This window comes from Pleurodeles waltl, chromosome 11 (assembly GCF_031143425.1).
Source record: "Pleurodeles waltl isolate 20211129_DDA chromosome 11, aPleWal1.hap1.20221129, whole genome shotgun sequence".
Classification (NCBI taxonomy): domain Eukaryota; kingdom Metazoa; phylum Chordata; class Amphibia; order Caudata; family Salamandridae; genus Pleurodeles; species Pleurodeles waltl.
Window position 1 is genome coordinate 779,374,653 of NC_090450.1, and position 144,179 is coordinate 779,518,831.

The window sequence follows — 144,179 nt, forward strand, 5'->3', positions numbered from 1 at the left end:
CTTGTGGGAGCACCACCAGTGTCGCTGGGTTCTAACCAGCCAATTCTTTGGTTGTGGAGCATTGTCTCTGACTGTCCGGCCTCTGGATTTAACTGCAATCACCTCCCCCAGATTGATGCTGAATCACCTATGAGGTGGAGCAGCCATCTTACCAGCCAATGTCATCGGGAGGGTTGTGCCGCTGGGCCCTGGCAGTCTTGGCTCTTGGTGATCTTCTAGCCTTTGTCTCTATGTGGCTCTGCTCCTTCACCTTACATAGGGTTTTTTATGAAGAAGGTTTCAGTACAGTTTTTTCCCTTTTTTAGTGTGAGAACCGCTTAAGCCAGCAGAACTCTTGGGCACACATTTACTCAGCCATTTTCTTCCTCTTACCCTTCTTTCCAGGGCTGGAGTAGGAACCCAAAGCAGCCATTTCAATTTTCATCAGACCAGCCCCCATCCAGTGCTTAGAGAGGGAGTGTGTCTGACCACTACAAGAGGGTGTTGGGGATATCTCCACAAGAAAATGTGGGACAAAATGGTGCATTCAACAATACATATTCATTGTATATCAAATTGCATTATCTTTTGAAGCTTTGTAAATGATGACCTTGCAATGAACCAGGATACCCAGACATACCCATAGGCATTCTTACAGAGAACTAAAAAAAAAGATGTCAAGTATGAAATGTGAATTTAAATATAGCGTAAGGGCACACATTCACTGTTAAACACAGCCAAGAGGCTGAAAACACAATATTTCGAGTGACGTTAGCATCCTCCACCCCACTAAGCTGCGCAGCTAGGCTGGCTTTAGCATTGGTAGTGCTTGGTACAATATTTTTGGCCACCCAGCCACAACCTCCTCCTCCACAGAGTCTCTCACTATCACTCTCCAACAGTGTCCCTCATCTCTCCATAGCCCCCTCTCATATTCATTTCATTTGTTTTGTAGCGCCCCTCATAGTAATGCAGGGTGTTGGGGCACTTTACTTCGCTCAACAATACAGAGATAATGAATGTGTGTACATCAGTGTTTAGAAAATGTTACATAAAACAAAGCTGACTACGAGGTACAGGATTCAAATGCCATCCATTCTGGTAGGCATTTTTAAGGATGCTTGATCTGGAGATGCACAAACTCTGGATTCAAAACGGAACACAGTGGTTAGGGTTGGCTTTACTAATAATAATTTATTCCTACCCAAGCAGAGCCTTTTTAGAGATATTAGAATAATGAAAGACTGGGTAAAAACATAACTTTCCAACTGAATCATAAAGCTTGCATGCAGCTCCTTGCTGACCGTTCATAGGTCACTGTGCAATATTAAGATTGTAACTTATGAACTGCAAGTAATCAAGATCTCTATGAAAAAAGCAGCAACCCACTGAACTATCCACATAAAATACAATTCTGTAATCTGCATAGTACAGTTTCTTTGAAGCAGTCATGTTAACCCTCTGTGTTACTTTAGTGGAGTCAAAACTCCCACTAGTCAAAACTTTGATCCCTTTCCAGTAGGGACATTAGTCACCAGCGTTATCTTGACATTGCTATAGTTGCCTTAAAACTGCTGGACAGAAAAAGAACTCTGCATTGGGTGCTTTTAAACCTATAACAATTTGCAAAACACAGTGCCCCCAAGCTGAGTGATAAACCAGCCCCCACCCTTCCAGCCTACCTTGGGAAATGTCAGATGCACAGTATGGCCAGTCCAGCCTTGCTTCCTTCCATCCCATTGCCCCTTTTCCCAGCAATCCTTTTCATACATACCTTTCCATCACCTCCTCTCCCCTCCCTTTTGCTTCCTTTCCTATGCTACCCATCCTCTGAATTACTCTACGACTCATTTATTTCCTGCCCATCTGTTTCGCACTTCCATTCCCATTCCCCCTCAACTTTACTAATCTTTTCCCTTCTCTTTGCCTCTGTCTTCTTTCTTCTCCTCCCCATCTTCCTAATAGTCCTATTCCCATTCGTTTCACCTCCTTTCACTCACTTCTTTTTCCATCTCCAATATATATAGGTACCCTACTCTATTTACCCCTTTCCCCTTCCATTCAAACCCCAACACTTCTCTTCCCATTCCTTCACCATCCCATCCATAACCAATTCTCTTCCCCATCCTTCTCATCCACCCCTCCTTTTCCCTTACCTACCCTAAATTTACCTACCCTACCCCATTCTTTCCTTTCCCTCCCCCTCAAATAACACCTTCTCCTTACATTTGTCATTCCTCTCATATCCCTTTCTATTTCCCTTTTGACCTCATCCCGCATGCCATCTACATACATCTTTTCCTATTCATTTTCTCTTTTTTACTAATTTATATAGTAAATCTCTATCCCTTTGCATCTCTTCCTACTACATGCACTACCCTGCCCAATTCTCTTTTCGCCTTTCCCATTTCACTTAACCCGTACGCTTCACCCTTCACCCTTCCCCCTTACCCCTGCCCCCTTTTTTGCCTTACTCTTACCCTTTCCCCTTTCCCTCCATCTAACTTTTCCTACTTTCCTCTCCACCCTTGCCTTGCCCTCCCACTGCTCTGCCTTCCTCCTCATCACCACCCTTTCTGCATTCATTCATTTCCTACACCTGCCTTGCTATCCTATTTCCTTCCCAATTTCTTTTCCTCAAACTTTTTCTTCCCTTTTCCTTTCCATTTTCCTTCCATCGCTTCCATTCTGTCCTCCAATTCAATCATCTGCAATACCCCAATACCCAATAATGTCTCCTCTCATCAATCAATTCTGCATACGTATTATTTCCTCCTTATGTCCTGGCCACCCCATCCTCTGCCTCCTCTTTTCCCTTAAATGTCTCTTAATATCCCAACTCTACACTTCCCTTCCCCCACTTCTTTGTAATATTTCTCTCTGTCCATTTCCTTTCACTCCTAATCCCTTCCAAACCCTCTACCTTCCATTCACGTCACCTTCTCTCTCGTTCCAAACCACTATCTTTCTCATTCCTTCTCTACATTTCCTTTTGCAAAACCTTCCCTTCCTCTCCGCTTTCCACCTTTTCCTTTCTTTTTACACCTAACCCAACCATTTCTCTGTTCTCTTAACTAACTTTCCTTTATCATCCCTTACTGTCTTATCCCATCCATTCCATTCCATTTCTTTTCTTTCCCCCATCCACATGCCCACCCCTACTCACCTTCCTTTTTTATCTCCTTCACTCCTGGTTTCTCCCCATACCATCCCCTTACAATTCCTATACCTTTCTTTCCATTTCCCTTCCCTTGCACTTCCTTCCTAACATCCTTTATTTGCATCTTTTTCTTCGCATCACTTCCTTCTCTTTCCCCTTTCCCTCCCCTTCTCTCTTCTCATAGTTTTTGTACCTTCACAGAAGGCACCAGGGCATCTGTGCCTGTGAAGACATATCACCGCAGGGCCAGCAGACATCTATAGATATGGCAGGATATAATCCAACCAAGTTGGACCTTCACCACCCTGACAGACAGTGGACCGCTTGCCATACCCTATATCAGGCCTTAAATCTCTTTATAGCCCCTCAATTTGACCAGAGGAGAGAGATATTTGCCCTTTCTACATTTCATCACTTCCTCCAGTTTACCCCTACCAATTCACTCTGCGGCATTCATCTTCCTACATCCGTTCTCCTCTTTGCTATCCTCCTTAATGTAGGTTCATCACCTAACACACTCCTAAACATAATTTATCCTTTCATCAATCTGTTAAATTTCCATACTAACTCTCCTAAATTCTCCAAAATTCCAGACGAATAAAAACTGGCTCAACATCATGAATCACACATCGGAATTCAGCCTGACCTATTTTTGTGTCAGAAATGTGACTTTGTGATGATACACTACCCATTCTAGATGTGAAGTCTTTGGTTGGGTTAGCCATAGTCCACAAACTTGCCTTACAAAAACGTTTAAGCCCCTGAATGTGGTGGGTTTGTCAACCGGAAAACAAGAAAAGCACTCCAGGCCTCAAAATTTTCACTGTTGCATGATTCTATCACCAAGTACTTTTATCCACTAAAGCCACTAAACAAGTAGTGGATTCCAGGAGCTATACTATAACATGACAGGAACCTGACAAGTGGGCATGCAGTACTTCCGTCAGCTTTCCTATGATGTGATGGATATGGCCTGGATACTCAGAAATAGAAGAGAAGGTGATTGCTATAAAGTGAGGCTGCTTAAATGAATTTATACTGCACATCCATTGCCCGGGCATCACACACCAGAAGCCGGTGACAAACCCTGTTTCTGGAACCTTTTGCTTGCCCACCCTACATATGTATAAATGAATGCTACAGCTGGAAGAGTGTTTTAAATACTAGTCAGGACTAACTAGTCAGATGAATTCCTTGTCTCAACATCTCTGTTCTCGCACCCAGGTGTAACAGTTCTAGCAGAAGACCCTGAGTTCCACAAGAGGTTCATGGTTCAAGAGATGGACGCCAATGCCATCTGACTTGAGGACACGTGATGCCACCAAGTTTGAATGTCTGCAGACGATGATAAGTTGCCAAAAACAGAATTCATGGAAGACATTTTGCAAGGGTAACAACATAATCTCTTTACAATTAAGCCTGGCTGAAAGTCATTCATGACTGTTTGGTGGAATAGGTAATCGCCTTGAGGGGCGACTGCATTGCCATACCGGTATTCCTGACTGAAAAAACTGAGAGCCTAGCTCATACTAGTTATCAGGGTATGAAGTAAACTTCTATACAATCGCACAATAGTCTGGTTTGAAATTTAGATGAGATGGCGTATAGGATATGATGTCTAGATGCCACTTCTACACCTCAGGAAAATCTGAAAATACAATGCCCATTATCAATGAAGAATGTAGGCACCGATAGGTTACCTTAAGCACTGATGGGTCCGATTCACAAAGTTAAATATGTGTGTATATTTACTAACGTACATATTTTACGCCTAGTATAAATACACTTTTCTGATTGTTGATTTTTATCAAAGGTGTAGACCTGCAGGTCTCTACCCCCGCAGATCGGGTGGGAGGAGGTTTACTAGTAACATGTCAGGCATAGCTGAGATCAGAAAGAATAAGAAACATTATTAAAGTTTATTTGTTAAAAAATGAAAATGTAATATATAATTAAAACACAATAATTAAAAATGTTTAATAACCTGTCAATTATAACATTTAATTGTTTCCATGGCCTAGTCTCCCCATATTTTTCATTTCTACATGCTCCCTCTCCCATTATATACTTCCTATTCAATGATCCTACAGTATTCCATTCCCATTTCCCAAGTTTGGTGTGCAGTGAGAGATCCCGATACCCATTTTTTAGCAATATCACGATTAGCTACCATATAGCACATTAAGAGGGTCATTCTGACCCTGACGGGCGGCGGGAGTCGACCGCCTGGCGGGAACCGCCAAATGGCCGCTCCGCGGTCAGAGGACCGCGGAGGCCATTCTGGCTTTCCCGCTGGGCCGGCGGGCGACCGCCAAAAGGCTGCCCGCCGGCCCAGCAGGAAAGACCCTGCAACTAGGAAGCCGGCTCCGAATGGAGCCGGCGGAGTTGCAGGGGTGCGACGGGTGCAGTGGCACCCGTCGCGATTTTCACTGTCTGCAACGCAGACAGTGAAACTCTTTATGGGGCCCTGTTAGGGGGCCCCTGCACCGCCCATGCCAGTGGCATGGGCAGTGCAGGGGCCCCCAGGCGCCCCACGACACTCGTTCCCGCCAGCCTGGTTCTGGCGGTGAAAACCGCCAGAAACAGGCTGGCGGGAAGGGGGTCGGAATCCCCATGGCGGTGCTACAGGAGGATTCCCTGGGCCAGGGGAAAACCGGCGGGAAACCGCCGGTTCCCCTTTTCTGACCGCGGCTTTACCGCCGCGGTCAGAATGGCCCTGGAAGCACCGCCAGCCTGTTGGCGGTGCTTCCGTGGCCGCCAGGGTCAGAATGACCCCCTAAGTATTTTTTTGTAATGTGAATGGTCCACAGCCTCCCATATTCCCAGTAATGCCAATCAAGGCAACAAGGTCAAAGGTATTCCTGTTTCCGTGGCTAATGATCTCCCCACCCTATCCCTGAAGTTTTGTATAGGGGGGGAAATTCCACTGTATGTGACTGAAGGTGCCTTCCAGTCCGCAGCCTCGTAGGCAACATACATCTTTCATCCACCCTATTTTATATAACAGGGCACGCGCCTATTATATTCCATGCAATATATATGTATCTGAATCAGTCTAAATCTCACTTTTATTGCCACTTTAAAAAAATTCTAATGTTTCTCTCCAGTCCTCTTCATCTAGGTCCCCTACGTCTTGTATCCATCTGTCCTGTAACTTCACCAAAGGGGTCAGTGTAATTCTCATTACTGTACCAAATGTCAGTGATGTTATCTTCTTCTCCACGTACCCATCTAGAAGTCTATTTTACAATGGGGATTCTTCTTGCGTTTCCTCATCTAACAATATACTATTCCTGAGTGCGTGGGATAACTGCCCATATTTGAGCCACTGTGTATCTAGCATTTTATATTTTTGCTTCAAGTAGGGAAAGGGGGCCATCCATTGGCATCCCATACATCTGTCAATGTAGACAGACCAATGGCATCCCAACCTTTAAACCCTGCAATGCTGCTACCTCTTTCAACTTGGTGCCCTCCCAAAGAGTTAGTCTGTGGGCTGTGGCCCCATCCCAGTTCCCCTGTCAGTCTCTACTAGCTGTCCATTACGATCCTCGTAGCAGGGCTTGCTTCAGGGGGCCATTTGCTGCCATATAACGCATGTAAGTAACGTTTTGCTCCCATTCCAATCCTGGGTCTCCAAAATGTGGGGTTATCAGCCTCTGCGTATGCCTAATCATTCACCATGTTCACCTGTGCTGCTTCATATTCAGTCACAATCCGTAAGGCTATACCCACTTCATATTTTTACCTTTGTAGAGTTTTCAAGTATAATCAAAGTTAGATAACAGGGTTCGTAGTAAATTATCCACCTTAGTTAAAAAAAAAATCTCTGATACTTTTTATAGGGTATTCTGGAGTATATAGAGGAATCCAGGAAGCGTCACCATCTTGAAAATGGCTGACTTCCCTAACAAAGAGGGTGGCAATGACTGTCAATTACTCACATCCTGTTCCAAATGATGCAAAAGGAGTACCAGATTGACCTCATAATAGGCTTCCGGAGTGTAGGTTCGCCACATCACAAGATATATGAACTTTACCTTCTCTGTTTGAAGAGGCAACATGGGATGCCTTCCCAAAATGTAGTTTCCTATTGGGAACAATAATGACTTATCCCAGTATATGGCAAAACTGGAGTGTTCACCAAATATGTTAAATATTTGCCTAAGCCTATCCAGTGTTTGGGTAACATTAGTGAAGTAGGAGATCATCTGTGTATAATGAAAGGTATTCCTCTTGCCCCGCTTCCCCTGGCCACCATATTTGTGCATCTACTCGTATCCATACCATCAGTACCTAAATCGCCAAGGTGAACAACATTAGTGAGAGTGGACATCCTTGCCTTGTGCCTCTCCGGATGCAAACCTCCTGCGAGGTATGGTTATTTACCCTCACTTGTGCCTTGTGCCTTGGGACTGTCATAAAATAGTTTGACCAACTTAATAAATTTGGGCCCAAATCTCATCTATTTCAAAATTCCAAAGAGGTGACTACTTTCCCAGTTGGTGACTCTGGCTGACGCTAAGTTACTGTGCAGGCACCGTAGGTTAAACCTGGTCGAACAGCCTGGCTTGAATCTGTTCTGATTCTGGTGTACTAAATCTGTCACTATTGTCTTCAGCCTGTTCGCTAAGAGATTTGCCAGAATTATAATGCCAGCACTGAAAAGTGAAATGGGTCTATAGGAATCACAGCTATCAGGAGGTTTACCTGCCTTCCTAATCAACACCACCATTGTGATGTGCATATCATCTGACAGCTTATCTTCCTGGCATGCTCTCATAAATGCCATGTGAAGCAGAGCTACTGTTCACTTCCGCAACCTTTTAAATAGTTCAACTGAGAAGCCGTTTGGTCCCATGGCTTTTCCTGTCAGCATTTGACTCATTGCAGTCAAAACCTCGTCCTCCGTGATATCTGCATCTAGAACTGTCCCTTGGTCTCCCACAAGCCCTCCCATAGGGCAATCCTTCATAAAAGATAGTACTTCTTGTTCGGGGTGTTCATATAAGTGTTCAAGATGTTTAGCCAACAGTTCTGCTATTTCACCACTTTCCCGACTGTTGTCCCAGAAACTGTCTTTTTCTCCCTAACCATCATTTTAGCTCTCTGTTGACTTCCTAGCCATGCAAGCAGTTTGTCTGTTTTTGTTCCCACTGCATCCTTTTTTTCTTTGCCAGGTAGGATGTATTAACCTTATGTTTTGCTAATGGTTAATATTCAACTCTCTTCAGATCCAATGCCCTTTTACGGATTGAGTCTGTGATACTGCATATTCCCTTTCTAGTTGTATCAATTTGCCATCTAGGATGGCCATCCTAGCACGTCTTTCCCTCTTATCTCCCCTGAAATGATAACACCCCCAATTGTGGCTATATGTGCCTCGCTCAGTATTACTGGGTCCTGCACAGTGTTTAGTTTCCACAATGAAGTACTTAGACGCCTTATGCAGGCGTTTGAGTTGGAGAGACACTATGCCTTCATTCTCCAAGACTGTCTAGGTCTCTGAATTTTCAGATTTAACGTTATCAAAAGTGGGGAGTGGTCTCTTAGAGCCCTAGCTAAATATTGCGCCTCGCTAAACCTCATTGGTAATTAGCCTGTGGTAAAATAAAAATCCAATCTGGAGTGCAGAAAGTGTGCCCCAGAGTAAAATGAGTACCCTCTATCTGCAGGGTGGAGGTTCCTCCATGTATCTCATAGTCCCAACACCTGTGTGAAGCCTTCCAATTTTCCTCTAGTCGCCTCCCCCTCTAACCGGTTACTGATCCTGTCTCTTGTTGTAACCAATACCACGTTGAAGTCCCCTCCTACTACCACCATTGCCACCAGAGCCTCCAATAGAATCACACTCACTTTCCTTAGTACTACTCTCTGGAGTCCGGGGGGAGCGTACACATTAACCAACCATGCATTCTCATCCTCAAGTTCTCCCAAAATCACAGTGTAACATCCTTGTGTATCTGTCCATATGTGCTTGTCATGAAAGAGTAGTGTTTTCCTGTTTAATATTGTCACCCCCATGAGCCTGAGGTGTACTGTGCCCATCACCCAAGTCTTTACCATCTCCTCCCCATGCTACAATGATGCTTATCAATCAAGTGTCTCCTGTAAATACACAACATCTGGTTTTAACGTATTAAGCGCTCTTTGTATCGGGCTCCACTTTATCGTATTGCCCAGGCTGTTAACATTCCATGATAACATTGTTATAGATTGTGGGTATGTCATGGTGGATAAAGGCGATGTGGGTCTATATGGGTGAAAGACCCGTTGTGCATCATTCTGGGTATATGTCCCAATCTTCGGTGTGGCTTGGTGTTTTGAAAACCCCCTAAACTTTCTCTCCTCCCTACCTTACTGTATGGTGATTTCTTAACTGACCACCCCACAACTTACAGTATGTGTTCACCCCAAACCAAAAGATTAACAAACATCTTAATTAGTTGTCACTAGGGCATGGCTTCCAGCCTCTCATACGAGTCGTGCTTGATTCAGCACTCATTGTATGCAGTTCCAAGATCATGTCCCCAAATTCAGGCAGGTTCTCCTGACCACAGTCCACGAGGCCAATTCCAATCGTGCCCAACCCTTTTGTCCACCCTACCCTCCTTACCCCAAGTGTTCAGATGTCATGGGTGTTACCACCCGCAATGGATCATTTTCTGTTTCATGGTCTAAGTTCGTGCTTTCCATGCCGTCACCTTACAAGGCAAGGGGTCGCCATCTGATGTCACTGAAGTTATCCGTTTGCTTTTTCAACTCTTTAATGGTCTGCTCCTTTGCTGCCTTCATCTGTGCCTCAGGGGGGGAAGAGACACTTTTCTTCCCCTTGTTGTTCCATCGCCTCGAGGGTGCAAATTTCCATCCATCTTCCGTTGTCTCCTTCGGCGGAGGTCCCAACCATAGACCTCAGTTTTCAAGCCATGCCTATGCATCTTGCACATTAAGCAAGAAATGAGCCTAACCTTCCAGTTCCACTGGAAGTTTTGCTGTGTGAGTATTTGAGGTCTAGTTGCCTTAGCATTTGCTAACCAGACACGAATGCCCATTGTTTATGTTGCACTAGGTTTGTGTAGTCTGGATACAGATGTACTTCATGTCCGTCGATGAACCACAAGCCATGTTTTCTAGCTTTCTGGGGAATAACGTCCCTGTCCCCAAAGTTAATTAGTCTCACTGTTATTGCCCAAGGATTGGCCCCCAGTTGTGGAGCATAATATGGAATTCTGTGTGCCCTTTCCACTGATAAGAATCAGGATGGCTGACCCTTGAGGACGGTTTTGTCTAACTATAGTTCCAAAAACAGTTCAATATTGGGTATTTCTGATTTTTCTGGTACTACCACTATCCTCACATTGTGGCATCATAACCTTCCTTCTTCATTCCCCAATTTGCCCAGAAACTGTTGCATTAATTTCTCTAGGTCAGGACACATCCTTGTAAGTTATTTTTTTGTGTCTGAGTTACTCCCAGTTGATCCTCCGACTCTTTTTCCCGATCTGTCAGTTTCCGGTGATCATCTCTCAGTAGTCCCATCTCGCTCACCAAAGCTGCTATTTGAGTTTCTAAGGACACTTTGATGTCCCTAATCGCTTGTAGGCTGGTTGCCATATGCATCACCAAGGATTGAGCGTCTTCACTTTTCCTGTTGCATCTGTTTCCATGCCCCCAGTCTCTCCACCCAGGCGGGTTCCTTTCCCCGTACTGGGCCATCCCATCCTGTTGGCTGGTGTTATTACCACCCACATGTGTCTTCCTGTAAGGGGTTGTTTCTGTAGGGAGTTCCAATCCAGTCCACAAATCCGCTGGGAGTAGCTTCTAGCCAGCCTCCAACCCACTTACCACACCCCTCGCCAAGTCATGTCTCCCGCATCCATGCCTGATTTAATCCAACAAAAAATGGGAAATTGTTCTTTCCCCGATCACTTATTTTTTACCCACAACATTACTCATGGGGAGTGAACATGTAGAGAGAATTTATGTGGGGGGAGTGGTGGGGGTGAACTGTTTGCATGCCACCAAATAGTCCCCAGGGCCAGCTCACCCTTTTTACTTTGAAATGCGCTGGGTGTTTTGTCACCCCAGTTATGCAGCCTGTGTAGTTTGGGTCTGGAGTATAATTACTCGCATATCCCAGGTTTCTTTCCATTGCCTCCCAGGCATGTCAAAGCCCTTTTCCTTGGTGTCTCCCTTCAGTTATCACAGCAATTTCCCCCCTCCCTCGATCAGCAGCAGGTACCTCGAAATGCTATCTCCTGCAGTGCTGCTAAATAGAATTGTCGGTCCACCATCTGGCTTGCGGTTCCCTCCATGGCCAGCCAAGCCTTGTACCTTCTCCCCAACCCCAGGTTCTGGCCAAGAAAACAGGGGAGGTTGGTTAATGTCAGCGTGCGGTCTTCCGCGCTGCAGATCGCAGGTCCAAATCAATAAAATGAGTGTGTCTTTGATACCGCCACTTGCTCTGCGTATGCTCCAGATGCCTTTCCTGTGTCTTTGCACGTCCAAGGTGTTTCCCAGTCCTGACAGTTGCTTGGCAGGGCCGGTGACGCAGCAACTCTCATTGTGGCGGAGGACATACTCTCCTTCCTGCTGCCTCAGTCTTTTTCAGGTGCAGTCGGTGCACTGTTGTAGCTCCAGACTGATCCGGTGCCTGTCTCAGTTTCCCCATTGCTTCTCTACACAGAGTCTCTCCACTTTTCAGCTGCACAGGATCATGGGCACAATCTTGCCTTTGTCTACAGCAAACAATTCTGCTTCTCCCAGCTCTCTTCACTGTTCCCTGGCACTGCAGTCCCCATCTGGGATAGTTCACTTCCTAGGAATCAAGTTCCTCATGTTCTTGTTCCGGAATCCTTTTTTAATCAGGATCATGAGGTCTCAGGGCTCCAAGCAAATCGGGAGCTCCCAAAGCTACACCCTACAGCACAGATGGTCAAGCCACACCTTTAATCAGATTAGATGCATATTAAATAATTCATATTTAAATATATAATTTAACTTATATTGTTCTAAGTGTAGGGACGCCCTGCCTGAAATCGTAGCTAGTATCATAACAGGAAAGACAAACTTCACTCTTTTAGGGGATTTTGATGTTCCCTTTGATGAGAGGGCCAACCCTCCAGCATCTGGCATCAGGCACGACTTTGAGTGTGTGCAGCTAACACAAAGAGTGGCAGGCCCTACGCATGATAAGGGACTTCTGTTAGATCCAGTTTTCAGTAATGAACCAAATTTGAAATTAAAAACAGCGAAACCATACCCTATGACATGGACTGACCATGCCTTGATTCGATTTACTTTAGAGTGTCCATCCGCTCATCCGGACACTAGTAACATGTCTTCTCAAGGCTGCAGGTGGTCAAATTTGAACACTGTTACCTGAAGGGCCTTTTTGATAGGGACAAAACTGGTCCTAGGTAATGATCCGTTGGCTGCAAATGACCTGGTAGAAAAGTGGATTAGCATCTCGTTAGATTACTCTACCCCTATATCCACTATAAAAAAAGGAAACAAAGCTAAAGCGGCACCTTGGGTCAATGCTCATTTGGCCTCCCTGCAAAAGCAAAAAGCTAGAAAGGAAATTGAGACTAAAATTTGAAGAAAATTCAAAACTTGCCTATCGCCTAACCATTAGACACTACTTTCAACAAACTGAGAAGGCACAGGCCTCATACTATGAAGCCCTGATAGTTAATGCTGCCAGTGTTTCCAGAGAACTTTCTTGTATTGTAAAATCCTTTGCTATCTCTAACTCACTGCCCACTCCCATAGTAACTCGGTGTAAATAATTGGGAGCCTTTTTTCAAGACAACGATTTATAATGGCTTAAAAAAGAAGGAAACTTTACCCCCTTTAACAGGGACCTTCACCTTCTATAGGAAACGAATAGCCTCTCCTACTTTCCCCAGATTACTACAGAAGCTTTTGTAGCTTTATTTGATGTGCTTAAGTCAGGATCTCCTATGGATCTGGCTCCACCCTACATTCTTTGCCAAGGAGCTCCAAAATTCCTAACTACACTTCTGGATCATATTAATCCATCCATTACCTCCGGGTCTGTCCCACAAGCCTGGAAGCATGCTGTAGTCAAACCTCTATTGATGAAAATCAATTTAGACCCAGCATGCACCAGTAATTATAGACCAATTTCAATCAATCAATCAAAGAAATTTGTATAGCGCGCTACTCACCGTTAGGGTCTCAAGGCGCGGGGGGACGATCACTGTTCGAATAGGGATGTCTTGAGGTTTTTTCTGAAGAGCAGAAGGCCTTGGGTCTTGCGGAGGTTGATGGGGAGGGAGTTCCAGGCCTTAGGGGCGAGATAGGAGAAGGATCTGCCCCCTGTGGTGGTGTGTTGGATGCGTGGGACTATGGCGATGCAAGGTTGGTTGATCGGAGGTGGCGGGTGGGGGTGTGGAAGTCTATGCTGTCATTGAGGTAGGATGGGCCGGTGTTGTGGAGGTATTTGTGTGTGTGGACGAGGATTTTGAAGGTGATCCTCTTGTCTATAGGGAGCCAGTGAAGGGATTTGAGGTGTGGTGAGATGTGTTCATGGCGGGGGAGGTCCATGATGAGGCGTGCGGCTGTGTTCTGGATTCTCTGGAGTTTGCGTTTGAGTTTGAGTGTGGTGCCGGCGTATAGGGCATTGCCGTAGTCTAGCCTGCTACTGATAAGTGCATGAGTGACGGTTTTTCTGGTCTCCATGGGAATCCATTTGAAGGATTTTTTCAGCGTGCACAGTGTGTTGAAACAGGAGGAGGTGACTGTGTTGATTTCCTGGGTCATAGAGAGGGAGGTGTCGAGGATAATGCCAAGGTTGCGTGGGTGGGGTGCTGGGGTCCCATATGGATTTCTGGGGCCGAAAATGATGATCTCGGTTTTGTTGGAGTTGAGCTGGAGGTGGTTAACTGTCATCCAGGAGGCAGTGTCGAGGAGTGCAGTGTGGAGGTTGCTTTTGGCCATAGTAGGGTTGCAGGAGAGGGAGAAGATGAGTTGGGTGTCGTCTGAGTAGGAGAGGATGGTGATGCCATGTGGTTGGAGGATGTTGGCTAATGGGATCATGTAGATGTTGAAAAGTGTGGGGCTGAGGGATGATCCTTGGGGGACTCCGCAGATGATTTTGGTGGCGGTGGAATGGAAGGGTTGAGAGGCGGACCTTTTGGGTTCTGTTGGTGAGGAAGGAGGAGATCCAGTCTAGGGCTTTGTGATGAATCCCATAGCTGTGGAGGCGTTTACGGAGTGTTTGGTGGCAGGCAGTGTCAAAGGCTGCGGAGAGGTCCAGGAGAATGAGTGCGACGGTCTTGCCCCTGTCGACTTTGGTTCTGATGTCGTCAGTGCATGCGATGAGTGCGGTTTCCGTGCTATGGTTTTTGCGGAACCCAGATTGGGAGGGGTCAAGTGTGTGGTTTTCCTCGAGGAAGAGGGATAGGCGGGTGTTAACTAGTTTTTCAGTGACCTTGGAGGGGAAGGGAAGGAGAGAGATGGGGCGGTAGTTGGAGAGGTCATCTGGGTCAGCTTTGTTTTTCTTTTAGTAGTGCAGTGACTTCTGTGGGCTTCCAGGGGTCCGGGAAGGTGGCGGTGTTGAATGAGCTGTTGATTATGTCTCGAAGTATGGGGGCGATGGTTGGGCTGGCCTTGTTATAGATCCGATGGGGGCAGGGGACGGAGGTGATCCCGAGTGGATGGAATTCATTGTTTTTTCCGTTTCTTCCTCGGTGGTAGGGGCCCAGGTGGTGAGTAGACTGGGGTGGGTGTGAGAGGGGTCAGTGTTGGTCTGGTGGGGGGTGTGTGTGGCTGGTGTGTGTGGTGTGAAGCTGTTGTGTATGTCCAGGATTTTGCAGTGGAAGTGGTTAGAGAGGGCGTTGCAGAGGGTCTGTGTGTGTGGGGTCTAGGTTGCTGGCTTTGGGTTTGGAGAGCTCTTTGATGACGGTAAAGAGTCCTTTGCTGTTTTGGGGGTTGTTGTCTATGCATTCCTTGTAGTGTTCTCTTTTGGTGATGTATATGAGTTTGTGGTGGTTGCGAGTGGAGGTTTTGAGGGTGGAGAAATTTGTAGTGGAGGGTTCTTGTCGCCAGGCTTTCTCTGCTTTACGGCACTTGCGCTTTGAGTCTTGGAGTTCGGCAGTGAACCATGGGGCGTTCTTGATGTTGCAGGTTGTAATGTTTTTTCTGTGGGGGGCGAGTGAATCTGCGCAGTTGGTGATCCATTTTGTGAGGTTGTGTGCCGCAGTGTTGGGGTCGTTGGTGTTGGGGGGGTTCTGTGCTAGTTGGGAGTTCAGGCGTTCTGTGGGGATCTTGTCCGACATTCGGTAGGAGGTGGTGGGTCGGTGGTAGTGTGTGGGGGGTTTGGCGAAGGAGAAATGGATGCAGTGGTGATTGGTCCAGTGGAGTTCGGTGGTGTGGGTGTAGGTCAAGTGTTGGCTTGAAGAGAAGATTGCGTCAAGTGTGTGTCCTGCTGAGTGGGTGGGTGCTGTGACCAGTTGAGTCCGAGGTTGGTGAGGTTGTCTAAGAGGGAGGAGGAGTTGTGGTCGTGGGGGTTCTCAAGGTGAAAGTTGAAGTCGCCGAGGAGGATGTAATCCGTGGAGGTGAGGGAGTGCGGGCTGATGATGTCAGCGATGGTGTCACAGAAGGGGGTGCGTGGTCCTGGGGGTCTGTATACAAGTGTGCCTCTGAGGGTGGTGTTGTTGGTTATAAGGAAGTGCATTTGTTCTGCGTTGTTGAGGGTGTTGTGTGTGTTGGTGGTGACCTTAATGGTGTCTTTGTGCAGGACGGCGATGCCACCTCCTGGCTTGTTGAGGTGGTCTTTGCGTTGGAGTTTGTATCCCATATGGGTGGCTATGGCCATGTCGGGCTCTGACGAGTGGCTCGTCCAGGTTTCCGTGAGGAAGACGATGTCAGGTGAGTGTGTTGTGATGAGGTCCCAGAGTTCTATGGCATGTTTGTGTAGGGAGCAGGTGTTTAGGAGCAGGCAGTTGAGATGATTGTTGGGGTTGTTGTTGTTGTGTTGTGTTATGGTGTTGGTGTGGGTGCTCGTGGTGTCGCTGTGGGTCTTGGTCGTGTTGGCGTGGGGTGATTACAGGTTGTGGGGTTTTATGTGGTGGGGCCGGTTGGTGTGTGCGGTGGCTGTGTGGTAGTTAGTTGTGTTGTGGTTGTTGTGTTTGGTTTTGGGGGGCTGGGTTTGGTGTGGGGCGTGTGGGTGTTGGGGGTTGAGAGGTGGAGCAGGAGAATCGGCAGGCGTAGCAGGTGAAGGTGCCCTGTGTGTGTGAGGGGCTGTTGTCTTTGCAGGCGGGGCGTGGTCCTGGGTTGAGGGAGTGGAGAGTATGTGAGGAGTAGTGGAGCCTGGGGGGGTCTTGGCTGGGAGGGCCAGGGGGACTGGCGCTGGGCACGGTCCAGGCATGGACGGGCGCCAACGGGCTTGCCCCTGGTGCGCCTCCGGCGCGACCACCATTAAGAGGGGGAGGTGGGAGGGAGGAGCAGCTGGGAGGCGGGAGGTGGGAGGGAAAAGCGAATGGGGGCAGGGACGCAGCGGCGGGGAAAAATACACAGATACGGGAAGGTGGGCACAATCAGAAAAACAAATCAGAGAAACAAGGCAACTATTTAAAAACAGTAAAGGCAGCAAGGAAAGGAGGAGGGCAGAGTGTAAAGAGCAATACAGAGCAGCAGAGACAAGGCACAGTTAAAAAACGATAAAGCCGGCAAGGAAAGGAGCAGGGCAGAGTATAAAGAGCAATACAGAAAAGCAGAGACAAGGCACAGTTAAAAACGGTAAAGGCAGCACGGAAAGGATCAGGGAAGAGTATAAAGAACAATACAGAGCAGCAGAGACAAGGCAGAATTAAAAACGATTAAGTCTAGTAATGCTTACCAGAAGCCCACTAGACGCCAGGGATGAGGCGCAGGTGGGTGGAGGAGGGCCTCGAACACGCGATCGCCAGTGTGGGGGGGGGGGTTCAGGGGACACGGTGCAGCTAGGTGGTGCTGCTGGCGCGGGGGAGCGATCTCCGGCCAAAAACAGGTCAGGGTTCCCTGCTTCCTTCTCTGGGGAAAATATTAGAAAAGCATCTCAATCAAAATCTCTTGCAGTTCCTAGAAAAAAAACTTCCTCCTCAGCCCTACCCAGATGGGCTTCCATCCAAATCATAGCAAGGAAGCTGCATTATTAGCAATTAAGAAGGAGATAAAATAATGCTGGACAAAGAAGAATCTGCAGCCATTATTCTTCTTGACCTCAGAGCTACATCTGACATGGCCAATCATGAGACCCTGGTTGTCAGGATGAGTGAACTTGGTATGAGGAATGATACCTTAAAATGACTGTCCTCCTTTCTAAAAGTTAGGTCCTTCCAAATCTATGAACCCCCTGTTATTCAGAGGTATTCCCCTTGAAGTGTGGGGTACTCAGGGCTCTGCTCTCAGCCCCACACTTTTCAATATCTATGTACAGCCTCTTGCTGACATTCTCATGGAATTTGGGTTGACAATTGTTTCCTATGCTGATGACAGCCAACTGGTAGTGTCCCTCACCCCTGAGAAAGGTGCCCAACAACTGCTAGCCCTTGCCTAGAGAAGGTGGCCTGGTGGATGGTGAACTGTTCACTGAAACTTAATGGAGATAAAACTGAGTTAATGCTTTTAGTGTACAAATTAACAACACAAACTGCACTCAGCTAGCCTGAGTGCATGGTTAATCTTCCAACGTATTTGTCCTCTATTACATTGTTAGGCATGTGGCTGGACAGCACCCCATCTATGGAGGCCCAAGTAAAAAAAAAAAAACTGGCAACACTGCATTGTGAAGGACTTTATGTAAAATCCTTGACTTGCTACCTATGGAGTCCAGGAGAATAGTGGTTCAGGCTCTCATTCTTTTGTGCCTGGACTACAGGAATTCCCTGTATTTGAGCTCACCAGAAACCATTACTAAGAGACTTTAAGTAGTCCAAAATGCGACTGCCAGAACCATCTTCAAAATTCCCAAACATGCATCAGAAAAAAAGGTTCATTGCATCCTGGCACTGGCTCCCAGTGGCAGAAAGAATACAATTTAACACACTGTGCCTCACACACAAGTGAATATATCAGAAAGGAACCGTTCTGATTAAGGCTGTTTTATCCCCCTAACTACCCTGTTAGGACATTAAGGCCCTTCAATGAAAAATTTCAGAAGATTCCAAGAATCCAAAGAACCCGTTGGATGGGGGGAGATCGTTTCCTTATCTGGACCCTAAACTTTGGAATTCTTTGTCAGCTCAGTTAAGGAATTAAAATAATGAGACCACTTTCAGGAAATTATTAAAAACATGGTTATTTCCACACTAATTGGCAGCATGAATCCCACCATGTTTTGGGACCTTCACTCATGATCAGTATCACTTGGCGCGGGGAAGCCTTCGAGTAGCCAGGCGCTCTATGAGTCTACGATATGATACAATAAAAACAATTCTTGGAACAACTTCAAATTTAAAGTACTTTACATTTTTTTAATGAAACTTTAACAGTTGAAGTTATTCTTTGATAAGGTTATTATGTACTAATTTAAGTAATGAAATAATTATATCATTTTTAAACTATTGGGATCTGTTTATACATGTATGTGTGTGTGTATATGTATTCTTTTCACTGAAAAACAAAAAGTACATTGATGCCAGTTAGGTGAAAATGTCTGCTAAAACGCACCATTTTAAACTAAAAAGATACATTCAAATTCACCAGTTACAGTTTACTGACCTAACTACAACTTGCACCCTTACCAACCATAGTGTTGTTATCAATTATGTTACTTGAGATGTTGTCAGTGATGTCCCCTATGTTGTGACTAAACATGTCATGAGTGATCCATTCTATGAGGTTATAAGCCATGTGCGTAGTAGGAGCTTGTTCAAATAATGGGGCTTGAGTGTCTGGAGGGAGTTGGTCCTTCAAGAAGAGCTAAGCACAAGCCACTGCCTTATTCTTTTTTTTAGGTAGGTCTCTCCCAGTCTTGCATAACTCCCATGGGATCACCATAACACCAATGAAAAAATAGTTTTCAAGGCTCAGGGAAGGAGTCCATGTGTGCTGCAATAGTGGCCACAACAGTTACTCCAATGTTGTGTTTAGGCAATCAGAATGTGCACTCTTGTAGGAGCTGTCTTGTTCTGTGAAAACAAGTTGGCCGAGGGAAGGCAAAGCCCCTTGGGCAAAAAAGTCTTTATGTTTTTTAATTCCCTCTCCTGAGAGACTCCGCTGGACCAACTGTCAATATATCTCTATTCTATTAACCTTAATTACTGGCTGTATCGATGTCTAAACTTCCCCAGTGGAAATTACATGGTCATATTGCATTTAGTGATTCTCCCATTTTCTCAGCCCTCGCTCATTGATCACCCAGAGGTTTTCTAGGAAGGAGCTGAGGTAAAAAAAAATTGGGGGGGGGAAGTTTTGGGAAGATTCTTGAAAAAGTGCCAAATGTATTAGTAAAGCAAAAAATCAATTTCATATAGTAACTAGGTGCTAAATATAACAATGCAGTGGTGAATGCCGCTGTGTAATCTAAATCTATCTATCTATCTATCTATCTATCTATCTATCTATCAAAAAAACAGGTTAAAGTGATGTTCTAGTTTGGTGAAAATGTCAGTTATAACTTTTCTTTTAAAGTTATAAAAAACAATGAAATTCACCAGTTATAGTTTTACTCCTGCTGGATCTTAGTACCCCAGAGAAACTTTTTTTTAATTTGACCACGGGGTGGTAGGTGGTCTGAGACCCACCAACAAGGTTCACCTACCCTGCGGATCCCCTACCCTGACACCATATACTTTATCTTTTTACAATTTTCAGGACAATGGGACCAAGTTCTCATCCTGTAATGGCATCTGCAAACATTTTCTTCAGGTTGTGGTCAGCCAATCATCGTATGATCTCCTTCTGGACCATTTTTCTCCCACAGAAGCAAGATGGCATACAGGAAAAAAAACCTCTGCCAACCGGAAGGCTTAATTTTTTTTAATGTCACTCCCATGAGACACCCACAAGAGTCCCACAGGATAAACTCTCAATATATATATAAACCTTAGTTTCTCAGAAACTACTGAAGGGCATTAACACCAAATCACAAAAGGCACACTTTCTAGGTAAAGCTCTAGCTTTCTTCCAATTTTGTGTAATCCTGTTCAGCTGTACTTTCTGTATTATTGACAAATGTTTCCCATGAAAAGTGCATGGCCAAAAAGTGTTTTAGGACACCCCACTTGACGGATCACCCAGAAACTTTCCAGGATGGAGCTGAGGTGGAAGATTTTTTTTGGAAAGGTTTGTGAAGATGGGTCAAACTGCACCAAAGTTATTAGCAAAACAAAAAAGTATTTCCTATGGAAACTGACCTACGTATAACTACAGTGGTGAATGCCACAGAATAATATACAATATGGAATTTTATTTTAATTCCACGTTCCCACTGTTTTCTATGGCAGTTGCAGAACCTTTGAATAGCTATGCCAGGTGAATGACTTACTCTAGGACTGGGCTGGAGTACATTTACATCTGTTTTGACACTTTTATAGTTGTTGTGACTTTAGAAGTGTAATATTTAAATAGCAATTGATGGTCTTACTCCTTTTTTAGTGTATTTGCATTACTATGCCCTTCCCAAAAAACCTCCTCAAACTTCCCTAAACCCCTCCAATTTAGCAGCAAGTATTATCCCCCTTTGCCAGTAACTTGCCCTTCTCTCACCACATTTACTTCTAAAACGTACTTGGTTACCCCCACTTTCGGCCTGTTTGTCAGTGTGTTTGACTGTGTCCACCAGGATCCTGTTAACCAGGACCCCAGTAGTTATGCTCTCTCCCTTAAATTTGGTTGTTGGTTACTGTAATCACAGTATTTCACCCACAATTGGTACACAGGTGCCCCACTATAAGTCCCTAGTATATGGTACCGAGGTACCCAGGGCATTGGGCTTCCAGGGGATCCATATGGGCTGCAGAATATATTTTGTCACCCATAGGGAGCCCATGCAAAGGCTTCTGCAGGACTGCCATTGCAGCCTGTCTAAAAATGGTGCAAGCACCCTTTCACTACCGTTTTTCACTACATCAGGTTACTTATATGTGACTCCTATGGTAGGCCTTCTAGCCCAAAGGGCAGGGTGCTAAGTACCTGTGTATAAGGGCACCCCTGCACTAGCAGAGGTGCCCCCATTAACTCAAGGCCCATTTTCCTGGACTTTGAGAGTTCGGAGATGCCATTTTAAGCGTGTACTGGACATAGGTCACTATCTATGTCCAGCTACATAATGGTAACTCTGAACATAGGTATGTTTGGTATCAAACATGTTGGAATCGTACCCCAGGGCTTTTACAAGCATTGGTTGTAAGATTCCAGACACTGGGGCTCCTTAGAGGACCCCCAATATTGCCATTTCAGCCTTGTGAGGGTTTCCAGGCAGCCAAAGCTGCTGCCACCCCCCAGACAGGTTTCTGCCCTCCTGTTGCTTGAAACGCACGAGCCCAGGAAGGCAGAACAAAGGATTTCCTTTGGGAGAGGGGTTCTACAGGAAGAGAAGAGAAGAGAAGAGTAGAGAAGAGAAGAGGGCAAGGGATAAGATAAGGGGGAATGGCGGGTATGGGAATGTGGAGTAGTGGGAGGCGGGAGGGTAGGAGAGGTGAGAAGAGGCGAGGAGCTGATAAAGGGAAAGGTAGGTGAATTGGGGTGGCAAGGGAATGAAATATGATGAAAGAGGGAAGAAGGAAATAATACAAAGGGAATGGAAGGGAAGGGGTTGCAAGGAAGAGAGAAGGGGGAGAGGGAGGGGAAGGTAAGTGGATATCGAATTTATGGTCAGGAAAGAAGAGAGGAGATAGGGGATGGGAGAGATGGGGAAAGCAAGGAAGAGAAGGGGAGGACATGGGAGAGGAGAGCAGAGTAGAGGAAAGAAGAGAAGGGGAAAGGGGATGAGTGGAAACAGGAGAGGGCAGGAGAGAAGGGAGGGATGGGAGACGAGGGGAGAGAGATAGGGAAGAGCAGTGAGGGAAAGGAAAATGGTAGAAGTGGAAGAACATGCGAGAAGGGAGGAGAGACAGGGAAGAGAACAGAAGCAGATAGGGGAATGTAGCAGGAGAGTGAAGGGATGTATGATGGAACAACTCATGCGCAAACCACGCATGCCTGAACAACACGGTCTGAACAACGACCGCATTGTTTCCACGAATGCCTTTACAACGTATGCTTTTTCAATGATTTTTCATTGTAAAGGCATGCCTAGTAAAGGCATGTATGGAACGGCATGCGTGGTTTTCGCATGTCATCCCCCTAGCTGCTCTAAAAATACAACTACCCCCCACCCACCCTAAAAATAAAACTACCCGATCCCCCCACCCACCCCTAAAAACTACTCTGATACCCCCACCCTGAGCCCTAAAACCTACCCTAGCCCCCCACCCAATCTAAAAACAACTGACCCCCACCCCAAAAAAAAACTACCCCACCCCTAAAAACAAAATTACCCTGACCGTCCCACCCAAAAAAAATCTACCCTGACCCCCCTCCCACCCCAAAAATAAAACTACCCCCACCTGCCCCTAAAAACTACCCCTGTACCCCCACCAACCCTGAGCCCTAAAACCTACCCCAACCCCCCCACCAGCCCTAAAAACAATCGACCCCACCCGCAAAAATAAAACTACCCCACCCCTAAAAAACAAAATTACCCCAACACCCACCCACCTAAAAACCCACCCTAAATACAAAATTATCCCCCGAACCCCTGCCCCTAAAAATGAAATTACCCTGACCCTTCCACGGCTTAAAAAAAAAGAAACCACCCAACCACCCCATTCCTAAAAACTACCCCCAACTGTCTCCCAGCCCCACTTACCTGCCTACGTCCTACCCCGACCCCCCACCATCGTCCTAAATACAAAACTACCCCAACCTCCCACCTGCTAAAACCCGCCCCCCACCCGCCCTAAATACAAAATTACCCCAATCCCCCACCCCGCCCCTAAATCTCACCCCACCCCACCCCTAAAAACAAAATTATCCCGACCCCCACCCCTAAAAACCCGACCCGCCCGCCCTAAATACAAAATTACCCCTAACCCCCACACCCGCCCCTAAAATCAAATTTACTCCGACCTACCACCCCGCCCCATAAACAAAACTACCACCCAGCCCCAGTTACCTGACCGCGTCCTCTCCCGATGCTGACCCCCTTTTCCTCTGCCTTAACCACGCATGTGCGTTGTTCAGCGAATGCGTAGTTAAGGCTGCAAAAAGGGGAGTCGTTAACTCAAGGGTGGCTCTGCTTGCGTTAACAACAATGCTGTGGTTCCGGCATCATTGTTCAGGATGTATCCCATGGGGAAGTCGGAATGGAGAGGAGAGAGGACATAAGAAGGGGAGAGAGAGAGGACCTAGGTAAAGAGAGGGAAGGGGCATACGGGGAAGGGCGTGGGTGAGGATAGGAGAGGGACGGATGAGGGGACGGGGAGAGGAAATAGAGGAGCACAGTGAGGCTGAGGAAAGTGGAGAAGAGACGAGATATTGAAGTGGACAGGGTTTGGGAGGGGAGTTAGGGAAGGTAAAAGAAGGGATGTGGGGGTGAGGAGGGAAGGGAAGGAAAGGGACCAGAATGGAAAGCACGTGGGTGAGAAGAGGAGGAGTGGGGATAAAAGGTGAAGCACATGGGTGAGGAGACGGAAGAGAAGGGGACAGAAGTGGATTGACGTGGGTGAGGAGAGAATAGGTAAGTAACAGGAAAAGGTTGAGGGGAAGAGGAGTGGAGATGGGGAAGAGATGGGGAGGAAAGGAAGGTGAAAGGGGTTTGCAAAGGAATGTGAATGAAGGAGAGAAGAAAGGGAAGGGCCCTGAGGTATAGAAGGGAGGGTTAGAGAAGATGAAGATAAAGGCTCTGAAAGAAGAAGGGTAAAGAGTGAATCTGAGAGGGTATCTAAAGGAATGGATTGATAGAGAAGGTGAAGGTGGTGGGGTTGAGCTTGGAAGAGATTGTGTGAGAAAGTAAAAGCTATACATTAGCAGAAATAGAGGAGAAGTGGATGTAAAAGAAGCAGAATGAAGACAAAAGGAGGAAGGAAAGAATGAGAGGGTGAAAAGTTGAAGGGTATGTAAGGGAAAGTGGGGGGCAGGGAAGAAAGAGTGGATAGTGTAGGGAAAGTGCTAGTTACGGAAGGGATTGTAAAGATGCTGAAATGGGAAAGGAATGGACGAATTGGGTATCGAAAGGTTGCAGGAAATGGGAGGCAAGTAGTTGGTATGGGTAGGGGAGTAAAGAAATTAGAGTCAAGTAAAAGGAGGGAATTGTTAGGAAAGGAACTGCAAAGTAAGAATACGTGTTGATGGAAGGTAATGAGGGATCAGGGAAAGGGTCGGGGATGGAAAAGGAATCGAAGCGAGCAGGAGACAAGAAATGAGTAAAGAAAGAAAGGAAGGGATTGATTTGGAAATGTGAAGTATAAGATTGGAAAAGGAAGCGTAGGTTTAGAGGGGCTATGGGTTTCAAGAATAAGTGTGAAGTAATTAAGGATTAAGGTACATTGGAATTTTAAGTCAGTTTCAAGTAATTTTTCAGTTTGGTTTCAAGTTCAGTGTTCAGTTCGGTTTTGAGCTCATTTTGGTTTCGAGTTAAGTTGTTGTTTGGGTTATTGACTCACCTTGCCCCCTTGGACCCACCCCTGCCTCCTTCTTTTTAGGGGCTCGCTCAAACCATGCAGGTTCGGCCTCTCAGCGCCGCACCTCCAGCCGACAACAGTAGTCCTCCCCGGTTAATGTCTTTGGGTGCAGTCCTGCAGCTGCCGGGATACCAGCCTTTTATACTAAAGTTACGTCACAGTGGAGACTTTTCAATATGTCATCGTACATCACCACTTTGTGGGCGATACCTTGTGTTTCAGGTTAACAGGGGAAGCAGGTAAGATGCAGGCACTGTCCACGTTCTAGAGAGAATACAGCTTAGTGGCAATACTGATTCTGCCATGAACTCGAAAGAAGATCCCATTCTACCAACATATTACCCCAACAGTGGTCTATTTTCTCCCTGTCGCAGTGGAGGCTTCCCCCCTGCACGTGCCCCCGTCTCTCGTGACACCACTATGGAGGGCCTGTGATGACATAAGTGTTCCATTCACAGGATTCTCCCTCTGGTGCTGATGGGAAGACGCGGACGTTGCAGGTACATTTTCGAATGAGGGTCTTTCTCAGTCTTCGCTTATTTATTTATTTTTTTACTATAATTCTTATTGTCACAACCTGCCTGCACAGCACTGCTTTGATTTCTATACTAACTGATTTTACCGGGCCACATCCACATCTATGTGTGTGCCCTCATCCTCCCCTCGATCTGTGTCCATTATTTTTCCTCACTCGTTTCAAGAAGTTAAAATATTAATAGAAAGGCTAAACATGAAAGTTCTCAAGCAGTTATTATTTTATCCAGTCAACAGAAGGGCTGAGTCTTTGAGCCTCACCTCTGGAGACTTGTAGTTCGCACTCTATGCAATATGAGCCCCTGGATCAAGTCCAGCCTTTTCCCGCTCGGGAAACTGCTCGCTGAGAAGGTTAAGGCTCTGTTGTATGTTGTCCCACTGATTAACTTCCTAATACTCCCATTATCACTATCCCACCTGCAAGAGGCAGAGGCGAGAGCGGCGGGCAAGAAACTAACCATTTGCGGTATGTTTTAAATACGGAAACTCCGTACTGTGTGTCCCACAAATTTGCTCTTTTACTGGGTTGTGTGAGATTCCCATCTATCCCCTAAGATCGTGTCTTAGGAACACTTTTTGAAAGTGATTTTATGGTTTGTTGTTTTATTGTACAATGTGATTGGGTTAAGTTATTTGGTTTATTATGCTTCAGTTATATGTCATTTGGCGATGTGGTATTGTTTTTCGTCTTATTTTGTATAGCACGAACTCGACTCGAAGCGCTTTTCGTGAGCACCAGTTACATTACACGAGCACGGTTTTTATTTAGGCACGGGGAAATTAAATAATTTGCCACAATTACAGGATGTTGAGCCAATACCGGGACTCTCACCGGGTTCCCCAGCTCTAACCTAAAGTCGGCAGCTTTGGCCGTTATAGCACATCTACTCTCCTTATGGAATGGTGAAATGACCTGTAGAATTGTGTGTTTGTTTGTGTGGTATGATACGGTGTGGTTTGATGTGTGGGATGTATAGTGGTCATGTAGTAAAGATCTGATGTGGTATGCATGGTGTTGGATGGGGTTCCTTCCATGTTCCAACTCGCATTATCATTAGCCTCTGCTTCTCTCTGTCATATTGTTCAGTTCTGGTCATCAGCCATGTCTGACTCACCTTTGTATGAACCCTATTCTATGCTTGTTTAGACCCAGTTTAGCCCTGTTTATGCTTAAGTGGATTCCTGGTTTAGCTGTTGGTTTTGGGCTACTGCAGCTGCCTACTTCAATGTGAATGGGGTGGTTGGTGATGGTCTGTCCTAGTCGGTCAAAATCTTTTGTGCAACTCAAGCCAATAACCTAGACTAGGCTCTCTCTGATTTTCCAGGAACACCTGTCCAGGGAAGCATTTAAATGCAGCTTCAATACATGGCACTACCTACCGGCAGCTGTCCTTACCAGCCTCATTGGCAGCATTTTATATTATAAAAAGCTACAAATCCTGCTTTTGTGCCATACAGATACATTTTGTAGAGGGAGTAAAGTGCCATGAGATATCTGAAGGCTGGGGCAAACAGCCCTGGCTGCCTTTCCCTTTTGATACTCATATGCACCCCTAGCAGGTTTCATGGAGGTGTCCAAAGATTAAGGTAAATGCTGGTGAGGCCTACTGTGCCTTCTGCAATGAGCGAAAGAGGGCTAGTGAGATTGATTGTAAAAGTAAGAGAGTAAACACAAATGTGGTATGATTATTCCTAACATAGATTTGTTAGAAAATCATAGGGTCAACCTATATGGAATCAGGGAGGAAATCATATCAAAGAGGCAGAAATGGGGAATGACTGGAGAAGGGCATACATGGCTGAGGGTAATGTGTAGAAGGGAGGTAGGGAATTATCTTAAGGTTTCTATAAAAAGGTGTGTAGTCATTTGAGAGTTCAAGGGTTGATGAAACAGATGAACTTGGTTCCCCTGTGCAGCATCACATTAATCAAGATCACTCCACAGGTGCTTATTGAAGTGGTGGACCCCTTTTCATCTGACTTATTTGGATCTCTAAGCAAATTGGTAATGGTGATATAATGTTAAGCAATCTGTACCTGAGCATAGAAATAAAAGAAAAGGCTCTTAATTTTCCAATTTTGGTGTCTAAAATAATTTTCCATTCATTTGCTAACAGACGTGGTATGTGGTGTTGTTAGGTGAGGGATCTTTGTTGCATTAAATGGTATTTTGTGATGTGCTGGGTGCCTTGTAAGGCACAGTAAGGTAGGCGTTTAGGTCTGACGTGGTGTAATTGGACAGTATGATGAGATAAGCTGTTGTGTAGTGTACTGTGGAGTTACTTTGCGTAAAGTGTGGTTTGTCAATACTGCAGTGTGGTATATGTGGTGAAGGGTGGTGTGGTGTAAGGAGGGAAGGTGTTTCATAACCTGGTGCATGCCGTGATATAGTGTGAAAAGTTGTATTTTTCCATCATGAAGTGTGGTGTGATACTGTGTGGTATGGAAATATGTATGGCATTTTGTAGTAGAGCATATTATGGTGTGATGTACTTTGGTATGCAGTTGCACGGCTTGGTAGGGTGGTGTGATGACAGAGTGGTGTAATATATAACAATAATAAATTACACTGTTCCAAAGACAAAGTGCTACAAGATCACAAGGCAACTGATGGCCAGGAGCTGGGGAGCCATCACACACCCAATAGGATGTCAAACTTTATCACTGGGCACGCTCCTTGTCAGACCGGCGCTGCAATGTCTGACGGGCCACCCCTTGAAGAGATGGTGGTTCTTAGCCGGAGATTTTTACTGATGGTAGTCAGACCTATGATGAACACAAATTATAGGTGTATACAGGAGAGAGGAAAGAAAAAATAAAATTGGCTCTAAACCGTAACCACCATATTTAATAATTCAGAAAAAGGTTTAGGCCAAGATTAAAAAATGAGGAGAATTTAAGAAAAGGGTCAAGGGTGTTGACCCATTCAGTAAAGGCACCCACATTTTCAAGGGTACCCTGCAATACAATCAGGATATCGTCGATATATCTCTGCCACAATTTAATCTTGTCATAATAGGGGTTGGTGGTAGGTAAAATGAACCGTTGTTCAAATGCATACATATAGAGACAAGCTAGGCTAGGAGCAAAAGTACTGCCCATAGAAGTACCCCGAATTTGTTGGTAAAGAGAATCCTCGAACTGGAAAAAATTCCTTGTCGTAGCTAGGGTAGCGCACTGCATAATAAAATGCACTGGGGTCAGTGAGGTCCAGGGGCATTGAAGAAGAGCATCTTCCACTACTCGTAGAGTAGCTTCCTGGGGAATATTGTTATATAAGGCCTCTACGTCCAGAGTAATGAGGGCGTGGACCTCTACAGTGGAATTGCTTGTGTCGATCAAATTAAGGACATCATTGTGTCTCTCAGAAATGTGCTCGAATTCTGTACCAAAGGTTGGAGAAAATGATCGCAGAAAACAGAGAGAGGTTCTAGGATAGAGTCAATGCCTGACACGATAGGGCATTCTGGAGGGGGAAATTTGCCTTTGTGTATCTTAGGGAGACAATAAAAATAAGGTATCCGAGGGTTGGTGGTATCGAGGAAATCGGCTTCCTTGTGTAAAATCCATGCGTTACTCCGAGCTTTCTCGATCATGCTCCTAATCTGAGTTTGAAGGCTTTCAGTGGGGTCACAGAGAAGAGGAGCGTAGTAGGTGTTATCACTCAGGAGGCGAATGCATTCCTGTCTATAGTCAGCAGAGTTTATGATGACTATGGCTCCACCCTTATCAGCGGGTTTGATCACTATTGATTGATCCGCTGCTAAATTTCGTAGGGCATTCTTTTCAGACGTTGATATATTGATGAATGAGTGTTTTGGACTTATCTTGTCGAGATCAGATACAACGGCTTTCTCAAAAGCAAGAACCTCACAAGGTAAGGATTGCAATGGAGGGACAAAGGAGGATGGTTTCTTAAAACCAGTATCCTCAGTATGGAGGACTGATGGTTTGTCCTTAAAAAAGAAATGTAAACGGACTTTCCTAAAAAACTGGTAAAGTTTGCAATTCAACAAAAAAAAGTCCTCAGTTGGTGTGGGGACAAAGCCTAAGCCTCGATTAGGGGCTTTAGATTCATAATAGGTGAGTTGTCTATTGGATAGGTTGACCACTAGGTCCTCGGTGGTGGATTCTTGCCCTAGCTCCGGGTGACCATTTGAGGTTCCTCTCTTCCTCAGTGAACCCTTCTGCCTCTTCCTCACCTTCTGCCTCTTCCCCTGCCCCGGCCTAAAAAAGGCGCATAGGGCAGCGTTGGGCGTGGTTGGAGAAGGGGTGTAATATTCTTTGGTATGGTGCATTGTGATGGGGGTGGTGTAGAATGCCATGTACATGTGGGGTGGAGTGTTATGAACAGCAATTATTGATTAATTGTACAAAAAAATAAATTTCAGAATCAGTGTGTTTAGGTAGAGAGATATGTCTATGAATAACTGCTAGTGAATGTTGACACTGCCAAAAGTGTCAACTCCAATCAATCATTCAGTATTTGTATAGTGCAGTGTTGTCACCCCTACAGGTATCAGGGCGCTGAGGGTGTCATGTCTCAGTCGAAAATCCAGGTCTTGAGTTTCTTTCTGAAGTCTGCCAGGAAGAGTGCTGTTCGGAGGTGGAGAGGCAGGTCGTTCCATGTTATGGTGGCAATATAGGAGGTGGAGCGGCCCCTGCTGTCACTGCGACTGATGTGGGGGCAGGGGGTGCAAGGGCGTGTGAGGTGGAGCAAAGGTGTTGTGATGGCAGGATGAAGTTCATTCGTTGGTTGATGTAGGATGAGCCTTGGTCATGTAGGGATTTGTAGGCTTGCGTGAGGATCTTGAACTGGCATCTCTTCTGGACAGGGTGCCAGTGAAGGCATCTGAGGTGGGAATAATGAAGGTCCATTTGGGGAGAACCACGATGAGTATGGCTGCAGTGTTCTGTATGATATGGAGTCTTCTGAGGAGCTGGGTGGAGATATCGGCGCAGAGAGCATTGCCATAGTCGAGGCGGCTGGTCAGAAGGGCCTGGATAATGGTCTTTCTGGTGTAGATTGGGATTTATCTGAAGATTCAGCACAGCATGCAAATGGTGTGGAAGCAGGAGGGGGTGGCAACATTGACTTGTCGTTTCATGGTCAGTTGGCTGTCAAGGATGATGCCAAGGCTGCATGCATGGTCTGTCAGTGTGAGTGTTGGTCTAAATTCTGCTGGCCACCAGCTGTGGTCCCATGTGGAGATGTTCTTCCTAAAGATCAGTACTCCTGTTTTGTTGGAGTTGAGTTTGAGACAGTTGTCTCACATCCATTTGGCTACGTTGGTCATGGCATTGCAGAAGTTGGTCTTGGTGTTGGAGGGGTTCCTCGGAGAGCAAGAGAATTAGTTGAGTGTTGTCTGCATAGGAGATGAAGTTGAGCCCATGGGCTCTGATGACATCTTTGAGAGGGGGGTCATGTAGTTGTTGAACAGGGGGGGGCTGGGGGAGGATCATTGGGGTACCCCTCATACAAAGTCTGTGGGCGCAGAGGTGAAGGGAGGCAGTCCGGATGCTGTGTGTGTGTCCAGTAAGAAACGAGGCGATTCACTTGCAGGCATTCTGTATGCCAATATCGTGGAGTCTGTCAATGAGGGTGCAGTGGGAGACAGTGTTAAATGCAGAAAAAAGGTTGATGAGGATTAGGGCCACAGTTTTCTGTTGTCAGGAGGAGTTATGATGTTGTCTGTGGCAGAGAGCAATGCGCTCTCAGTGCTGTGGTGGGCACAAAATCCTGATTGTGAGGCATAGGTGGTTTAGTTCCAGGTATTCAGTGAGCTGTTGGTTGATGGCTAATACTCAGTTCAAGAACACAAGCTTGAATTAGCTCATGTTCGCACGGATGATATCCTCTCCTATCACATATTTAATTGCGAAACAATGCACAAGCAATACTTTCTTTGAAGCCAAAATACAAGGCGTGGTACTAGAAGTTGTGCTAATCTATGAATTTGGGTCAGAACTATATAGCTTTCCTTTGGAAGGGGGAGTTTGGAGCTGAAATGATCTTAAATCAGACACCCTTCTCTTGTCAGTGTTTCTTCTTTGAACCTAGAACTCTCCTCCAGACTACTGAATACCCATAAGGGCCTCACTGTGAATGGGCCAGGGTGCTTTCCTCAAGGGGGATACCACTTTGTTGGATGCTGTGTGGTTCTTGTTTACTTGGCGTGTAGTAGTCCTGAGTCGAGAAACACTGGGCACAGTTTCACTGGGTGTGGATCCCCATTTTGTCACACAAGAGGCAGGGGCCGTAATTAAAGGCCCAGAAGTGGGGATTTCACTTATTCCTAGGCCTGCATGTTATGCTTCATTCTGGGTGAAATTACAATTTGCCCAGTATTTGGTGTGGCAATACCAGCCAGAATCAGAGATTCCACTGCCCCAGTAACAACTCCCTAATAATAGGTGCAGCTCATAAGTAGACTGGAAGCGGAGAAGATTTACTTGAGGGGTCGTCAGAAATCCTGTGCAACTCAGTAAGACCTCTGATTCTTGAGTGTCAAATCCGCTGGCTTGGAGGTAGAAGGTAACCCTCTCCTTCTCCACCAACTGTAACATGTACAGACCCTACTGGCATGGTGTGTTTAGATTCTCTTTTGGCCAGTCTGCTCGTCACGCTACAGCGACGACCATCCACCACACTGTCCCTGCTCCTTGTGGCCTCCTACGCCCCAAACTCAACACTTCATGCTAGACTTTAGATGGTAATTTTCTCAGCGGGACTATCCTAATCCTTGTATCCAGCCCGCGGCTCCATCGTAGTCGGCCTGAACTTGGTCTTTCATCAAGTCTCCCAACACCAGATAATTATGAGTGACGCTTTGTGCTTTTAGGAGTTATATTGACCTTAAATCTTTGAAATTGCATATCTTTGGTTCTACTGATTACATTTTAACCCCATTGGTGCGTGTGTCAGCCAGCGGCTGACACACACACACACACCCTCCCTGGTGGGCCATGAATAGTGACACCAGGGAGGGGTTTTAAAAATCCTTTGGTGCAGATTTTGTTTTTCCCCGGGAGACGCAGAAGAGCAGGTGATCGCAGGATACATTTTAAAAAAAAAAGTTTTAAAAAAAAAGTATTGAAAAAATGGCAGGTCAGCCCTCTCGACATGGATCGACCCACCTGGGGGCATAATTATTATTATTTTTTTAATATGTGTGGTTTTCCTGGGGCCGCGATAAGCTCCCAGGGAAACCACACATACTTTAAAAAAAAGAGCGAGACACTGACACTGTCTCTCTCTCTCTCTCTCTCTCTCTCTAGTGCAAAGGATTCTGAGTGACAGAACCCAGTGAGAGCCCCACAAGTCACCCCATCCTGGATTCTCCTAAGATTTCTAGTTTAAAAAAATGTACAGGTTTGGTAGGTTTCTCTAGGGGCAGACTGAGTTAGAGGCAAAAATCCACAGCTAGGCACTTTGTAAAAAAAACATCCGTTTTCATTGGAAAAATCCGATGTGTCCATGTTGTGTTTTGGGGCATTGCCTGTCACGGGCACTAGGTCTTCCCACACAAGTGAGGTACTTTTTGTATCATGAGACTTGGGGAAATACAGAATAGAAAAACAAGTGTTATTGCCAATTGTCTTTCTCTACATGTTTGCCTTCCAAATGTAAGACAGTGTGTAAGACAGAAGTCATTTTGAGAAGTGCCCTGTAATTCACATGCTAGTATGGGGACCCCCGAATTCAGAGATGTTCAAATAACCACTGCTTCTAAACTCCTTATCTTGTGTCCATTTTGGAAGTACATAGGTTTCCTTGATACCTATTTTTCACTCCTTATATTTTACCAAATGAATTGCTGTATACCCGGTATACTGTACAATGAAAACCCATTACAAGGTGCAGCTCATTTATTGGCTCATGGTACCTTGGGTTCTTGATGAACCTACAAAACCTATATATCCCCGCAACCAGAAGAGTCCGGCAGACGTAACAGTATATTACTTTAAAAAATCTACCATAGATGGAAAAAGTTATGGAAGAAAACGTGGACAGAAATGGCTGTTTTTTAACTCAATTTCAAGATTGTTTAATTTCAACTGTTACTTTCTGTAGGAAAATCTTGAAGGATCTACACAAATGACCTCTTGCTGAATTCAGAATTTTGTCTGCTTTTTGTGACATGTTTAGCTGTCCAGTATCCACCACTGGTTTCACACCCATTTCTGTCACTAACTGGAAGGAGGCTGAAAGCACAAATAATAGTAAAAATGGGGTATGTCCCAGTAAAATGCCAAACACTGTGTTAAAGAAAATGGTTTTCTGATTCAAGTCTACCTGTTCCTGAAAGCTGGGAAGATGGTAATTTTAGCACCACAAACCCATTGGTGATGCCATTTTCAGGGGGAAAAAAACAGATGCTTTCTTCTGCAGCACTTTTTCCCCCTTTGTTCCATAAAAAACAAAATTGTAGATGTATTTTGGCTAATTTCTTGATCTCCTCCAAAGGAACCCACAAACTCTGGGTATTTGTACAATCCCCAGAATGTTGGAAAAAAAGGACGCAAATTTGGCGTGGATAGCTTATGTGGACAAAAAGTTATGGGGCCTAAGTGCGAAGTACCCCAAATAGCCAAAAAAGGGCTCAGCACGGGGGGAGCAGCAGCTAAGGGGTTAATACATTTTACTTTTTTTTTCTAGGATGGTATGGGGTTTTTCTTGTGTTGTATTTTCACTTTATTGCTGTTTGAGTGATGCACAAATACTTTACTGATTGGCTCTAACTTAAGCCTAACTGCTTTGTGCCAAGCTATCAGAAGGTCAAGCACAGGTTAATTAAGTGACTTTTGTCTTTTATGCTGTCAAGGATTGTTGATGTTGCTTCAGAAGGGCTTGCCCCCACCCTTCAAACAACAACCCAAGTTCTCACACTGAGAATACTGGGTTTCCATTTAGTTCACACCCAGTCCCAGATAATTTTGGGATCCCTTGATTGAGCCCTTTGCCCATGCATGGACGACATAGCCTCTGACCATCTTGGTGCTTTTTAGGAAGCTGCATCTTCCTCTGACAGTGTTTCAATTGCTCCTGGTTGGATCTATTGCCTCAGATAATGTGAGCTTCCCCTGGCTGCTACCATTCACTCCCTCAAGTAGACCATATAGCTTGTATCTCCTGAACACACCCTTTCCCTTCCCCAGGAGCCACTGTGGTCAGCATCCTCCTTAGTGTGCCGGGTATGCCCAGACGTGGGTTCCAGGCTCACTATGCCACTGGATTTAAGCTAGCCTGGCTGATGAAGGCTGATACCCTGAAACCGGTCCAAGGATGCTTGTTTCTGGTCCAGGGAGGACCTGGCCTGCCAGTTCGGGCTGGACTGTTCCTATGTGGATAAGGGTCAAGACATATTTGCATATGGCTGGGTCCAAACTGGGGTGGCGTGGTGAGCAAAATAACTGATGGATTAAACTCAGATCTGTGACTGGGGTGAATGGTTTATTGGTTCCATATTCTGTCCATCATTTGTGTTTGTTTGCATTTGTCACCCATCCTCACTACAGGAAATGTCTCTGACACACTGAAGCAGGAGACCAAATCACAAAAAACTTATATTTGCTTTTATTTCCCTACAAAAGTCAGTGCCCAAGTTAATACACCCACCCTCCCACCTCCACCTCCCCATCAAGACCATAGATACCAATCAAGCACCTCTAAAATGTTCATCCTCTGCCTCACCTTTTCCCTCTTTTCTCTGTGCTACCCTGTGCTACCTGCATCTCTGTATCTCTGTTCCACTCCTTTACTCCATCTCTATCTGCAGAAAAATCTCTCTACATCAGTCTACCCTCTATCACATTCTAGTTTTCTGGAGTCCCATCACAGAAGACTGAAGCATCACCCACCGTTTAAACTCTATCTCCAATCATATCAGGGTGCACTTCTTTCACAACAAACTAGAAAGTAGTCCTAATTCATGCATTTTGTGAAGCTTGAGCAAAATTCAAGGACAGGGGACACATTTTGGCATGTGTAAGGATTGTAGGTATTTAGAGTATCAGAGGGATTTATAAAGAATCACACACCAAAGTGTAAGAAAATGGGGTAAGATGGTAAGGCTTTGCAAACAAAAGAAACAAACAGGGATGCTCCTTCTCTTTAACACTATTAACTTGGCAATTGAAATTCTGGACGAGGTGTTAAGTAGCAATCCATTATATTCTGGTGTCTTTTTGGAAATTTGGAAATGAATGTAAGGCATTATCATTAGTGATACTTTGGGAAATAATGTGGATCGGTTTCTTTTATAAATGAATCATTTCTTTTATTTACTTCCAGGTGTATACTGATCAGTATTTAAAAAATTTCTTGTGCTCCCTTATTAAAATAAATGATTTGGTTGTTGAAGGGTATTGACTCTCATAAACATTAAACAATATACTGGTAGCTTAATGTTCTCATATGAGGAGAGCACAGATGGCAGTGTTTTTTTTCCTAAAATATTAAACCCAGAGGTTTAGAAGGTGTGAAGCAGACACCACTGCCACCAAAGGATTTTGAGTAACTCATTGCAAACTCTTCTCTAGCTTTTTTACACAGGGGAGAAAAACACAAAAATTACTGAAAACACTTCTGTGCAAAGCCTCCATTCACTACAAACGTGTGATTTTCTTAAGCCTGTATACATAAAAAACAAGATAGTATCTGATTCAGTGGGTAGTCTTCCAGTCTACATGTGTTTTGTGTTCAAAAGACTTTACTGAGTTATATAAAATATATGAACATTAAGATAGACAAAATATTCCAGTGAAATTTGTCAAAAGATAAATGGAAATAAATGAAAACAGTAGAAAAACCTAATATATGTACAGGGAGTGCAGAATTATTAGGCAAGTTGTATTTTTGAGGATTAATTTTATTATTGAACAACAACCATGTTCTCAATGAACCCAAAAAACTCATTAATATCAAAACTGAATATTGTTGGAAGTAGTTTTTAGTTTGTTTTTAGTTTTAGCTATGTTAGGGGGATATCTGTGTGTGCAGGTGACTATCACTGTGCATAATTATTAGGCAACTTAACAAAAAAAAATATATACCCATTTCAATTATTTATCATTACCAGTGAAACCAATATAACATCTCAACATTCACAAATATACATTTCTGACATTCAAAAACAAAACAAAAACAAATCAGTGACCAATATAGCCACCTTTCTTTGCAAGCACACTCAAAAGCCTGCCATCCATGGATTCTGTCAGTGTTTTGATCTGTTCACCATCAACATTGCGTGCAGCAGCAACCACAGCCTCCCAGACACTGTTCAGAGAGGTGTACTGTTTTCCCTCCTTGTAAATCTCACATTTGATGATGGACCACAGGTTCTCAATGGGGTTCAGATCAGGTGAACAAGGAGGCCATGTCATTAGATTTCCTTCTTTTATACCCTTTCTTGCCAGCCACGCTGTGGAGTACTTGGACGCGTGTGATGGAGCATTGTCCTGCATGAAAATCATGTTTTTCTTGAAGGATGCAGACTTCTTCCTGTACCACTGCTTGAAGAAGGTGTCTTCCAGGAACTGGCAGTAGGACTGGGAGTTGAGCTTGACTCCATCCTCAACCCGAAAAGGCCCCAAAAGCTCATCTTTGATGATACCAGCCCAAACCAGTACTCCACCTCCACCTTGCTGGCGTCTGAGTCGGACTGGAGCTCTCTGCCCTTTACCAATCCAGCCACGGGCCCATCCATCTGGCCCATCAAGACTCACTCTCATTTCATCAGTCCATAAAACCTTAGAAAAATCAGTCTTGAGATATTTCTTGGCCCAGTCTTGACGTTTCAGCTTGTGTGTCTTGTTCAGTGGTGGTCGTCTTTCAGCCTTTCTTACCTTGGCCATGTCTCTGAGTATTGCACACCTTGTGCTTTTGGGCACTCCAGTGATGTTGCAGCTCTGAAATATGGGCAAACTGGTGGCAAGTGGCATCGTGGCAGCTGCACGCTTGACTTTTCTCAGTTCATGGGCAGTTATTTTGCGCCTTGGTTTTTCCACACGCTTCTTGCGACCCTGTTGACTATTTTGAATGAAACGCTTGATTGTTCGATGATCACGCTTCAGAAGCTTTGCAATTTTAAGAGTGCTGCATCCCTCTGCAAGATATCTCACTATTTTTGACTTTTCTGAGCCTGTCAAGTCCTTCTTTTGACCCATTTTGCCAAAAGAAAGGAAGTTGCCTAATAATTATGCACACCTGATATAGGGTGTTGATGTCATTAGACCACACCCCTTCTCATTACAGAGATGCACATCACCTAATATGCTTAATTGGTAGTAGGCTTTCGAGCCTATACAGCTTGGAGTAAGACAACATGCATAAAGAGGATGATGTGGTCAAAATACTCATTTGCCTAATAATTCTGCACTCCCTGTATATATGAGCATATATATCTACTGATAACAATAATAAATACAAAATGTATATGTAGTTGTCAAGTAGAAATATATTCAACCAAGTTATTCCATATAAGTGATTTGTTTTTCAGAGGATTTTTGGACTGATTAAGAAAAATATAACTCCTTTCCATAAATTTAAAATCCAATCCCACTATACGTGTACGTATAAAAGGTGAGCAGATTTCCAATGCCTAGTAATGCATAGTAATCGATTAAGTAGCAAATGAAATCAAAAGATCAAATAATTTCATACTGATATATGTTAAGACAAGAGTGAAGGTGGAAGATTTACTCATAACAGTTTCCTAGGTTAGAGGAAAGGTAATATGAAAGACTAGAGAAATTCTATCCCAGATATGAGACCAAAACTAAAACATTGGATATTGAAAGAGCATATGTTTCAAAGTACCAGGCTTCTGGTTGGAGTGGCAGCAATCCGAATTGTCACAAAGATGTGCATGATATAATTTGACAGGAGACCAATAGCTAGTATTTATTATACATTAGCTAGATTGACAATTAGAGGAATGTTGCCAGCTGTAGCTGTTACAAAGCTACATTTTGTAATGGAGTATGGTTACTGCTTAGTACAAAAAATAGTATTCCAGAAAATGTCATTAGATCAGAAGAATTAGTGAATATCGCTTTTATATATGTTTTGGAAGCAATATGACCAGAAAAGCAATGGATATTAAAGAAAAGTTCCATATCCAAGTAGTGAGGATGAGTAATACAGAACCTATAAGAACTTATAAGCATTCAGTATTGCATTGCATACATAGCATCATTAAGGTATTCTAAGATGGGGATAAGGAATTTTGCTTGTACATCTGAGAAGGACAGAAACATAAAGTAAAATGTGTCCCAGTGCAGCATCCTTCCCCAAGTGATCTGATGCCCCCATCCCTATTTTGCAGACATTATTTGCATAGTGAGCTTTGTATATTTGTTTCTCTGACTATTGTGCATCCCACGGTCTTTCCTTTGGGTTGCGATGTGGGTGTCCACTGCAGGGCTATTTCATGGGAGGGGTTTTTGTGTTCTATGACACATCCATACATATGTGTTTTGAATCTGGCGACAGTCCATGGCAAGTGTGCAATGTGAGGGAGTCAGTTGTATTTGTAGATGTGATGTTGCTGTGTTGTTGGTGTGGTTTGGCACAATGATATGTACACTTCACTGTCTCTGTGCCTGAAATGAGCAGACATGTTTTTGTGTAGTGTTGCAGTGCAGTGTGACTGACCTGCACAAAGAGGGGTTTTGTGGCTGTGAATGTGTCCTCCTTTGTGAATGACTCTGGCTGTGTACATGGTGCACGTAGCGTGACCACCATATGATGTGGCTGACGGCGCAATGATCTGTTGTTGAGCATAAAGACACAGGTAGGTGTGTCCACTTACGGTAGGTTGCATCCACAGCGACATGGATTTTGGGCTCCTTCGATGATTAGCAGCAGCGGCAGGACATATGTGATGGGGTCTATGGTGGCACAAGGCATGTAACTCTGCCTGTTGGTGAGTTGCTCCCTTTATACTCTCCACTTTTGCCACCTGTGACATGGTGGTTGGACCGCCACGGTCAAATTGACGGTGTGCAACCTCATAATGTGCCCGGTGGAAAAAACAGGCTCCGCCGGACTGTTTGTGACTTGGCGGTTTGTGCTGCCTGGCGGTGCCAGAGGGACAGCAGTGGTCTTTGCTCTATAAGCCCGCATGACTCATAATACAGTGGTCTGACAGCCAAGCCAATGGCGGTCGGACTGCCCCGCTCCACGGCAGAGCACAAGCAAACAAACTCATAATGAGGCCCCAAGTAAATATTACAATCCTGACTGAGAATAAGTAGAGAAGTTGTTGGACTCAGAAGGAGTCAGAATTACCATTCTCATTGCAACATAAGCAAACGGAGGGAAAGTGCTGTACTTTGGAATAGTGAGATTTAGTAATTCCACGCCAATCTATTGGCAAAGTGTTGGCCTTTGGCAGGGTCGGAACTGCTACCACTACAACGTAAGCAATAGTAGGGAAAGTGTTGTACTTTGGAAGGGTCACATTTATTAATCCTTCTTCAATCTAAGGAAAAGTAGGGAAAGTGTTGGACTGCGGAGAGGTTTGATTTATTATCCTCACTCCAATCTGACCAACAGATTAAAAACATATTTAAAATTAAAAATGTATTCATTAAATATAAAAAAGAAAACTTTATCATAAAATATAAAATTTACACCAAGATTAAAAAAAAATATATATATAAAAAATAATATTACATTAAAACAATTCCCTACCTACCACTCTAAAAAAGGAACACCAACAAACAATTAAAATTGAAAAAACTATTATAAAAAGATAAAATATTAATATTACATTAAATATTAAATAAAACAATTACAATTAAAATAACACAATTAATAAATATACAATGAATTAACTCACTTGAATAGGCTCTTAGAGGCTCTCTTCATCTGGCTTTTAGGGGTCAAACAGTATTTTGGCGTGTGAGCAGAGCCAAGCTTTTATCCATATTGACCATGAAGGATATTAACAATAATATTCTGGACTTTCTACTGTGCCTTCACACAGTTCTTCCAGCAAGAATGAGAGACAAGACGGGAAATGCACAAACAGGACTGAGTAAGGCAGTGCAGAGCTTTAGCCTCAGTCTTGCTCATTCTGTATATATATGATTTAGAGGAATCTCTGTGAGTAGACACAGATGACTTACCAGTAATACTGTATTCTGATGAAGAAGTCCTCATAGCTAGAACCACAAAAGGATTATCCAGGTTTATTGATGAACATGCGTAATTTATGAGTGAATTCAATTAAAAAAATACTCAAAGATGTGTGTGATGATTTTAGGCCCAAAAAGCACCTAAAACAAGGCTCATGTTCTTAATAACCATAGCTGCTGAACCATGTGATTAACCTCTATCAAAGCAAATGCATCTCAGCTGTATGTTATGGGGCCAATAGCTCCATACCATGTTATGGAGGGATTATTTAGACTCTGCCTGTCTCCAGATAATAGAGAATGCATTCTGCAGACATTCCCGGTTGTGCATTTTAGTACTCCAAGGTTCATATGTCATGAGGAGCTGGGGATGAGCTATCATGAGGATCATATAAAATGTTGCTTATTATTCCTATGGATATCAATCTCGTGAAAACTAGGTGCAGTGCTTAATCGTAAAATCATCTCAAACTGTATGCATTTCGATGGAATGTTAATATGTTTAAAAACGATGTCAATGTACACCATGATATGTGCCAGCAGAACAATGAGCTCACATCATCGTTGCTGAATCCACCTGAGATGACCTCCCAATCAATCCAGTCAATAATACATGGTCAGGCAAGGCCTGTGACTTATGCCTTGTTGGAGGATGGACCTCTATGTAGTGTGCAAAAACACACACTGTGCAGGGAGTTCAGGCATCCACACATTGGTTTACAGAGGTAAAAACTAGACCACTTAATACTCTAATTTTTATGGACGCTTGGTCGAGCAGTTAGGCTAATCTTGGGGAAGTGAAAATCATTTGTTCCACTCACAGTATTATTAAATGAGGCTACACACTCAAAAGAATAACTTGAGACCAATTTACAAAAATACTTCAAATTTGTATACATTTTTTAAGACCAAGATCAACAAAATTGGGTAAGTACTTTTTAACTTATGAGTTTTTTAAATTTTAATAAAGTTAGTCTTTTTGTGCGCAATTACGCACCATAGGAATCAATGGAGAAATATTTTGAAAATTCACAATAAATCACAGTAAATCAGGCAATGTGTTTACCAATGTCCCTGTTTGTCCCCGTTTACCAGTGACCCCCTAGGGCACAGCTGGATTTTCGGTGCAGGGCACAGGGCAGTCAGATGCAGAGCGAATTGGTGAGCCAAGAGCTGTGCGCAAAGGTGCCCTTGGAAGCAGGAGGTAGATAACTTGGAGGGTCACTTACAGGTCAGCAGGGGCACTATGGTAGGAGGTCTGGGTAGTTCCTAAAGTCCCTTGACAGGGGCTTCCCCTTTGTCCTTTTTCAATCCGGAATGGACTGTCCTTCTGTCCGGTGTCTGACATGAGGTGGCCAGTACCTAAGGCTATTGCACAGTCTGGCCACTGGAGGACATAGTGCCATCAAACTTCACACACTGGCAAGGTTTGCCCTCACGGTCCAACAGGGGGAAGTTTGGTTCACCTATGGTGTCCGGTTCCTTGATCAGCAGCTGGTCAGTGAAGAGGCCTCCCCGGGGCTTTTGTTCCTTGGTGTTGCACAGTGATACCTTCACTCTGGATGGTGTTCTTTGGAAATTTTTGAAGAGTGGAGGTCTTTTTGAGGTTTGTAGAAACTGCCCAATGTCCAAACAACCCCTCAGCGGTGATTGTCGAGTCCACCTTTTCGTGGTGCAGCTGGGCTTCAGTTCTCAAGCGTTTGGGTATTCTTTGTTGCTGGTCTGCTTTTGTCCTTGATTATGATTTCTTGGTATGGGGATGGCCACTAAATATTGTATTTAGTGGGCATTTTAGGGGGTACCTGGTAGTGACCAATGGGTAATCTACTTTAGGGTGGCTACTCCCACTAAGTGACCACTTACTGTGGGCAGAGGTCACTTCCCTATACCTGATTAGCTATTTTCCTTCAATCCATGATGGAGGAAAATGAAATGGAGAAGTCACCTTGCTTGCAACACCTTAAGAAGGGTGCAAGCTGGGGGTGGACACTCCTCCTACCCTTTGTCTGTTTTCCTGCCGTTGCTCCCACCAAAAGTGGGGTTTGTAACAGGGACAATCATCTGTTGCTAGCAGCAGGCCTCAGGGTTGAGATTCAAGGGCAAAATTCCCTTTGAAGCTCACCAGCAGGGCAGTGCGCATTCCTGAGGGAAGGGGTGTTAGCACCTCCACCCAGGAAAGGCTCTGTTCTGAATCCCAGAGAGCAGGATCTCTCACCCCAGGGATGCAGAATCTTATCTGGTGTGGCATGCTGGTTGTGACTGGCCAGCAAGCATGCCAGGGTAGTTAGCCTTTGCAGAGGGCACCTCTAAGGTGACCACTGGGTATATTTGGTAATACATCCAATACTGGTACCAATTTGGATTTATCATTCTGGGTTGTTTGATAGCAAACAACTCAGGGTTCAGGGTAGCCACCATGTAGCTATGAAACTCGTAGTAATGAGTGTCAAGCACAAATGCTTTAAAATGGCTGCCCTGTTAACTTACTATGCCCCAGGTTTGGTAAGAACACAGAGGGGCATATTGCTCATGCGTCTATGCCCTCACATACCATATAGTGTACCTTCCCTTAGGGCTGGAAGGACTGCCAGAGGGGTGACGTACCTATAGGGTATGCAGTGTGTAGTGGACAGGGCACATAGGCTGTGTGCCATGTCAAGTTTGTCTTTTAGGATTGCATCAAAACACTCAGCCTGCAGTGGCAGTGCTGGGTACTTTTGGATACATGGCCCTACAGGGTAGCACAAGCTGCGCTACTGCTCTCAGGGACCTACCCTTAGTACCCCATGCCCTCGGTACCGAAGTACCATTTACTAGGGACTTATAGTGGCAGCTAAAGGTGTTGCCAATTGTGCCAATGCATCACAACAGTTTTAGGGAAAGAGATCTACCACAGGGAACCTGGTTAGAAGGGGCCCCGGACACTAACAACTTTGAGGCTACATCATTTACAAGGCAAAAAGTGGAGGCTAACCATGACAGAATAGGCCTTTTCTCACACTACCGGCCCCCAAACGAAAGAGGATGAGCCTACCCTTTACCTAGTGAGTCTTCATCGTCTAAGTAGAAGAACCTGGAAGGGCCATCTGCATTGGCATGGGCAGTGCCAGTTCTGTGTTCCACTTGAAAGTGCATTCCCTGTAGGAAAATGAACCACCTAAAAAATTTGGAGTTTTCACCTTTAATTTGTTGGAGCCATCTGTGAGGTCTGTGGGCAGTCTAAACTATGAAGTGAGAGCTAAACAGGTATGCCTCAACTTCTTCAGGGCCCAAACAACAGCAAAGACTTCCCTCTCTATGATAGTCCATTTTTGTTCCTCTGCTTATAAAAGCAACAGACTGGTCATATCCATCATCATTTTTCTGGGCTAGGACAGCTCCTACCCCAGTTCAGAGGCACTATGGGGCATATTTATACTCCGTTTGCGCTGAATGTGCGACAAAAATTCAGCGCAAAACGTGCACCATATTTATACTATGACGCCTGACCCCGCAGACGTCAAAATTCCTATGTGTTCGTCATTTTTTGAATGCGGGAAACTGCCTTGCGTTAATGACATGCAAGGTAGGCGTTCCAGCCGAAAAAATGACTTTAAGGCCTGTGCACCTTATTTATACACCTGCGTCATTTTGACGCACAGGAGGAGGTGGGCCTTAAAAAGCGGTGCTCAGCCTGATGTGCGCCATTTTTTAACGCCTGGGTGAGGGGCGGCGTTAAGGGACCTATGGGCTCACTTCCATGGACTCTGACCATGGAAGCAGTCCACAGGTGCCCTTCCCTGCCCCCAGGGACACCCCCTGCCACCTGGGTAGGACATGCAGTGAAAGGACTGCTAAGGCCAGGAGGCACTGGGAGTCTCACTACACACAGCCACAGCTGTGTACTCTGTTACTATGAGCATTATCCATCTAATCTGCCTCACAACTGTACTCACCTGAGGGTATCACAACTGTATAGTGTGTGGGTAGGACATGCAAAGACAGGACTGCTAAGGCCAGGAGGCACTGGGACTCTCACTACACTCAGTTACAACTGTGTGCTCTGCTATTCTGACCATTCTCCATCTAATCTGCTTTTTAACTGTATTTATCTGAGGGGGATCACAACTGTATAGTGTGTGTGTTGGACAGGCAATGACAGGACTGCTAAGGCCAGGAGGCTCTGTATACCCACTCCAATTACCCAGTCCACTCTGCATATGGCCAGTTATCCCTGTTGGCATACTTGTAATGAATGTCCACTCACCTCAGAGGATGGACAATGTGAACTGTGAGTTGTGTCAAGAGTAATGTCTGAATAAATTCAAGGAGGACTAGGACATGCAACCCCAAACACCAGACCACTGCCCAGATGTTATTGTGCCACAATCCCTGAACCCACAATGAACGTAATACACCTAGGAGGGACAAGGATACAGGTCATGCACTGACCACAGGACGACAACTATTACACATCATCCAATGTTCTGACAATGCCTGTGTGACAAACAAATAGCTTTCAAGATGACTCAAAATACATCCTGCTCAGCCAATGTCATGCCTGCTCTGCTGGCAAGACATGAGTGTATTCCCATTCCTCCAGCAGCTAAGGATTCAGACAGTCTAGGGGCTAGGTCACTGAACAGGAATTGGTATGTGGCTACAATGTCAGCTCAGTACAAATGACAATATGTGTAACTGTCACATGAGGGAAATCGGCAAATACAATGTGAACATGGCCCTAGACCATAGTCACTATCTACTTTTGGAGGTAGCTTTGACAATACTACCACTAATATTATCCCTGCACATCAACAGGTTGTGCTGCCACTGCAACTGGGAACATTATAACTGATACAACAGAGGAGACTGCTACTACCACCACGGATGAAGCCCTCAGTGAAGCAAACACTCCTGGACCGCTCAACATTGAGGATGGTTCTGGCCCATCTGGCCAACCTGGGGAGATGACACCAGTCAGCCTCAGCTTGACCACATGAACTCCTCTGAGCCCTGTTTCCTCAACCTTGCAGACAGCCTGCCACCTCCAGACCTGCATCCATACAACAGTCTCCCACATCTTGTGCCCCCCAGTCCAGGTTCCTCAGCCACAACTTGCCAAAACTGATAATGGTGGACCTGGAACCAGTGGAAGGGGCCTGACTGCACTAAGGGCACAGACACATGGGGGTAGGGTGTGTCAGAGGGATGGTATGGCCCAGCAGCAAGATGCCCCTAGCCAGTATGCCATCAGCAATTCTTGGGTGCCTACCAATATTCACAAGGCATGATGGGCCAGGTACTGAACAAACTCAGGGAAATCAAGGAGCTACAGGGAAATATCCATTGTGAGATGCGGGAACAGTGGGAGGCCCACAAATCCAACATGGCCTCCCTAACAGGGGTGCTGAGGGACATTAACAGTACCATGAGCAGGGATAGGCAACAACAAGACACCCCTTCCTTTGCCGCATCCACCCCCGGCCCTTCATTGGTGCCAGCCACTGGAAAGGAGGCCCTGCCAGGGGACGCACCCGCCTTAGACACCCCTGACTCTGTAGTTATTGAACCCCCCGTAAGCGAGGACGTCCAGCCATGCATCCAGGATGTGTGGGTGGGAAGACAATAACCACTGCCAGCAACTGACCACTTCCTGATATCAATCCTTTGTGTTCCACGGATTCACTCTGTTGACTGTAACTTAACAACTTCCCATATTCCATGCAAGTATGACACTGGACTCTGGACCACAAATTTCGTGGCCTCTGCTCTACTGATTGCATCCACCATGACTGATCCCTTGACCTTAAGTATTGTTTATTATCCAGTATCACTATTCATTTTTATTGTATGTAAATAAACACCCCCATCACTAAAACACTGCCTACTGGAATATTGAATACTAATCACATGTATTGTACATGCTTAAGACATCATAAGACAATGGATGGAGGGAGATGTCTCAGGTAGTGTCATGCTGAGGATTACTAGCAGCACAATGTGACAGATGTATGGTCACATCAAACGTTTTTATTGTACTGTATTGTACATAAGGCATTAAGAATGTCTGCACAGTCATAGCCAAAAGCGTCCCAGCCATATGGAGTCAGGCCAGATATCCTATCACTAACGTGCACCTGACCACACCAGAAAGACCCTGTAAGACCTTGTCCTGTAGATTAGGTAAAGAGAGTATGGGATTTTGACTCCAGTTTGACCCTTATCACATATCTAAACCAGGCCTGCGAACTTAACATTCGCCATGGCACAGACAGAGGGCAGCACAACAGAGTTGGAGCTCAGGCCCTTCCTATAACAATGAGCAAGCACCTGGTGGGATATTATAAACCTGTTTTGATGTTGTAGCACAGGCACACTGGCCTGCAATGAGGAAACACATTGACAGCCACTAACAGGTCATACAGGATCAATGTCTACAAACTGTGAAGGTAGTAGGAATGGATTGCACAGGATGGCATGCTAGAAGGCCACATGATCACACAAGAGACCATTGGACCAACACACCACGGCAAACAGGTCTATTGTGTAGCTCAGATTCCTGCCCTCCGACTGTCCAGACAGCCTGGCCATAGGACTTATGCACACCTAATCCACGACAAACAGTACATCTTCACTTGTCAGAGCAGCAACAGCCACCTGCAAATGATGCAACTCTGAAATGCCCAAAAGAGGATGGCATGGTGAAGAGACCTACAAAGAATGAGTGACATACAAGGAGTTTAGGAAGGAAGAGGCATACAACAAGACGCAAACCTCATTTCAAACTTTAGTTGTTTCATTGACAGTGCAATGTGACTGGCTCAAACAAAGGAGGTCCTCAAGAGAATCACATCTTCAAGCCTGATGTAGCCAGCAAACCTTTGCTGTATGATGCATGACATGAGATGCCCTGTCTCATGGTGACAGAAATACCCTTCTCAACAAATACTGAGCACTACAGTACCCCATGCAGTCACACTAATCACAGAACATCACATACTTTTACTGATTGATGAGATCTGCCCACATGTCTCCACCTTCATCACATCACTGTCATCCTCACTTACCAAATCAGGAGGTTCACCCGGTGGCACTGCTAGCTCCCCCTCATCAGGGATATATGAGATGTTTCTCCTCAGGGCAAAGCTGTAGAGCATGCAGCAGGCCACAATGATCTTACAGACTTTTACAGGTGAGTAGAGGAGGACTCCACCTGTCTTGTCAGTGGCCCGGAATCTTGCCTTCAGGAGCCCAAAAGCCCACTCCACGACACGCTGTGTTCTTCCATGTGCCTCATTGAAGCAGACTTTCGCTGGCATAGTTGGGTTCCTCACTGGTGTCAAACAGGGACGGTTTGGGTATGCTGTAAGAGAATGTGACATGTGTGCAACCATGAGTCCAAAGCATAGTCTCACTAGCAGCAAGACATAGCATACATACACATATGAAATATGTGGCTTACCAATCAGCCAGACCCTCTCTGGGTACAGTTGTGTCATCAGCTGTGAATTACCAATGTTCCGAATGATCAAGGCGTCATGGACTCAGCCTGGGTAGCGGGCACAGACTTCGGAAATGTAGAGGTCTGCCAGACAAATTACATGGACATTGATGGAATGGTAGTTCTTCCTGTTACAATAGACCTGTTCATTGCCATGCGGTGGAACCAAGGCTGCATGGGTACCATCAATGGTCCCACAACATGTGGGATGTGAGCCAAACCACAGAACTCTGCCTTCACATGGGCAAAATCCTCACATTGAAGAAACTGAATGTAGCTGTCCAGGTGTTTCAACATGCTGAGAGAACATCCTTTAAGACCAGACTGAACATAGGCTGGGACAGCCCAGCAGTTAGGACCACTGTATTTTGGAAGGACCCTGTGGCCAGGAAGTGCAAGATTGACATGACTTGTGCAATGAATGGTATGCTATTTGGATGAAGGATGGCCAGCATCAAATCTGTCTCCAACTGACGACAAAGATCCACAATTTCTGCATATTCAGGTGGTAAATCTAGATAAAGTGTCTGTCCTATGTGGCCTGCGAGTCTGCTAGTGGACGGTACACAGGAGGTTGTCTGATCCTTCTTCTCTCAGGGTAACTATGTGGGGGAAAAAGTAAGTTAAGGCCATTTTTCATTGTGCTCCTTGCATATTACATTTTACATGTCATATACAAACTGTGACATATCATGTGAGTCACTAAAAACATGATACACAGCACTCATCAAAACTAACATTTCACATTTGTAACCCGTTACCCCCTTGCTTTCCAACATATGTGTACACTTCCTCCATGTGGACAGCAACAATATGTGCATCTAAATTGCAACTCTGACTGATTCAGTGGCCCAAATCCTTGAATGCCCATAGGGGAGTAGATGGTGGCTCTGCCCCCAAACTATGCTCTCATATGTGCTGGACCACATACCAATTTGCTAACTAAAACAACTGACCTATGTGACAGGACAAGGCTAGCACCCACAATTCGCCAGGACAACACTTTTCCAAATTGTGACACATCTAAAATAGCGTGAATTTACAGTGCATGTCCCTAAAATGGCGGCTGACAATAGGAAACAACCGCAATAGCTAGTGGAAGATGTCATGGCGGTAGGCGGATGCTACAGCTGCAGATTTTGCCATTGGATAACATTGTTGGCTGTGGCGGTCATGGGCCAATGGCAGTGTCCACCGGTGGTGATGGTCACGTACGTGGCGGATGTGACCACCATCTTCTGCTGGATCCCTCACTTGACTCCTGACACTGTTGCCAGCAAGACCTCCACTACCTGAGCTGCTGTGTACTGCCTCTGGGAGCAGCCATGCCTCGCCCAACAGGTGATAGGGCCCTTGCTTTGTTACAAGAAGAACTTGAGAAGCTGGTAGATGAGGTCCTACCCCTGTATGAACATCTCTACGGTGCACCACAGGAGCACGTAAGTGCCCCATGTGCACTATTGTCTCTGTACCTCTACGTATCTTAGATTTAGCCAGCTTTGGCCCAGCTATGGCCCAGTTTGTCAGATTATGTCCTCAAAGCCCTGCAGGGGTTGACAGTGTGCAATAATGGTTGAGTTTATGGGCATGTATCTATGTCAAGTGACAGGTCTGGAATCCTGAGACAATATGGTGAGTGTATATTGGGTGTTCCCTGACCCATATTGTTTTAAATGCACATGACTAGGTGAGGTGTTATGTCACCCTTTCCCAGGCAACTTCTACCATAAAATATTTTTCATGTGTAGTGACATGTGACTGCATGACAGCAGGAGATGTGAATGCGTGTTCTATGTGTCGGTTGATTGTCATTTGAGCTCTTGCTATGTTTGCACAGTGATCTCTGGCCACATCGAGCCTTGTTGGACTGTTCTTCTTAAGCCAGGTAATGACTCACAATGCCCCTCAGTTTTGCACATAGACACCCAATGACAATTGGCTGTAGGCTACATGATGTACTGTGGTGCAAGTGATTTATCAGATATGTTGTTTTATGTTGGTCTGTCTGCTCAGCCTGCAGAGACTGGGGACTGTCTATTGTTACTCACAGAAAAAGTCAAAATCTGGTCTGGTATCAATTCCCTTTTGCAATGCCAGTGTGACACTGTGCCCACACCCTGTACCCCTGCACAGGACGTGATGTTGTCAAATCATACCTCACTGCAAATATGCAGCATATTGAGCCTCTGTCCACTGATTACTATGGGAATTGCATTGCAGGCAGCCTGGTGATCTGTGACTGATGTACTCTTTTCTACTCTGACATTGTGTGTCACATAGCCTTGACAGGTCCCTTGCTCCCACAGCCTGGTTGTCTCTTTCATCCAGCTCTGATGTGTCCTGTGCATGCTTATTGTATTTTGGACATTGGAGTGTTTGTGTTTTTAGTGTTAGGTGTAGCTGCTGCCTGTGGCATCCCCCCATGATGTGTTTGCTAGCGGTACAAGTTTCTTTGTTATATCAATAATACAGGTAAGTGTCCTCCACGTTGGCATTGAATCTGTTGTCTCGGCGAGCAGATGAATGATGTCTGGGAATGGCTCCTTGGTGGGTCCGGACATGTATGGTTGTCTGCAGGTGAGTGGCTCCCTTTATACTGTCCATTTCCGCCTTTTGCAGCCACATTGGCAGTGTGCCCCCTCCCCGGCCTGTTTGTGCATCCAGGGGACCGCCGTGGTCTATGCTGCCTGGCGGTGGCGGCAGAATGCTTTGAACCTCTGTCTGATAATACCTCCTTAGTGAACCCTACTCTGGTAAAAATACCCAGGAGGGTCTTTGCAACTGCAGGAGCAGTAATGGTCTTAAGTGGTATAGCCTCAGGATATCTAGTGACATGGTGCTCCACTACCACTAGTATGTATCTGTGTCCTGATGCTGTTTGGGGGTCAAGGGGACCAACAATGCCGACCCCTACCCTCCCAAAGGGAACCACAGGTAGCGGCATTAAGGGGTCTTCAAGTGTCCACCTGCCTTGCCACTGGCTTGACAGGCAGTGCAGGACTGACAAACGTACTTCCCTTTTTGTGACATACCTAGCCAGTAGAAGTGGTTAACTAATTTACTCCAAGTTTTATTTTGGCCCAGATGACCAGCTAGAGGAATGCCATGGGCTAGAGTGAGAAGAAACTCTCTGTACTGCTGAGGTACTACCACCCTGCTGGTTGCACCAGGCTTGAGGACTCTGTCCTCAGTGTATAGGAGCCCATCCTCCCAATGAACCCTATGGGTACCACTGACATTTCCTTACTCTTGCTATGCAGCTTCCTGCCTGAGGCCTTCAAGAGTGGGTCAGCTTCTCTGCCCCTGGCACAGATCTTCTCTGGAGGGTCCCCCTAGGCCCAAGAGCTCCGAGTGGTAAGGCCCAAGCTCTGCAGGCTCAGTTCCCTCCAGGACGAGTGAGTCCTCTGCCTGAGAAGAGGGTTTCTGATTTTGGATCTGATTTGAAGCTGATTCCCCAGTCTTCTTGCCCTTTGTTTCGGGAGGTTGTTCCACTATTTCAGGATCCAACTCTCCTTTTTCTCTCTGACGTTTACTCTGTGCCCTACTCTTGACGCAAGCCCATTCTGGGCTCCCAAGCATTGCAGCATGGGTCTTCAGTTCTACTTCAGCCCAGAGGGAATGCTCCAGGTCATTTCCAAGCAGGCAATCTACTGGCATGTATGAGGACACAACTATTTTTGCCCTTCTACACTCCCCCCAGTCAAAGGTTGCAATAGCCATGTGATGGAACCTTGTCTCATTGTCAGCTGTATGCCTGGTAAGGTGCCAGGTCGAGCTCCTGGCTCTGAGTCTCTGCATCTGACATGTTTAGTTTACTAAAGCTGAGACCTTTTAATAAATTTGGAAACCCTTTTTTGGATAAGGCTAACTAAAGTAAGGACGTGTAAACTTTTGCTATTGTTGTAGGGGCTTACCCAGGGCCCTAACAATTATTTTGAAAATGTGTAACATATTTTTGCCAATTGAAAAACAAAAACAATTACGCTAAAGACAATTTGGAGAGTTATTCGTGTGCTCACAAAATTGACAAAGTGCGATCAGCAAATGCAAAGTCTTTATCCCACCACTGCTACACCAAATGTAGGAGGCTGGCCGTCTATGTAGTGTGCAAAACTGTGCACTCTGCAGGGGGTCCTGGCAACCACACGTTGGTTTACAGAAGCTCACACTCAAAGGAATAACTCAAGACCAATTAAAAAAATTGTTCAGATTTTTATAAAATGTTTTAAGACCAAGATCATCAAAACTGGGTAAGTAATTTTTAAGTTATGAATTTTTAAGTTTTTAATAAAGTTAGGACCAGATGTATCATGAAGGCCTTTTACGATTCGGAAATAGTGATTTTTAAAAAATCGCTATTTCCGACTCGCAAAATGCCATATATCACATTTGCGAATCGGTAATAGCGATTTCTTAAAAATTGTAAATGCTATTACAGAATCGCAAATTGTGATACCGGCCCCATTCGCACCTATGGGCCTGTTGGCCCATTTCTGCGAATTTTTAGCATTTCCAAAATTGCGATTTCTTAACCAGAAATTGCAATTTTGGAAATGCAAAACCCCAGGGTGCTAGGGGCCTAAGGCCCCCTCTGCTGCACCCCAAAATTATTTTTTGGGACATGTAAGGTGCACACATGCCAATAGGGCATGTGTGCTTTACATGTACATTTTAAAAATGCATTTTTAAATTTTGCACATTTTTACAACCAAGTTCAACCTGGTGGTAAATAGCGATTCCTAAATGCCCAAATCGCATTAAGGAATGGCTTCATACATGTGTTATGAAATCGCAGATAAGGAATCCTTATTTGCTATTTCTTATTTAGAGAGTCTCAATTTGCGACTCTCTAAACAGGGTCGCAATTTTAAGGAATCGCTATTTTAGCGATTCCTTAAAATTGCATTCAGAATGTCTTTCATACATTATGAAATGTTTTTTTGCATTTGCACCGTTTGCGAATGCAAAAAACCTTGATATATCTGGCCTTTAGTTTTTTTGTGCGTAATTTAGCACGATAAGAATCAATGGAGAAATATTTAGAAAATTTACAGTAAATCAGGCAATGCGTTTACCAATGTTTCCTTTTGCAGGTACATTGAGGTACATTGAGGTTGTCGATGGATACCCTGTACCAGCTGGAGAAGTTTGGGGGACTCCCAGTTCTCGCGGGAACAGCTACAGAAAGTCGATGGAGCTGGTGCCAGGCCACTGCAGGGGATCACTTGGAAAAGCACTGCACAGACAGACTTAAAGTTAAGTACGGTGGGTCCCCTTGTGTGTTGTGGTCGCAAGGGGTGGGGAACCCTTAGGGCACAGATGGATCATTGGTGCAGGGCACAGGGCAGCCAGGTGTAGAACGAATCAGTGAGCCAGGAGCTGCGTGTAAATGTGCCCTTGGAAGCAGGAGGTAGGTACCTTAGAGGGTCATTTGCAGGTAAGCAGGGGTACTCTGGTGGGAGGTCCAGGTGGTTCCTGAAGTCCCTTGACTCCCTTTTTCAGTCTGGAATGAACTGTCCTTCCGGGTGTCTGACGTGAGGTGACCAGTACCTAGGGCTATTGAACAGTCTGGACACTGAAGGGCACAGTGCCACCAAACTTTTCACACTGGCAGGGTTTGTCCTCATGACCCAACAGACGAACTTAGTCTAGCTGTGACATCCAGTTACTTGGTCAGCAGCCTGTCAGTGAGGTGGTGTTCACTGGGTCTTTGGTTCCTTGGAGTTGCAGAGTGATGCCTTAACTTAAGAAGATCTTTGGTTATTTTTGAAGATTGGAGGGCCTCTGGGGGTTTGTAGAGTCTGCCCAATGTCCAAGCAATTCCTCAGTGGTGATTGTCGAGTCCTAGGTGAAGTAGGCAGGGTTTGGAGCCTTTTCGTGGTGCAGCAGTACTTCAGTTATCGAACCTTGGGTCTTCTTTGTTGCTGGTCTTCTTTTATCCTTGAAATCTGATTTTTTTGGTCTAGGGATTCTCATAAAATACTGTATTTAGTGGGCATTTTAGGAGGTACCTGGTACCTGGTAGTGACCAATGGGTCATCTACCTTAGGGTGGTTACACCCACTAACTGACCTCTTCCTGTGGGCAGAGATCACTTCCCTACACCTGCTTTGCTACGTTCTTTCCATGCAAGAGGAAAATAAATGGAAAGGTCACCTCAGATACATCTCAAGGGTGGTGCAAGCTGGGGGTGGCCACTCCTCCACCCTTCGTTTGTTTTCCTGCCGTTGCTCCCACCAAAGTGGGGGTTTGCCACAGGGGTGCCCGTCTGCTGCTAGTAGCAAGCCTCAGGGTCGACTTTCAAAGGGGGTATGCCCTTTAAAGCTAGTCAGCTGAGCAGTACACATTCCTGAGGGACGGGGTGTTAGCACCTACACCCAGGAAGGGCTTTGTTCAGAGTCCCAGGGAGCAGGATCTCTCACCCGAGGGATTCCGAATCCTGTCTAGTGGTGGCAGGCTGGTTGTGACCGGTCAGCAACCATGCTAGGGTAGTTAGCTTTTGCAAGGGGCACCTCTAAGGTGACCCCTGGGCACATTTGGTAATAAATCCAATACTGGTAACAGTTTGGGTTTATCATTCTGGGTAGTTTGATACCAAACAACCCAGGGTTCAGGGTATCCCTCATGTAACTGTGAAACTCATATTGACCAGTGTCCAGCACATGCATTAAAATGGCTGCCCTGTTAACTTACTATGCCCAGGTTTGACAAGGACCCAGTCGAGGCATATTGCTCATGCAGCTATGCCATCACATACCATATAGTGCACCCTGCCCCAGGGCTGGAAGCCCTGCCAGAGGGGAGAAGTACCTATAGGGCTTGCAGTGTGTAGTGGACAGGGCACACAGGCTGTGTGCAATGTTGGGTTTGTCTTTTAGGATTGCATCAGGACACTCAGCCTGCAATGAAAGTGCTGCGTGCATTGGATGCATGGCCCTAGAGGGTGGAATAAACTGTGCTGTTGTGCTCAGGGACTTACCCTTAGTATTCCTTGCCCTTGGTACCTAAGTACCATTTACTAGGGACTTATTCTGGCAGCTGAAGGTGTTGCCAATTGTGCTAATGCATCACAACAGTTTTAGGGAAAGAGATCTAACCCAGGGAATCTGAGTAGCAGGGGCCCTGGGTACTAACATATTTGAGGCTACATCAGTTACAAGGCAAAAAGGGGGGGGCCAACCATGGTAAAAGATGCCTTTTCTCACACGCCTGAAGCTGCCTGTTAACAAATCACAGGTGGGGTGACATGTAGACTGTAGACAAATGATCAAACAGGAAAAACCCAGATTTATCCCTTAGATGGGCAGTGACAGCACAATAGTCGAAGGAGGTTGGCCCCCACTAATGTACATTTGGCCAGAGGGGCGTGCATTCCCAAAACACCATAAACGTTACATGCTACATGAAGATGGAAACACTCAGCCAATCAGCACACAACACACACACAATGCGCAGTAATCACATGCTCATCATGCCAGACATCTAGACATGTGACCTACTGGCCCACATTTTGTCTACACCAGGTTGAGACCCACCTCAGCATTTTATCAGATGGTCATATTTACGACTCCACAATTAGGCCTAGATTCCTTTCTGCAAAGAATGTATAAAATTGTTTTATAACCCTTCAAGAATTGTATAAAAGGTCGCTCATAACTCTGTGACTTTGGGTAACCCTCTGTTCTGCGCACTTCCAGCAGCTGCGTTTAATTAAACCAAATGTTCCTGTTTTTTCAAACGCCTCTTGTCTGTCATTTGTTTAAGGTAAATCTGCATTCGAGCAACAGGAAGAACATCACTTTGACTTAATTATGTTAGTAAAGTTTATGAGCTGACCTTATTTTCACTCCTTCCCCTAGATGATTCACAAACCAGATACACTGTGGTTTAAGAAGACATATGAGCAACAGAGAAGGTTGGAGAGAGAGACTTTAAGACATTTTAATTAATATCTTATTTACTGCTAAAACCCTCCCTGTGATTTAACCTCAGGTATTGCTTGTCACTAGCACATATGAACGTTCGTCTCTTTCCTGACTCCATTTCGTTTAGGATTTACCTTTCATACGTCTTTTGCTCATTCTAATCCATGCCCATGTTACTTTCGATTGATTCAAACTGTTGTGCATACATTTCACTTTTTTCCATCACCTTTACATGAAACGCCAACAAAAATATTTAGGCCCTCATTATGACATTGGCGGTAAATGCCGCTTATCGCCACGCTGACGGCAGCCAGCTTACTGCGGCGGATATCTGTTCACCATATTATGACACACACACACCAATCTGTCAAAATTCAGCCACATACACAAATCCGCCAGATCAAAGGTCAGTGATAAACTGGTGGTATCAAAACCCACACTGTTACGCCAACAGAACAACGTCCATCACATTATGATCCACGAAACACCACGGCGGACATTCAACAGTGGTAAACCATTGGTGGTACATAATGCCGTGCTCACAATTAACACCCACAGACAAAACAACACCACATGGGACAATTCAAACAACATACACCTGACACCCATACACACACCACACCCACACCACTATAAAACACAGACCCACATTACCCACAACCCTTTACGATTACAAATCATTGCCAACAGAGAGACGCCAAGACCACTGAGACAACTAGAGCCACACACTACTCACCTCACACCTATACACTACTCACGCACTCCACATCACACACCCCAACACATTACCCAACACACCCTCACCAACACATCTCACCTAACACCCATGGCACCACAAAGACACCCCCGTTTCACAGAGGAGGAGCTAAGGGTCATGGTGGAGGAAATTGTCAGGGCAGAACCACAGCTATTTGGAGCACAGGTGCAGCAGATGTCAATAGCCAGGAAGATGGAGCTATGTCAGAGAATCGTGGACAGAGTCAACGCTGTGGGACAGCACCCCAGAACTAGGGATGACATCAGGAGGAGGTGGAACGACCTACGGGGGAAGGTGTGTTCATTGCAGCAAGACACCAGCTTGCTATCCAGAGGGCTGGCAGTGGATCCCCACCTCCCCCCCCACAACTCACAGCATGGGAGGAGCAAGTCTTGTCAATACTGCATCCTGATGGCCTGGCCGGAGTCGGAGGAGGACTGGACTCTCATAGGTCAACTCTCCACTATTATCACCCCCATACCTGCATGCCCTCACATACCCTCACCCTCACTCCCATCACTCCACTACATCCCACACACTCCACCATCACATCTCACTTATTCCAATGCCAAGCCCTGCATGCTGTACCAATACATGGACACCCCTCACAGCCCTGCATTGACACTCATCACTAAAGCATGCACAGCATAGAGAACTAACAATCCCACCATACACTAACATACAAAAGTGAAAGCTTACAGGGGAAATCCAACCATATAGGGGAAGCCAGGGATGTACAATATGTTATACACATAAACCATAACACATCATTTACATCCCCAAAGGAACCCCAGCCAATGTCACTGGAGAGGAGGGGCCAGCACTATCCAGTCCCCCAACAGAAGAGGCCCACAGTGATGACAGTAACTCTGGTCTTCAGGATCTGGATGATCTACCTGGCACATCAGGGACTACTGGATAGCCAGATAACCACGCCCAGTCACACACCACCACAGAACCTCCCCCATCAGGAAACAACACCACAGCACCCACCCAGGGAACCCACACCTCTGTCCCCAGGACACGACAATCAGCAGTGTGTCCACCTCTACAGGGACCCCAGACCACACCTCGCACACAAGACAATCAGGGACCTGGGGTCAGTGGCAGTGGGCACACGGTTCAGGGGACACAGGCACAGGCCAACAGGGAAATTGGGAGGAGTGCTGTGCGCCAGGGGGAGGGTAGGCCCAGGGAACCGAGTCTCCAGGAGGCACTCTCCGAGATCCTGAGAGCCTACCAACATTCCCAGGAGACGATGGGCCAGATCCTTGACAATGAGCAGGAAAACAGGCGGCTGCAGAAGGGACAGTACCAGGGGATCAGGGAGGACTTGCAGGCCAACCACAACACCCTGACCTCCATAGCAGGGGTGCTGGAAGACATGGCCAACATTATGAGGGAGGCAGTCTCACACCAGTGGGCCCCTGCCACTAGCCAGACATCTGAACAGCCTTCCACCTCCGCTGCCGCTAGTGGCCAGGAGGCCCCGCCACAGGACTCACAGACCACCAGCACCCCTCCCCCTGCAGAAGGTGAACTGCCCCGCAAACATTCCCTGCGATCCAGACAGAAGCCAGAGACACATGCTAAGACCCCCACCAGGAAATGAGACACTCCTGATTGTTCCCCTTGTGTCCCACTCAGTCACCCTGTCCACCTTGAACTGCCATTGCTCCCCTTCGTATGTCCCCATGGACAATGCAGCTGGGCTACAAACAGACTGGAACAATACCCTGGACTTTCCTCCATCATCACCCCATTCCATTGCACTTGCCACCTACATGTGAGCACTTCAATAAACACCCTTTGACAAAACTCCATTTGGAGTATGACATGTATATCAAATATGTATTGATTAAAACAGGTATAAATATTGAAAATGAACTGTACATAGAATCAGCATAGATGATTGACCTGTAGCTGACTGTAGTGATCACACCAGGAGTATATGTCAAGTCACCAACATCTGGAAAATGAATTGCCAGAGGGAACAGTAAGTGGGCATAGAAGTGGGAAATATTAGCATGCCACTGCCACACAGATTGCAACCAAAGTCATTGAAATGTAAAGTAACACTGTCTTATTGTGTGTCATTGGAAGTATTGACGGTAACAGATGTTGTTCTCATCCTCATCCTCTGCCTCCTCATCCTCACTATTCACAGGGTCTACTGCTGCCACAGGGGCCTCTACAGTCCCCTCCTCCTGCAGGAAAGGGACATGGTGTCTGAGGGCAAGGTTGTGCAACATGCAGCATGCCACTACCATCTGGCAGACCTTCCTGGGCGAGTAGCACAGGTATCAACCTGTTAGATGGAGGCACCGGAACCTGGCCTTCAGCAGGCCAAAGGTTCTCTCAATTATCCTTCTAGTTCGCCCATGTGCCTCATTATAATGTTCTTCTGCCCTTGTCCTGGCATTCCTCACAGGGGTCAGCAGCCATGATAGGTTTGCTTAACCAGAGTCACCTGCAAGTATTGAGGGACAACATTTAGCCACACACTATCCTATATGGCCCACACCATACCCATATACCAACATCTACTGGGTGGTAACCAGCGCTCACCTATTAGCTACACCCTGTGCCTCTGTGGTTGGCCCATAACATTTGGGATGCTGCTATTCCTCAGCACAAAGGCATCATGCACCGACCCAGGATACTTAGCATTGACATGGGAGATGAACTGGTCCGCCAAGCACACCATCTGAACATTTATGGAGTGGAAACTCTTACGATTCCTGAATACCTGTTCATTCTGGTGGGGGATGGGGACAAATGCAATATGTGTACCATCAATCACCTCAATTATGTTAGGGATATGTCCCATTGCATAAAACCCGGCCTTTACTGTGGCCAAATCCTCAACCTGGGGGAAAACAATGTAGCTGCGCATGTGTTTTTATCAGGGCAGACAACACTCTTGTCAGCACGTTTGAGAACATTGGCTGTGACACTCCTGCTGCCAAGCCCACTGTCACTTGGAAAGAACCAGTTGCCAGGAAATGGAGTACAGATAGCACTTGCACAAGAGGGGGGACCCCAGTGGGATGACGGGTAGCTGAGATCAGGTCAGGTTCCAACTGGGCACACATCTCTGTGATTGTGGCCCTGTCCAGTCTATAGGTGAGTATAATGTGCCTGTCCTCCAGTGTAGCCAAGTCCACTAGGGGTCTGTACATGGGGAATGTCTCCATCTCCTATTCATCCGCAACGGTAGGTATCTATGGGACACAAGAGTGAGGAGCCTGTCACAAACTGAACATTGGAGCCACAACAGTAGTTAGCATTCTGTAAACATGTACTGGGTCAGTGCGATTTGTCCAGTATGTGCCTATTTCTCCTGTGACGCAGCATGATTCCATAGGGCTGCCCCACCCATGAAATGGCGTCTGCCTGTCCTGTGTGGAGGGACAGGTGGAAGTGAGGTAATTCCGCTGACATTGTGCGCTGTTGTGGGGAGGCGGTCATGAACCGCTGTGCAAATCCTCATTGGTTAATATTGGGCCCTATGGGTTACAGTGGCCAATGGTGATCTACGCCGGCGGTGACGGTATATACCGCTGTGGACGTGACCGCTATATTCTATCATATTCCTCACTTGCTACCTGACCTTCCATAGGAGAGGACCTACACTGCATGTGCTGCTGTGACCTGTGTCTGGAATCTACAATGGCCCGTGTGACCGGGGAAAGGGCCCCAGCCTTCACGTCGGAGGAGTTGCAGAGACTGGTGGATGGGGTCCTACCCAGTACGGACTACTGTATGGGACTCCAGACCAACAAGTGAGTACACTGTGGTCCCACTGTATGGAGGTGAAGTGTGTGTGAAGGCATCGTGTAAGGGGGGAGGGATGTCTTCCTGGCTGGGTACACATTGAGTGCTGGGCTATGTGTGTGCCAACAGTGCTATGTGTGTGCCAATAGTGCTGTAAACGGGTATGGTGGGCCACTTGTATAACTGGCTGGACTGTTTGTCTAATGGTGTTTTCCTGTCTGTGTTGCCTCTGCAGGCCCATCAAAAGAAGGGTATATGGCGTGCCATCGCCAAGGAGGTGCGGACCATGGGGGTGTATGGCAAGCGGAGCCCCCACTGTCGCAAACGGTAGGAGGAGCTGAGATGCTGAGCACAGAGATGGTGGAGGCCCAGCTGGGGATGACCTTTCAACGAGGAAGGGGTGCCCATCGAACCCTGACCCCCTGATGGCCCGCATACTGGCGGTGGGCTATCCAGAGCTGGATGGGCGCTTGAGGGTATCACAGCAGCCACAAGGGGGTGAGTACAGTGGCTATCATTAAAACTTACGGCTGGTGGGGTGGTATCTGGGTAGTGGATGCCCCTAGACCAAGCCTGACATAGCAGCGTAGGTCCTCTGGTGGCTAGGGCTCTGAAGGGATAATCCTGCCTACCTAGCTTGTAAGCATCCACTACTGGTCAGGGCTGCGTGGCTCTCAGGTGTGCTGCAGTTGGTGGTGTGTGTCCCTTCTCATGCCTAGATGGCTAGCAATATCAGAGGTGGCGCAATGCATAGTGCGTAGGCCAGTTCCCTGTGTTTGAGGGTGCTGTGTACGCCAACGGTGGTGTTGGTGCAGCCACTGACCCAGGCACTGGTGATGGAGGAAGCTGCATCCCACAGGACCCAGGAGACAGAGTCCACAGACGGTGAGGGCACCATTGCGATGGAGGGCGAGGGGAGCACCACAGCAGAGACTGGAGTGGACACATCAGACACAGATACCGCCTCCGATGGAAGCTCCCTGGTGGTGGCGGACACTTCTATGACCACCCCAGCTACAGGTACAGCCGCCACCCCGTACCAGCACCTCCCTCCCAGCAACCCCTCAGTGAGTTGCCCATGCCCGCTCACCCAGGAGGGTAGGCATCTCCTTCGCCCCATGCACCTCAAGCCCTGCCCCAGTGATCCCTGCTGCCCTGAGTGAGGAGGCTATTGACCTCCTGAGATCCATCTCTGTAGGGCAGTCAACCATTGTGAATGCCATCCAGGGGCTGGCAGCCCAGATGCAACAATCTAATGCATTCCTAGAGGGCATTCACACTGGATTGGCGGACCAACAGAGAGTGATCCAGGCTCTGGCCTCCTCTCTGATTGCAGCCATTGTCCCTGTTTCTACCATTCCCCCTCCAACTACCACTTCCCAGTCCCATTCCCGTCAACCCCAACCCATCCCAAGCACACAGCCAGATGAGCATGCACACAGGACAACACCCAAGAGCGTCAGAGGCAAACACAAGCATCACACTTCATCCCACAGGCACCCACACAAATACCATCCAGTTGCAGACACAACAACATCCACTATTTCCACTGTCTCCCCCTCTTCCTCCTCCTCCACCTTCCACCCAGTTATGTCTACCCTCACACTTGCATGCACTATATCATCATCCACTACCTGCATCGTCACAACACCAAGCAGAACACACACCTCACTGGCAGGCATCTCCACAACAACCATGCACACGTCCCCTGTGTCCTCTCCCACTGTGTCTGTCCCCCCTCCTAAAGTACACAAACGCAAGCACTCAGACACCCAACAGCCATCCGCCTCACAACAGCATACAGCCCATGTACTTGCACTCAAATCCAGCAGACACCTCCACCAACCACTCCCTCATCCTCCAATCACATTACTTTTCCCTCAATGTCCCTAAAAAGCTATTCCTTTCCACCATCAACCTTTTCCTTTCCCCTCACCCCCCATCCTGCATGTGTGGCCAGGGTATCACAAACCTAGCCAAGCACCTCAGCTATATAGTCCATGGGCCCAGTTTCATCCGCACCTACTTGTGGTGGAAAGGATACCAGGCCACATATACTGAAGGGGAAGGAGCCTGCACCAGCCAGCTGAAAGGGGAAGGAGCCTACACCTACTATGCGAAAGTGGAAGGAGCCTGTACCAGCAGGCAAGAAGGGCAAGGAGTCTGCAACAGCAGGTACGAAGGGGAAGGAGCGTGCACCTGCCACCCGAAATGGAAAGGAGCCTGCACCAGCAGGCAAGAAGGGCAAGGAGCCTGCACCAGCAGGCAAGAAGGGCAAGGAGCCTGCAACAGGAGGCAAGAAGGGGAAGGAGCCTGCACCAACAGGCAAGCAGGGCAAGGAGCCTAGACCAGCAGCTGTCACAGAGACCCCACCACCAACCGTGGTTGTGCAGCCATCGCAGGGTGCAGGGGCTGTGCACGAGCCTCCTGCCACCAGCACCACCACAGTGTAGCCATCCGAGGGTGCAGGGGCTGTGCTGGGGCCTCCCACCACAACCACCAGCACCTCCACAGTGCAGCCATTTAAGGGTGCAGGGGCTGTGCAGGAGCCTCCCACCACCAGCGCCTCCACAGTGCAGCCGTCACCGCCGTGATCCAGCCTCCATGGGCTGGTGTGCGGCCGGTCCCCTCGAGACCCAGTAGGGAAGACACCCACCTGAGAGACAGTGGCCTATCCCTCCCCAGGACAAAGCACAGGGCATGTTGCCCCCTCCAGAACCAGTGGGGAAGACACCCACCTGAGAGACTGTGGCCTCTCACAACCCAGGACCAAGCACTGGGCATGTTGCCCGCTCCAAAACCAGTAGTCTTGTTTGCGCTTCCGGCTGAGGTGCTCCCCTTATCCCCCTGTGGTGCCTGCTTATTTGCCATCTGATGCCCCTGCAGTGTTCTCTCCGTATTGATGCAGGTAACAAGTGGGGCCTTGGACTTTGCTCTGTGGACATGTGGCCCACGCAAACTGGGGACTGGGCAGTGTCCCTTTTTTCTGTACATTTGTAAATATCTATAGCATTGGCTAAATAATTATTTAGATCTTGTTGATCTTATTACAATCACTTTGGTACATTCCTGTTCTCCTTGCATTATTCAGCTGATTTAGGGAGATTAACTTGTTTTCTTGTGCATCTGGTTGTGTGTATGGTGTGTGTGTGGGGTGTGTATGGTGCGTCTGTGTGTCACTGTTGTTTTCCTCATCCCCTCCCTTGTGTGCTAGGCGGCTGTAGTCACCATAGTCGTCTTTTCCGGCATTGGTGTTCGTGGTGGAGCAGAACGTAGAATATCATCGGAAATACTTGCAGTTCTGGTTCCATGACTGTGTGGTTCTACCCTGTATCTCCAATGGTGAGTCCTTTCACTTCTGTGCAGCGTGTCCGCCAGGCTTTTGATGTCGTTGGTACTGTCCCGGAAAAGGTGACGGATTGTCTGGTTATAATATGGTGGGCAGAGCTTTGACTTCCACCTGGTTGTAGCCGGCTACCGCCGTGGTGACTGTTGTTTCCTCCCTGGCGGGTGGTGTGGTACATTGGCTGTCTTTCGGAGATCTTTCCGCCATGGTCATAATTTGGCAGTAGTTACCGCTGGCCTGTTGGCGGTATTACCGCCACTTTATCACCAACCTCCAGGGTTGTAATGAGGGCCTTAATTCCTTGTCTACAAAAGACTGTTTTTAAATCTACAGGCCAGCTATTTTCATTCCTGCAAATGATGAGACTCCTTTGACTTGTTATCTCATTATTTGTTTTTAATTACTGTTTTGAAAATTAGGGTTTCCGTCATGAAATTTGATTAATTGATGATTTGTGTTTAAGTTTTGATGTTATTGTTTTTTGTTGGACCTGTCTTTGATTACATTTTTTGTCATTTGTTTTAACCAATACAAATAAAAGAACTGAATTTAGTTGAAGTGAAATGAATGCTCTATTGCTTTTGGTACTGCAATGGCTCCCGAACAAAGCCATAACTCAACTTAAGTTGGTGTGCCTCATCTACAAAGGCATACACGCAGCGACCCCCCCAGCTATCTGGCTGAAAGTCACAAATTCTAAGGTGGTCAGTGTCTCCTATGCAACTTTGATTTATTGCTACTCCAACCGCCTGCTTTTAAGTGGGATAAAAACGGTCAAGGTTTTTTAGAGTTTGAAGATCAGTGCAGTGGCATAACAACACTTGAGGGGTCACCTTACAAAGTACATGGAGTGGGCCCTTCCTCCATGTCCCGCCAGCTACCTGCCCTGCCCCCTCCCACACACACACACACTGCAGGGTCTTCGAGGGCTTATCTTACAGCAATGGGTCAGGGCACACCACCACAACTTGGCAAAGTACCCTTTCTGCCAGATTGATGGACGGCCACTCTATTAGTACCTCTGACCTCCTGCCCTATTTAGGGCGGATGTTCTGATGTACTTTGTTTTCCTCCACAAAGATGATCTTTACACACTCGGGAAAAACTCTAAGGGTGTCAAGTTCCTTATTTTTTTGTTTTTCATAAACAAACTCCTTCTTTGGAAATTGGCTACTGAAAAACAAAAAGGTCTGAATGAAACCGCTCAGCAACCTTGTAATGCGTTGAGTGTGGCCACCAAGGCACAGAGATCTCCGCCACGCAGGTGCGGTATGCAAGACAATTATGTAGTATATGATCATTATAGTGCATCACCTATCACTTTATTTTTGAAAATAATGTACCTTTAGAATACTCTTAAGATGACATACTGTCTTTGTTGGAGTGGAATACTGGTAGACCTTTACACTGGAACCTGAAAAACTCTCAAATTAATGTTATGCAACGTTGGGTATAAGCTCACTTTCTGTGTAGTTTGGTAACCACCTTCTAATTGCAAGTACACATTCTCTGCTGCGGGGATTTGTTCAAGATAGCTTTTGGCAAAACTGTAATCTAACATAAATTTATCAGAATGATATAGCTCAAATTGAATATCACGTACCTTAGTCTCTGTAAACACCACTACCTTATATGATTTATGTGCACTGTGATAATTTCAAAAGTCTTTCAATGGAATCCAGTCACTATTAATATTGTTCACTTCTTCAAGATAGCTGAGATTCTCCACTTTAAACTGCTAAAGTTTATGGAGGGTCTCGCGGAGAGCAGACACAGTCTAGTCTCTCAGCGGGATAATTTGGGAGGAGGAAGTGGCGGAACGGGATGGGATTGGTAGAGGGATGCATGGGGGAGGGATAAAAAGAATGGTTTATATAGGGTAGGGAAGGGAGGGACCGGCCTCTTCCGCGCCAGCCTGTGTACTCGGTGGGAAGTTTTTAGCCGGTCCCCGGGGGATTTTTAGGTATGCAAGGTTGCTTCGTTCGGCGTGGCCCAAGGCCACGATGCCGCAGTAGTGCAGGCCGCGCTTCGCCTCATTGGCGAAGCTGGCCACGCTGATCTACTCAGGCCTGGTGTCCAGAGGGGTCGTGGCCGCAATTGCGGCCTGCACTTCCCCTGAAAGGCCTAAAAAGAGGAGATCGGCTGGGGGAAGAGGATGCAGAGCATCCATCCCCCGGCGAATAATGATGCAGGTTGCCCCGTGGGGCCTATAATAGGACATGTGGAGGGAGGGGGGGGCAGGGCCTCCAACTGGGGATGCCATTTCGGCGGTTTTGGAGCAAGGGCAGGCTCCCAGGAGCAATGCTGGCTTGGGGGCTAGCCCTAGTGACGTGACATCCCCCCCATAGACAGTGCGGCATTGTCAGGTGACCTGCACAGGAGGGGCCAAGTGGGGCCCCCGCAAGAAAGAAGGGGACTGAACAGGGAAGGCATGTCCCCAGGATAAACCAAGACACCGTGTTGGGTGGGGTGCCTGGGAAGGGGGGCTTGTGCCCCAGAATCTGGCTGCCCCACAGGCAGTGTTAGGCAAAAAAAACGCCTCAGGATTGGTCCTCTGTAGACATTGAGGTCAGGATCCGTGGGCAAAGGAAGGCAGTGGCTGAGTTTATCCAACAGATCTTTGATTTCCAAAGGCTTTTTTACACTGTTTACTAATCTCTTCACAAGTATTTTGACTGGGAAAGGAAGCCAAGAAATTTCTCTATAGTCCATTAATTGCTCAACTTGCACAGCCTCATGCTGCTAAGCATACAATGTATTGAGATGCACAATTCACAAGGTAGGTTTAGAGGAGATTTAAAGACCAGCGGGGGTTGCTTCTCCCAAAATTGAATCACTATCTATCATAATGAAAACCCCGGGTCTGTGACCAGGATAGTCTGAAAAAAAGAAGAAGGAAAAAGAAAGGAAAAGAAAAAACAAAAAAACACAAAGAGACTAAGCAAATGACATGATCTAGCTACAGTGAAGGCATCCTTTTTATAGGGCGAGATCCCTCACCCACCCCAATGTGGCATGTTTTGTCATAGGGAACCTCCTCACATCATCATAATTAATCAAGGTGCGGGCTACAACTCCTTCATCTAAGAGGGGGGAACTCTTACGGATGTTTTTAGAGATACAGCTAGCCTATATTGTTAAGCAAGGTGTGGTGAGAGGGCGAATTGCAAACCAATGCTAAAGAAAAAAGTGATGTGCACTAAAAGTAACTACAGAGTATGCTCATGGATTTATTTGTGCATCTCTGGGTCAGGACTAAAAACCAAGACATAACAGGTATAGTATGGACCCATCTGTACAAAGGTCGACATGTTTTTGCCTATCACCCTCAACAGAGGGGTTGCAGCTTTCTTCAGGACCTAACGTAAACCTTCTGCACAAATTTGAGTTCAAAACCTTAATGAGAAAAAGGTGTGAAAAATATACACAACCCCCTTCAGTGGTTCTCAGCTTTCGCCAAATAACTTGGAATGTTATATGCAGTCCACTGGTGGAACCTGGGAAAGACAGTACAGGAGGATTTAAGTATTGTAGCTAAGCCACATCAATGCATATTTACATGCCAAACATCCACTAAGTGAGTCCCATGAACACCAGGCCCCCAAGTGAGCGTATGGTGTACATGCTGTGGATGCAATCTGAGAGTACTGTGAAAGAGTCAAATCACTACAAAGATGCAATTAAAGCAAACTCGAAATTGTTTACCTACAGCAAGTTGGGTTAACCACCTTGCCTGAGGCCCTGTCTAGGAGCTCAGGGATACTGTTCACCTATAAAATCATAGGTTAGATTATAAAACAAGAACCAAACAGAAACAATGTAAAACAAGGAGAGACTCAAGAAACCGCCTTGCGTCAATGAGATGCAAGGTAGGCGTTCCTGTCTAAAAAATGACTTAAACACCTGTGGGGCATATTTATCCAACCTCGCAAAAATGGCGCACGGCTGAGAGGCGGAGCCAGAAAATGATGCAAATCCCGATTTGCGCCAAAATTAAACGCCTGGGTCAGGGCAGGCGTTAAAATGGGGCAAACACACCAGTACTTAAGGAGACCTCACACAAGCAACATCAGAGCTCAAAAAGAAAGACGTGGAGGTGCTATTCATCCAGCATGCACGAAGACGCAGAGCACAGGAGCAACAGAAGCAGCTTCCACCACACCAACAGGGACCCCAAAGGCAACGCAGAAGGCAGGAAAGGATATTCAGGACCAGGACAACCCTTCAGGGCCTCAGGGAACATGACATCATCCAAAGACACAGACTAAACTGGCAAGCCATACAGCAGCTGCTGCGCCACATTGAGCCACAGTTGGTACCCAGTTTGCAGACACCCCACATCATTCCACCAGAGACCAAGCTGCTAGATGTCCTGCACATGTTGGCAAGTGGCTCTTTTCAAACCACTGGTGCCCTGGTTGCCGGGATCTCACAGCCCTCATTCTCTGCCTTCCTTCCTAAGGTACTTGATGCCATCATCTCCCTCACACCCCGCCACATCAGCTTCCCCAACACACAGCAGAAGCAGCAGGAGACCAAGCAGGGGTTCTATCAAATCAATGGCTTCCTGCACATGCTTGGTGCCATTGGCTGCACACATGTACGGATTGTGCCGCATGCTGCAACGGAGCATCTATACCGCAACAGGAAGCACACACACGTGCAGGCCATTGTGGATCACCGTGGATTGATCACCAACATCGTGACAAAGTATCCTCGTCGTGTACATGATTCATTCATCTTCCGCCACAGCACCATCAATCAGCACTTCCAGGATGGACGATATGGCAATGGCCTATTTGTTGGTAAGTACAGAAACCTAGTTATATACACACAGCACAGCATCCCTGTAGGACACACAACACATACACCACTACATTGACACTTGGCCAGGAAGACACTGAGGTTGTGACACTGGTAGTCATGTTTGATATCCTGACCCAATGGGATACACACCTATGGACAAATGACGGATGCAAATAACAAGAGATGCCACTCCAGAGCCACACAGGACCAATTTAAAACCACACAGTGACAATGACATGGCCTTAACTGGTAGTACAACTTGGAAGATGAATCTTCCAATATCACATCAATAACACTCAATCACACACCCTTCCAAGCAATGCGTACTGTGTAAGGGGTGTGTATATGTGTTTTGCTGCAGGTCAAACACCATGAGACACAAAGCATGATGATGCTGACTCTAATGAAGGTGACATGGAATCATTGAGGCAGTACCAATATCTCACATTACTCTTGGGGTGACATTGCCCGCTAGCAATTAGGAAGTGGACAGTGCTATGAAAACATGTGGATGGGATGTGACACTAATGTAAACTACACACTACTACACATACGGATAGAGACAATTCCCCATATACATAACAGATGTACAGGCACATGGACCTTCTGACACTAAAACCTTCACCCCCATGAGCCAACTCGGTGAGGGCACAAAAATAGGTGTGCATAGAACTTGTCACATATGGGATAATTGTGCATTGTCAATTGTGAACACTTCATTGCTGCCAACTTACGGAGATGTGTTGTACATTGTCACCTAGCCAAATCATAGGACCTCACTGTTGCATTTTACATTCAATTATATATGTCGAATTGGATGGGATGTTCAGCCCATGTAGTGGAACCGTGTTACCACCACAGTGAAATCGATTGTGTGTGTGGAAGTATTATGTGACCTCCAGTGAAAGCACACGGACACTTCTTTCACATCACATAACGCATGGGAGATACACACTGAACAGCAAGTTTCAAAATATACCACTGATATCAGGTCAATCAGCCAAATACCAGTTTTGATAGTTAAACAATCCAATACAGAAAGAACATCACAGAAGCCTAGGATCCCACACAATACCACACAGACAATGAGTCACAGATGACACAAGATAACAACTGCCATGCAAAGTGATAATCAAGGTGCAACCAACAACCAAATATTTACCCTAATTTTCTCTTTCAGCTGATCAGGGTTACGGGATCAAGCCATGGATCATGACCCCACTTGCCAACCCCAGCACAGCAGCAGAGCGTGCCTATAATGAGGCACATTGTAGGACACGCACCATAGTTGAGAGGACTTTTGGCATCCAGAAGTCCAGCATCAGGTGCCTGGACATCGCCAGAAGCAGCCTCCTATAATCACCTGAAATGGTCTGCAAGATCATTTTGACCTGCGCCATCCTGCACAACCTTTGTGTAAGGAGGAACATTCCCCTCTATGAACCAGACCCACAAATGCCTGAAGAGGAGGATGCTATCCGTGAAAATGAGGGGGAACATCCAAACACTGCTGCAGGATTGCGTCACAGACAACAAATCGTACTAAACTTCTTCTAACTATAGTCACCATCACCACTTTGTTATCATATGTCATTAAACACCTAACTTCATCACTCAATCATGCTCTGGGTAATTTTTTAGGTATCACATGATCCCTAGGAATCATAATCAGAGTTTAGCCTCATGGAGCATTGCAGAAATACAGATTAGGGTACTGAAAAAGCCACATCGCATTTGATGGGTATGAATGTACAGCCAACATCACACACAGTGTAAATGACATATATCCTGTCTATTTTACGTGTGAAGGGCAATATCAGAGGACCACAGCTATGAGACACATCCATGTTGCCAACATGGTCCATTGCAGCAGCAAATGACACACAAATAAGACACCATCAATCATAAGGAAAAAAAGTGTCTCATACATGAGGCAGTGAATGTGCTATTGCATTGGTAAAAGGAATGTATGACCAGACCCTTGACAGCAGTAAGTGTAACATCAGCTATCTCTGCAAGGAGCATGTGTGACAAGAAGTCCATCTAAGCTGAAAATGGATAGCACAAGTGCCCCAGGTATGACAAGCATTGCTCACAAGACATGCCCTGCACAGTCCATCCCAGGTAATAAGTCCTGCCACTGCCATGTTTTAAGTCTTTCCCCACCCTTCTCTAGGGGGCCCTGTAAATGGACTATCTGTACCCTGATAATCTTCAGCTACACACACCCAGACTCTCATTCTGACTCCTGTGTGCTTCCCACTTCAGTATGTTGTCATAGTTCATCAGTCTGCATGGACTTCAGGTCAAATAATGCACTGCCTGGTAGTCGGTAAGACCGGTAATCAGCTGTCCATTGCTTCCCATGTGAAAGGTCCACCTGGCCCTTTGAACTTGATTCTCAACTCCAGGACTTGTGAGAGACTGAAGCTGCACACACCTGTGAGCACTACCATGCAGACCAGCCAGTTGAATCTGCCCTGCCCTTGCTGCTTCCTGGAACTGCTTAGAAGCTGCCATATTCAGAATTTCCTTGATGTGCATTGGTGCACAAATCACTTGTGTACTAGAGCCCTTGGGGGATTGTGTAACGTTGCAGACCACAGCACAAACTGTTTTTAGTTCCCACAGTGTTGTTCCAGCTTTTCCCAGTCAGAGTCTGCTCACTGTGTATTTGCTTTGTTCATGTTTGTTCCTGACAGAGCCTGCATCCTGTTAGCCCGACTAGTTCCTGTCTTTGCATTAACATAGAGTTTCCCTGTGGCTACATTTGTCTCATAGTTGCTTTCCATGCCTTCTCTTTCCTCATGGGGTATTGTGTCTGGTAGTTCTACAATGAATCCTCAAATAGATAGTATATTTTAATCATTTTACTAATTGTAATCATTTCTGGGACATGTATTCAAATGGCCTAATCCAGCCCCATCCCTTGCCTGGTTTTGCATGTACTCATTATTGCCAAACAATGACAGTGTGCTATGGCTGTATACATGGATTCGGTACAGTGCCTCCAGCACAACAAACAAGGCATGCCAATGTGTATGTGAGGACAAAACGTGTTTGTGCCCTGACGGTCCAGACACAGATTCACTTCTCCCGCCACCTTTTGATGGTGTTTGCATGGTGACTAGCTGTGAGATTTATTAGCACAGAGGCACTGATTTTCCCTGTTGCAGTGGGAATTTTCAAGACCACCATGTGTACACTTGTTGTGATGAAAGCTGCCTGTTACCTATTACTCATCCATAAAGTTTTTGAGCACATCCTGTTGTCAGTCTTATTAAAGTTCTGCAGTGCCATAGCTGGACTATTGCCATGTGTGTCGTTAGTTGATCTTTGGCTTTAGGTCAAATCTGCTTTGAAGGATACTCTGTTAATTGAGGGAATGGCTCCACAGACTCATGACTAGACCTGCACGTAACTATGACAAAATGGATGCCAATACTGACACAGGGTACACATGGCCACACACTTGAACTGGACATCTGTGTGCAATGAACCACTGGAAATATGTGAACACATTCAGCATGGTCTGCTGGTCCGTCACAGCCATAGGAGAAACATAGGTCATGTACCTGACTCAAACTGTGGTGTACAAAATTTTTGGGGGATTGGATTTGAGACTCTGTTTCACATACACTGTACCTACCTAGCATGTTCAAATGTCTGACTCATGGGTAGTATACACACAAGTGACCATGAAGTGGTATCCAACATTTCATTAAATGTGATCGGTTACATTTCTGACATTGCCATTATCAACCGTCCTCTATCTATCCTGTGTATAGTTTGTCATGGGAGTTGTTTTGTCCCCAAAGTCAGGGAAGTTCACACAGCATAAGACGCAACAGATATAACAAACACATATCATGACTGATGTACCTCAATGAATGGCATCTAATGGTTATCCACAATTACAACACATTCATAAAGGCATATTATACAAAACACTTCTTGTGACGTTCACACAGAGGACAACAATTGAAATAGCCAATTCACAGACATTAACACAGGCCAGGAGTCTATTTGTTTAGTTGCGTAGCTTTGCTATCCTCTATTGATGCAACACCTGCTCAAACTAGGAAATACCTATTTTATTCCAAAGGTTTGTGTTGCTGTTGCGTCAGTTAAGAGAGCTAATCTGGCACAACAACATGAGTATTATGGTCTGCAGTAGTGTGATCTGCCACATGTGCCCAAATACTAGAACACACACAGCAGGTCATAACATCCTATCTTTGTATAGTTATAGCCTTCATGTATGTTAAAAAATGAAAAATGACACAAACACAGTTATAGACAGATTTTTTGACACAAAAGCGTCAAAAAAGACGCGTATGCGTCAAAATATGATACATATGCGTTAAGAAAGGATGCTCACACCCATAATACATGGATTGGTCCCTAGCATTAATTCCGAACCTGCACCCCATGAAATCGGTTATCCATTAAAAATGTATTGATCCTTAAATGCGGGGGAATTTTTAAGCATATGCGTAAAAAATACTTGACCCAAAGCCCGTAAGCGTCATAAAATTTCACGCATTATAATAAAAACACACCACATTTGAGACAGGAAATTATGTAATCGGATATCCTGTTTACAGAAATGGTACAGTGGGTGTACTTTCACTTTCAGTTTGCAGTCTGTGATTCTTCTAGACTGTGTGGCTGTGTATAGAGTTGTGTCTGTGAATATTGTGCTTTTGTCTCCTGTGTGCTATTTCCATTGTCATCTGTTGTTTTTGTAAGTGTCTGTGTAAATCAGTGTAAGTGTGTTTTTGTCATTTTTTTAGATTAGATTTGTCTTTGTACTGTTGGGAGTGTGTCAGTGGGTATTGTTAGTTTGGGTATTGTTGGGCTGTTTGTGGGTTCTAAAAGTTTCCTTTCCATACCTCCTTTCCCTGTTTTCCCTCTTTACCTTTTCCTATCCTTATTATTGTTGAGATGTTGGGAAGGCCATGTCTGGGAAGCATGGGTGAGGAGGAGCTGGGGGCCTTTGTGTGGCTGGTATGCCACTTCCTTCCCCTGAAGTTGGAGGCTGGTGGCAGTGTGATACAGGGGTATCACACAGAGGCTAGGAGGCTCAGGTGGGTAAAGGTGCTGTTCCACCTAAGAAGACTGTTTAACAGCCAGTGCAACAACCACCAACTGAAACATCGCTGGGCTGACCTGGTGGCCCGAGAGCAGGACCTGCTGGACCACCTGGGTGTGGTGATTGGTAGCCCTGTTGGTGAGTACAAATTAGACTAATGTGTACAGTAAAATGCTCTGTAGTGACAGTAGCAGATTTTGTGACATGCTGCATGCAATGTTTGTGGACCTGTGGAATGCGTGTTGAACAAGCAGTGGCCCTGATTTATACAATTTTAGCCATGCATTACCATCATTTGTTGACGAAAAAAGCTGCACAAACTTACAAAAGACAACTTTATCTTGTAAATTAGTGCCGCTCTGACGTCAATAGATGATGGTAATGCAGCACAAACAAAAGTATTATTAAGGGTCTGTGAGTGTACCAGGAATGAGATGTATTTCACATACTAATGCAAGGCACCAATGTAGTCCTCAAATGTTTTATACTATGTCTGGACAGTATTCATGGCCATACGTACAAAGATCTTCCTAACCTCTGGTAATATTTTAGGCTAATATTTCGACTTGGTTTGTGCAGCATTTAAATTAATTATGGATGCTAAAGTAATGCACACTTGATAATATCTAAATATTTGGTGCTACTTTCCATAGCTGTAGCGTAAACAAATGAAGCAAATGCTACACATAAAAAATAGAACATCTGGCCCTAAGTTAATTGTTTCTGTGTGTTTACGTCTGGACAGATAATCTTTCACATGGTCAAACGTAATTGTGCCTGGATTCTACCAGATTGCAGTAGCACTAAACAGGTTCACCTCATGGCTTTTCAGAGTAGGTGTAGAAATGCTATCATTGAGTGGCATGGCCCAACAACATTTTTGCCTTGGGCACAATTGCTGGTACAGAGCTGGTGCATTTGCCATCTGTGTCACTTTATAGGCAAACAATTTTCTAAAGTTAATGGGTCATCATGGGATCCCTGAACTTTGTGAATGCATGGTCACAAATTATTTATTTGCATGATGTTGTGCAAGGGTTTACGTGTGGTACACCGCTGCTGATCTAGTGCAGCATATGTACTATTGTTAACTTCTCAGTATGAAGGCTATCACAGACATGGTGGTATGCTAAGATCAGCAGGCCAGCATTCCTGTGAGTGTCGCCATTCCCAAGGTGCTTACAAATAGAGACCTACCTCATCAAGATTGCAGAAGTAGGACATTTGCTAAACCTTGTTTTAGTTAGCGGACAGTGTCAGTTCGGTTGTATAACCACAAATCACCCAGCTTGGCAATTCTAAGATAATGAATGTGGCAAACTGTGATCTACAATACCTGATATAGGTACACAGGGCCCAGAGGAACTCTTTTCAGGTGCAATGACTACACCTGTGCCCATGCATTCTGTCATGGATGATCAAATTAGACACTGTCAGCATATGTGTTTTTGTTGTTTTGATTTAAATAAATGGCCAATCCATGTTTAGCCTAACATTGTCATCAAATAACATACAGAAACCCTGCCATCATGGTGTCATAGGGGGCATATACGGCTCTGGGTACACTGCCAATGTGGCATATATAACCTACATACAACACAGGCACACATATAATCGACCATTGAAAGCACATTAATTCCTGAACAAAACTCAACCTACATGAGCATCACACAGTAACTCATTGTCCCTTGATGCACAAGCCACAATACCTGAGTGAGGTTTGAGTAGGACAATAAGGTGGCAACATACAATTTGGACAGAACCTACACCTAGAGAATGTGATGCAGACAATTCTCCAAACTGCCCACCACATGTGACATGCAGATGGGACATAGGCCTGGGAGAATGCTAATGTTAATGACAGGAACAATGAACAGGAACTAAGATTACTATGTCTCCCTAATAGGAAGTCAGTAACGTCACATTACAACTGCCACAACACAGGCACACTAATTGTCCTGGACTTCCCTGATGACATGGATGATGGGCTGACAAACATTAGCCAGTAGACCCTCCAAGATGTCCTTGGAACCCTCCAGACCCCACCTTCAGTCGCACGGGGGAGTACAGATACAGCAGCCATCACAGAGGACTCACCCACCACCCCTATAGTACAACCTGCCAGCTCCAACCCCAGCTGAGGACTCTAAGGACACTGGTATCACCTTCGATAGGACAGTAGTGTGAGTGCAGCGGGAGCTGGCTAAGGAGGTCCGGTAGGGATGAAAAATATGGCAGCCAGCCTTGAGGGGATGCGCACGTGCATGATGTCATCTGCAGAACAGGCAGCAGCCATGCAAGCCCTACCATCCATCCTGCAACGACTACAACAATGTGTAAGGGAATTCACCACAGCAGTTAGGGAGTTGCCACAACACCTAGCATCCCAAACCTTTCACTGCGTGCACGAATGCAATCATGACCCCCTCAGGGCCGACCTGGCACAGTAGCTTCTATACTCAAGACCCAGCAGCTCCTCCTTGCTGCAGTAATGCCCTTAATAGCTCCACAGTTGGCAGCTACAGGGAATTCTGACTCCACGTCTTTAAACACTGAAGTGTGTTTTGCCCCTTCAAACCCACCACCACCAAGAGCAGAGGAGACGACACACACATCAGAAGAGGAAGACGTGGAACAGATCACCTTCACCCTTAGGAGTACCCGGTAGCACAAGTCCATGCCACATGGGCACTCATATCCTAGGTCCCGTGCTTGATAACATGCCAGTCTTGCTACAGTTGGTCACATGCACTGTTCTCCAGCACACTGTTTACCTTGACGCTATGCATTGTAATTGTCTCTCACTACCTCATTGTCAATTCATGTTCCTCTGCACTGTATGCCACTTCACCCCAGCATGTCCAATGACATGTCCCTCACCATTGGACTTGTGTTGCGTCACAATAGAAGGCGTCACACTAATGGACTCACAATCCTGGACTGTGTAAATATTGCACTACAGCACTTTAAAATAAATAGCACTTACACAACCACTTTGTCTCTGTGTAATGTGACACATCAACTGTGCAGGAGATTAGTGATGCGTGTCACATGTCAATGGCCATAGAATGTCAATACAACAGTGTTTTAAAGAATGTGGGCTGATAACTATGCACTGTGGTCTGGATTTTATCATCATCTGAGCTTCCTTAGGCTTATTTCTGAAGTTAAAGCATCACAAACAGTATAATGCATAGTAAAACAGAAAAAGTCAGCTTCAAAGCATGTATAAGCTGAAACTCAATGTGGCCAAAATTCCCTTCAAGATAATCTTTATGTATGTGACATATGACTATAAACTTTCATCTCACACACACACACACACCATACACCAGGAATGGATGTGTACGAGTGTATGGATAAATATGTAACCTGGGAGTACAATGTAAGAAATGATAGCTGTGAGTTATGTATACAGAACTACATAAGATTATAACATCACTCAGCTTATCAGGGTTCACATGAACATCAGGCTGCAGGCAGATGTCCCACAGTGCCCAAGATTCCAATTCAGGACTCAAACGATGACAGATTTAAAAACACATCCAACCTTCACAACACATTGGGAACCATAGTAACCTTGAGTGGTGGGTGCAATGGATGGCAGATGCATAGAGAAGTAGCTTTGGTGTAGCTGCCAATGTTACAGCTCATTTGGAATTGGGAATAACCATGTCAATAATTGGATTCTGATGCAGGATGGAACAGAAATGCAAATACTAAATTGACACTGTACACCCATGCCAAGGCCCTGATCCCCAAGCATATGACACATACTGTAAAGGAGTACCTAAAACTTTATTTCACAGTAATACAGGAAACTTAAACTAGGGGAAACACCTTAACTAACCTAACCTATCCTAACTATACATTATCCACAACTGGCCCTAACTACCCTAAGCTAAACTTACTTCTCACATTTAACTAAACACTCTAAACATCAATCCACACCCCCTTATATGACAGGACACATGTAGGACAACATATACTAACCTAAACATGTACTAACCTATCCTAAACAAATATATATATATATATATATATATATATATATATATATATATATATATATATATATATGTATATATATATATATTTGTTTTTTATATAATTTGTATATATTTTTTTTATTTTTATTTTTTTCTACACATAAACCCAACATCATAGCCCACCCACTCACAAAATAACAAGTAATAATATAACCCCCTCCACCCCAACCCACTTATACTAACTAAACTAACATCCTACTCTAACCTAACACTAAGCCCCCTAAACCCACTAAAGATAAGAACGAGGAAAGAGGAGGCAGGGGAGGGAATCATGGGTGAGGATCCATTAATTACAAATTGGCCTTCCGCAGGATTTGTTTGATACCCCGCAGTCTCCTGCTATTGCGGGACACCTCCTGCTGCAGCCTGTCCATCCTGCGCATCATTCTTTGCATGTCACGTTTCAGTGTCTGTATGTCCTGATTGTCTATCACAGCAGCTGGGGTTGTTTGTGTTCCACTTGTTGATGCCATTGCTGGTGCTGGTGCTAGTGCCGCTGCAGTGGTTGGAGGGGGAGGTGCAGGAGGTGCTGCTTGTGGGCCTGGAGCAGATGAGGTTGAGGGACCTGCTACAGTGGCTGTCATCCTTGGGGCCACTGTGGTCTGAGCTGTAGTAGTGGTGGTGGCTGTTGTGGGAAAGGCTGGCCCCCATTGGGCAGATGCCCTCCAGACCACTGTGGCTCTCTCATGGCGATAACGGCGTGCCATATTGCGGAACCCAGCCCCCACATCTAGTATGTGGCGGTAACGCATTGCCCGCCTCTGGAATTCCCTGATCTCATGGGCATTCATGTTGGCAGCTGTAAAAATAGAGAAAGCCAAACAGTAGTGACATCATTGTGTGATACATCTTATTCTAACACTTCCTCAAAAATAGCACATACAATCCAAATCACAGTACAGATGATAGAATGTCCCTGAGGAATGACATGCCAACGCAGCCTACACATCTACTATCTAACAGCACGGCAATGCACAACAAGGTGTGTACCTAATTAAATGATCTGTGCATCTTTGTACTACTATTAGTCACATAACAAATGCTGCAAGTACTCCACATGTGTCAGGCCAACTAATGACTATCTTCTGGATGACAATCAAGGCCCACAAGACCTGTAATTTGTAAATGGAACTGCCTGGATGGTATGCAGTTGGTAATCATGAGGGGGTATCGTAGGTTGGAACACATGAATGTTTGAATTACATGTCTGTCTTCTATACTGGGATCCTCACCCCTAGGTACACATATTTCCTAACCCTAACCCTGTGCCTTAGGGGGGATGGACATGCAACACATACTTTCAAACATCAAGGACAGCCAAGAAGCTTTGGACAGCTGTCCATGGGTTTAGTCAGTCCACCACAGGTAAGGAGATCTGGCAACTAGGATTGACTAAACATTGGACAATCACATCCACATTTATTTTTTTAATTGCGGACAATTGTCAACATCATTAGATCTCACTGATACCTTTCCAAAAACAAGCACATTGATGCAAGCACCCATCTGGCCTTGACCTGCATGCACACGTATGACATTTCGCTCAAGTGCCACATAAACGGAGCACAATATGTGGAGCTAGATGCTGCTAGGAAGTCAAACATACAGTCCTACATGTTCATTACTTAACAGGGATGCTCAAGTCTGTGGGTAACACTTCGGCATCACTGGTCTGTATGAATCAAGGTATGATTGTTGACTAAATCATGAAACTGGCCACCTCCAAATTAATCATTTGCATACATGTAGCAAAAAATCATCCTATTCACCTGCCCATGCCTATAGCACAGCACTCAACTCCCAATACATGACTCTCCGCCACAGAATGTCCAACTCAAACATGGAACAAAATGTCAACCTCCAGTCAAGTCACATATCAGATCATGTGCCAGCACATCATACCTTGCAATGAGTCCAACACACAGGAGTCAATCACACAACAGCTGTAAACACAACACAGGACAAACATATAAACACTTACTGGATACATCTGGATCTGCAAATCGAGCCACTTCATTGGATCAACAAATTACTGTGTGTGACATTTTATATGATAGAGCAGCACATCAGGCATGCAGACTCCCCAACAGACATACTACTGTAAACATGCATTGATACTGTCACTCCAGTGAGTGATAGACACACATATGCACACATGCACTGGCCCTAACAATCATGTGGTGCCAAACATGATTACTCAATTTTGTGCTTAATTATTTCTAGAGGGTACTCCATTTCATCATTTGTTCTTATGAGAGACATGCAAAGCCACATCCCTTGCAATGGCTGTGGGTGTTCTGATGCCACTTTCACCACACTTAACAATATGGAACTCATACACCTAAATGTTGCTGAGACCAACCACATACTATTTATAGCATTGGCATGGCACAATACAGGTGTCAGCATTGGTAGTGTGTAATGTTGATGTTGGGGAATGTGTGCTACATTGGATTGCACTGATGGTCCTAGCAGTGTTCCATTTCCTCTTATGACGGTGCGGGCATCTTTAACTAGCTAGGCACATATTTACTCCCCCTCAATGCTGTTGTCTTAGCAGTATGACAGTTGGGATGTTGCAAGGTGGCATTACAGCTATTGTAAAACAGGCACGGGGTAGACCCTGAAATGTGCAGCATGGGTATGACATTACTGCTGTGTTCTTTATAATGTAAGTAACAATACCTGATGTTTATATATGCATGAGCATTTGACAGGATTTGCACTTAGTTAGGAATTACAGGGGATCGATAACGTCGTCATCCTGAACCCTCTATTTAGGATGTGTTTAATCCATGGGCATGTAACTGCCATTAGCCACTTGACCTGCACACACAGCACAGGTGGTAGTGGCAACTGTTGTCAATGGTAAATACCACTTGCGGATATGGCCTGAGACTGGAAATTGAGCCCTAGTTCATGTAGCGAAAATACCAGCTGTCGTGTGACAGCAGGCCAGTTTTACGTTGTACCCTACCCTCCTGGACTGGCTTTGCCTTTCCAACATCCTTGGCATGGCAGATTACCCCCCTGCAAAGGTTGTTGGTGTAGTGTTGTGCTGTGCCCTTGGTTTCCCCCGCACAGCCCATGCACCGGTGCCATTCCCCTTTGCCCTTTCCACTACCTGATTTTCCTGGCAGACATGCATTGTGTAGTAGGTATGTCCCCCCCCTGTTTACAGTTAACATTTAGGCAGTTTTGTCTCCCATGCAACTTACCCTGCATCTGTGTGGTTTCCTGGTAGTCTGCGCTGTCCTGTCCTTGAATCCCTGTGACGATCTCCTCTGGGATGACGGCTGTCATCATCTCCTCCATCTGGTCCAGGGACTCCTGCGGTGCTGGACTCCCACCTCCAGTCTGCAGTGCTGCCTTCCTGTTCCTTGCCATTTTCCTTGGTCCTGCGTTTGCAGTCATGCCAGCATTTCTTGCACTCATTGACTGTTCTCAGTACTTCTGCCACGCTGTTTATCTTGTCCACAATGTGCTGCCAAATTGCCTCTCTCCTCCCAATTGCTAATTTTGAGGTGACAAAAAGTTGATGCTGGTGTTCCGTCACCTCTTTCACTAGTATTTCCTGCTCCACAGCACTGAAATGACACTTCCTTTACTTCTTCACCCACTCCTGGGTCTTGTCTGGGTCCTCCAGGCTGGTTCCTGGTTGGTTGGAGTCTTCCTGGGGTCTCTCATGGCTTCAGGGATCCATTTTGGGGCTCCTTTGCACATTTTGCTGTGTTTGTGCTGCTTTTTGACGCACTTGCGAGGAAAAATGGCACGTATCCGGTTTGCAACATCGTAAACCGGATTAAAGTCATTTTCGTCGCGTTAACGTAATTTTTCTTTATGACGTGGCGCAATGGTTAGAGTAAAAAAATTACTCTAACCCGTGGTTTGCGCCACAGAGCATCAAAGTATAAATGGCGTTAGCCATAGTTAAACTTTTTGTTTATAAATATGGCCCTAGATAACATATGTAAAGATTCAGGGCCATATTTATACTTTTTGACGCAAAACTGCGCCAATGCAAGATTAACAGTGTGGCAGAAGTACGTAGAACAGTCATTGAGTGCAAGAAACGAAGGCATGACTGCAAGCGCAGGACCAAGGAAAAGATGGCTAGGAACAGGAAGGCCGCACTGCAGACTGGAGGTGGGAGTCCAGCACACCAGGAGCTCCTGGACCACATGGAGGAGATGGTGGCAGCCGTCATCCCTGAGGAGATCGTCACAGGCATTCAAGGACAGGACAGCGCAGACTACCAGGAGACAACACACATGCAGGGTAAGTCGCATGGGGAATTAAAATGCACTAATGTTAACTGCAACCGGGGGGGGGGAATACCTACTACACAATGCATGTAAGTCATCATATACATGGAGTGGCATGGGTAAAGGGGCACGGCACAGGGGCATGGCCCGTTCAGAGGAAACCTGGGGCACACCATTACAGAACACCAACAACCTTTCCATGGGGGTATGCTGCCATGCCAACAAATGTTGCAAAGGTAAAGCCACGCAAGGAGGGAAGGGCACAACATCAAACTGACATCCCGTCACACGTCAGCCACTATACTCCCTACATTAACTAGGGCCCACTTAACAACCTCTAGCCATACCGACAACTGGAATGTAACATTGACAACAGTTGCCACTACCACCTCTGCTGTGTGTGCTGATCAAGTAGCCAATGGCAGTAACGTCCCCATGGATCATACACACCCAAATTAGAGGGTTTAGGGTGACAACGTTAACAATGCCCTGATACGAGACAAATGTTCCAGTCCTGTCAAATGTGAATGCCCATAGTTGTCGCAAACATCAGCCAATGTCATCAACATTAGGAGGTACAAAGCACTAATGTCACACCCATGCTACATATGTGAGGGCCCATCCTGTGCCTGGGTCACAATGCAACATCCCAAATGTCATACTGCTCAGACAACAGCATTGAGGGGGAGGACACATGTAACTGGTCACTGAAATACACCTGCACAGACAGGGGAGGAAATAGGACACTGCTACGACTATCAGGGCAATCCAATGTACCACACATTCCCCAACATCAGCTGTACACATTACCAATGCTGACATCCATATCGTGCCATAACAATGCTATGCATAGTATATGCTACATTTCAACAACATATAGGTGGATGTGAAAGATCAGAGACTGGGGCGGGTCCAGATTGTTAAGTGTGCTGCTAGTGCCATCAGAGCACCCACAGCCAGTGAAAGGCCTCACCAGGAGAATGGAAGTAGGGGGAGGGTTGAGTAGGACAAGAAGATGGTAATTCACCATTTGGCCAGAACCAACACCTAGAGGAGATGATGCTGACAAGTCCACAAACTGACCACAATACATGTGACATGCAGGTGGGGCATAGGCCTGGGAGAGTGGCCATCTGAAAGACTGGATCAATGAACAGGAACCAAGATCACAATGTGAAAAGCATCACAAGGCAGGCATGTCACATCACAAATGCCACAACACAGACACAATAATTGTACCGTATTTCATTGCAGAGGACGATGGATCTCCTGCAGATATGCTTGTCCAGGTCTACTCTGATGACATGGATGACAAGCTGACAAACATCAGCCACCAGACCCTCCAAGAGGTCCTTGGAACCCTCCAGACCCCAATTTCAGTCACAAGGAGCAGCGCAGATACAGCAGCCATCGCAGAGGATCCACCCACCACCCCAATTGTAAGACCTGCTAGCTCCAATACAACTGAGGACTCTGACGACACTGGCATCAGCTTTGAGAGAACTGTAGTCGGAGTACAGCGGGAGCTGGCCAAGGAGTTGCAGGTGGGGATGCAAGATATGGCAGCCAGCCTTGAGGGGATGCGTTCATGCATGATGTCATATGAAGATCAGGCAGCAGCCATGCAAGCGCTAACATCCATCCTGCAAGGACTACAACAAACTGTAAAGGAATTCACCACTGCAGTAAGGGAGTTGCCACAACACCTCGCACCCCAAACCTTCCACTGCATGCACAAATGCAATCATGACCCCCTCAGGGCCGACCTGGCTGCCTACCATTGTGATGTGGCTGCTATTCTTAAGAACCAGCAGATCCTCCTTGCAGCAGTCCTGCTCTTAAGACCCCCAGAGGTAGCAGCTACCGGGATGTCTGACTCCACGTCTACACGCACTGAGGTGTGTGTTGCCCCTTCACAACCACCACCACCAAGGGCAGAGGAGGCAACACACACATCAGATGATGAAGACCAGGAACAGATCACCTTCACACGTAAAAGTACCCAGAAGCACTAGTCCCTGCCGCATGGCCACCTATTACCAAGGTCCTGCGCTTTGTAACATGCCAGTCTTGCAACAACTGTACTCAAGCACTCTTCTGCAAACCACTGTCTATCTTGTCAGCCTGCCCAGTGATTGTCTCTCACTAACTCATTGGCAAATCCTGTCCCTCTGCACTGTCTGACACTTCACCCCAGCATGTCCAATGACGTCCTTTAGCACTTGTGTAGGATCACAATGGAAGATGTCACTGTAATGGACTCACAATCACGGATAATGTACATATAACACTACAGCACTTTTCAATAAATAGCACTTACACAACCACTTTGTCTCTGTGTAATGTGACACATCAACCGTGCAGTAGATCACTGAATTTTGCCTCCTGTCAAATATCATAGATTGTCAATACAACTGTCCTGAAATAATGTGGGCTAATAACTATGCACAGTGGCCTGGATTCTACCATACTCTGCCCTTCCTTGGGGTAATTTCTGAGGAAAGAGAAACTATACACAATAATGCTGTGTTGGACAGATTAACGCTTCCTCAAGGGATCTCTAAACCACAAAATAGTGCCTTCAAAATGTTGCTACAATGCAAAACTAAAATATGTAACATTGCCCACAAGTATAAGCGAACATTCACCAAACTGCATGAATGGAGGTGTATGAGTTTACATCCAAATAAGTAACCATGCTGAACAGTGTAACAAATGATCTATGTGAGTTATGTACACTATACTACAAGAGAGCTTACTACCACTCACGTTATAAGGGTTTCCTTGGACATGAGACTGCAGCCAGACATAACACAGTGTCCCCAATCCTAAATCTGGAAGCACTGTATGTTACATTGAAAACATACATTACGAAAATAACACACTTTGGGATCCATAGTAACTGTGATTGGTGGTTGCAACGAATGGCCGAATCTTTGCTAAGTAGCTTTAGGGCAGCTGCCAAAGTTACAGCTCAGTTGTGATTTGTTAGCAGCATAGGACACAAAATGTAATACAAAAGAAACACTGTACACTCATGCCAAGGCCCTAATCTACAAGCATGTCACACATACTGTAAAGGGTTACCTACATATTTATTAAACAGTAAAAACAGAAGTGAAAACTCGGGGAAAAGCCTTACCTACCCTAATCTACTCTAACTACTCATTACCCACAACTGTCCCTAACTAACCTAAGCTAAACGTACTTAGCACATTTAACGAAACATTCTAAACATCAACCCCCGTCCTCCTTTATGAGACGGGACACATGGAGGACTACAGATACTAACCTAAACACATACTATCCTATACTAAACAAATATATATTTTTGTATTTTTTTTGTTTCAATTTTGAAATTTTGTTGTATTGTTTTTTTTGTAAACACACAAGAACCCAAACATTGCCAAACACACATAAAAAATAAACAATAGAAATATTCAGGACCCCCCACCCACTAACACTAACTAAGCTAACATCCTATACTAACCTAACACTAAGCCCCCTAAACTCACAAAGTATAAGAACCAGGAAATTTGAGGGAGGGGAGGGAATCATGTCTGTCTATTCATCTACAGGTTGGCCCTTCGGAGGGTCCTCTTGATCGAACGCACCAGCCGGTTGACCTGTCGCACCTCCTGCCGCAGTCGGCTCATCTTCCTGAGGACACGGTCCAATTTTCGCTGCATTTGTCCAAAAGCAGCAGGGTCAATGGCTGCAGCTGGGGTGGTCTGGGTGCCAGCCGAGGAAGTATAGGGCCGTGTTCTGTCCATGGCTGTGGGCTGCCCTGCAGGTGGTGCTGTGCTTGGACCTGGAGCAGTTGCTGTGGATGTTCCTGCAATGGTCCCAGCTGCTGGTGGTGCCACCTGGGTGGTAGTGGTGGTGGTGCTGGTGGTGGTTGTGGTGAGCAAAGAAGGTCTGCTTTGTGGAAATGCCCTCCAGGCTACGGAGGCTCGTTCTTGGCAATATCTGAGGCCCATTTTTCGGTACCCAGACTCGACTTGAAGTATATGTTGGTACCTCATTGCCTGCCGTTGAAACTCCCTGACCTGGATGGGTGTCATATTTGCAGCTGTTAAGACAAATAGAAAATCTAACATTAGGTACTGCATTGTGTGAAATGGCGCAAGAAGTAAATCAGACAATACATCTATTGTACTTGTAACGGCTCATATCATCATATAGATCATTGAATGTTCCTGAGGAAGTACATGGCAAGCCAGCCTACAAAGGTCCTATCACACATAGCACATCCAAACCCTACAAGATGGGTAACAACAGCCATGATTTTTGGCATCTATGTTCTGCCAGTTGTCAGCTAACAATCATGCTGCACATCCTCCACCACTGCCAGGGCTACAAATGTAATTGTATGGGATGGAAATCTAGGACCACATGATCTGCAAGTTGTAAATGGCTTGCCAGTATGGTACTCATGTGTGAAACATGAGTGTGTATACTAGGTTCAGACAAAAGATTCACTGATTTACATGTCTGTGTACCAAACTTGTATCATCAGTCCTAGGTACACTATTCACAAACCTATGCCTGTGTTTGAGGGTTGGGGGGTGGACTAACAACTAATAATTTCAAACAACAAGGACACCCAGGAAGCTTAGGAAAGCTGGACATGTGTTTGGCTCAGCACACACACCACAGGCAAGGAGGATCTCCAAATAGGAGACAGCAAACCCTTGACCAATCCCATTGCCACTCATGTTTGGAAATGCAGACCTTTGTCCACATCATTTACTACCAGTAAGCCATGACTTACAACAAACACAGAGATGCAAGAACACCCCTGGCCATGAGTTGCATGCACACCTAGGCCATTGCACTCAAGTGCCACATACTCGTAGCACTACATGTGGAGCTACATGCTGCTAGGAAGTTTAACCTACAGTTTAATAAGTACGTTAGTGAATTGGGAAGCAGAAGTCTGTGGGTAAGCATTTGGAAGCCCCATTCTGGGAGAATTTGGGTATGACTGGCTGACTAAATCACTAATTTGGTCCAGTGCGACTCTTTCTGATTCAAGTTTTATCCACATGACTCATCCCTATTCACATTGTGGTGCCTACAGGACTGACCTAGAATACCTAAATAAGACAATAGGATAAGGATTGGCCAACTCAAAGATGGTGATAAAATGATATTCCACTCATGGAACAAAACAAATGATTGGCCAGCGCATCACACCTTGCTATGTGTCCAACACACAGGAGTCCATCACACATCACCTGCAAACACAACACATAACACACACATCAATACTTACTGGAGTTGTCTGGGTCCTCAAATTGAGCCACCTCAACAACCGTGTAGGGTGCCGGTCCACCTGTATGGCATGGAAGGGAGAAATGTGCTCAACGTCTGTGAACTGTACAACAATTCCAAAGACAAATTCTATGTGTAAGATTACATCAGAAAGTAAAACCTCTCAGACATGATGATACTGCATCCTATATAGCACGGCTAACATGTACATACCATGGGTCTCCAGTGAGTGATACACACATATCTGCACACATGCAGTGGCCCTAACTATCATGTGGTGGCAAACATGCTTCTTCATTAGTGAGCAGACATAATAATGGAGTGTATTCGTCTCAACATTTGTATCCATGAGAGACATCCAAAGCCACTTTCCGTGAGGACTGAATTACCAGTCAACCAGCCATTGTGACCATGACAAATTTATGACACACAGGTACAATGTACAGAGGGGCGTGGACAGTTGTTAGCCCTCATGTTGTTACAGTTTCTTCATTTGATGTGGCACAGCTATGATGAGTTGCACCAACCATAGAGATATGAACCCATGTGCATACCTTTGGCCAGCCATCCCTAATCGGAATGTGGCACAACAAACTCCAAATACCAGTCTAAGATGTTAGCTGAGCACAGCTAGAACTTGTTCCCTATGTGTTCAAATCCAGATCAGACATGTATCTGAAATGAAGGAGGGACACAATAATCCCTAAGACTTTTGGAATTTCCATGACCGGTTTCCTTACACACTCACACTCACCAGACACACATGAGACATATGTTCGGGCAATATACCTATCATCAATTGACGTGAAGCCAGCACTCATTTTCAGCCTCATGTAATGTTTCGAAAGTCAATCTGGCTGTTGCGTCAACAAATTACGGTAATGATTTGGAAATTTCTATACCTCACAGGCAACTGTGGCCTTTATCTATACATAATTGGCTCCTGATTTCTGTTGCTGTTTGACACAAAGGCCGCACTAACTTACATAATGCAAATGTATTCAGTAAGTTTGTGGAGCTCTTGCTTCCTAACAGCTAGCAATTGTGGTCCTTAACAAAGTAGATATATGACCCTGTATGTTTCAGTAGCATTCCACACACTCAACAACATTGCCAGCAGATATTGTAAAAATCAGCTGATGTCACTACAGAGCATTTAAACATGCACATTAACATGATTTGTACTCACCAACAGGGCCACCAATCACAATCCCCAGGTGGTCCAGCAGATCTTGCTACCTGGAGATAAGGTCATCCCAGCGGTGCTTCAGCTGGTGGTCGTTTCTTGGTGTCCTATAATTCCGTTGCAGATGATGCAACACCTTTGCCCATCTGAGCCTCCGTGCCTCGGTGTGATACCCCTGTAACACCCGCCCACCTGCCTCAATCATTAGGGGTAGGAAATGGCACACCAGCCATATAAACCAACCCAGCTCCTCCTCTCCCATCTTGCCAAGACGAGGCCTACCCAACATCTTTGTAGCAACAGAGAAATAGGGGACAAAGGGGAACAAAGGAGAATAGGGGGAAAGTAGAACAGGAAAAACTTCAAATAAACAACTAACACAGCCCAACTATACCCAAGCTAACACTACCCACAACAGACTCACACTTTACAACACAAATGAGCACAAACAAACACTCAGACAGGATACTCCAACAAGTTTTTATTCACAAAAAGACAATAAAAAGACCACACAGAAGACAAATTCACTAAATATACAGAGACAAATTGAGACACAGCCACACAGTCAGGAAATATCACAGACTGCAAAGTGAAAGTGAAAGTACACCCACTGTACATATTCTGTAAACAGGATATTCTATTACATCACTTTCTGCCTAAAATGGCGGGCATTTTTATCGTCATGCGTCAAAATATTTTGACTCATACAGTCTGCGCGTCATTTTTTTCCACGCACAGGAGTAGATTTGAGCCCGCATCCATATGTTTTGAAATAGTTTTACACTTAACCAATTTTCTGAGGTACAGTGTGGAAGATACAGCTCAGGGGCAATGGTTATTTCAGGGCATTATGTGTCATTTTTTCGGCCATAAGCGTCATTTTTGGACGCTTGTGTGTCATTTTTTGACGCTTGTGCAGCAAAATTTCAGGCATTAACTGGGTTTGGGTCATTTTACCGTTTTAATGGTATATTACAGTTATGACAATACTGAGACATGCTGATTGCACCCACTTTGGTCATGACGGTGTATGGGCACATGTGACACATCATACTACTGCGGACCATGATCCGCTACTTCATGTACAGGATTTTCACTCTTGACTGATGCACTAGATGGCCAAACGTGTGGCCTACATATCTGTATTGCACAAATTGGGCATGTTTGGCATCAGGAGAGAATAGCAAGGTGACGCACATAAGTACAATACCTCAATGCCTATGGCTCAATGTGTGTGCATTGGCTACTAATATTGTTGTTGGCCCACTGTGTGAACATCACAAGATGCATCATTGCAAATATGCTTGTATGAATGTGGAGTCAATGTGTCCAACCCTCAGATGCAAGTCAGTGTGGAAATGAGAGAGGACATGTGTTAGTCATACATGTAGCAACATCTGCTGTGTGCACTTTCTAGTGTTTGGGTAACGTAAACACCACAAATGACAAAGCATGCACCGGATAGATAGCAGACGCTTGTTCATGTCAATGGTCCAAAACTTGCCCATCACATGTCCTGGAATTTTGGGTACTGCTTCCTAGGCACTTGTTGGTGAACCCACCATGAGTCAGGCACATGTACAGACTAAGTGGGTACCCTGTTATTGATATGGAAAGTCAAAGGTGGACCACAATTGTAATATCACGCCACAGTTGTGGTCATATGCCAGAGCCACAACTCTCCTGTGGCAGTGGCGGACCAGCAGACCAAGCAGCACGTGGCCACATAGTTCCAGTGATCAATTGAACAGAGGTGTCTGGTTCATGTGTGTGGGCCAATGTTGATCCTGTATATTTTTAGGGGTCTATGTTGTCCCAGTGACGTCCAGGTATAGTCATGAGTCAGTGGCAGCTATTCCTGTATCTACTGAGTATCCTTCGGAGATCAATGCAAGTAAAGCCAATGAGGATATAAGAACCCACATGGGGATGGTCCTACCCTGTCACTGCAGATGTGTTATGAGACTGTCAACAGGGCAACCTTGGTGTGCTGAGTGAGATCATATCTCAGGAGTCTTGTACCAGCAGGTGTCATTACAACATTTGTACACAGGCTGGCCTGTAAAGTTCCCACTGCATCTGGGAACATCATAGCCTCTGTGTTGATTAATCTTGCAGCTATTCACCACGCACAGCCCATCAATATTTTGTGAGCAATGTGAATCAGCATGTGAACTGTCAGGGTCCTAACATGTGTGGACTTTTCATGCACATTATCAGAGGTTGCTGGTTCTGCTGGAGGCACCATACCCAATCCCTGCATACGGCCATGGTACACTGTCACACTTTGTCACTCATGCATACATGAGACCCAGACAAGGGATAGGCTATGATTTGGGTATTTGGAGACAAGTTCCCAATTATGGTACAAGAAATACGCAGATTATGCTAAATAACTTATTTGAGTATGCATTGAAGAACCACCTGACAAAATACCCTGGGCGGAATGTGAGGGTTGGGAAAGCAAGTATGATACATATGTAGCCACAGGAACCTTTAGGGTAATGCACAGACAGGTGCCAGTCAGACTGACAGGATGCAGGGTCAATCAGGATCAAGCAATTTTACAAGGTACATACTCAGTGGTCACAAGACAGTTGACATGGAAAACTGTGTTTGTCCTGTGTTTTGGAAGGTGACACATAAACCCAAGGGCTTATTTTTCTAGCAATGCATAACAGTGTAATTGAATAAATGGCAGCTTCTATGCTGTTCCAAGCATCTTCAAGGGCAGTGCATGTTCAAATGGCTGATCTGCATGGAGGTGGCCACAGGTGTGTGCTGCATCCGTTTCACACAAGTCCTGTAGGTGAGATTTGAGTTCAAATGGCCAACAGTACCTTTCACATGGGAAGCAAACTACAGGTGATAACAGGGCTTAGAGACTACAAGCCAGTGCATTATTTAACCTGACGTCCATGCAGACAGATGTACAATGACTATGGCATACAATACTAAAGGGTGAAGCACACTGGATTAATATTGTTAGTCTCTGTGTGTGTGTGTGTGTAGAGGAGGGAATATCTGGGAACACATATTACAATTCCAGGGTCCTCTTAAGACGGGTGGGGTGAGACCAGGAACATGGGCGTATCAGGACTTAGGGCTGACATGTACACGGAATGTCATGTGCGCAATGCTTGTCATAGGTGTGGCAAATGTGCTCTCTATGTTTGCTTATGTGGAATTCTAGTCACAGATAGTCCTTGCAAAGATAGGTGCTGTACAACTTACTGCTGTCAAGGGTCCAGACATACATTCCTGTTACCAATGCAGTAGCACATCCACTGCCACATGTATGAGGCATTTTTTTCCCTTATTGACTGATGGTGTCTTAGTTGTGTGCCATATGCTGCAATGAACCATGTTGCCAATATGTATGTGTGAAATAAGTGTGGTCCTCTGCTATTGCCCTTCAAAGGTGAAATGTACAGGATATATGTCATTTACAGTGTGTGTGAATGTGACTGTTGAATTATACGCATCACAATTGCTTTGGAAAATTCTGTGTCCTGGTCGGTATATCAGCAGTGCTCCATGAGGCTACACTCTTATTCTGATAGTTAGAGATAAAGGTGAGCAAAAATGATTACCCAGACCATGATATGGTGATTATTATAGGTGTTTATTTACATATGTTGAGACAGTGGTGATGGTGAGTTGATTCAAAAGAAATTGTTGACAATATGTCGGCGCATACGCAATCCTGCAGGTGTGTTTGGTTGGTCCCCCTCCTGTTGCAGGCCAGCATCCTCCTCTTCCTCCTCTTCAGGCATTTGTGGCTCTGGTTCTAATAGGGGAATGTTCCTTCGTACACAAATGTTGTGCAGGATGGCACATGTTAAAATGATCTTGAAGACCATTTCTGGTGAGTATAGGAGGCTGCCACCAGTGATGTCGAGGCCCCTGAATCTCGACTTCAGGATGCCAAAGGTCCTCTCGACTATGGTGCGTGTCCTCCTATGTGCCTCATTGTAGGCACGCTCTGCTGCAGTGCTTGGGTTGCCAAATGGTGTCATAATCCATGGCTGGATCCCATACCCCTGATCAGCTGAAAGAGAAAATTATTGAGATCATGTTGATATAGCTTGCCCCATTAATATCACCTTGCATGGCAGTAGTTGTCTTGTGTTGTCTGTGACTCTTTTGTGTTATTGTGTTGATTCCTAGGCTTCTAGGATGTACCATCAGCATTGGGTTGTTTCCTTGGCTGAACGAGTGTTTGCCTGCTGACCGGTTGTCAGCAGTATGTTTTGGGAGTTGCAGTCCAGTGTGTACTCCCTAGCATTGTGACTTGTGACACAGGCGTCCCTGTGTCTTCACTCGGGGTGAGATGATAGTTCCATTCACAGATTCAATTTGACAGTGGTGGTAACACGTTAGCATCTATGTACCCTGGACATCCCATACCTTTAGGCATATGCAATGGATTAATTTAAACATCAGTGAGACGCTTACATTTTGCAAGGTGACAATTAGCCAAACCTCTCCATACGTTGTGATCATTGAGGTCTTAACATTTGACTGTACACTAATTTCACATGTGTGACAGGTTCACTGCAGACCTTTCAAACATGCCTAGTGGTGTCACAACCTCAGTGTGTTCCTGTTCACATGTTGCTGTCGTGGTGTATGTGTTGTTTGTCCTAGAGGGTTGCTGTGCAGTGTGTATATGAGTAGGTTTCTGTACTTACCAACAAGTAGTCCATTGCCATATTGTCCATCCCGGAAGTGTTGATTGATGGTACAGTGATGGAAGATGAATGAATCATGTACACTCCCAGGATACTTTGCCACGATGTTGGTGATCAATCCCTGGTGATCCACAATGGCCTGCACATTGATAGAGTGTGTGTGCTTCCTGTTGCGGTATAGATGTTCAGTTGCAGCAGGTGGCACAAGGTGTACATGTGTGCAGTCAATGGCACCAAGGATGTGTGGAAATCCATTCATGAGGTAAAACCCCTGTTTTGTCTCCTGCTGCTTCTGCTGTGTGTTTGGGAAGTAGAAGTGGCAGGGTTTGAGGGAGATGATAGCATCCAGTACATTGGGTAGGAAGGCGGAGAATGATGGCTGTGAGATCCCAGCAACCAGGGCGCCAGTGGTTTGAAAGGAGCCACTTGCCAACATGTGTAGTACAGCTAGCAGCTTGGTTTCTGGTGGGATGGTGTGGGGTGTCTGCAAGCTGGGTGCCAACTGTGGCTCAATGTTGCGCAGCAGCTGCTGAATGGCTTGCCAGTTCAACCTGTACCTCTGGATGATGTCATGTTCCCTGAGGCCTTGAAGGGCTGTCCTGGTGCGGAATATCCTCTCCTGCCTTCTGCATTGCCTTTGGGGTCTCTGCTGGTGTTGTGGAAGCTGCTGTTGTTGTTGCTGTGCTCGGCGTCTGCGTGCACGCTGGATGAGAAGCACCTCCATGTCTTCCTTTTGCTGCTCTGCTGTTGCTTCTGTGTGCTTTGATTAAATACAGGTATGTTTGCCCCATTTTAACGCCTGCCCTGACCCAGACGTTAATTCTTGATGCAAATCGGGCTGTGCGTAATTTTCCGCCTCCGCCTCCCGGCCTTGCGGGATTTTTGCGCGGTAACATAAACACAGCGCACGGGTGTTTGTGTCATTTTTTGGACAGGATTGCCTACCTTGCATATCATTAACGCAAGGTGGTTTCCCGCATCCAGAAAATGACGCACACGGTGGGATTTTGACATCCGCTGGCGTCAAAGTTTAAATATGGGGCAAGGTTTGCGCCGAATGTGCGTCAAAATGTTTGACGCACATTCGGCGCAGATAGAATATAAATATGCCCCTCAGATTTACTACAATGACAACTGAAAGACCCATTCATGGTCACATGCTAATAGAAACCTCTACACAAATACATAACAAATGGAATATATTCTAATCTATGTACGTTTTCTTTGCATGCTGTCTGGCTCCCAAAATAAAAGTGGCCCAACTAGCCAAACAAAAAACATCTTTTTTATGTACCCCTTTGCTACAAAATGGAAAAGTGACAGCATTAAGCTAAACAAACTACCATTTGGAGGATAATTGGCCATTAGGAAAAAAATATAACAACAATGATTGCCTTTCATTCACTTTGGGCTTCATATGAAACATAACCCTATTAAAGGTAGCAAGGAAGTCCACAAAATAAACTAGACTGCAAATGTAAAGTTTCAGAATTAACAGAATTACTACTTGAACAACTTAAAGACACATTTATGGTTACATGATTACATAAACCAATAAACAAATACATAACAAATACAATAGATACAAATAAATAAACAACTCTAAATCTGATTGCTACTCTGTAATTATGGTTGGTATTCCCAAAGATAGGAATTCCTCAGATAATAGCTCTTTAATAACTTTCCACCCATTTGACGTATCACCACAAAACTTTCCAGAACTGTAGTATTTTCTACATTTTGAAATCATGTGAATTTTTGTGGTGAATTGTTAAGAGGGTGCAGAGATAAAAGGTGGCCCCACCAATACATTTTCCATAGGCTATTGTATTTCACATAGCGTAAAAATGGCTGATTGGATTTACATGAAACTTGGCAGGATAATTCATTATGATGCAGAGATGATGCTTTTTGAGTACTGCAACTAAGCAGTGTAAGTATTTGTAAAGTTATAAGGCATTTAAACTTAGTGATAGCTGTCACGGAGTATTTTCATGGAATATCACAAAAATTTGTGAAACTACCACAGTACATGGCCCTAAACGTATTTCAAAATATATTAACAAACACATTTCTTGATCTATTACCACTTTAATAATGTGGTAATAGGTAGGGACCTACTACTTACCTATACCCAAGGCCCTAACACTGAACACAGCCAAAGTGTGGTAAAAACAATATGACTTCATTTTCATTCTCTAAAATCAGGTATTACCCAATTACATACTGGCTTGTCATCACCATTTACCACAGTGTACTGCAAAGTTATCATGGTATACCATGACCAAAAAATATAACAAAGGCTTAGCTGTATTATTGGTTTGCTCTACCCTTGTGTCACTCATGGTGTTGAATTGGCAATGCAGTACTTACATCAGTTTTACGAAGGAAAGCAAGGCCACTATGCATGGCCCTGCATTGATTGGTAAATCTGGAGAAACGCAAGCCAGGGCATTTAGCTGTTTTGCATTTCTCTGCACACCATTCCGCACACCATAATCTACCTTGATGCTACATTTCGCATACATCTGTACACCACGCTACTGTAGCCACTCGCCTGTGCGCTTTTCCACTCTACGCCACTCTACTCTGCTTCTCCACTTTACAGACTCCCCTCTATGCTAATACACTGTATGCAAAGCCACTGTACACCACTCCAGTCTCCGTCGCTCCACTGTACACCATGCTACTGGATACTACTCTACTATATGCTGTTCTACTCTATGCCATTCTAATGTATGCCACTCCATCCTACTTCACTCCACTGTAAGCTATTCCACTGTGTGCCACTCCACTCTATGCTACTCCACCCTATGCCACACCAGTATTTGGCACTACGCAATACGTCACTTCATACACAATATTTGATTGGACCCCACTCCAATGTACGCCACTTCGCTGTATGCTATTACATGCTTCCTCATGCCACTGAACACCACTCCAGTCTACACCACTCCATAATATGGCACTCCACTCTGTGCCACTCCACTGTACAACTCTGCTCTATGCCAGTCCACTCTATGCTATTACAGTGTACACAACTCCACTAAATGCTGATCTATTCTATGCTTTTACACTGCATGCAACTCCACTCTACCCCGCTTTAGTGTATGCTACTCTATTGTATGCCACTCTGCTATACTCTACTCCAGTATATGCTATTCCACTCTACTCCATTCCACTGTATGCCACTCCACTCTATGCTATTCCACTGTATGCCACTCCACTGTACGCCATCCCACTCTCCCTCTCTCCAATCTACGCTATTCCATTGGACACCACTCCACTGGATAGTACGCCACTCCAATGTATGCTATTACACTCTACCTCATTCCACTGTACGCCACTCCAGTCTACACCACTTCACTGTATGCCACGGCATTGTATGCAACTCCACTATACACAATTCAAGTCTACGCCACTCTACTGTCCACCTCTCCACTGTCTGCTGTTCCACTGTATGCCACTCCATTATATGCTACTCCAAGCTACGCCACTGTAGTGTAAACCACTCCACGCCACTCAATTCTATGCTAGTTCATTGGACGCCACTCCACTCTGTACCATTGCACTATATGCTTTTTCATTCTACCACACTCCACTGTACACTACTCCAGTCTAGCAACACAAAAGGATGATGGACGGAGTGCTGAACAATGCAAACCCTCACCCCCAGTCACAGATCTGAGTTTAATCCATCATTCTTTGGCTCACCATGTCACCCCAGGTTGGACCCAGGCATATGCAAGTCAGTCTTGACCCTGTTCCTCAAGGGAACAGTCCAGCCTGAACTGCCAAGCCAGGCCCTCACTGGACCGGAAACAAGCATCCTGGGACTGGTTTCAGGGTATCACCCTTCATCAGCCAGGCTAGCTTGAATCCAGTGGCACAGTGAGCACAGGGCCCACGTCTGGGCATACCCTACCCACTTAAGGCAACTTTAGCAACACAAAAGGATGATGGAAGGAGTGCTGAAGTTGTGCAAAAACATTCACCCCCAGTCATAGATCTGGGTTTAATGCATCGTTCTTTTGCTCACCATGCCACCCCAGTTTGGACCCAGCCATATGCAAATCAGTCTTGATTCTGTTCCTCAAGGGAACAGTCCAGCCTGAACTGCCAAGCCAGTCCCTCACTAGACCAGAAACAAGCATGCTCAGACCAGTTTCAGGGTATCACCCTTCAACAGCAAGGCTAGCTTGAATCCAGTGGCACAGTGAGCAGGGGACCCACGTCTGGGCATACCCTTCCCACTTACGGCAACTTTAGCAACACAAAAGGATGATGGACGGAGTGCTAAACAATGCAAACACTCACCCCCAGTCATAGATCTGGGTTTAATCCATCGTTCTTTTGCTCACCATGCCACCCCAGTTTGGACCCAGCCATATGCAAATCAGTCTTGACCCTGTTCCTCAAGGGAACAGTCCAGCCTGAACTTCAAAGCCAGGCCTTCACTGGACCAGAAACAAGCATCCTGGGACCGGTTTCAGGGTATCACCCTTCATCAGCAAGGCTAGCTTGAATCCAGTGGCACAGTGAGCACCGGACCCACGTCTGGGCATACCATTCCCACTTAGGGCAACTTTAGCAACACAAAAGGATGATGGGCGGAGTGCTGAACATAGCAAAAACTCACCCCCAGTCACAGATCTGGGTTTAATCCATCGTTCTTTGCTCACCATGCCATCCCACTCCACTGTATGACAGTACACTCTATGCTTTTCTTCTCTATGCAATTCCATTCTACGTTATTCTACTCTACACCACTCCACTGTACTCTGATTTATGCTAATCCATTGTATACCACGCCATCCTACACTGTTACAATGTACGCAACTTCAATCTTTGCCCCCTTCATTGTATGTTATTCCACTCGACTCCACTAAGCTGTACTCCACTCCACTATATATGCTATTACACTCTAACCCACACCACAACACACCACTCCGGTCTAAGCTACTTCACTGTACGCCACACTACTGTAGGCTATTACACTATACACTATTAAACTTGATGCAAATCCACTGTACACTGCTACACTATACGCTATTATAGTCTATGCCACTCCACTGTATGCCACTACAGTTTACACTACTCTACGCTATTCTACTTTATGCCACTACACTATACGCTACTTCAATTTAAGGCACTCCAATGCACACTCCACCACTCTATATAACTCTACTCCACTCTATCACGTACACTCCACTGTACAAACTTGTACTTAACTCTTTGCCCATACACTCTACTGTACAACACTGTACTCCACTCTACCCAGTTTCCACCACTGTACGACACAGCACTCCATTCTGCGGTGTGAGCCACTACTCCAATTAAACAGTCTCTTCAAATCTATGCTTTGCCATGTAAATGTATGCCACCCTAATCTACGCTAATCCTTTGTACTCTACTCTACCTTACACCATTCGGCTGCACAACACTCCACTGTACTCTATTCCACTCCATTCCTCTCTACTCTTTTACACTTCACTGTACAGTATTCTACTGTACACTATTTCACTGTGTGCTACTCCACTTTACGGTAATCCACTCTACACCACTATAGTGTACGCTACTCCACTCTACTCTGTTCCATTGTATGACACTCTCCTCCTCTCTATATAGCTCCACTCTATAAAAGTCTACCACACTTCATGGCACTCTGTGACATTCTAATCCACATTATCCCCGTACATCCTACTATCCAACTCAATACTCCACTCTATGCCCGTAGACACAAATGTACAACACTCTATTCCACTATACACAACTTTTCTCTACAACACAGCACTCCACTCTATTGTACGAGACCCCACTTCAGTTTATAACAGTTCACTACCTATGATATGCTACACCAGTACGCTGCACTCCATGCCACTCTAATCTACAACACACCTATACACTCCATTGTATTTTATTCAACACTACGTTATAGCATTCCACTCAACTCAACTCAACTCCACTGTATGAGACTTTACCTCACTCTATGATACTATACAACAATACACACTACGCAGCTCCACCATTTCACACACTACTGTACTCTATGAAACTCCACTCTACAACACTCTACTACACTGTATGCCATGCTCTGACACTTAACTCTAGTCTGTACACCTTCACACCACTGTACTACACTGTACTCTACTGTATGCCAATGTACAACACTCTGCTCCACTCTACTCTACAGTACTCTAGTCCACTGTACAACACACTGTGCAACTCTTTGTATGCCACTGCTCTCCACTTTATTCTGCTCTACTCTGACACAGTACTCCACTCTCCTCCACTACTCCACTGTACGCCACAGTGGTGAGTTATAGTTAGTGTTGTTTGGTTAGCGAGCTGAAAAGTGTATGGAACAAGGTCCGCTACTTATAATAATTTGAAGGTAGTGGATAAAATGTAAATGAAAGTCATAACTATAACTTTGGCATTTTTAAAGTTTGTGTTTAAACTTGGTTTGTATAGGAAAAATATGTTTTCCTAACGATATATAAGCTTTAATTTTTGTTTTTTTCATTGAATTTCAATGTTTTTAACATTTTTAATGAAAATGTGTTTCAAATCGTAGAGTCCAGTGTCGCAAGTATGAGTTATGTGGGGTGTCGCACAGTACAGTATAGGAGAGTGTTGTAAAGTATGTTGTCATAGAGTCAAGTATTGTAGATTGGAACATAATGTAGTAGAATAGGGTGTAGTAGCACATTGTACAGTATAGGAAAGTGTTATATAGTGGCGTCAAGTATGATAGACTGGGTCAATGAGTTGGACAGTGGAATGATGTGTCGAAGAGTAGGGTGTTGTACACTGTGATAGAGTGGAGTAGAGCATTTTAGAGTGGAGTAGAGTTAAGTAGGGTGTCATAGAGTGGAGTATCGTCAAATGGAGTGTCGTAGAGTACAGTGGAGGAGAGCGTCATAGAGTGGAGTGCTGTGTCATATAGTGGAGTGGCTTATCGTAGAGAGAAATTGAATAACATATCGCTGAGTGTCATACAATGTAGTAGCATAGAGTGGATGGGCATGGAATATAGTAGAGTGGCATAGAGTATAGCACAATATTGTAGAGTGGAGTTGCATACAGTTGAGAAGAGTGTTGGACAGTGAAGCGGCATGGAGCAGAGAGTGGCATAAAGTAGGATAAGCTAGTAAAGTGGAGTATGGTGGAGTACTCTGAAGTGAGGTAGTGTAGAGTGGAGTAAAGTGTCATAGACTTCAGTGGTGTGTCATAAACTGTAGTGGCGTGGAGTTCAGTAGAGTGGTGCAGTGTAGCATACACTTAGGTAAAGTGTCATAAATTGGAGTACCTTGTTGTACAGTAGTTTGTAGTGGGGTGTTGTACAGTATTTTCAAGTGATGTAGACTACAGTAGTGTAGAGTAACATACAGTCCAGTTAATTTTCATACAGTTTAGTGTTGTAAAGTATGGTAGAGTGAATTGGCATACATTCTGTAGAGTACAATGAAACTAAGTGGCGTAGAGTGAAGTAGCATACAGTGGAGTTGTGGAGTACTGTCTAAGAGTAGAGGGGAATAAAGTAGGGTGCAGTGGCATACTATGCAGTCAAGTTTATTCTTTGGGCTTTCTTGCTACCTTTAGTAGGATTGTGCTACATATGAAGCCCAAAGTGAATAAAAGTAAATCATTGTTATTGTTATACTAATTGACATTATTCTTTTTTTTCTAGTGGCTAATTACCTTGTCCTCCAAACAGTAGTTTTGTTACACCGCGGGTCGGTGATCCGCCTGCGGCACCCCCTTCTCTTCCAGTGAGGAGGCCTGTGGTCCGCTTTTCAGCGCTTCGGGCTTGCCTGCAGGAAGTTTGCTCGCTGACAGTGTCCAACTCTCGCGCTGACAGGGCTCTTATCAAGTAACCAACCTTGGTCTTTTCCTGAAGAAATTGTGATGAACGAAATGCAAAACATACTGTCAAGGGATCAATAAATTCTTTCAACTTATTGGGCTCACCAGAAAAACGTGGCATAGTAATAGAGACGGAGGAAACGTACATTGTTTTAGAGGCCAAAGCTTGTAGTAATGTTGCATTTTCAGAACGTAATTGTTGCAGCCTTTGAGCCTGTTGTTGCACAGAATGTACTAATGATTGAGCTGTCTCCGCCATCTCACCTGGAGGATCCTTCATTATTTTTTGGCCACAATGGGTTTTTGGACGTTGCAATCTGTCACAATTCGCCTTTCCCTTACCGCCTCTGTTGGATGTAGGTGCAGTACGGCTTCGGATCTTGTACGTCCTTGTCTGGCCAAGATAAGTGCGACCCCTTCTGGTTGCCACGGTGCTGCTGGCAAGAAGAAAGCCTAAGCAGTCCATGCCCTCCAGAAGGTGCTACAGAGGAAAAACTTCCAGGGAAAAAACCTCCAGAAAGGAGCTCCAGAAAATCAGAAAAGGCACAGCAGAACTCAGGGCTCCAAAAACTGGAACATCAGGATGCTGCAAGGAAAACCAGGCAGAAAACAATCCACAGCAGGAAAAAACAAGAGCAGGGACCACCAAACCAGAGTGTTTGCAACGCAAAGAAGAAAGAAATTCAAGCCCCTTATGTACCAGTAAAACAGGAAGTGAACAAAAAGGAAAAACGCCATTTTAAGTTGGGAAAGTATCATAGGGCAAAATAGGAGAAACAACATCTTGGAAAGTGTTAGAAATGGGGTTTCTGGTTGGCTAGGGTATGCACCTAAGCCAAGCAGAACCCACCCACTCTAGTCGGGGCAAGGGAGTTACACATCCAAGAAACCCCTGCTCATCCCCTTGGTAGCTTGGCACGAGCAGTCAGACCTAACCCAGAGGCAATGTGTAAAGCGTTTGCACAACACACACAACACACGTGATGCAATATATACTCCACAAAGTAAACACAACAGCTAGTTATGTAAAAATAAACTGTATTGCCCAAAGCATGATTAGACCAAACATTACATGTCAGAAATATCCTGCTACCTTAGCAGTTATCAGAATGTTACACAGGTTACTAATACTCTGCAGGAATAAGCAGGAGCCACATTAGAACACATAAGTACTCAGGGTTCTGCAACATAAGCAGTAGTCAGGAATCACAGTAAAGAAATAAATGCACTTATCATGGTATTACCATAAATGCCCATAAGAGGAACATTAGAAAGTATATGGCACATCATAAAATCCACAGATTACATCCCAGGGCCTATAATGCCCCTAGCAGGAACATTAGAAAAGGGTAGGTAGTCTTTGCATAGTACCTGTTGCAGTATGAAGGCACCTCCTGTGCACTAGGATCAATGAGGGGGGCCCCCGGCGCTCCAGTGCGCACAACGGGGGCCACGGGTTGTTCCTGGGGGAGGGGGTGTTACGCACCCACTCTGGTTGTGGGTATTGGGGCCCCTCCTAGGTCCTGCACCTAAACAGCACTGACACAGTCTGTGGGCCCCCCCCCATGGGTGGCAACTGACCCTCCTGGGAGGGGGGGCCAGAATGAGGCTCGAGATCTTTGGGGCATCCACGCCGCTAAGTCAGTGGCTGAGGGGAAAGGAACTCCTTTTCCGCCGTGCCCTGCAATGAGGTAGGCAGCCGCCCGCATCCTCAAGGCTGCTGCCAAAAAGAAGGGGGAGAGGCAACCACCTCCCCCTGCCAGCCGCGCTCCTCCTGGGGTGCCTGCAGCTACTTCCAGCAGGCCGCAGCGGTGATGTGAGCAGCAATCCAAGCTGGCGGGTGCCCCGGGGGCATCTCTCGTTCAGCGCTGGCTACCCCGGGGGCACTCGTAGGAGCACGCTCGCAACTATCTTCCTCTGACTGGCCCCGGGGGTCCTCGCACAGCACGCAATGCGCTTCAAGAAAAAGTCCACCCGGGTCACGGCGGAACGTTTTAGGATATTGGAATGCACTTAGAAGCACCGGGGGGGCCAAGGAAGCACTTTGCAAGTGCTATAAATATAAAGAGGTACCACTCCTCTTGGTTGGATGGTTGCAGGGGTCGGAGGCCACAGCACTCTGCCCCTGGAGACAGAGGGGGGGGGGAGCACAGGGATAGCAGGCCTAACAACAGGCCAGCACAAGGGATGCAAATGGTGGCAGTTCCCCTTGTGACCTAGCAGGTCAGAGGCCAGCACAGCAGCAGCAGTCCAAGGTGGGTCCTGGTGAGTCCTATTCAGCAGCGTCCTCTATTCAAGTCCAAGTAAGTCTCTTCAAGTCTTCATGTCTAAATTGTCGGGAAAATTCCCCTGCACTTAATCTCAGTTCTGCAAAGCATTTTCAGTGAGGAGGAGAGGAGGTTTCAACCAATTACAACTGGTTCTAGGAGTGCCCCCTCTCTCTCCTCCAGCACAGGCTCCAAACATCAGTTGGGGGCAAACAATTCTATTGTGTGAGGCTAGGGCACTGCCTTTACAAATGCAGGTGTTGCCCGACTATCCCTTCTCTCAGCCCAGGAAAACTATTCAGTATGTAGCTACACCTCTGTGACACCTCCACCCTCCCTGTGTACAGGCTGCCTGAAAAGTGTGCACATAGCCCAACTGTCAATCTGCCCAGACGTGGATGGGAGTCAAGCTGCAAAACACCAGTGTCATAAGCACAGAGAAATGCTCACTTTCTAGAAGTGGCATTTCTGTAATAGTAATAAAAAATCCACCTACAGCAGTAAGCAGCATTTTTCACCACTATGACAACCATACCAAACATGCCTACGCTACCCCTCATAAATCACACAATACCCCCTACACTTAAGGCAGGGCATTTCCAATGCAACCCTATGAGGAGGCAGCACTCACAGCAGTGAGAAACCAAATAGGCTGTTTGACACTAACAGGACAGGCCATATTACTAGGCACATGTCCTGCTCTCTACATACATGGCACCATGCCCATAGGGCTAGCTAGGGCCTACCTTAGGGGTGACTTACATGTAGTAAAAGGGGAGTTCTGGGCCTGACAAGTAAATTTAGATGCCAGGTCCCTGTGGCAGAAAATTGCGCTAGCAGGCCTGAGACAAGTTTATAAGGCTACTTCAGTGGGTGGTGCAAGCAGCGCTGCAGGCCCATGGTAGAATTTAATTTGCAGGTCATAGGTATAGGGATACCACTTTACTATATGGACTTATAGTTAAATTAAATATGCCAATTAAGTATTAGCCAATCATACCAAGTTTACAAGGGAGAGCACATGCACTTTAGCACTGATTATCAGTGAAAAATTGCTTAGAGTCATAACGTCAGCCAACCAGGGTCTGAAAAATAAGGAGGAAAAAGGCAAAAAGTTTGGGGAATGACCCTGTAAAAGGGCCGGGTCCAACAGAAAGGTACTAGTAAAAGGAAAGAGCAGTGCATGCTGGGATAGACAAGCATTCTGGGACCAAGAAAGCATGGCCCCTATGACCAAAAGTGCGGGCATCCAAAAGCCAAGAAAACAGACAAGTATTGTATATGGGTTGCGGGGGCCACCCGCGATGCAAAAGCAGAGATCTGTGGCCCGACCCCTGATAAAAGAGCCCTGTATGGTCCGGCTTTAGCATGGGCGACTCCATTGGTGACCGCAAATGATTCCCTGTTGTCTAATTATACTGAATTTGAGGAGGCCTTTAAACAAATGTTCAGGCTTCCTGGATTAGAGTCTTCAGCATAAGAGGCATTATGTGACGTTCAGTAGGGTAATCAGGATGTCTTGCAGTATATAACCAGGTTCTGTCATTTGGCGGCAGAGACCACTTGGGTAGAATACACTCTTGTTACCCTTTTTCGTCGAGGGTTATGTGAAGAAATAAAGGATGAACTGGTGCATTCTGCTTGAATATACAACATGAAAGAACTTATGGATGTAGCACTAGCCATAGAATACCGCCTTCAGGAACATCGTTTGGAGAAACAGAAAGGTCGTATTCAATCCCATATGGGAACTTTGCATACAGTGACTCACCGTCAAGAGGATACCCAAGTTGCTGCATCCGTTGTCTCTGGAGAAGAATACTGTGACAATTAAGGAGATTTGATTCGTGCTTGTCCAACTCGTCCCTCAAAGGCTGTGGGAAGAGCCAATTCCCATCCTCTGAAAGAAGGGAGAGGATGAGACGGTTGGCGTTCCCTTCTATATGTTCTTCTAAGATGGACACATCATCTCTTTTTCTATTGTCTATGTTACAGTTAACCAATGGAAGAGAAAAAAGAGTGCTTGCCTTATTGAATTGTGGTGCTAGTGGTATCTATCTTGATAAGGAATGGGCCGAGGAAAAGAAGATACCTGGTGTACTCAAGGAAACACCTGAACAGGTTCATACTGTAGATGGTACACTTCTTTCATCAGGACCTTTAACAGAAACTACTCCTTCTTTGTGTTTGAAGTTTGGGAAACACCAGGAATATCTTACTTTTGATCTGATTGCTTCTCCTAATCATGCAATCATATTAGGCATGCCTTGGCTGACACAACACAATCCTTATATTAATTGGGTAACACAAACCATTTCTTTATTTTCTCAGTTTTGTGAACATAACTGTTATTCTTCAGATATGTATTGGTCTCCCAGAACTATACCATTTGAAAACAAAGAGGCAGGTTGTTCTATTAAGTTCATTCAAGGGGTACCCAAACAATATACTGAATATTTAGATGTCTTCCAAAAGCCTGTAAGTCCTGTTTTACCACCAGATCGAGAATATGACTGTGCCATTCCAATGGAACCCGGAAAAGTTGTTCCTTTTGGGCAAATGTATTCTCTTTCTGAACCTGAAAAAGAAACACTTAGAGAATATCTGGCTGAGAATCTAAAGAGCGGTTTGATCACACAGTCTTCTTCACCTACAGGGGCTCCTCTTTTCTTTGTACGAAAGAAGACAAAAGCTTTACGTCCCTGCATAGACTTTTGCAGTCTCAATAAGATAACTTTAAAAGACAGATATCCTTTTATCCCTTATAAAGGATATATTGGAAGCCGTCAAAGGAGCACAGAGGTTCACTAAGTTAGATTTACGGGGTGATTATCACCTCCTCTGAAAAAAGGAAGAAGATGAGTGGAAGACCATTTTCAGGACCCCTTAGGCCATTTTGAATATTGAGTGATGCCTTTTGGCTTAACAAATGCTCCTTTTATATTTCAAAGATTCATGGATTCTGTATTTTCGGATCTTTTAAATCAAATAGTTGTCATATATCTAGATGACATCTTAGTGTATTCCAAACAACCGGAACAACATACGTCACATGTCATCCAAGTCCTTGAAAGACTCTGAAAGCATCAGTTATTTTGTAAACCAGAAAAGTGTGAGTTTGACAAGACTGAGGGGAGTATCTGGGTTATTGTATTATCAGGACTGGTATTGCCATGGATCCTGGAAAGTTTCAAGCCATCCTTGATTGGCCATCTCCGTCCGTGATAAAAGAGACACAATGTTTCATAGGATTAGTCAATTTTTATCGGCAATTCATTAAAGACTTTGATCAGCAAACAAGTTTTCTTACAGACACTTTACAGAAAGAAAATCTTCTGAATTATATTTGTTGGCCTGAATCTACTGAGACAGCTTTTCAGGATCGGAAATGAACTTTTATACAGGCTCCAATCTTATGGCATCCTGATACTATGAAAAAAATGTATAGTTGAAACTGATGCATCTGATTGAGCGATAGGGTCTGTACTCCTACAAAGATATGATGAAGATGGATTAGAACACCCAGTTTTATCTCTATCTCATATTCTGACAGAGTCTGAACGTAACTACACTGTATTGGAGTGAGAATTACTTGCTTTAAAGGTGTCCTGTACTGAATGGAGACAATTCCTAATGGGAACCAAAGAACCTTTTGAGGTCAGAACTGATCATCGGAATCTACTATGCCTTCGGAATTTTCAATGTCCGAACAGTCGACAGGCAAGATGGGCTTTTTCTTCCGTCAGTATGATTTGTTCATTACTTACATCCCAGGATCACAGAATATCAAAGCAGATGCTTTATCCCGTTGCTATCCAGAGGGTGTGTCCATTCCTGCACAGCACATTATAGAACCCCAATGGATCATTGGAGTGGTACAATCCTTTATGGATCGAGTGTTATCTGAATACTGTGTACTTACTAAAGAAGAATGGGAGACATTGAATCCCCAATTGAGGAAAATCAAGGGATATTATCATAATGAAAAAGCATTATTCCTTACTTCCAAAAAAGTGCAAATAGAAGCATTACAGATGTGTCACGATTCATCTGTTGCAGGTTATTGTGGAGTCAATGCGACTCAAGAATTAATTCTTCAATCTTTTGGTGGGCTACAGTTGTAAAAGATGTTAAGACCTATGTTTCTTCTTGTCCAGTGTGTACACAAGCAAATATACCTCATACCAAACCTGCAGGGTTATTATAACCTTTGCCTGTTCCACCTTTCCCACGGCATAGGATATCTACTGATTTTTTTATGTTCCCTACCATCCTCTGTAGGGAATACCGTGATCATGGTTACCGTAGATTATTTTCAAAGATGGCTCACTTTACAGCTTTAAAGAAATTAGCGACGCTCAAGAGTTAAGCCACATCTTTTTACAGGAGATTTTTCATCTTCACTGTTTCCCTCAAGTCATAATTTCGGACCGAGACCCTCAATATGTTTCACGTTTTTGGAAACAATTTTGTAAATTATCACATATTGAAGTAGCCTTAGCCTCTGGGTTCCATCCTCAAACAAATTCACAGACAGAACGTTTAAATCAGGGACTTGAGCAGTATCTCTGTTGTTTTTGTAATGCAACTCAAAGTGACTGGTCCCAATATCTATTCTTGGCAGAGTATTCATACAAAAGTACGGTGCATAATGCATTGAAGGCGACTCTTTTTTTTGTACATATGGATATCATCACAGGGCCTTTCCTACAGTTAATATTGAGTCTTCCTCTGTTCCAAATGTAACCTTTTTCTCCCGTCGACTTTTATTTTGTGAGCCAGAGACGATGCAAAGAAAACCTATGTAGATTAAGATGTGTTCTATTGCTTATGTATTTGTGTTTAGGTGTCCATTAGCATGTGACCATAAAAGTGTCTTTCAGTTGTTCATGTAATATATCTGAAACTTTACATATGCAGTCTAGTTTATTTTTTGGGCTTCCTTACTACTTTTAGTAGTATTGTGCTACAAGATATCGCTAAGTGGAAAAACCTTATAACTTAAAGAATACTTACTCTATTTACCTGCAGTACCCAAAAGGATTATCTGCACATCCTAATATCTAATGATGCAAAGTTTAAGCAAAATCCGACTGGCCCTTTTCACACTATCTGAAATACAAAAGTTTTGTATGTAAAATGTATTGGATTTCAATCCCATTTTACAACCCCCTGCCCCTTTTTTCTTCGTACTCCCTTAACCAAACCATACAAATCTTTCAGTAATCCAACACTGAAATGGGAGCACCAGGTCTGCAAAGTTTTGCGGATATTCGTCAAACGGGTACATAGTTATTAAAGGACAAAAGCTAAAAAAAATCCCTATCTCTGGTGACCTTAACTAGAACTTCAAAGTGGCTACCGCCACTCTGTAATACACAGCTGAAAGACTTTACACCAAACTTGGCATAAAAGTAGAATTTTACTTAAAAAGATTGTTTTTGGTTTATCTTAATACATTTAGTAGTTTTTGAAATACAAGCATTTAAAAAATGTCCTGGGCAGCTTGCAAGTGTTAACTCTTTTGTGTACCTCAGTTGTTTTAACTCTCATGCCATGACTGGTAAATCCTGTCAAATCCTGTCAATTATGACTTTTTTTTTTTTTTACAAAATATGATTGGCTGGATTAAGGCTGAATTTTTTCCACCATGTTGAAACTTGAGTTTCTCGTAGTGCGTGGGGCAACCCTAGGGCAGCGAACAACCCCAGGGCAGTAGTCAAAAGTAGACAGATGCATGAGAAATACAAAGGTCTCCTGAGAAAGAAGTTCTGCCAATGTAATTTGACTCTCGAGTAGGAGCAGCCTTGCGAGCTGCCATTTTAGGTGCTGGATACAATCCCCATTTTGTGTGTGACTTGTGAATTTCAAGCAATGTAAAAAAGAGTATGAGTGTCTGGCTTTGTTTGGACGGCAGGAGGTAGTGCGCATTAGGAAATTAAGTCGGGAGTTGGTTTCTAAATTGCAATTCTGATAATGCACTTCTAGAAATTTGCCATTTTCTAGCCTTAGCCATTTGGTGCCTGCAGCCTGTCTGTGGTCACATGACTGGGTGTAGTTGGCAGTTGGGCTTTGTGTATTCCCCCTAGACAGCTACACACAATGGGAGCTTCGGTGTTTCTCAATGGGTCTGGCTGGCAAAAGGGGAGGGAGGAGATTGTCCCAGCCTCATTTACATCTGAATAGGCTGTGTCTTATTCCCCAACAAATGGCTGCGTACCCCCTGTAGTTAGTCTGGAGCCAAAGCAGGAAGGGCAGGGCATTTGTGCACTCCAGTTGATTCATTTGGGGTTTGCTTGTGTGTTATCCTAACAAGGATTGTGGTAGCTGCCTGACCAGGACTCACACCCCAGTCAACCAAAAACACAATTTCTTACATTACTGAAATAATTTACACCAATTCGAAGAAAGCACACTTTCTGAGTAAAGGTCTACTGTCATGCCAAGTTTCATGTAAAGTTGTTCCGTGGTTCAGGCTGTAGACGTTAGCACAATTTCTTTTTTTTTTACAATTTTTTGTCCTGTGTGCCAATCTTCATAAAACTTGGCCGTCCAAAGCATAGGTTGGGTGCAGACACTCCCGAACTTCAAGGATTGTCAGCTCTAGGTACCACCCGTGCCTGGCATCACTGGCTGTGGGGCTCATGCGTATTACTGTACACCAGATTCTCTTGGGGGGTACAAGCAGGGAAGCGAGGGAGTTGAACTACTTCTGGACTTCAGGAATTATCACTCTTAGGTACTACACTCTACTGGCTTCACTGGGATTTAACACACTCCACTATCTTCTACTAACAGTACATGTAAGTAAGTACTCAAGAACTAGGTGAGTAACTACACATAGTCCCTGAGCTCCCGATTTGTGAAATGGTGGACTGTAATCCTAGTCCATCCATGCAGATCTAGGCTCATCTGAACCTGTCTCTGTCATAATCATTCATAAACATGACAGTAATTTGAGTCATCCTGGTGATCTCTGATCTTCCTACCTCATACATGCCACCATTTTAGAATAGGACATTGGGAGTTATAAAAAAAAAATAGGGAGAAAGTATTTTCCCCATTGACTTCAATTGAAGCAGATTCAAATTCAGGTGGGAAACAACTTAAATAAAGCTGTTTTTGGCTTCCAAAATCGAGAGTGCTCAGCCCAAATCAGGGCTGTTGGTATGCATGCTACCTCCCATAACTGGAGGACCCTTCTGCACTTTTTGCTGCAATCAGCCTAGAAAGGGACTGGATGGAAAGTCGCAACTTCTTAACATCTGCAGCAGTATTGAAGCTAGGATGTCAGGGGCTCACGTGCAAGCAAGGAAAAAGGCCTTTTACTATTGTTGGGATAGAAAAGTCAGCAATTATCACGACTCAGCATGCCTCTTAGGGCTCTGGGTACGAGTACATATGTTGCACAAATGGTAGCTATTACACCCTGATCTGCAGAGTGTCACCAGAAATGCAGTTCTGCCCCGCCTCTCTGTCTCTTACACCCATCATCCATCACCTCGTTAAACAGTGTGTAACAAGAAAAGTGCACCTCTCTGGTAAATCAAGCACAACATAAAAACACTTCCCACATGGGCTCCAAAACAACACTCTTCCAGTCTGTTTTGTGGAAGTTTCTTTTCTTCCTGCCTAATAAAGGCATTGTAAATAGAGCTGACGCTAACCTAGGTTGTGTTTACACTGTCCTCTATCTTGCACCACTGACACAATTTCTCATGTGATGACTACTGCTGTCTTCTTGTTCTAAATGAAGAATTATGTGAGTCACATGTGTAACCAGAGAATGTTCCCAGAGACTTTCCCACAATGAAATGAGCCAAGGACATTTCAACTGTCCTAGGCTACTAATGTATCAATTCAATTGCTCGAATAAATGGTGAGAATGCCTCAAGCCCAATATATTACCACCATAAAAGAAACTTTGAACGTATTCTGTAGTCAAACATTTCTTTTTGCTCGTTCCCTATTGGTGAATACCTCGAGAACCACATACTCATGCAGACGGTATAAACATATCTGTTAGAAGTCCTTTAAAAGGACCTGTAGATTTCTTTGTACCGGAGACCCTTTCCCCCCACCTTTAAAAGGCAAAATCTATACTGGATTTTACCTTTAACTCTGTATTTAGGATTTGGATGCTTTGCTGCTATAATTTATCTATGGCATGTTCTATGTAAACTACCAATTAATTCTTTATATAAAACATTGATTGCCATATTTAAAAGAATGTTGATCACCTGCTACTGGGCTTAATCATTAAATTACTAGTGACGGTTCCAGTGGAAGAGCACCAAAGTCTGTCTCTGGACTACACTGCACCTGGACGTAGCCGTTCGCAGGCCCATGAGTCAACCTTAGTCTAATTTGATGCACCGACAGTTGCATGAATGTGAATGTAGTAAAATGTTTGCTAATGTTCTTTGTTATCTCAGTATTGCTTCCTTTGCTTTTGCGTTGTTTGGAATGTGCATCATATTTCATCAGGGAATGACTTCAGGACCTGGACTTTGTTTTGTTTGAGTCAGTTGGAAGCAGCCAGATAAATTATCTGGGCTGCTGTGCACATCCACCAGGACAGGTGCTGGTTTCTTTGGGCCGAATGTACAAACAATTCCTTTTATTTAATTTTATGACTTACAGTTTAGGAGGAACAAAAGGAAATGTACTAATGTGTCACAGACTCATTTATAAATCCCCAATGGGGTTGCATTCAACCTGCCTTATCATTATTCATAAGGCAGGTCGAAACTTGCGACCTATTGGGAACAGGCAATAACATAGGGGTGGTGGCCTGCTGGGGACAGCAGATCACCATGTCAGTGTTTGCTTTCAATATAGCAACTTATTTTTTCATGCACCCCGTTTTCCTTAAAGGAAAATGGGATGCGTTCCAAAAATAAAAATTGGCAGGTAGTGGTCCCATGACCACTGACTGCTCTTAAAAAATGTTTTCGCTACATTCACACATCCCTGCCAAGTACCATGCATCGGGCATTAGACTAACATATTTAAGTGTGGTGGTCCGCATCACCACACTGAATTGCAAGGCCACGCATTTATAGTGACTTCTCAACTGTCAAGCCGCAGCATTGCTAAATTAGCACCACCAACAGAAAGCGGGCAGCGTGAAGCCTGAGCTGCTTGCGGCAGATTTGGGGCTGGCTTAGCTCGCTCTTGGCTGGCTTAGGCTACAATGTAACACACAGCATTCACCCGCGTGGCAATCAGATTCTGACATCACGACTCAAGTGAGTCAGTCTGCATGATTTGTCCAATGGCTACTGCCAGGACAGCCAGGACAGACCCTGGCAGCAGAAGCGGGCAGAGCAGCAGACACAGTTAAAGTTTGGCAGTGCTGCTGCCCACCACTGCTCTCACCACGCATTGTTGTGCAGAACAGCAGCTGCAATATGTGACGACTCACAACCACTTCCAGAGTGGTGATGCCTCGGCAGGCAGCTTGCACTAACAGTCCTCCAGTAGCGATCACCATGATGATGAATGCTGTGGCGCACGTCGTGATTCGTCAAGTCCTGGACCACAGCCGCTGCCCACACAACTGTGTAGAGAGGCAGCCATCGCGGTGGGCTGGCCCTTACCATCATTGTTGCTGCTTCTCACTTCAGACTAGTAGGTGTCACTATATTCTCCAATCCCACTTTAATTCACACTTTTAAGAGCTTGTCATCGAAATGATCCTAAATAAATTTACAGCTTACCTCAGAGCCTGTAGCTCCTCAGACAGCAGTGCGCCCCAGGGCGGACAGCTCAGCTGAGCTTGGATTCCAAAGAACAGCCAGTAGCTGAGCTAAAGTGATTCTTTTGAAAACAAATAGCGCCACTGTGTGCCTCAGCCTCTCAATCTCCTGAGGCATGACATTTGCCCTCTGCTGCGGCTGCTGACTGTTATTGATTCTGAGTAATTTATGAGCAGGCAGCTGAGATCATCGGCGCTGGGGCCTCTCACCTGGACAGACTCTGAGTGTGTCAATGATCATGATGCTGCATTAATTTGATTGTGTACCAGGGAGGAGCCAGGAGGCTCGATCGGCGCAGGCTGGCTAAGGCAGGATCTGTTTGTTTCTCTGCCGCCCTGCCTGGCAACAGGTGTCCGACTAGGCTCTATGATCAGGTTACAAGGGCATTAGATTAGTGCCCTTCCATTTCTGGTGCTTTGCAGCAGTTTTAAGATCTTCTTAGAGTTTCTTGTTGCTCAAATGGGTGTAATGTCTGATATTTATATGTTTCCCCCATCTTCATTACTTGATTTTGCTCACAATTAAGTGCCACTTATAGTTGCTGAATGTCATTCATAATTACACTGACATTATGAAAATGTGATACTTAAGCAATCTGAAACCTTGGCAGCTATGACCACCTACTTGAAGTTGGTAGCAAACTGCAATTGTTTTTTAACCACATTCCAGTCGTAAACAGCCGTAAAACATCCCCCTGCGACTCGCTATTGACAGGGACGCCATTAGCAAGCCCCTTCCTAACAGCGACTCATAAACCATATTTTGAGAGTCAGTAGTAGGTTACCAACTCGCAAAATAGGGTTTGTACATGCCATAGTCCATTTTAGTGGTCGCAAACGGGCCGAATCTCTGTTTTGTGACAGCTAAAGACTGTCGTACATCTGACCCTTAGGGAATAAATAAGGCACCACAAACTCCTATGTCAATTCTATGTCAGGACTGGAGGCTTTGGATTACGATTCTGCTTCATTGCTTTTTATTATTCTCCAAATCACATCAGTCAATGAAATTAAACTTTGAGAAACACTACATTACCAACAACTCGAATTGTGACCTCATAACAATAGCACCAATCATATCACGTAACAGGGCATATAAACAATGTGGTGCCAAAAACAATCTTCTTTTTTTGCTGCTTTGCCAAAGATACGTAGAATTTGTTTCTCATCATTGTTTTTATATCTGTGGGTTATTCTGACGTGCAAGAGTCATTTGTAGCTTAACAGTCAAGGTGTAGTCTCACACTCTGAAGGCTAAGAGGTTAATGTCTCGCAAATTAGTTCAGGTCATATTTCAGGGGCACCCGACGGGGGTGCCCAGAGACAGGGAGGCAGTGCGCTGCGGCACAAACAGTTTTGTCCAGTTTCGCTCTTGCCCCCACACGTGTGAGTTTCGCACAGCTGATTTCCTGGCCTGTATTGGGCGGGTGAGAGAAACATGTGGCTCCGCAAGTGTGAGGGCAGCTCCCTTGGCAATGCTCATGGCAAAGTAACAATCATCTCCGTTATGCCCGCACACCTAGGCAAGTTATTGGCTATAATGGTTTCACGCAAGGGTCTTGAGAATCGCCGGTTCAGTCGCCGGCTCTCTCTCACACATTTTGCCTTTGTTCACGGCCATATTCAGGGTTGCCCCCCATACCCCCGGTCACCTACCAAAGGTTTTTGTTCTTCAAGTCTCTGATTACTGCTAGTTATTTCGCCTTGAGCTCTGACTAAACACTTTTCACATGGCTGACTGCCAAGTTAGTCCACAAGGGTACCAGGTCCTCAATGAGGAACTCAGACAGGCAGACATTTCTGGATGTCCCAGATACATAGCCTGTCCATTTGTCCTTAGCAGAGGTTATTCCACCAGCCTCCAAATTCTCCAAGACACCAGGCCTCTCTCTTCTTTGGACGCCCCTCCCCACTATGTCACCCCTATGCTGACAGTGCAGCATGGGCCATACGGACTATTTCTGGTCCTACATTATGCCTTTAGCTGCTATGTCACAGACCCTGCCTCATGGGCTCCCTTCTTCTAACGGCCTCTATGCCTCTCCCTTTACTTCTACCGAAAATATTGTCATCCCTGGTTCCTTTCTTTCTGCCTCAACCATCGCTTAGACCCTCACTCATAAGTGGGTTCGCTGGGATCCTGCAGATCAGCCACCTCCGAAGCCTCTTGCCCCCTCTCTACTCATATATTCTCTTCAGACATTCAACCTGACGTGACCACATCTTCCTGCTCCACGGGCTGGATGCTCCCGCCTGTTGTCACAAATCCAATCTGCGCCTGGTCTGTGAAAAGCTCTGACAGGGGCGACTGTATCAACCTTACCTCAGACTGCTCTTGTTCAGAAGCTCTTGGTTAAGGGGCAATTCACCCCCTGTGGACCCCCTTTTCAAATGCCCGCTGTGGCAAACACTGGAAATGACGAACCTCACCCCTAACATGAGTAACCTTGTGGATCCTAAAGTCCTTCCAAGATGGGGACGAACAGCAGTGAGTCTACTAGGCAGTGAACATTCTACACTAGCTGTAGAACTTCATCTTACATAACTGATCCTTAATGATCTAAAACTGACAGAGCTTACCACACAGAGACAGGCCCTATGCCCTTTGGCATGCTATCCGGCGACTTGTTCGCCTAAGACCCATTGTTCCTTGACCACACATTTAAAACCCCTGTCCAGATGCAAATGTTCCATTTTAGGAACACCTGAACAAACACTTTGTTGGGGTAGATTATTTTTGGAGGATGAGTGACAGCACGCGCAATGCATGTGTCTTTGAAACCATCTGTTAGAAGTCACTCATGGACAGATTTTTCCCTCTTATGCATCCCCTCTAAGAAAATGTAGGGAAGGTACGCCTTGACTCTTAGGTCTATCTCTATCAAAGGTGAATAGATTACTCATCATTGGCATTACACTGCCAGTAGTTAGACTGGAGATTACCTGGTGAGTTTTTTTTGCTATCCATGATTGTCTAGTACGATGGTGTCTCCATCAACGTCGTTTTTGAATCAGTTGTCAATATGTGGGAGGTTGAGGTCAATTAGAGGAAGCTCTCTACTGGAGGTCCTCACAAGACGCCCTTTCACCTGAATTGCGGAGAAACTTTAGATTCCAGTACGTTGACACCTTGACCCTTTCCTCTTCATGACGCATTCCGATGGATGCGGCCAATTTCTTGATTGCCCATAGCATTCGCTATCTAAGAAAGTGTGACCCTGACATTGAGGAGCAAATACGGGTCACCCCGACCTTGCGTCCTTTCACTTTGATATTCTGTGATCCCAATAAGGAATTTCTTTCTAGCAAGAAAAAAAAATTATGTATCCTGAGATAGCTCGTGTCAGTGCTATGCGGATAGCCCGGCTACTACCTGGCCATCCAAATACGGGGGCATTCTTCCCTGTGAGTTCTGATTGGTTGGTCCTCTCTAAGGACGCTCTCCTGTATATTGTAAGGCTTTTTTCCAGCATAAAGTTCTCTCTCCAATTCAGACGATTCTAAAGTATCAGTATATATTCTGTTCCAAACAGGACTGATACTGCTTATTCTGCAAGGCAAGTCTCACCTTGTTTCCAGATCTTTAGAATGGTCCAGCGATGGCCCTATTCAGTTTCCCCTCCCTTCCAGATCAAGTTCGATTATCCTCGACTCAAACTCCTTCAATTTAGTTTTTTTTTTCTTACATTATGCTTTCATCCCTTTCCTAATCATCCTGAGACTAATGGCATATACTCTCTTTTTCAAATTGAATCAACGCTAGTTTTTCAGATAAAGAAAGTTCTCACTGATTTCCAGTCCTTTTCGAATAACATGTGATAACCCAGTCCATTTTCTTTTGATTTCAAAGGTCTACAACTTCCGCTTGTCCTTGTCTTCATCTGCATTTCACAAACTAATGCATTTCACTATACTGTTTTTCCTCCCAAACCTTTGTGATTGAAAACTTTTCTGCTTTTTCTAACCAGATCTAGTTAGTTTTTACTCACAGGTAGTACAACCATCCTGGATGAGGCTTTGGTCTGGTTTGTCAGGCAGGGTTTGGTTTCCCTCAGATCTTCAGTCATTTCTTTCTTAAAATTCCCACCAGAAGTGTAGTTTTATTTTGGGTTGATATATTTGTCTATACACTTTTTGGTCTGTAACTTCACCAAGGGGGTCATTACAACCCTGTCGAATGGTGTTAAAGCGGCGGTAAGACCGCAAACAGGCCGGCGGTAAAAAAAAGGGAATTATGACTGTGGCGGAAACCGCCAAAATAGACAGGAACTTTAACACACCGACCGCCACGGCGGTACAGACAAGCAGCGCGGCGGTCACCGCCAACAGACAGGCAAAAGACAAAGTACCGCCCACAGTATTACAACACACCAATCCGCCACCTTTTCCAGGGCGGATTCACAGTGGATAAAAACATGGCAGAAACAGCTTTTGCAATGGGAAAATGCTCACCTGAACACACTCCACGAGGAAGGAGGCCACCATGGAGCCCGAACTCCAAATACTCCCTGCGCTTGTCTTCTTGCTCCTCTACGAACACTAGCAACGGCGGCACCGAAGACAACGGTGAGTACTGCACCTACGACATAAGGGAGGGGGGAGGCAAAAGTCAGGGACACACACATGCAACACCCCCACCCTCAACCCGACCCTCGCGCACTACAACACACACACCAATGCATTTCCAAACATCACTGGAACAACCCACAACCCCCCCGGAAGAATGCAAAGACAAAACCAAATTACTTGAACCATTGTAATGTATCCAAATACAGTAAGCTCATATATACAGAAATATATACACATTCCAAATATATACATCACGATTAGTAGTGCAGGTATGCACATTTCAATGTCCATGGACCACTGGGCCCACAATGCATGGGCGAGGCCCACAATAGATACCTGTCCACAAACGGACAGAACACTGCAGGGGCATCAGATAGAAATACAACAGGCACCTCAGGGGGAAGGGAAGGGGGGCACCTCAGCCGGATGAGTGCACCACGCCAGATCCACGACGGGGCTCCATGCCCATTGATGTATCCTGGGGAGTGCAAAGCCACAGTCTCTCAAGTCTCTACAGTGGTTGGTTTGCCCACTGTACCATCCTGGGGAGTGCAAAGCCACAGTCTCTCAAGTCTCTACAGTGGGTGGGTTGCCCACTGTACCATCCTGGGAGTGCAAAGCCACAGTCTCTCAAGTCTCTACAGTGGGTGGGTTGCCCACTGTACCATCCTGGAGAGTGCAAAGCCACAGTCTCTCAAGTCTCTACAGTGGGTGGGTTGCCCACTGTACCATCCTGGGGAGTGCAAAGCAACAGTCTCTCAAGTCTCTACAGTGGGTGGGTTGCCCACTGTACCATCCTGGGAAGTGCAAAGCCACAGTCTCTCAAGTCTCTACAGTGGGTGGTTTGCCCACTGTGCCATCCTGGGGAGTGCAAACCCACAGTCTCTCAAGTCGATGCATGTCTCCACTGGTTCTGGAGGGGGACTGGTGCCCAGAGTGCTTCATCCTGTGAAGGATTCAGGTAGTGAAAGCAGTTCTCCACTGGTTCTGGAGGGGGACTGGTGCCCAGAGTGCTTCATCCTGTGAAGGATTCAGGTAGTGGATGCATGTCTTCACTGGTTCTGGAGGGGGACTGGTGCCCAGAGTGCTTCACGCTCCCCGTGACGGTCCCAGTTCTGTCACTGTCCCAGCTGCACATGGGCTAACGATGCTTGAGTTGGCGGTCTTTGCCCTGTTCAGCGGTGCTTTGCCATGGCGGTCTTTGCCCTGTTCAGCGGTGCTTGACTTTGCTGTCTCTGAACTGTTCAGCGGTGTTTGCCATGGCGGTTTTTGCCCTGTTCAGCGGTGCTTGACTTTGCAGTTTCTGACCTGTTCAGCGGTGCTTGCCATGGCGGTCTTTGCCCTGTTCAGCGGTGCTTGCCATGGCGGTCTTTGCCCTGTTCAGCGGTACTTGCCCTGTTCAGCGGTGCTTGCCATGGCGGTCTTTGCCCTGTTCAGCGGTGCTTGACCTTGCTGTCTCTGACCTGTTCAGCGGTGCTTGCTATGGCGGTCTTTGCCCTGTTCAGCGGTGCTTGACTTTGCTGTCTCTGACCTGTTCAGCGGTGCTCGCCATGGCGGTCTTTGCCCTGTTCAGAGGTGCTTGACTTTGCTGTCTCTGACCTGTGCAGCGGAGTGTGGCATGCCGGTCCCTCAGTGCCCAGCGGGGCTGTGGCTGCCGGAGCCCTCCTGAGCACTGACTCTGGCGGTGGTCTCCTGACCAGTGACGATTGTGCTGCCCTCCTGGGCACTGACTCTGGCGGTGGTCTCCTGACCAGTGACGATTGTGCTGCCCTCCTGGGCACTGACTCTGGCGGTGGTCTCCTGGGCACTGACTCTGGCGGTGGTCTCCTGACCAGTGACGATTGTGCTGCCCTCCTGGGCACTGACTCTGGCGGTGGTCTCCGGACCAGTGACGATAGTACTGGCGGTGGCGTCCTGGCCAGTGGGGAGGATGGCGGCCTTCTCCGCCGTGCTGCTCTTCCCAGACTTTGGAGACTTCTTCTGCCCCTTCACCACCTTGTGAGGAGTCACAGCTGACTCGGCACTCCCCCCGGGACCCTTGTGAGCGGCTTTGCCGGCAGGAGTCTTCACCCTCTCCCGTCGGGCATTGTCCAACTTCTGGTACTTTACAGGGGGTGGACTGGCAGTGCTTTGGCTCCGTGTCACACAGGCTGCCCTGGTGCCCGGTGCACTCCATATACCTCTAACACGCACCACTGGTTCCAGACTTTTTTTGGCTGAGGTGCTAGTACGGGACCTATGAATTGGAGGGGGGGGTGGTGGGAAAGAGCTCAACGTTGCTCAGGAAAAGTTTCTGACGAACACTGGGATGGGTAGCTGGAGGGGGTCTGGGAGTGGAGGAAGAGGAGGTGGTTCTAGGAGGTGTAACTTTAGATGATTTGGGTGGCGGTGCATGTTCTGGAGGCTGTCGTGAGGTGGATGGATGTTGGGTGTGTGGGTGCCCACGTTTGTGTACTTTGGGAGGGGGCGTCACAGACACACTGGGAGAGGACACAGGGGATGTGTAAATGGTAGTGGGGGTGGTGAGTGCAGGTGAGCGGGGTGTGGTGCTGGGTGTTCTGGTGCGAGTCCTAGTGGCTGTAGATGTAGTGCATGCAGGTGAGAGTGTAGACGATACTGGGAGTGAGGAGGGAGACGACAAGGAGAGGGACACAGTGGAGGCAGTGGATGTTGCTTTGTCTGTATGTGGGTGATGCTTGTGTGAGTGCCTGTGTGATGTGTGGTGCTTATGTTTGCCTGAGCTTCCCTTGTGTGTTGACATGTGTGCAGGCTGGTCTGATGGTGTGCTTGGGATAGGCTGGGGTACAGGGGATTGGGTCTGGGTGGAGGAAGTTAGAGGGGGAGGCTAGAGACAGGGACAATGGCTGCCATCAGTGCTGAGGCCAGAGATTGCACTGTTCGATGAAGGGCAGCCTGACCAGAATGAATGCCCTCCAGGAATGCATTACTGTGTTGCAACTCCCTTTCTACACCCTGGATGGAATTCACAATGGTAGACTGCCCAACAGTGAGTGACCTGAGGAGGTCAATGGCCTCCTCACTGAGGGCAGCAGGGGTGACAGGCACAGGGGCTGAGGTGCCTGGGGCAAAGGTGATGCCCACCCTCCTGGGTGAGCGGGCACGAAGCGAAGGCTGAGGGGCTGCTGGGAGGGCGGTGCTGGTAGGGCGGGTGGCGGCAGTACCTGTACAAGTGGGGGGCACAGATGGTGCCGCCACCACAAGGGAGCTCCCATCGGAGGACGAGTCCGTGTCGCTGTCTGCTGATCCGGTGACCGATGTGAATCTCCCCTTGCCCGCCGTCCCACTGGTGTATTTCGGAGTCTGTGGCGTGGCCCTCCATGGCCATGTGGGATGCAGCTCCCTCGTGCTCCCGTGCCACTGTACCTCCGCCTGATGATGCTGATGCACAAAAGAACAGGGAGAGCACAAAAAGGGGTGGGGAAACAGAAGAAAGACAGGTTAAGTACATGGCTTACCGCTACCGTAGGCGGACAATACAGACACAGCAGCCCCCTGCACTACGCCGTGCTCTTGGCCTCTACAGATGCAGTTCCTGGAATTTGGCCTACATGGCTATGAGTGTCATCTGTCCACATAGATGACACAGGGGCATGTATACCTGTACTTGGCACTCTACAGAGGTGGGGTGGAGTGGCACATGGCCTGCATTCTGGAGGGGCCTACCCTACGGAACTCGCCCTGGCCTAGGGAAACCCACAGCCCTCCTCACCCACCCAGACCCCTCCACTGCGTGCAAAGTCATCAGAATGTGAGTGTACTCACCCCCTTGTGTCTGCTGTGATGCCCTCAAGCGCGCATCCACCTCAGGGTAGGCCACCGCCAGGATCCGGAACATCAGGGGGGTCATGGTGCGACGGGCACCCCTCCCACGTTGGAAGCCCATCCCCAGCTGATTCTCCGCTGTCTTCTTGCTCCAGCAGCGAATGTCCTCCCATCTTTTACGGCAGTGGGTGCTCTGTCTCTGGTGGACCCCCAGGGTCCGGACGTCCTTGGCGATGGCACGTCAAATATCCTTCTTCTGGTGGGCGCTGACCTACATGACATGTACAGGGGGAGAAGAGAAGTCATTAGCAACAGCACCGTCGAAGTGAGTGGCCCACATCCCTGCCCTTGCCATGTGGCGCATGCATTCACACTCCTTCATGCTCGCATAACTCTGCCCCCTTCCTACTTACATTCAGCCCTCTCCACCCAGGCATAGGCCATACAACTTGCACCCTATGTACTCACCTGTTGGTCTGGAGGACAGTAGAGTAGCGTGTACTGGGGGAGGACCCCGTCCACGAGCTTCTCCAACTCCTCTGCAGTGAAGGCAGGGGCCCTATCCCCAGATGCACGTGCCATTGTCTCTTCCACACCGAGATCAAAGCAGCACTTGCAGTGTAGGTCCTCTCCTGTCGAAGATCAGGTATCGAGTGATTGAACAGATAGAAAATGGCGGTCACGTCCGCGGCAGTGCGTATCATCACCGCCGGCGCACTTCGTCATTGGCTCCTGGGACCCATAGGGTCCAATGTTAACCAATGCAGCATTGCGCCGCGGTCTTCGACCGCCTACCGCGACGGTGTACAACACCAGCGCAGTTACCTCACATCCAATTGTCCCAGTTTAGAGGTCAGGCATCCCTCCATTTCAGGGGCCCACATGGCTTCATTTACAACTGCGTCACACATACCTAGGCCTGGACTCAACACACTTACAGACAACTTTTTGGATCATGTTTCGTGTACTGTGTAGCTGTGGGTACATACATCTGAGTTGCTTGACTCTGTGGTCGCTGTTGTCCTTCCTAGGCACCGTCAGCTGGGACATGTGAGGAGATGGCGGAATCCTCCGGTGTACCGACCGCTGGTGGACCTGTTGACAATGGAGGAGCGACATTTAATCATCACCTACAGGTTTGACCGTGCCACAATCCAGGAACTGTGTACCCAGTTGGAGCCAGATCTGATATCACCAATCCGCCATCCCACAGGAATCCCCCCTCAAGTGCAGGTGCTGTCAGTACTCCATTTCCTTGCAAGTGGGTCATTTCAAACAACAGTGGCCATGGCATCAGGGATGTCCCAGCCTATGTTTTCCAACGTGTTGTCCAGAGTGTTGTCTGCCCTGCTGAAACACGTGAGGAGCTACATCGTTTTCCCTCAGGTGGAGGATTTGGCTACAGTTAAAGGTGACTTCTATGTCCTGGGACATATCTCTAACATCATTGGTGCCATTGATGGGACCCATGTGGCTTTGGTCCCCCCCACAGGAGTGAACAGGTGTACAGGAACTGGAAAAGTTATCATTCGATGAATGTACAGATGGTATGTTTGGCAGACCAGTACATCTCCCAGGTAAATGCTATGTTCCCTGGATCAGTGCATGACGCCTACATCCTGCGGAATAGCAGCATCCCGTATGTGATGGGTCAACTCCAGAGGCACCGTGTGTTTTTATTAGGGGACTCTGGTTACCCCAACCTGTCATGACTATTGACCCCAGTGAGGAATCCCAGGACCAGGGCAGAGGAACGCTACAATGAGGCCCATGGGCGGACTAGGAGGGTGATCGAACGCACCTTCGGCCTCCTGAAGGCCAGGTTCAGGTGCCTCCATATGACAGGTGGTTGCCTATTCTACTCACCAAAGCAGGTGTGCCAGATCATCATCGCCTGCTCTATGCTTCACAATCTTGCTTTGCGACGCCAGGTGCCTTTTCTGCAGGAGGATGGTCCAGATGACGGTGTTGTGGCAGCTGGGGAGCCTGTGGACAGTGATGAGGAGGAAGCAGAGGAAGAAGACATTGATAACAGGGACTCTGTCATATAGCAATATTTCCAGTGACACACAGGTGAGAACCAATTTTTTTACTATTACATTTACTTTCACACTTCTACCTCTATTCTGTCTGTCAATTTGAAGCAGTATATGCTAACCGAGTGGTACATTTCCATTACGGTTTCACAGGTGTGGTTACCAACGTGTGTCATCTGCTTGCATCCTTCATGGGCTTGTGATGTGTGACATAGGTATGTTGACATTACATTTTCAAACGGATTTTGTCATTGTCATAGCTAATACACATTTTATAACTCACAGACTGACTCCAGATTGTTTTGTGGTTCAAGGGTGTTTATTGAAGTGCTAATTATTGGAGGTGGTGTCAAAATGGTGATGGGTGATGGTGGAGGAATGTCCATGGCAGAGTCCAGTCTATAAGTCTCACAGGTGCACTGCCCATATGGGCATAGGAAGTGGAGCTGGAACAGTTCCAATCTGGACAGGGTCACAAAGTGGGACAGTGGGATGACAATCAGGGTGGTCTCATTTCCTGGCGGGGGTCTTGCCATCTTGCTCTGTCCTGTTCCTGGATCTCAGGGACCGCTTGCGGGGTGGTCCTCCGTCTGCACGGGGTGGGGTGCTGGTGTGGTGGTCCTGTGGCGGGGCGTCCTGTCCACTAGCGGAGGTGGTGGGCAGTTCATCGTCCAGGCTAGTGTCAGGGGCCCCTTGGAGTGCCACGGTGTCCCTCATGGTCTTCTGTATATCCTTCAGCACCCCTACTATGGTGCCCAGGGCGGAGCTGATGGTTTTGAGCTCATCCCTGAACCCCAAATACAGTTCGTCCTGCATGCGCTGGGTCTCCTGAAACTTGGCCAGGACCGTCACCATCGTCTCCTGGGATTGGTGGTATGCTCCAATGATGGAGGAGAGGGCCTCGTGGAGAGTGGGTTCCCTGGGCCTGTCCGCCACCTGTCGCACAGCAGCCCTCCCAGTTCCCCTGTGTTCCAGTGCCTCCGTCCCCTGGACCGGGTGCCCACTGCCACTGCCCCCAGGTCCCTGTTGTTGTTGGGGTGGTGGGTTATCCTGGGTTCCCTGTAGTGGTGGACACACAGCTGATTGACGTGTCCTGGGAACGGAGGTATGGGCCCACTGGGTGGGTGCTGTGCTGGTGTTACCAGAGGGTGGAAGGTCAGTGTTGGGCTGTGCCTGTGCGAGGGGAACCGACTGTCCCGAGGCCCACGATTGTCCGGGCTGGTCATCTTGATCCAGTTGGCCAGAGCTGCTGTCATCACTGTGGGCCTCTTCTGTGGGTGGGGTAGAGATGTCTGGACCCTCCTGTCTGGTGACGTTAGGTAGTGGTCCTGCAGGGGTATAAAAGCATGATTATTGCATGTGTGTGTGTCATGGTGTGCAATGGGTGGGTGAGCGTGTACCCCAGTGCTAGCTTTCCTGTGTGGGGGCTTGTGTGATGATGGTTAGGGGTTGTTATGGGTATGTGCAGTGGGCATGCTTTAGTGATGGGTGTCCATGCTTTGTTGTGTCATGCAGGGCTTGGTGTTGGGATGGGTGGTTTGTGTTATTAGTACATTAGTGAGGAGTTGGAGTGATAGGGGTTGGGGTGAGGGTGGGGGGGTGTGATAGCAGGCAGGTAGGGTGGGGGATATGATAGTTAAGATTTGACTTACCAGTGTCCATTCCTCCACCGACTCCTCCGAGGCCCTCTGGTTGCATAATGGTCAAGACCTGCTCCTCCCATGTTGTTAGTTGTGGGGGAGGAAGTGGCGGTCCGCCGCCAGTCCACTGAATCGCGATGTTGTGCCTGGAGACCACTGAACGCACCTTCCCCCGTAGGTCGTTCCACCTCTTCCTGATGTCCTCCCGATTTCTTGGGTGCTGACCCTGTCGACGATTCTTCGCCATAGCTCCATCTTCCTAGCTATAGAGGTGTGCTGCACCTGTGATCCAAATAGATGTGGCTCTATCCGTACAATTTCCTCCACCATAACCCTGAGCTCCTCCTCCGAAAACCTGTGGTGTCTTTGGCGTGCCATGGGGTGTAGGTGATGTGTGGGGTGGTGTATGTGGTGATGAGTGTGGTGATGTGTAGTGGTGTGTGGTGTTTTGTGCGTGGATGTTGTGTGGGTGATGGTGTTGTGTGCCTCTGTGTGGTGGGGTTGTCTATTGCTGTGCTCTCTCTGTCGCCTTCATCTCTATTTTTGGGTCGTAGGGGTTTGTGGGTGATGTGGGTGTGTTTTTTATATTGTATTGGGTGTGTGGGAGTGATGTGTTTCTGTGTATCAGGTGTGTGTATTTTGAATTGTCCAATGTCGCGGTGTTTTGGAGATGTGTGTGTATTTTGAGCGCGGCGGTGTGTACCGCCAATGGAATACCGCGGTTGAAAGACCGCCGCGTGGATTCGTGTGTCGTAATAGCATGGGCGTGTTTCTGTTGGCGTGCCGGTGGAGGATTTGTTTTCGCCAGTTTAACACTGACCTTTGGTGTGGCGGAGTTGTGTGGGTGTCTGACTTTCGGCGGATTCCGAGATGTGGGTCATAATAGCTGTGGCGGAATTCCGCAGCCGCGGCGGTGTATTGGCGGTCTTCTGCACGGCGGTAAGCGGCTTTTACCACCAATGTTGTAATGACCCCCCAAGTCTTTACCTCAGAGATGTTATGGCCACCATCAGGTTCCCTCCTAGCTAGTTCCTCAACTTTAATTTAAAACTATACTATTAAAAGTATAGTTTTAAATTAAAGTTGAGGAAATTTAAACTAAATTAAAAATAAAACTATTTTTTCCTGCCACTGAACTTTACATTATGTTAAATGTTATTGCACAACCATTCTATTATGTTGAATCTTCTTGCAGAACGTCAGGGTATTTACCCTGATCACCCAGGTAGGTTTGCTTTGTTTTTCAGTAAGGAGGTGTTTGTTCCCAGGACAAGAGGGTCAGTGATGGAGGGGAGAACATGGCGCAAGGCAGCACGGCGCGCGCTGAACACTTACCCGAGCTTCCCGGTCGAGCGATGGTTTCCTTTTCCGCTCGGATCTTAGAGCGGTCTCCTTGAAGCTGGATGTGCGCGGGGGGCCCCTCGGAAATCAGAAACAGTGTCGGCGGGGCGACAAGCTGGATCCGTGCCGTCCTGGAGCTCCATAGGAGCCGCCGAGCAATTTCCCGCGTTCCCCTCCAGGGGAGCAAGGGCAGAGTCAGCACTGGTTGTGCTGCAACCCCAACAGCAGAGACACTGGAGACAGGGAAAGCAGTTGGAGGGGGAAGGAAGCCTGTGGGCCCAGGAGACCACATTGGACGGCAAGGGGCCCCACAGGAAAAAATAGGAGGACCCCTAAGAGAGGTAAAAGGATTTCTTCTTCTCTTTTTAAATTAAGTTCACGGCCAGACTCAGCCTTGGGTTTAGAGGCTGGAGAGGAGGAGGAGGGGTCATTGGAAAGACTGAGAAGCACACAGGAAAAAGAGGAAGTGTGGGACCCTAAGAAGAGCAAAACCAAATGGAAAATTGGAAGTGTTAGTACTAAAATTACCCCTTCTCTACGGGCTTACTTTAGGGCATTGCCGTTAGTGTCTGCTAATACCCTTGGTACTCTGAAGGAGCAAGAACAGAGTGTGGGTTCTAGACCCATGCAAGTATCGGAGTCGGAGCTGTTTTTTTTTTTAACCCCCCCCTCCTTGGTGGAATCATCACTTGAGGTATCTCAAATTATAAATCAGGATATTTTGGAGACTCATGAAACCTCCAACTCGTCTAGACCCTCAGAGAATAGAGAATCTTCTGTTTCCCTAGATGATCAACCTCAGGCTGAGGTATTAGGGTCTAATACATTGGGGAATATGCTTGCATTGCTTACTGAAATATTTATAAAGGTTTCGCAATTTCGGAAACAAACCAGGGGGAAATTGGGCTTGCTTGGGAATCACTGGAAAAGAAAATAGACCTATTGGGAATTAGAACACAAGCTTTAGAGGAATCGGTGGAGATTATTAAGGGTGAGATGAGCAGGAATAAGGAAGAAATTCAACTCTTAAAGGAGAATGAGCGAGATCTTCAGGAGAAGCTGGAGCATTTAGAAAACAACTCTAGAAGAAATAATTTAAGACTCTTAAATGTTCCTGAAGAAGCGGAAAGAGTAGATTTGAAGAAATTCGTGGTTTCTCTTATAAAGAGGACAATGTCCCTGGATGAGACTGAGGTTGAGATTATGAAGGATATTCAGAGGATTCATAGGGACCTGTTTCAGAGAAATCCTAACAATAAGAAACCGCGGAAGATCTTGGTGAACTTTCAAACGTTTATGTTGAAAGAAAAAATTCTGATAAAGGCCTTGGCTGCAAGATCTTTAGAGGTTGAAGATTTCTCTTTTGAGATTAGATTGGACCTTTCTAGGATAACACTAAATAGGCAATGGGAGCTGGGAAAATGGTTGGATGAATTTAAAAAAGTGGGTGCAGTGGCTCAGCTTAAATTCCCAGCAAACCTGCGTGTAATGTATAATAACAAAATGCATAACATTAAGGACCCTGCAGCAGCTGACAAACTGTTAGAAGGAATAAAGAAGGAGGGTATTGTGTAAGGAAGACCGGTGGCTCAGTGGTGTTCTAAATGGGACCAGCAGGTCTGTTAGTAGATAGGAGGGTTCTCCCAGGGAGGGGGGAGGACACAGAACTTAGATGGGTGTGTAGTAGGGGTTCTTTTGGGGGCACTAAGGGTGAAGCATGGGGGAAAAATTGAAAAAATATCCTGATACACCTCAGTTTACTCAAGTACATCTGGGGGAGGTTAAGGGGTGCCAGGGAGATAGAAAGGGGTTGATACAAATAATGTCTTGGATAATTAATGGTCTACGAGTGAAGGGAAGGGCTAGGAAAATCCTGCAGTTTCTTAAGGATTCTTCAGTCCATGTAATTGTTTTACAGGAAACACACTTAACTAAAGAGGAATGTACAGCATTGTTTAAAACACAGAAGTGAGTACGATACTGTGTTGCTACTGAGCATGACTTTAACACTAAGGGAGTTGTAATTTTGGTTAAAAATCAGGTGGATGCGGGTTTGCTTGGGGTAATGACGGATTAGTCGTTATGTAGGTGGATCATACTTAGATTGCAGTTGGAGAGTAGGAAATTTATATTGGTAGGTTTCTATGGGCCAAATTGTGACGATACATAACCCCTCCAAACAGTCTTTTCCCACCTCTTGAATTTTTCAGATCCTAATATCATGACTGGGGATTTTAATGTAGTTTTAGACAATACATTAGATAGATCAGCAAAATGTAGGTCGGTGGGTACTCCGAAGTCTCAACAATATCTTAAGTTAATGATGAAAGACTTTTGATTATGTAATCTGTGGAGGCTAAGAGCAGGTCAGAAGCAGGAATTTTCCTTTTATAATAGGAAGTATGGGCATGCCTCTCGGATTGACTACTTTTAAGTTGATTATTTGATGTGTGATTTGGTTTATGAAATTGTGTAATCACCGGCCCACTTATCAGACCACGCTGCAGTGATTAAAAAAATTAGGTGTCCCCAGTAGGCAGGAGGGACGAGATGGACTTTGCATCGAGTTTTGTTATTAGAGGAGGAGGTTGTTAGTTATCTTCGTAAGGAGACAGAGGCCTTGTTCAGGCTGAATCAGGGATCATCCTCTAAAATAGTAATATGGGACACCTTCAAGGCAGTGATGAGGGGAAGAATTATAAGTTTGGCTGGTTATCGAAGAAGGATCTATAGGGAGGAATTGGAGGGGATAGAGCAAGATAGTTTGGCTTAGCCACTGCATATCGAGAACCTTTGGCAGTTATTGCGATTGACGCAGTGAAAGCTTTTGACAGAGTCAGTTGTAATTATTTGAATAAGGTTCTTGAACGTAACAATTTGGGTACCAAATTTTGTAAATCAATTAAACAAATTTATCAGACCCCATTGGCACGGGTCCTGGTAAATAGGAAGTTAACAAATACCTTTAGGGTTACTGGGGGTACCAGATAGTGTTGCCCTCTTTCTCCCTTGTTGTTTGACTTGTATATAGAGCCCTTGGCTAGGAGGATCAGGCAAGACTATAGAATTTCTCCCTTTAGTAGTAAGGGGTAGGAGAAGAAAGTTGCTTTGTTTGCCGATGATCTTTTGGTCTATACTTCGAATTTATCTACTGCCTTACCCACTTTATTAGATATTACGGATCAATTTGGGAAGAGTTCGGGTTATCACATTAATCCTGAAAAAATTGAGAAAATGGTGTGGAATCTGAATCCTGACCATTGGTGTACCACTAATTCAATGAGGTATTCAGGGGTAGAAATTGTGCAGGATTTGGAACGAATACCGGTAGTTAATATGAGGAGTGTGGTAACAGCTTGTAGTAAGTTATTGTTAGGCTGGCAACTTCTTCCCCTCACAATAATAGGGAGGGTCAACTTGGTTAAGATGATAATCTTGCCTAAGTTGAACTTTCTTTATGATTCTATTCCATTACAAATGGATAAGAAACTTTTGCCCATTCTTCAGCAGAAAATTAATTATTTTATTTGGGCACAAAAGGGACCTAGAAGTGCATGGAAGAAACAATGCAGGAGAAAGGAGAAGGGGGGCTTTACTCTTCCTGACATCCATTATTATGCATGGGCATTCCACCTTAAGAATGTTAGAATGTTATTTTCTTCCCCGGATCGTTCAGCGATTGGAGAGATGTTTAGCTTTATGGTAGCCACAGAGAAAGGCGCAGCAAAATATTTTCTATATAAGTTTGGTGACCCGAAATTCTTTAAGAACGTAAGATTGAAAATACTACAAGATGCAACTAGGGCTTGGTTTCAGTTGCGGCAAGTGGCAAAAATAGAATATTACAGTCAATGGGCTCCGGTTTGGGAATCTCCGGGAACCCCGAGTGCTTGACAGATGTGTTGGCCTTACCCCTTAAAAAGGCCGGGATTGAATTTTGGGGGGATTTAGTTAGAGATGGTAGTTTGTTGTCCTGGGAGGAACTTATGGAGTGGACAGGAGGGAATCACTCAAGATTTAAGTATATTCAATTAAGGGAATGGACACAAGGAGTCGCGGAAGGTTGGGGTCTGCTAATCAGTTAGAGGGTGACTTAATTAAGAAGAATTGGGGATTGAAGAAGGTTTCGAGTTGGTATTGGAGTATGTTAGATATGGTGGATGGGGACTTTAAACTGCCTGTCTCCCTTTTAGGGGGGAGATGTCTGTGGATCAATTACAAGCATGGTGGGGGCCATCTATGCAAATAATATTTAGGGCCATTAAATCGGCACCTTTAAGGCAAAATTATCTTTTTACGCTGCATAGGGACTTTTTTTCTCTGGAGAAATTAACTACGATAAGAGGGGGAGAGGAAGTTAGTTGTGCTAAATGTGGCTTACCGAAGGTATCTGATATTCATATGTTCTTAGAATGTCCAGTAGTTTATTGTTTCTGGGGGAAAGTATGTGAAAGGATTTCGAGTCTTTTATTACAACACATTACACCGTCTCTTCCTTTAGTTATTTTCAGTATGGTGGAGCAAGGAGAAGTAGGTCCTAGAGTTGTAAAGACAGTGTTGCTATATGTAATACTTTTGGCTAGGAGGGAAATTTGTCATAAATGGGTATCAGTGCTCCCTCCTTCATATGCAGATTGGTTGGATGTTTTGACTGTTATATCAAAATTGGATATTGAGGTGGATAAATTCCATAAGGAAAAGAAAGCAAAAATATGGTCACGGTTGTTAGAAGGAAGATTTATGGGGGAATAAGTTAGGATGGGCATTTATGTCCTATGATTACGAGCTTGTTTACTCTCTTGCCTTGGATGTTAACCTTGTGTGCCGAAGGGCAATTGAGAGAGGCTCGAGCTCCCTGGCATTGATCATCTCCGAGTATGAGAAATCATGGAGTTGAATAGGAGCCAGAGGTGTATGAGGACAAAAAAAAAAGAGGGTCAGTGACGTTTTGGAGCTGACTACCCAGTTAATTTCCGGTCAATCCCGGGTTGTCCTGTTGTAATGTTGGGGGAGACACGAAGACCATTATAAGTGTTTTCAACATCTGTATAGGTCCTCTTCTTTTAAGGGTTCCACAACTAGTTTTTCCTTCAATCCTTTCAGATACTTCAGTTCGCAAGGTGCTCTGATTTTTCTCCAAAACAGTGGTTAATGCCTCTTACCATAGAGCTTTCTCAATCAGATGGAAGATGGCCTAGAAATATTTTGATCTAGTTTCCTACAATACAAGTCATCATTTGAATAACATCTTCATTTACTGGTGGCATTTTCAGACTTTTCTTTTTTACTACAAACTTTTGTAAATATGGCTTCAATTGTGTTACAGCAGCTTTGAACAAGCATAATCCAAAGCCTCCATTCTTTCAAGTTGATTATTAGGCTTGATCCCCCTCCTTTCTTGTTTACAACAAATATATTGCTGCAAAACCCAGAGGGGTCTGCTTGGCACGGGGAAATCGTGTTTTGGTCAACAACTGGTGTATCTCGTGTTGAATAAAGGAATGATCTAGTAGGGAAAAGTGGATTGGTGTTGGTAGGCCTGTCTTTTGGGGGTACCAAGAAAACTCTAAGTGAAAACCTGCCACTGTGTCCAGTACCAACTGATCTGATGTCAGCAAGGACCAATTGTGTAGAAAGAATATGGTTCTGCCCCCCAGTTTTACTGCTGAAGGTGAGATCAAGCTTACCTTGGGAATTGGAGCCAGAATTGTAGTTGCTCCGGAAGCCACCTCGGTTGAAGTGGGCACGTCCTACCCATGCTCTGGTGGGGTAGAAGGTGTCTCTGGTATGAGACGAGTATCCCATGCCCATGGAGGTGTAGCCTGGATGAGGGCTGCTTGCGATAGAGCGGCCAGACAGACGCCCTCTATTTCTGCCGGCCCTGGCAAAAATGCGTTGTTGAAACACTTTATTCAATGATGTCTGGGGCGTGAATGTGTGGACAAACTTGCTCAAGTCCTTTTCAAATTTGTCCCCAAACAGGAGGCCATTAATCAGGGGACCCGACTCAGTGTTGGCTAGATCCGCAAGTTTGGGATCGATGCGTAGTAAGATTGATTGTCTTCTTTCCACGGAGATAGCACAATTCACATTGCCCAGGATGCACAATGTGTGCTGTGCCCACCCTGCTAGGGTATCAGGGTCTATCAGGCAGCCGGATTCTTTTGCGGCTACTGCCAGGCCCAAAATTTTGCACAATGGGCCTGCAAGGTCTAAACCTTTGTCCTGGCAGGACTCCCATGATCTATCTATGCCTTTTTTAGGGTCTTTAGAGGAGAGCTTGATAAAGGTCACTACATTTGGGTCTGGTTCAGGAGTCAGGGCTACCATGCTGGGAATGTTAGGGCAAGGGCATTCAGAACGTAGGCGGTTCTTGACGTCCTTGTCTAAGATAAACCTGTTGACTCTCCTCCAGCAGATACAGGTCTGAGAAATCCTTTGACTTTTCTTCCACCATCATCATCTGTTCCTTGCGAGGTAATGGCCTTTGAAAAAGCAGTGATGCTGGATATACAAAAATTACAACCAAAACAACCTTTTTGTAACATTACTACTAAAGAGAGAATGGCATTAAAAAACCTTCGAGAAGATCACACGATCGTCATAAAACCGGCAGACAAGGGTGGAGCTATAGTGGTACAAGATGCATCTACTTATAGAACAGAATGTCTCCACTTACTTGGTGATTCAACTTATTATACTCCTATTTCGCAGGATCCAACTGAAAGATTATGATGCCAGATTCGGTCTCAGATACATGAAGCTGTAGCCAATTCATGGATAACACAGAGAGAGGCAGAGTTCTTGGATACCAAGAATCCACGATTTCCATACTTTTAGAGTCAGCTCTTTTGAATTCAACCATCAATACTAATACACCGGTGCATTTTATTATGCAATGACCCACCCTAGCATTGACAGAAAATGTCTTCCAATTTGAACAACAACTATACCATCAGATCCGCGGTACATCGATGGGTAGTACTTTTGCCCTTAGCCTGGCCTGCCTTTATGTATACAACTCTGAACAACAATTTATCCTGAATACCGCAAATCCCTTACAAGAGAACATCAGAGTGTGGCGAAGATACATTGATGATATCTTAATCATCTGGCATGGAGAAACTCGATTAGTCCCTTCCCTGACTGAGTGGATCAACAGCCTGGATCCGTTTCTGAAATTCACCTCGACTGTTTCCACAGAGAGTATCTCATTTCTGGACCTAACCATTTTTATCACCAATGGCAAATTACTATCTTGTACTTATCATAGGGAGACAGATCGAAATAGCTTACTTTTGTATGAAAGTTACCACCCAAAAGCCTTACGAGATAATTTGCCAGTTGGTCAATACCTAAGACTTCGTCGGAATTGTAGTAATGTGTCTATGTTTGAACAACAAGTGGATGACTTATCCGAAAAACTATTAAAGAGACATTACCCTACAAGAATTATCAGTACAGCACACAAACGTGCTCGAAATAATAACAGATAATCTTTACTTTTACCCTCCTCTAAAAACATGCCATCATGTCTAACGTGTGTGACAACCTTCTCTCCAGTTGCTAACTCTCTGAAAAAGTTGATCAAGAAACACTGGTCGATCCTTACTGGCGGAGGAACTAAGATACCTAGACCATTGTTCGCCTTTAAAAGAACATCCAACATAAAAGATTTAGTTGTACATACCAGACCATTATCCTTGCACAAGTGATCAAAAACGGTTATGGTCCTTACCACCAGTTAAAGGACACTTTCCATGTGGTAATTGCAATGTTTGCCTCTTGACTGAACGTACAAAGATGATCACACTGGAACCAATTGGCTTGTGGCATCTGACCAGACATACTAATTGCAATACAACTAACTGCATTTATATGATCCGTTGTCCATGTGGATTACGCTATATAGGGATGACATCGAGACCAGTCAAGATTAGAATTAACAAATACAGGAGCAATATTCGCTGTGGCCGTTTGACCACAAAACTAAGCATTCACTACCCTTGCACTCTCTTGATGTTTTTAACCATGGCCAACATCCTCTACCATTAATTAAAGAAAAGTTTGTGAGCAGGGTTGAGTCAATTTTAGGTTGTTGTTTTGTTTTCTCTCCACTGCTTTGTTTGTTTTACACAGAAGTTCGGCCTAGTGAACCCATTGAGGGTCCCGTCAGACATTGCAGTGCCAGTCTGGCATGGAGCAAGCCTGATGATGATACCTGAGGGCCTTTGCTTCTGATGTAATTCTCTTTCAGACTTTTGTGGAATTTTGTTAATTTTGGAACAGTGTACTTTTGTTGAATAACACATTAAGGTCTTTCTCAGTCTTGATTGGGCATGGTCTGCAACTGTGGGCAGGGGAGTCCAGTCAGATGACCTGAGGTGAATGATCGCATCTAGGTCAAAGGTGAGAGTAGATGTGGGATCTAGACCTTCAGCGGAAGGGTTGGCTGTCTGTTGGTCATCAGAGGTGTGTCGTTGTCATTTCTGGGGATGTGAGGAGTCATCATCTGAATCGGACTGGGGGAGCGTAAATCGTCAGACACGTCACCTGGAGGAGGGGAAGAGAGAGCTTGGGCGCTGGTGGAGTGTTGCGCCAAGTATTGGTGATCCAAGGTCGTAGACTGCGACAGTCAGACCATGGGGCCATTTGGGGGCAGGAGGGGATCGTTACCCTTTCCAGGAAGTGAGGGGATGGGGTTGGGTTGGCTATAAGGAGGGAATGTTAGGACATACCTCTTAAGTTGTCCGGCGATTGGTTGTAGTGCTACTGCAGGGGTCCTATTAACTATTAACTAATTGTGCTATGGAGGCGTCCAGGGCATGACAATGTCCTCTGCAAGGAGTAGGTCTTCCTGCTCCTGGTAGCATGTGACATCATTGTGGTTCTGTTTGTCTGTCATTTTTCTTTTGAGAGGTAAAGAAATAGTCACAAGCCTATGTATTAATAAAGAGAAGACAAGAAGGCCTTGTGAAGTGATTATACCAGAGGGGGATGTCCCCAGAAATTTCAGGCCGTATAAGGAGGCACTACCCAATTCTTAAGTAAATTGACAAGAGGTTCTTACTTCAATCTGTCTCCCTTTCAGAAATAAAACCTCTGCTAGCCTCATTACAGCCCAGGCACACGGACATGAGGGGAACGCAATGCTCTACCGCCAGAATAACCGCAGGAGCCAACTTTAACGTGCCGAGTCTGAGGCATGGGCTTCTGTCCAGATTGAAACTGGAAACTGACCCCTGGCGTTAGGCGCATGCGGGCAGTGCACCAGAAAGAGGACTAGGGTACTCTTACAACGCGCTTCATCCCCTGCCGACTTGCACCCCTGCAGGGTGCAATAAATAACTTGTGGCTTGTCGCTTGCCAGCCGAGTGAAGTGCAGGGACTGCTCGCGGCCGAAAATTGGGCTGTTAGTATCACTCTGGGCAGCGGCATGCTTAAAATAGAATTGCGTGTGCTATGGTACGTTCATGTGCTGCTGACACAAAGTAATAGCTCATGCGGGCATCAAATACAAATAGTAAATACACAAGCAAAATGGAATGAATAAAATAAGGTACTCATCTTCCGCGAACCAGCAAAGAAAGGAGAGGATATAAAATTTTCTAGCATACTCGTCAAGAATTTTCAATTCTATTAAGGACACGGAGGTGAGGATTATGCTTCTCTTTCTTGACCAGGATCAATTCTGCTCTTGCATTTTTCCTCCGATCACTGGCGGGGCTGAGAAAGACATGAAAGGAGAAGAAAGGCCTTTCCTCTCCTTTCATGTCTCTCTTGCATCACGATCGGGCAGCAGAAATGCCCCCTAGACAACAGGGATAATTTTTTGTGTGTTTATTTTTATTTTTTATATGTGGGGAGCGACCCCTTAGGCAAGGGTCTCTCCCCTGGGGGGAAATATTAATTTTAGGCCATTTCTACCCCCATTGGGGGCAGACCGACCTATTTTTATCAGGCCAATCTGCCCCCAAGGAAGGCAGAAACCACTAGACACCAGAGATTTATTTTGTTTTTTGTTATTGACATGAGGGGAGCGGCCCCTTGGGCAAGGACTGCTCCCCAGGGGGGCAAATTATTTTTAGGTCATTTCTGCCCCCAGGGGGGGACAGAAACCCCCTAGAAACCAGAGATAATTTAATTTTGTTTATTTTATTTTTTTTGTATGTGGGTAGCGACCCCTTAGGCAAAGATCGCTCCCAGGGGGGACAAAATTACTTTTAGGCCATTTCTGCCCCCCTTGGGGGCAGATCGGCCTATTTTATTAGGCCAATCTGCTCCCAAGGGGGGCAGAAACCACTAGACACCAGGGAGGGTGGAAGGAAATGTGTGGCTCCCCTCACATTCCAGAACTTTCTGTCACCAAAATGTGAGGAAAAAGTATTTCTTTAGCCAAATTTTGAGGTTTGCAAAGTATTCTGGGTAACAGAACCTAGTGTGATCCCCATCTTGGATTCCCTTAGGTGTCTAGTTTTCAAAAATGCGCAGGTTTGGTAGGTTACCCTAGGTGCCGGCTGAGCTAGAAGCCAAAATCCACAGCTAGGCACTTTGCAAAAAACAGCTCTGTTTTCTTTGGGAAAATGTGATGTGTCCACGTTGTATTTTGGGGCATTTCCTGTTACAGGCGCTAAGCCTGCCCACACAAGTGAGGTACCATTTTCATTGGGAGACTTAGGGGAAAGCTGGGTGGAAGGAAATGTGTGGCTCCTCTCACATTCCAGAACTTTGTCACCAAAATGTGAGGAAAAAGGGTTTTTTTCGCCAAATTTTGAGGTTTGCAAAGGATTCTGTGTCACAGAACCTGGTGAGATCCCCACAAGTCACCCCATCCTGGATTCCTCTAGTTGTCTAGTTTTAAAAAATGCGCAGGTTTGGTAGGTTTCCCTAGGTGCCGACTGAGCTAGAGGCCAAAATCCACAGTTTGGAACTTTGCAAAATACAGCTGTGTTTTCTTTGGGAAAATGTGATGTGTCCATGTTGTGTTTTGGGGCATTTCCTGTCGCTGGCACTAGGTCTACCCACACAAGTGAGGTACCATTTTTATCGGGAGACTTGGGGAAACACTGTGTGGAAGGAAATTTGTGGCTCCTCTCAGATTCCAGAACTTTCTGTCACCGAAATGAGAGGAAAATTTTTTGGGGGGGCCAAATTTTGAAGTTTGCAAAGGAGTCTGAGTAATAGAACCTGGTCAGAGCCCCACAAGTCACCCCATCTTGGATTCCCCTAGGTGTCTAGTTTAAAAAATGTGCAGGTTTGGTAGGTTTCCCTAGGTGCTGGCTGAGCTAGAGGCCAAAATCTACTGCTAGGCACTTTGGAAAAAACACATCAGATTTCAATGTAAAAATGGGATGTGTCCATGTTGCGTTTCCTGTTGCGAGCATTAGGCCTACCCACGCAAGTGAGGTACCATTTTTATTGGGAGACTTAGGGGAACACAGAATAACAAAACAAGTGTTATTGCTCCTTGTCTTTCTCTAAATTTTTTCCTTCCAAATGTAAGACAGTGTTTAAAAAAGATGTCTATTTGAGAAATGACCTAAAATTCGCATGCTAGTATGGGCATCCCGGAATTCAGAGATGTGCAAGTAACCACTGCTTCTCAACACCTTATCTTGTGCCCATTTCGGAAATACAAAGGTTTTCTAGATACCTATTTTTCAGTTTTTATAGTTCAGCAAATGAATTTCTGTATACCTGTTATAGAATGAAAATCCATTGCAAGGTGCAGCTCATTTATTGGCTATAGGTACCTAGGGTTCCTGATGAACCTACAAGCCCTATATATCCCCACAACCAGAAGAGTCCAGCAGACATAGCGGTATACTGCTTTAAAAAATCTGACATCAAAGGAAAAAGGTCCAGAGTAAAAGTGGAGAAAAATGGCTGTTTTTTTTTTTTTTACCTCAATTTCAATATTTTTTTATTTTAGCTGTTATTTTCTGTAGGAAACCCTTGTAGGGTCTACACAAATTACCCCTTGCTAAATTCAGAATTTTGTCTACTTTTCAGAAATGTTTAACTTTCTTGGATCCAGCTTTGGTTTCAGACCCTTTTCTGTCACTAACTGGAAGGAGGCTGAATGCACACAAAATAGTAAAAATGGGGTATGTCCCAGTAAAATGGCAAAATTGTTTTGAAAAATTGGGTTTTCTGATTCACGTCTGCCTGTTCCTGAAAGCTGGGAAGATAGTGATTTTAGCACCACAAACCCATTGTTGATGCCATTTTCAGGGAAAAAACCACAAACCTTCTCCTGCATCCCTTTTTTCCCATCTTTAAAAAAAAAAAAAAATGTTCGCTGTATTTTGGCAAATTTCTTGGTCTCCTTCAGGGGAGTTTGGGTTCCTCTAGAAACCCTAGGATGAGGAGAAGCATAATCTGAAGCCTCCAGTCCTAACATAGGATTTGTAAACTACTTAGACGCTACAATACTGGTGCAAGACTTCTCTTTTGTGTTACAAGAAAAGGGTAGTCTTGCGCATTGTCATTTTTATGAGAGTATAGGCTATTTGCCTTTCCTTTGTCTCGGTCTTCCCTAACTCGCCTAGCGACCATTTTACAAATGTAGGCTCTCATTAGGACCCTGGCAGTTGGTGTTAAAGTGGCAGTAATAACGCCAACAGGCCAGCGGAAACTACCGCCAAATTGTGACCATGGCGGAAAGATCTCCGATAGACAGCCAATGTTCCACACCGACCGCCAGGGCAGAAACAGCAGCAACCACGGCGGTAACCGCCTGCAGCAAGGCGGAAGTCAATGATCCATCCACCATATTAAGACCAGACAATCCACCACCTTTTCAGGGGCGGCACCACTGACATCTAAAGCCTGGTGGAAACTGAGCTCAGAAGTGAAAGAACTCACCATTGGAGACACAGGGAACAACCACACCCCCATGGAACCTGAACTGCATGTCTTCCCCCTGAGCTTCTACGTTCTGCTCCACCACGAACACCAACGCTGGCGAAGACGACAATGGTGAGTATAGCCACCTACCACACAAGGGAGGGTGGGAGGAAAACAAGAGTGACACACACACACACCCCACACATCCATACACATACACCATACACACAACCAGCTGCATTACAAAAACAATTTTACCCCGTAACTCGGATGAATAATGCAAGGACAAAACTATATCAAAAGTGAATGTAATGAGATCAACACAGCATGAAAAATAAGTTAGGCAAGATAATAGATATATACATATGTCCACAATTTGCGCAGGCCACATGGCCAGGGGCCAAAGTCCAAGGCCACCCATGTCTTCTGCTTCAACACGGTGAGAACCCTACAGGGGCATCAGTTGGTAAATAGGCAGGCACCTCAGGGGGACAGGAGGCACCTCAGCCGGGAGATGTAACAAGATCGTTCTGGAGGGGTGTCTTACCGACTGTTTCTGGATGGGGCAACGTGCCCTGTGCTTGATCCTGGGAAGTGATGGGCCACAGTCTCTCAGGTGGGTGTCATACCCACAGGTTCTGGAGGGGGCAACGTGCCCTGTGCTTGATCCTGGGGAGTGATGGGCATGTGGATGTCTTACCCACTGGTTCTGGAGGGGGCAATGTGCCCAGTGCTTAATCCAGGGGAGTGATGGGCCACAGTCTCTCAGGTGGGTGTCATACCCACTGGTTCTGGAGGGGGCAACCTGCCCTGTGCTTGATCCTGGGGAGTGATGGGCATGTGGGTGTCTTAACACTGGTTCTGGAGGGGGCAACGTGCCCTGTGCTTGATCATGGGGCGTGATGGGCCACAGTCTCTCAGGTGGGTGTCATATCACTGGTTCTGGAGTGGACAGGCCGCACAGCAGTCCATGGAGGCAGGATTACATACTGTCCGCTGGCGGTGACAGCTGTAGAGTGGTGGTGCTGCTGGTGAGGGGAGGCTCCTGCCCAACCCCTGCAACCTCGGACGGCTGCGCAACTATGGTTGGTGATGGGGGCTCCGTCACAATATGTACAAAAATAGGGACACAGCCCAGTCCACAATTTGCGCAGGCAACATGGCCACAGGCCAAAGTCCAAGGCCACACATGTCTCCTGCTTCAACACGGTGAGAACACTACAGGGGCATCAGTTGGTAAATAGGCAGGCACCTCAGCAGGGAGATGTAACAAGATCACTGGTTCTGGAGGGGGCGAACTGCCCTGTACTTGATCCTGGGGAGTGATGGGCATGTAGGTGTCTTACCCACTGGTTCTGGAGGGGGCAAAGTGCCCAGTGCTTAATCCAGGGGAGTGATGGGCCACAGTCTCAAAGGTGGGTGTCATACCCACTGGTTCTGGAGGGGGCAACCTGCCCTGTGCCTGATCCTGGGGAGTGATGGGCATGTGGGTGTCTTACCACTGGTTCTGAAGGGGGCAACGTGCCCTGTGCTTGATCCTGGGGCGTGATGGGCCACAGTCTCTCAGGTGGGTGTCATATCCACTGGTTCTGGAGTGGACAGGCCGCACAGCAGTCCATGGATGCAGGATTACATACTGTCCGCTGGCGGTGACGGCTGCAGAGTGGTGGTGCAACTGGTGAGGGGAGGCTCCTGCCCATCCTCTGCAACCTCGGGTGGCTGCAAAGTGGTGGTGCTGCTGGTGAGGGGAGGCTCCTGCCCAACCCCTGCAACCTCAGACGGCTGCACAACCATGGTTGGTGATGGGGGCTCCATCACAGTTCCAGGCCCAGGCCCCTTGGTCTTCCTGCCTGCTGGGGCAGGCTCCTTTCCCTTCTTGCCAGCTGGGGTAGGCTCCTTAGTCTTCCTGCCTGCTGGGGCAGGCTCCTTTCCCTTCTTGCCTGCCGGGGCATGCTCCTTCGTCTTCCTGCCTGTTGGAGCAGGCTCCTTTCCCTTCTTGCCTGCTAGGGCAGGCTCCTTGGTCCTCCTGCCTGCTGGGGCAGGCTCCTTTCCCTTTAGGCTGGCTGGTGCAGGCTCCTTCCCCTTCCCCTTCAGGACATGTGGCCTGGATCCCTTTCCACCATGAGTCGGTGTGGTGACGACTGGGCCCGTGGACTGTGTGGCTGAGGTGCTTGGCTGGGTTCTTCCTACCCTGGCCATACGTGGAGGATGGGGGGGAGGAGTAGGGAAGAGGTCAGTGGTGGATAGGAACAGTTTTTTAGGGACATTGGGGCGGTAAGAGGGAGAAGGAATGGGAGTGGAGGATGAGGGAATGGTAGTTGGAGGTGTCTGTCTGCTGCTTTTGGGTGAAGGTGCATGGGCTGTGTGCTGTTTTGAGGTGGATGTCTGATGGGTATCTGAGTGCTTGCGTTTGTGTACTTTAGGAGAAGGGGACAGAGAAAGTGGGAGAGGACACAGGGGACGTGTGCATGGATGTTGTGGAGGTGTCTGCCAGTGAGGTGTGTGTTCGGCTTGGTGTGGTGATGCTGGTAGTGGATGATGATGTAGTGCATGCAGGTGTGAGTGTAGAGGTGGTTGGGAGGAAGGTGGTGGAGGGGGAGACAGTGGAAATAGTGGATGTTGTTGTATCTGCAACTGGAAGGTGTTTGTGTGAGTGCCTGTGGGATGAAGTGTGACACTCTTGGGTGTTGTCTTGTGTGCATGCTTGTCTGTATGTGTGCTTGGGATGAGTTGGGGTTGAGGGGAATGGGACTGGGCAGTGGAAGTTAGAGGGGGGACGGTAAGAACAGGGACAATGGCTACCATCAGAGAGGAGGCCAGAGCCTGAATCGATCTCTGTTGGGCTGCCAAGCCAGTGTGAATGCCCTCCAGGAATGTATTAGGTTTTGCATCTGGGCTGCCAGCCCCTGGATGGCATTCACAATGGCTGACTGCCCTACAGAGATGGATCTCAGGAGGTCAACAGCCTCCTCACTCAGGGCAGCAGGGCTCACTGGGGCAGGGCCTGAGGTGCCTGGGGCGAAGGAGATGCCCACCCTCCTGGGTGAGCGGGCACGGGCAACTCGCTGAGGGGCTGCTGGGAGGGCGGTGCTGGTACGGGGTTGGCGGCTGTACCTGTAGCTGGGGTGGTCATAGAAGTGTCCGCCACTATCAGGGATCTTCCATCAGAGGAGGTATCTGTGCCCTCACCATCGGTGGACTCTGCCTCCTGGATCCTGTGGGATGCAGCTCCCTCCGTTGCCGGTGCCTCTGTTCCTCTGCCAGATGATACTAATGCACATAAGGACAGGATGACAAAACAAAAACGGGGGATAAGAGACAAAGGTACACTTGGTCAATGGCTGCACCAACACCACCGTTGGCGTACACAGCACCCTCACACACAGGGAACAGCCCTACGCAATATGCCATTGCTCTAACTGAGAAATAATTAGCGGCCAAGGAATGGGGAGGGGCACACACCGCCAAATGCAGCACACCTGGAACCCACACAGCCCTGACCAGTAGTGGATGCCATCTCCAGCTGGGCCGCCGCCGTCTTCGGTGCCCAGCGTTTCACGTCCTCCCACCGTTTCCGACAGTGGGTGCTCTGCCTGCCATAGACCCCCAGGGTCAGCATGTCCTTGGCGATGGCACGCCATATACCCTTCTTTTGATGGGCGCTGACCTGCAGAGGCAATAGACACAGAAGAATAGATTTAGACAAGCAGTCCTGCCTGTTAAACAGATGGCCCACCATACCCGTTTCCATCACCATTTACACACACATGGCCCAGCACACAACCTGTATGCTGCCCAGAGGACATCCACCCACCCCCGTTACACGAGGCCTTCACACACACCTCCATACATGCATGCCACATGCATTGGGCTCACAATGTACTCACCTGTTGGTCTGGAGGCCCATACAGCAGTCCGTACTGTGGTAGGACCCCATCCACCAGTCTCTCCACTGCTTCGAAGTGAAGGCTAGGGCCCTTTCCCCCGTCACACGGGCCATGGTAGGTTCCAGACAGGTCACAGCAGCACATGCAGTTTAGGTCCTCTCCTATGGAATGTCAGCTAGCAAGTGAGGAATCAGATAGAAAATGGCGATCACGTTGCTGTGGTGCATACCGTCAGCGCCGGCGTAGATCACCATCGGCCACTGTACCCCGTAGGGCCTAATTATAACCAATGAGGAGTTGCACAGAGGTTCCCGACCGCCTCCTGCAACTGTGCACAGCGCCAGCGGAATTACCTCACTTCCACCTGTCCCTCCACACAGGACCGACGGATGCCATTTCAGGTGGGGGCAGGCCCTGGAATAATGCTGCATCACAAGAGATATTAGGACATACTGGACAAATCACAATGACCCATTAGAAGTTTACAGGATGCAAAGTTCTGTTTTAGCACCATTGTTCAGTTTGTGACCGGCTCCTCACTCTTTTGTCCCTTAGATTGCTACTGCTGCGGAAGAATAGGAGATGGAGACATACCCCTGTGTACAGACCCCTGGTAGACTTGGCAACACTGGAGGACAGGCACATTATCCTCACTTATAGACTGGACAGTGCCACAATCACAGAGCTGTGTGCTCAATTGGAGCCTGACCTGATATCTGGTATCCGTCACCCCACTAGGATCCCCCCTGTTGTGCAAGTACTATCAGTTCTCCATTTCCTGGCAACTGGTTCTTTCCAAGTGACAGTGGGCTTGGCAGCAGGAATGTCACAGCCAAACTTCTCAATAGTGCTGACAAGAGTGTTGTCTGCCCTGATTAAACACATGTGCAGCTACATTGTTTTCCCCCAGGTTGAAGATTTGGCCACAGTGAAGGCCGAGGTCTAAGCAATGGGACATATCCCCAACATAATTGGGGCTATTGCATTTGTTCCCCCTCGCCCCCGGCAGAATGAACAGGTGTTCAGGAAT